Here is a 143,546-nt window from a genome sequence, read left to right as displayed (position 1 = left end):
TGTGTCACTAATGCTAAGTGCTCTGTAAAGGGAGATTCTTATCATCCCTTGGTGAGAGTGCTCTTGGGCAGTGAAACCCACAGCAATGTGATAGGAAGGAGGATAGATATAAGATGTTTGGGGTTCAGAGCAAACTCCTCGATGTGGCCTCCCAGGATATGGTTGCCCAGCCCAGCACACCCCACCCCATAATACTCTCCTGTCTCTGTCCACTCTTCAGCCACACTGGTCACCTGTGAGGGGCTCTGGTTTTGGTACTTTCTCCCCTTAAAGGCTCCATACATACTGTTCCTCATACTCTAAGCTGGCTGATCCCTTCTTCAGGCCCAGTTCCCACGTCACCTTCTCAGAGATACCCTCCCTGACCCCAAAATTCTCTGAGGATTTAGGGGGCATATCCTAATAGAAAGAAGGGAGCAGGGGGCATTGCTTTAGGCTGCACATGCATAGAAAGATCATGTTTTTACTTAGATCCTGAGTCTATTTAAAGCGGTTTTGGGGACTGGGAGGAGGAGGAACTAAATGTGGCCCCCTGCTAGTCAACACAATGCCTTTGTGTGAATTGGAGAAAGGCACAGCCAGGGCAGTGAGCAGGGACCCATCAAGCTCTTGCCTGCCCTCTCAGCTGGCTGCTTTTGTGCAGTATACAAACTGTACAGACTTACATGCCAGCCCTTGTGCTAATGCTTCCCAAAGCTACCTCGTGACCTACTTAGTCCTCCTGCCTGCATTCAGGTCATTTTGTAAACTTTTAACTCCACAGACCTCATCACAATTGGAAGTAGGTATCTTGGGAAACATTGATTTTACATCCCTGTCCCCGGCACTAGGCTATGTTTCTTCAAGGCTCAGACTACATCCATCTTGTTCTGGGCTGTATGTCACTGGTGCCTACCACAGAGCAGGTGCTCCATAAATATTCCAGGTGCTCATTGTCCATCAGGAAGGATGGAACTATTGCTGGAACCACTGTGGCATGGCACAGAGCTAAGTGAGTGGTTTAGCCCCAGGGAGGAAGGTATTGCTTCTGGCCGAGGTCCTGCGGGGCTGTTCAGGTGGTGTCTTGGCTAGGCCTGACAGGATACGTGACATTCCTTAGACCCTGGGAGTGGGAGAGTGTCCCTGCCAGTGAGAACAGCAAAGGAAAGGTGCCAAAGGATAAAAGTCCGGGCTGGGGATGTGGCTCAAGCGGTAGCGCGCTCGCCTGGCATGCGTGCGGCCCGGGTTCGATCCTCAGCACCACATACAAACAAAGATGTTGTATCTAAAGAAAATAAATATTAAAAAAAACTCTCTCTCTCTCTCTAAAGAAGATAAGTTCTAAAATTCTAAAGAAAATAAATATTAAAAAAACACACACTCTCTCTCCCTCTATCACTCTCCCTTTAAAAAAAAAAAAAAGGATAAAAGTCCAATGAGTTTCTAAGACAAGTCACCAACAGTGATTGGAGCTTGGCCAAATGTGTTTTGGGAGTTTACTGCCAATATGTATTTTACAATCTGGAAATTTCACAGAAAGACCCAGATTTCCCAATTCTCTTAAAAAAAAAAAAAAAAACTGGAAGCATTCCCTAGGGGGAGTTGACTGGCCCTGAGAGGGGGCCATCCCTTGAGAAAGTCAGGGCTTGCTCCCGTTTGCCACAGTCCCCAGCTTGCCTTATGACGTCACACCAGCTCTCCTCTCTCATTCTTGTCCTTTCCTGGCCTGGCTTTGGAGCTGGCTGGTGGACTGTCAGGTTAGCACATGGGGTTGTAAGGACGGTTGGTTGCAAGCCTACAGACACCTCCACACCAGACCAAGGAGTTGGCCAGTACCACCCTGAAGGAAAAGGGGAGCCATTGAAGGTCTTTGAGCTAGATTCAGGAGGGCTGTGCAGCAGGTTAGCCCCAGAGAGGGCATATGGCTGAGAAGTAACTCAGCTAATTAAGCAACCTGGTAACTGCAGGGATGTCAGGGATCTTCCAGCCCCACAGAGCACTGCCCATGAGCCCCCGGCCTGACTTTCCAAAAGAACTTTATGCCAAGGAGGCTGGTGGAGTCCTGGAACCGAGCTCCGTGTGAAGCTTTAAAGGAGAAAACACAGGAACAGAGCCTGGTTTGGGCTGGTGAGAATTTAACCCAATGCCTCACACATGGGAGGCTCAGTGGGGTTGGGGGAGGTGGAAGGTGCTCTCAAAAGGCAGAATTTTCCTCTTAAAGGTTTCTGACACACAGGTGACCTTGCTTTTGTTTAGCTTTGTATGGTTTTCAAACACATGCTTTGATTTTTCTTTAAAAATAATTATAACTTTGTTTTTGTTATAAACATAACAAACCCTCATTCAAAAATTGGATGATATAGAAAAATAAAGATGAGAATAAGCTAGGTGCAGTGGCATACGCCTGTAATCCCAGTGGCTTAGGAGGCTGAGGCAGGAGGATCTCGAGTTCAAAGCCAGCCTCAGCAATGGCGAATTGCTAAGCAACTCAGTGAGATCCTGTCTCTAAATAAAATGCAAAACAGGGCTGGGGATGTGGCTCAGTGGTTGAGTGCCCCTGAATTCAACCCCTGGTAACCTCCTGCCTGAAAAAAAAAGATAACAATCATCATCTCCGATATCTAGCCACCCAGAGGGTAACACTGTTAACAGGTTGGTGCATTTCTCTCTCTCTCTCTTTTCAAAGTATTTCTACTTTTAAAAAATGAGGTTGGGAGGGGCTAGGGACATAGCTCAGTTGGTAGAGTGCCTGCTTTGCATGCATAAGGCACTGGGTTCAATCCCTGGCAACACACACACACACAAAAAATGAAGTTGGGGGTCATGTGATTGCACCTTAGCTAGGTGCAGTGGCGCCTGTAATCCCAGCAGTTTGAGAGGCTGAGGAAGGAGCGTCACAAGTTCAAAGCCAACCTCAGCAATTTACTGAGGCCCTAAACAATTCAGTGAGACCCTGTCTCTAAATAAAATATAAAAAGAATGGGGATGTGGCTCGGTGGTTAAGTGCCCCTGGGTTCAATCCCCAGTACAATAAAAAAAAAAAAAAAAGGTTGCCTTTTTACACTTAACATTATCCTGTGAATCTTTTACCTTGAGACTATATTAATGTATTCCTTTTGTAAAAATTTTTTACATAAAATGTTCAACTCAGAAAAGGAAAATAAATGCAATATATATTGACATGATTCCCACAGGTTATTAAATATTATGCTCTGAAAAAAACATTCCACTTGTTTGTTTCCTTCTGTTCTCGGAGCTTAAATCAGGGAGCTGATGTTTTTCATCGCGTGGAAGCAGGTGAGACAGGAATCATCACCTCCACTGCATAGAGGAACCGGAGACATGGAAATGAACTGATTTACTCAAAAAAGCTAGTGGGACTAGCAGCCCCAGCCTGCTGAGTCTAGGTTGTGGGGGCGGGCCCTCGTACACAGGCTTGCCCTTCCCAGCACACACGCTTGATTTAGATGACACCAACTGTGCTTTAAATTCCGAAAATCAAGGAGGCTTTAAACTGAGTTCCGTTAATGTGGGTGGGCATTGTGGAAGAGGCGGACTTTACGGTGGGATCTAGGTTGTCAAATTCATAGGCAAACTGGTGGCAGGTGCCAGGCCTACAGACTCTCCAGTAGTGATAACTGGCCTTTCTCATGTGGCAAGCCCCTGAGAATACTCTTTCTGTTAGTTCATGCATACAATTGAAGGAAGCACTGTTATTTGCACCAATTTAAGCATTTAAGCATGAAGAAACAGTAGATGTAGCTCAATGGTAGTGTGAGTACTTAGTATGTGCAAGGTCCTGGATTCAAGTCCCAGCACGCACGCACGCACGCGCACACACACACACACCCCCCAAAAAGTTAATAATTACAGAACTGGGTGTGCTCACCTGTAATCCCAGCTACTCAGGGGGAAGTAGGAGGATGACAAGTTCAAAGGCCAGCCTGAGCAACATCGTGAGACCCTGTCTCAAAATTAAATTTTAAAAAAGGGCAAAAGATGTAGTTTACTGATAGAGTTCTCCTGGGTTCAATCCCCAGTACCACATAAATAAATACACTTTTTTTTTTTAAGAGAGAGAATTTTTAAAAAATATTTATTTATTTATTTATTTTTTAGTTTTCGGCGGACACAGCATCTTTGTTTGTATGTGGTGCTGAGGATCGAAACCGGGCCGCACACATGCCAGGCGAGCGGGCTACCGCTTGAGCCACATCCCCAGCAGAACAAATACATTTTTAAAAAATGAAGAAACATCACATGCACAAGGCCCTAGTTTCAATCCCCAGCACCAAAAAAAAAAAAAAAAAGAAAGAAAGAAAAAGAAGGGCTGGGGATGTGGCTCAAGCGGTAGCGCGCTCGCCTGGCATGCGTGCGGCCCGGGTTCGATCCTCAGCACCACACACAAACAAAGATGTTGTGTCCGCCGAGAACTAAAAATAAATATTAAAAAAAATTAAAAAAAATAAAAAAATAAAAAAAAAAAAAAGAAAGAAAAAGAAAACTCGGAGAGGGAAAGTGACCTGTCCAAGATCACACAGCTAATCAATACCAGGGCAAAGATTTGAAATCTCCCCAGTGGTACTCCAGGCACCCTCCTTGCTTTGGCTGAAGGAAGAGCCACAGACCCATGGCTTTGTGTTGCCACGACCCTAGACAGCAATGACTTCCAGGCACCGTAGAACCACTGTCAACTGGTTGTGAGTAGAGAGTGCAAGGCTGTGCCCAGGATAAATGGTGAGTGGGATTTTCCACCACAGCTTGGCCAGGGATTCCCCTGGGAGTCCCCATTTCCACTGCTGTTCCACCCTCAGGATTCTTGAAATGGGTAAAAGAAGTGAAATAGAATGGATCCTCCAAAGTGTTTTATACCCCAGCTGCCAGTTCTCACCGACTGTGACTTGGGACCCAGAGGCTCAACTGGAGTCCTTCCTAGTCCTGCCTCTGCCATGACCGTAACAACATGGCTGAGTGGCAGTGTGTTGCAATGAGGCAGGAGAACACCTCCCCTATTGGAAATCCATGCTGAAGCACTTAGGACTGAAGTGTTAGAATACTTGTAATTAAAAGTGGGTTAGCTACACATCTTACATGTCGTGAGATGCAGTAAATACTTAACAAATGTCGACCGTTGCCAAAGCTACATGATAGATGGGACGGTATTCAGTTTACTGTTCTTTCTGCTCTCTTGATGTTTCAGGGCTTCATGATAAAATGTTGTTGTTGTTTTAAATGTTTCTCCTCCAGGGCTCCCATAGCAGATTTTGAGGCCTTTATTAATATCACAATGAAATGTCCCTGGTACACATCACCTCCATTTATAGAGTCACAATATATGGAGGAGAGCTATGCTGGGCCTTGCCATTCAGATTACACAGTATGAACTCCTGGAAGTGGAATCCAGGTTCAAGTCAATGTGTTCTCTCACATGCCAAGTACAGATGAACATTCAATCATTTTATTCATTCAAATACTTCCTGAATGAATGGCTTTGCTATTACTGTAGTGCCTGGCTTAGCAAACACACTCTTAGGAAATCTCCAAATGGAAACCTGATCATGGCGAACTTTTCTGAAGCATTTACTTTGTTCTAGACTGGGGGCCAAGTCCCTGACATGCATTGTCTTGCGTAATCCCACAGCAGTCCTATAATGTGAATGTGGCTCCTCTTTTACACATGAGAAGCTGCCACACAGGAAGGTGAAGTGACTTGCCCCTCTGACATTCAGACAGTAAGGGCAGAAGACATGGCTCTAACCATTAGACTACATTGCCTCATCCTGGGCGCAGAAAGTGATGCGCACCTGTGTCTTCAAGGCTAGGAGCCTTCAAAAGCAGAGGAGAGAAAACACATCCACACAAAACTCAGGCACAAAGGTTCCTGGAGGCATATTCATCAAAGCCACAAAGTGGCGAAGACCCAAGTGCTCATCGACTGATGGAAACAAAATGGGCATATCCATGTTATGGAACGTTATTCAGCTGTGACAGCAATGGAGTTCTGAAACGTGCTACCACATGGGTGGACCTTCAAAACATTCTGCTGTGTGAGCTGGGCATGGTGGCCTAGGCCTGAAACCACAGCATCTCCAGAGGCTGAGACAGGAGGATATCGAGTTCAAAGCCAGCCTCAGCAACTTAGCAAGGCCCTAAGCAACTCAAAGAGACCCTGTCTTTAATAAAATACAAAAAAAAAAAAAAGGTGGGGGGGTAGAGACGTGGCTCAGTGGTTAAGTGCCCTTGGGTTCAATCCCTGGTACCAAAATAATAATAATAATAATAACAACACTGCTATTTGAAAAGAGCCAGTCTCAAAAGACCACATGATATATTCCCATGCATATGAACACAGCAGGTTAATCCATAGAGACAGAAGGTAGATCAATGGTTGCTTAGGGTTGGGAGATCTAGAAGGACTGGGGAGTAACAGCTAGAGGATATGAAGATTCTTCTAAATATATATATATTATATATATTTATTTAAGTCAGGTGTGCGGGCACATGCCTGCAATCCCAGCAACTCTGGAGACTGAAGCAGGAGGATTTCAAATTCAAGGTCAGCCTGGGCAATTTAACAAGGCCCTAAGCAACTTAAGGGGACTGAAAGGTGAGAAACTGAGATGGGTGAGTGAGAAATGAAGGCCAGAGACCAGGCAGAAATCCACACAAAGATTTATATGTCAAAGCTGAGAAATTAAGCCATCTCTCTATAGAGAGGAGAGAGGCCCCAAGATGTTTGGATATTCAGCTATTGTGGGGTGGGGGTTTGGAGGTATAGCTGTGGTGCTATGGGATAGGCTCTGGGTGCTTACCTTGGAGCTAGGAGATGTCAAATAGTAGGGGACTGGCTTAAGTTTATGGCACTATGGGGCTTTCCAGAGTCAAGGGGTCCTGTCCTTCTGGGATTGGCTTAGGGTTATGGTACCCTAAGGTAGGTCACTAATGGGGGTAGGGGCAGTTCGGATAAGAGGAAGTACAGGAAAGTGAAACTGATCTCCTAAGACGGCTGTTAACATTTAAGATGGCTACTCAGATGTTAAATCAAGACTATATTCCTCCCTTTTTTGTTTTTTATTGGGCCTCCTTAAGGGTCAGAAGCATAGATAAATCTTCTGTAGCTTCTTTCTGCTGGAAAGGGGCTGTGTCTGGACCCTTGTTAGGGGCACGGGGTGTCATTGAGGCAATGGTGAGGGTCGGGTGGTGGTGGTGATGCTGACTCTGGACGGCTAATTTTGGTGAGGGGTTGGTAGTTCTGTAACAGAAGCTGATTCACGGTTTGGTTAGAGATTTTTTTCATCTGGTCTTGAACAAATCTAAGGATACAGGGAGCAAGCATTAGCAAAAGGCCTATGACAAGGAGAGGGGTCAGGAAAGGAAGTGCCCACTGGAGAAGGGGGTTCCTTAGCTGCCATCCTCCAACAGAGAAGAGGTGTTGTTTCTGACGTTCAAGGTCCTGTTGGAGTTGTTGTATCTTGTCTTTGACTATACCAGAGTGATTGACATAAAAACAGCATTCCTCCTGTAGGTATAGACAAAGTCCACCTTTCTCTGCTGTTAATAGGTCCAGACCACAGTGGTTTTGTAGGACCACAGAGGCTAAGGAGTCCAGTTGATTCTGGAGGGTTGGTTCTGGAGAGCTGATGAAAATAGGTAATGGGTGTGGTTATTCCTGCCATTCCTGTGGCTAGGCCTGCCGTAACCCCAGGGCGACTAGTAGGGAAACAAATTGAAAAGCCCGTTTGTGTGGAGGGCTCATATGAGTAAGGGCTTACCAACGAGCTGTTTAGGCCTAGAAGACCTGCTATTAAATGAGAGAAGCCAATAATCTCTCACCTGGAGGTGTGAGGGCTGAGAAGGTGTCCCCATAACAAGGTTGGAGAGGACAAGGCCTTTATTTGGGGATATAAATCTTTAACATAGCCAGAGTTATCAGGAATGCAAACACAACAGTTAACTTTTAATGTTACAGATGTCCATCCCCATAAGATGTAGTTAAGCCACTTAATGTCATCTGATCTTATAAAACCCTTCTACTGGTATGACCTCTGTGTCTTGTAGAGAGCCCTTTATTTCTGTCACTTAGGGATAGATAATCATGTTAGCAAATATCAATCCTATCTGTGTAGGAGGTTAGGAAGATCTGTAGGCCTTAAACTGACTAAAAACTTCTAATTTGGCAGTTTTGCTTAGTTATCAGGCATTCCTTCCTAAGAATCTCTCTTTTCTAGCCTCCAGTCATATTTATTTTGGGGGGCTACACAAATGTATATTCTAAGTTAGTTATTATATTATTATTATTATTATTATTATTATTATTATTATTATTATTATTAAATGCCCCAAAATGGTCGTGTTTTGCTTTTAACTGTTTTGCTAGATGTTTAAGATGAAGCAGGTCAAACTGACTTTTATTTCTATCTACTGTTAAGAGTCAGCTGAGTGGGCTGGGGTTGTGGTTCAGTGGTAGAGAGCTTGCTTAGCATGTGTGAGGCACCGGGTTCAATTCACAGCACTGCATATAAATAAATAAAATAAAGGTCCATTGACAACTTAAAAAAAAAAAAAGAATCAGCTGAGTTCCCATTTAGAAGTCACTCTTGGGGAACTTGAGAGCAGATTTTTAGCTCTGCTTAATGCCATTTGCACTAGGATGGGTCTAGGTCTTGCTGACCATGTGGCTTCCCTTGGAAGCATCAGGGATGTCTCCCTTCTCCAATGACCATCCTCTTCATAGCAAGTGCACCGATTGGACTTCTGTTCTCCAGTGACCTAATTAATCTCCCTGATCACAAGGTCATGTAGCCCAGAGTTGCAAAGCTCTTTAGAGGAGTTCCCTGTTCCCTGGATTTAGATTTACTTGGAGGGCAAGAGCCAAATATTGGTTTTCTTGGCCCTTTTAATTTAACTTTAATTTTCGAGTCTTGATCTTAAACATCTAGCAAATCAGTCTCATCAGTCTTAAAATAAGAGTCCTGGGCTTTAATTTTAATGTCTATGCCTTACAGTCATTTACCCTTTTTATTAATTGGGGTCTATGTTCTGTAGGTGATGGCTTATTATCTTAAATTAACCCAGATTGTGTGTCCTTGAAGTAATACCTCTGCAAAATATTAACAAGCAGCATTTAGATAGTTTATAAGAAAAATACAAAATAAAATTAACAATAGTAAAAATATATTTAGTTTGTGTAATAACTACCTTGAATTTTGGCTGAGTTATCTATTATATCTCATGTTTGTGATCCTAGTAATCTTAACAACAAAAATCAATCTTTTGAATGTGACTTTAAATGAACTGAATTCTGGCCTACTTTGGAGTCATCTCAACATGTCCTAAGGTGGGAGGTAGAGCCTTATCTCAGGTAGAGTGAAGTGTTCTAGTTCTGCAGCTGATCTTTGCCTCTTATAACATATCACCTTACAAGGTTTACATATATTATTTCTTGAGTTCACATGAATATTCCTAACACAAAATGATATTACATTTTAAACATGAATTAAAGAAAGACTGAGGGCTTTTAACCTTTTTTTTTGGAAAAGTAGCAAAATGCGAGGGCTGGGGATGTGGCTCAAGCGGTTGCGCGCTTGCCTGGCATGCGTGCGGCCTGGGTTCGATCCTCAGCACCACATACAAACAAAGATGTTGTGTCCACCGAAAACTGAAAAATAAATATTAAAAAAAAAAGAAAAGTAGCAAAATGTTTATGTTTTACAATATTAACCTTTAAATAGATTAGGCTCTCATTAATTTAAAAATACATTTAAATTGTATACCACTGTAAAAAGTAACATAAAACTTTATATATTTTATTATAACTGGTCCAGTTATAGAACATTAAATTATATAAATAAGTCTCTAATATGTTATTCTTATAAGCCTAGAATTACCATACAACTTTAGTTTGGAGAACACTAGCTTGATATAATGCTCTTTTAAACCTTTTAAAGCTTCTATCTTAAAGACTTGTATACCTGGAAGATATATGAACACATTTAATATACAAAGAAGAGTAGTAGCATTACCATTACATTGATGTTTTTATATTAGTCAAGTTGAGCTTTTAAAGAAATAACATATTACAATATTTCAAAATAACAGTTGCTTTTAACCACAGTTGTATAGTCCTTAATTCCCTCAAGATTACTTGCTCAAAAAAACAAAACTTACTAAACATAATTTTATGGATAAATTAATGTTTTAAGAAATCCTTGTCCTTTTAACATAATAGTTGAACTTTGGTTTATATCAGTACATTAACATTTGACCTTAGGGAAAAAATCTTAAATAGCTTTGACAGATTGTTTCACTTCATATATAACCAGCTTACATAGACCTTCTTTATCACTTATTTAAACCCTCTTACTTACTTCATCACATAAAGACTTTCTTATCCAGAAACACTTTCTTTTCCTTCTATTAAATATGGTTTCCATACCTAGAACCTTCTAATTTCTCTTTCCCATCTGTTAACCCTCTTTTCTGTTCACATTCTGAAACAATCCTTGTAAATTTTTGAATTTAGATAAATTATTTCATTTTAATAAAAAGAAATACTTTATGTTATTTACAGTACTCTTAATTGGAACAATTGAAACTTTTGGGCCTTTGTATATAGAAATCTTCTATAAACCTTTGTATATATAATCACATCTGTTTATCATTTCATGAAAACACAATGTTCAAGTATATAGAATTATATCTGTCGGGACTTTAAATTTTTAGTAACCTCTTTTCAGTGATGAAAAAGCAACTTTAAACCATCTTTTTTGTTTTGTTTTGTTTTTTGTTTTTTCATTTACCAATTTATGAAAACATCAATCATGTTACCTTATGGAATTCAAGAAGTTAAGAGTACTTGATGGTATATTTAACAGTTAGCATTTTAACCTTGTAAATTAATCAGATTTCTAACAAGCACATTTATGAGAAATCCCATGTCAAATCTACTTTACTTATTTTTACCAAGATATCAGATAAGTGTATTGAACAGTATTAGCCATTTCTTCCTTGTGGAAGAAAAGCCCCAGAAACAATGAATATTAGACATTTTATAGACATCAATATTTTATTCTTTGACCACCTAAAGAGGCTTGTGAGTTAAGTTTAATTTTAAAGACATCTTTACTTCCATCTGTTTACCCAATTCAAATTGAACCTTCTTAAACCACGTGAATGAAAGGTATTTGGATCCATTTTTAATTTATGAGTGCTCATTTTCAATTTGCCTATCTTGATATCATGTACATGACATATGGACACACACACACACACGGACAGACAACACAACACACAGTGTGCACACGTACAAAAGTAAAGACCTTGTAGCTTTTTGCAGGTGAATCTCCATTGCAATATTACAGATGTGTAAAAACTCCAAAGTTGAATAAAAAATAGGACTGATCAGAAAAACATTAACCTAGGTACATAGGACCAAAATCATGAACTCAAAAAAATATGGAAATTAAGAAAAAAAAAAGAGTCCTAGAAAAAAATGACTGGCTGGTAATTAGTAAAGTGCCATATAATTTACTTTTGGTTTAGTATAGTATAAGGCTTCTTCCATTTACATTTCAATGTAAGTCCTGACTTAGGTCTGGAAGGAGCTGAGGAAAACTGCTGTTTCCTAACCCTGCTCCCAAACTTGCCTGCTTTCCTCAGGTAGGAGAGTGTTGGATAGGATCATGTGTGTTCTTAAATTATATTATTGGGTTAGGTATTGGAATTCCTTAATGTACTTAATTCTGAAGGAATGGAGGTGAAGGACCCTAGCCTCTTTCCATTTGGGAGAGGTTACTAAGGGAGAAAGGGATGTGTACTTGGACAACTCCCTCTGACCTTGCTACTTCATGAAAGGGAAGCAGAGGTGCTGGCTGGGTAGAGGGGGCCACGGGAGAGTAAGAGCGAGTAGCGGGTGAAGAAGGTCCCAGAAGAGTTGGAGCAGAAGGTGGAGAACGGTAGCGGGGACTTCATCAGCTGGGTGGAGGTCTAGGGTTCTGAGGTCATGAAGAAAGGGTTTAAGAGCCACCAGAACCTGGGCTGGAGAACAGGAAGAGCAGAGGGACGATTTGGAAGGAAGAAAAGAGAAGGCCTGAGGGTAGGGGGATTGCTTTCCATTTTCCTGAACACTCAAAATAGTTGCAAAGATCCCTGATAATATTGGGATCTAGAGTGCCAATAAGCAGCCATTTAGAGTCATTATCCAAAGGATATTGACGCAAGATCTGATTGCACAAGCAGATAAGTTTGGGGGGCTTTACATCAGGGTGAGAGAGAGAGACCTAGGTTAGCCAGGAGGCAGCCTAGGGGACAATGGGAGGGAGGAGCCACCCAGGGTGAGACGTAGGAGGTGAGTTTAGAGGTGGGGCGTCCCCCAGTCTCTAGTATCATCTACTTGAGAGGACGGTTAGCCCAGTGGGTAGTCACTACTGCTGGGTAAGTGTCGGGCAGGAGCTCAGAGAGGCACTTGGGTGGCCAGCAGGGACTACGTAGGGCAGAAGCTGTAGAGATTAACCCAAGTCCGAAAGGTCTCAGCAGGAACAACTCCCAATCACCCTTGGTGGTTTTTTTCTCAAAACCCAGGACTCAAATAAAAGACCACCTATAGGGGCTGGGGATGTGGCTCAAGCGGTAGCGCGCTCGCCTGGCATGCGTGTGGCCCGGGTTCGACCCTCAGCACCACATACAAACAAAGATGTTGTGTCCGCCAAATACTAAAAAATAAATATTAAAATTCTCTCTCTCTAAAAAAAAAAAAACCCCACCTATAGACTCAGTTGAGAATAGGGGTCAGCCTTAGCTATGAAAGCTGTGGCTGGGGGTGCACCAGACCCCACGGTAACCCTGGGAATGCTAGACATTCAACAGTAACTTCCTGGGATCCATAGGTCGTTTAGGGCGACCAACCAGAGACAGGGGTCTTATCTGGAATGTCTGGTGGTGGGTGCAGAGAGGGCATTCGGCAGAATGGAGGGCCTGGTCCCATGATGGAATCCGCATCCGGGCGGGGATGCTCAGTGACCCTTGAAGAGGGGAGCAGGCACACCAGGGAACCCGATCCTGGGTTTCAGCACCAAAAGAAAAGTGAGAAAGTAAGAGACAGGCAAGCTAGAAATGAAGGACTGAGACCAGGCAGAGATCCACATGAGAGCTTATTTGTCAAAGCTGACAAATTAAGGCCATCTCTCCATAGAGAGGAGAGAGGCCCCGAGATGTTCGGGTGTTCAACTTTTGTGGGGTGGGGGTTTGCAGGTGTAGCTGTGGCACTATGGGATAAACCCAGGTGCTTGCATTGGAGCAGAGTGGGTGAGGAATAGCAAAGGATTGGCTTAGGTCAATGATACCATGGGGCTTTCCAGAGTCTAGGGGTCCTATCCTTCTGGGATTGACTTAGGGCTATGGTACCATGGGGTAGGTCACTAACGGGGATGGGGGAATTTGGGTAAGAGGAAGTACAGAAAGCGAAACTTATCTCCTAAGATGGCTGTTACCATTTAAGATGGCTGCTCAGATGTTACATCAAGACTCTATAGGGACCATGTCTCAAAAATTTTAAAAAACATTTTTAAAGGGTGGGGATATAGCTCAGTGATAAAGTACCCCTGGTTTCACTCCCCAGCATATATATGTGTGTGTACACATATATATTATACAAGTATATATGTATATATTTTTTAAATGTGTATATATTTTTAACATATATATTTAAGTTGACACAAGTAATCATATATACTTATAGGGAAGAATTCTTTTTGAGGTGATGAATATGTTCTAAACTATGGCGATGGTTGCACAACTCTGTTAACATACTAAAAACTGAATTTATATTTTAAATAGTGCATGAATTATACAACCATAAATTTGGAGAGAGAAGGCAGAGTAAATATCTTACTCACCAATGAATCTTATAAGTGTAGCAAATAAAATGCTGTATAAATGAATGAATGAATGAATCAATGGACAGCTTTTTCTCTGCAGTTGACAAAAAACTGTAGTATTTCCAAAGTCTAAAATGAATTCCCTTGATGTGCTTGCTTTGAGCTCCTAGGAACCCATTAGTGTACTAACAAGAAACCTGATAATTCAATAAATAATTCCTGAGGTTGCCAGTCCTGCTCCGGAAGAAGAGAGAAACGCATGGATGATTTCTTCCGGAGACATATGTGGGATTGCAGGGTGAGAGGCAGCCAGGATGTTCTGTCTGGAAAAAGGCCCCTGGAGATCCCATCGTGGTCTGTTTCCACTTGGCAAACCTTGATCCATTTATGTGGGTTATCAAAATGTTTCTGCATTTCCCCCGCTTACCCTGGAGACTTAGAAGGATTTGGGTAGTGAAACTTTCAGAATAAAAGGAACTCCTGAGATTCATGAAATAATTTCTTTGCATAGGACCCAAACATTTCAATAGATGTCAATCCCCTGGCAAGGAAGGAGTGCTTGTTCAAAATGTTGACACCTGGGCCTGGTCCCTGAAGGTTCAGATGCTGTAGGACTAGGTAAGGCCATGGGATCTGCATTTTAAATAAAGTACCTCCAGCAGAAAAAATGGGTTTATTTAGAGGTCTTGGAGACCCTTGAATGCAATTTGATGGTGTCCATACTGTGTTCTAGAATTGCTTAGGGCTCCTTGGAACACTTGGCTGCTGACTTGGTGGAGGGACAGAGGTGCAGATGGGTCTCCCTCAGCACACACCCGCTTCAGCTGCTCCATGTTTACTGTTTGCTACATTGTGAGATTGCACTGTATTGCTTAAAAACCACTAGTTGTGCCCTATCCTCCACATTTCTGTGGAGAAAGCCAGGCTCCAGAGGGGAAAACAGGTTTTCCCAGGGTGGCAGTAACAACAGCACACGGATGGCAGAACAGGACTGACCCCAGGCCTCCTGTCCTCACCCAGGGCCCTTCCCAATAGGAAATGCCAGTGCAGAGAGCACCCATTCACTCCTCCGGTACTTCCCTCTCCACCTCCAGCAAACCCCACAGAGGACAGTCAGGCCTGGGCTGGAGGGAGGGGGACGAGGTACCTGTCTCTGGCACAAAATTGAGGAAGGTGCTGAGAAATTTTTTAAAAATCAAGATAAATAATATATTAAAAAAATCAAAACTAATGCGAAAAAGCCTGATGAAAAAATATCAAAACTTTAAACACAAGCATTGCTGGTTCTTGTTTTTCTTTTGCCACAAGCTCCACTATGGCTTCACCCAATGCTATTATCCATCCTGCCTTTATTTGAGATTTTGGTATTTGGTCGCCATGTGTTTTGATGTTGTTGTTTGTGTTTTACATTTTTTCCTTAAGGACTAACCAAAACTAATTTGGGTTTTACATTTTTTCCTTAAGGACTGTTATTTACCTACATTACTACCTCCCTCCGCTTAGGACTTGCCTTGCCTTGCCTTCTCTAATCTGGGCCCCTTTAAGCAGTTCTTTAGGCAGACACCTGAAAAGTGACTCATGGTCCTCTGAGAATCTTCTCAGATCCTATCACTATTTGACCCGTTTGCACGCTCTCCTGGTGTCATTTCCCGAGTGACCTGACGTGCAGAGGCGTTTGCCATCCGCAGTGGATTTTGTGTTGCTGACCCAGCAACCTTCTCCCTCCTTCTGGCGACGGTGGCCAACTTGGTTGGGGAACACCACCTTCCAGCAGGGGGCTGACCTCAGCCCCCAGGGAGGGAGGCGGGTCTGTGACTCACCTCTGCCAATCAGAGCCTCTCAGCCCTCTCACAGTGATTGGTCCAGGAGCCGTCATGTGACTCCATTACAGCCAATGAGACTCAATTCTGGGGGTTGGGTCTGAACTTTAAGAAACAGAAACTGAGCTTGAGGTGCAAACCACCTCCAGAGGCCTGATCCTTTTTGAGACTGCTTAGGAGGCAGCAGTGTTTTTTTTTTGTTTGTTTGTTTTTGCTGTTGTTGTTGGGTTTTTTTTGTTGTTTGTTTATTTTTTAACCCCAGTGCTGGGGATCAAATCCAGGGCCTCAGGCATGCTAGCCAAGCCCACCACCACTGAACTATACCCCTGCCCCAAACAAACATTGAGCACTAGGTATTGTCGGGTACCATTGCTGAGCACGAGGATACAACTGTGAACAATACTAGGGAACAGCCCCTGCCCTCAGTGAGCTGATAGCCTTCTCAGGGAGGCACACATTAAGTAAATAATTGCACGGGTAATTATTTGATAAGCATAATAAGCACTGGGAAGCAAATGCTGAGGCTGTTATGGAGTGTGTAACATGGGCATCCAAGTCTGTTGACCGACTTGGTAGCTAATCCACTTTATTCACTTGACAGATGTTTTCTTGGTTGAACACTGAGTACTAAGCACTGTGTTAAGTTTGAGTGCTGGTCAGCACAGAGGGACAAGGCCCTGGTCCCATCCTTAAGGTATGCAAAGCATACAGTAAATACACAAACTGAGAGGTGGGAATGTAGCTCATTGGTGGAGTACTTGCCTAGCATGAAGCCTTGGGTTTAATTCTTAGTACCACACATACACATCTGATCAGCTTTATGTTCTATCCTCGAACAGGCCAACACTTGGTTCCATATAACAAAGAAGTGTTTCAATGAATTGAGCAGATACGGTTGTTTTTTAAGAGAGAAAAGAATTGGAGAAATCATAATTAAAAAAAAATAAATAAAAGTGGGTTGATTATTTTGGGTTCTTTCATGGTAATGTAGGGACATAGAAACAGAGCAGTGGTAAAATAACTGATTAGTTAACAACAAGTTATTTCAGGTTGCCTTTTTAAGGTAAGGTTAAAGCAGAGGATACTTCTTTATCATGGCAGTTAAAACTGGTCCTTCTGAGAAAGTTGGCTGTTATCTCCCTAATCTTGATTTCTCTGGAAGGTTAGACAGACAGCTTAGTTTTAGTTTGGTCTGGTTTGTTGGGTTCCAGTGCAAAAGCCTGGTCCAAAAAAAAATGGTTTCCTGTAATTTTTATTTAACAATATCAGCTGTGGAGTTTGGGGATCCTAGGGTATATACAAATTGCTCTCAAAAGTTGTAATTATTTATATTACCACCAGCTGTGAGAGCTAAACTTATCCCATATCCTTCTCAAACTTTAGGTTTGTCCACTTTAAAATATTTTGTCAGTTGAATGAATGTGAAATGGAATAAATATATTTTAATTCTTCATAATTGAAAAATAGGTTTATAATTAGAATAGTATAATTGAAGGGAAGCCAAGGAACAAGAGATGTGTAAGCAAGAAATGAAAGATAGAGACCAGGCAGAGAAACACAAAAAAGTTTATTTTTCAGAACTGACAAATAAAGGCCATCTCTCTGTAGGAGAGAGAGGCAAAACAGGCTTGAGATCTGGGACTTTTATAGGCGAGGCTCAGGAGTCAGAGCCAGGCAGGGCCTAATGCAGGTGGTTAAGGGTTGGGTTGGTAGTGGTGAGCCTTTCTCAGAAACACCCTTGGGTGGGAAAGCAAAACTTTTTCCTTAAAATGGCAGCTGTCACTTAAGATGGCCATCCAGATGCTAAGCAAGGACCATATAATAATGAACTGCTATGTAGTTGTCATCCAATTCAACAATTACCAGCTTCTTACCAATTTTGCTCCCTTTATATCCTTTCCATCATTTTGAACCAAATACCATTTCCTTTGTAAGGAGTTTACTATGTATTTCTAAAAGATAAGGATCCTCCCACGTTTCAAGCTTAACCACAGTATATTATCAAACACTTTCAAAGGTCAAGAATAATTCTTTAATACTAGCAAATATTCAAATCAGAGTTCACATTTCTCCAATTACCCTAATCTTTCTTTTTTTCTCTTTGTAGTGGGGATTGAACCCAAGGGATTTTAACCACTGAGGCATATCCCCAGTCCTTTTTATTTTTATTTTGAGACATCATATGGCTAAGTTGCTTAGGTCCTGGTTAGGTTGCTGAGGCTGGCTTTGAACTTACGATCCTTTTGTGTGTGTGTGTGTGTGTGTGTGTGTGTGTATGTGTGTATGTACTAGGGATTGAACCCAGAGGTACTTTATCACTTTTATTTTTTTTTATTTTAAGAGAAGGTCTCACTAAGTTTGTTAGGGCCTCTCTAAATTGCCAAGATTGCCCTGGAACTTGTGATCCTCAGGCCTCAGCCTCCCAAGCCCCTGGGATTTCAGGCTTGTGCCACAGTGCCTGGGTATCCTAATACTTTTTACACTTGTTTAAATGCGAATATACTTGCTTGGATTAGAATTGTGATTGGTTACTATTTCTTCATTTTCTTTTAATCCATTGATATCCTCCTCCATCTCTCTCTACCCCCAATGTCTTGAAATTTATTGGTTAAATATCGACAGATTTTCTTGTTAGTATTTCCCCAGCTTGGATTTTGCTTCATGCATCCCTGTGGGGTCATTTCATGTGTTCCTCAATGTCTGTGTTTCCTGTAAGGAGGCAAAGAGATCAAGAACAGGGTTGGCAAATTATGCTCTGTCTTCATTTTTTTTTTTAATTTAAATAGGATTTTATTAGGATGTAGTTACATCCATTTGTTTAGCCTTTTTCTAGAGCTACATTTTTGTGGTCAAATATCAGAATTGAATTGTGACCAGATAAGCAGCAAGGTTTAAGGTCTTTATTACTTATCCCTAGAAGGTTTGTCGGCCTCTGCTCTAAAGGCTTGATCACATTCATGCAAGGTTTGGGGGTATGATTTCTTCCTATTTAATTGTGTCGATTCCATCAGAACGCTCATGTTGTCTGACTGTTGTTCTTTCAGTCATATCATCAGGTCAATTAATTCATGGTACAAAATGGTGATATCCTGAATTCCTCCTTCATTCCTTTTCCGTTTTCCTCCCTGGGATGCTATGTAGAGAGAAATTTCCTCTCATCTGTCTCTGAGGCTCAGTTCTACAGGAAAGACAGAACGAGTGCTTGATTGTTTCTCTTTAACAGTTTTCAAAATAATGAGTTGATTTGCTAACATCTGCCAAAGATTATTGCTGAGGTGTTTTACTTATTTAAATAATATCATTATGGGCCAGGTGCCCTGGAGCACACCTGTAATCCTAGTGGCTCAGGAGGCTGAGGAAGGGGGATCTCAAGTTCAAAGCCAGTCTCAGCAATGGTGAGGTGCTAAGCAATTCAGTGAGACCCTGTCTCTAAATCAAATATAAAATAGGGCTGAGGATGTGGTTCAGTGATTGAGTGTCCCTGAATTCAGTACCCAGTTGTGCCCCCCGCAAAAAATCATTTGATGTTTATCAATCCTCTGCAATTATTTTCATTATGGAGCCTCCATTTTTTTTTTACTTTGATCAAGGATAGTGTCTTCCAGTTTCTTTGACAAGACTTCCTTGATTTGTGATGCTAGAAATTATCCTCAGTACATATTGTACATTTTATGCCCAGAATCGGCTCTTTATCTTTTCAAGGATGCCATTTCCTTTCAGTGGAAAATAGTATTTAGAAACCATAGTCTAGGCACTAGTGGTGCTCACTGTTCACTAAAGGTCTGGCCATGTTTTTAACCTAAAAACAGTTGACAGAATGAGAAAATGTAGTTAACTAGTTTATTTTCAGATCAGATACATCAAAAGTGCATACTGAAACTTAGGAATTTTTTGAAACAAATCCAGAATCCTGGGCAGGGGATATAGCTCGTGATGGAGTGCTTCCCTAGCACACAGGAGGAGGGTTTGATCCCCAGCATCCTCAAAAAGAAGAAATAGAAAAGAAGATCCAGAATTATGGGTTTTTATGTAACCCCTTCTGTCTTTCATCTGCATCTCCTTCCTGGCCCTCGGCAACGCCAACATGATTCTCTTGCTTTGTGTCACACTACTGTCAAGCAGTCTCAATAATGTCAAAGTCACCAATAACTATGGGATGGTTAAACACAGTCAGACTCTTTTGAAAAATCAGAATAGGACCTTCTGCAAATGAAGGTGGAAAGGAACCCAGTAGGAAGGGTCTGTGCTGACCCACGTCACTCCCTGGCAGTTTGCATTACCGCTGGAACTTTTCATTCTAAATTCCGATGGTCAGGACTTTGTTCTTCAGTGTGACAGACTTTTAAAGTTAGAGTCCTTGCAGTCTGGGAGTTTCCACATGTCTACAGAGTGGAAGAGGTACAAGGTTATAGCAGTGGAGGCCATCAGAATGACAGGCTGGTGACCCAAGCCAACTCTAGGCTTCTGTTTCCCCCCATGATATACATCAGGATAAAGAAAGGAAGGAGAGAATCTTGCACAAGTTAAGTCACCTCTCTGAATCATTTCCTTTTTTTTTTTTTTAAGTTGTTGATGGGCCTTTAAATATTTCTTTATATGAGGTGCTGAGAATCGAACCCAGGAAGTCACACACGCTAGGAAAGCTCTCTACCAGCTCTCTACAAGCTCTCTACCCCCGACCTCTCATTTCCTTTGTTGTTGTTGTTGTTTTTGGTACCAAGGATTGAATTCAGGGGTACTCAATCACTGAACCACACCCCCAGCCCTATTTTGTATTTTATTTAGAGACAGGGTCTCACTGAGTTGCATAGCACCTCACTTTTGCTGAGGCTGACTATGAACTCCGGATCCTCCTGTCTCAGCCTCCGGAGCCACTAGGATTATAAGTGAGCGCCACTGGCTTTGAGTCATTTCGTTTTACATTAAAAAAGGGAGCACAGGAATTGGATTATATTGCCCAAAGCAGCTTTTTTTCTATTCTCCAAACACATCTGCCCCAGGGCCTTTGCAATTGTGGTTTACTAGGCCTGGAATTCTCTTGCTCCGGCTCTTTCATCATTCAAGTCTTGAGTTTAATATTACTTCCTTAGAGAAGGCCTCCCTGACCACATAATCAGAATATTCCCTTATTACATCAGTCTTTTTTTTGGCAGTGCTGGGGGTGGAAGCCATGGCCACATGCATACTAGGCAAGCATGTTAGCACCAAGCTACATCCCCAGCCCTATTCTTCATGGTGGTATTACCTATCTAATCCATTTGACTTGTTTTTATTTATATCCCTTCTTTTCAGAATGTCAATTTGGCAAGAGTAGGGTCCTTGACTTTCTTTTTCTCTGATGTAATCCCAAGAACTAAAACAGTGGCTGGTGCCTAATGACTGCTGAATAGCAATGGCTGTTGAATGAATGCATGCCTAAATGAGCGAATGACAAAGTCATCTCCAAAATCCTCTTTAGTTTAAGGATATGCCAAGGATATGCTCTTAATATAGTGAGTGCAGACTCACAGACATGACAGTTCAAAGTTACAGGTGAGAAAATTGAGGCAGCCAGTGACTGCCCAGATCCTCTCTGTGGGTTTTTTGCTGTTTTGTTTTGTTTGGTGCCAAGGATTGAACCCAGGGGCGCATAACACTGAGACACATCCCAGCCCTTTTAAAATATTTTATTTAGAGACAGGGTCTCCACCGAGTTGCTTTGGGCCTCGCTAAATAGTCGAGGCTGACTTTGAACCCACGATTCTCTTGCCTCAGCCTCCTGAGCTGCTGGGATTACAGGCATGCACCACCACGCCCAGCTCCTCACTCTGCTCGCATCCTGCACTCCACCGTCCACTTGCTTCCAAGAGCTGTGGGAACTAGACGAGTCCCTTACCCCTCCGGGGACTCTAGTTTGCCATCAAAAGAGAAGACAGCCAAATAGCTCTGGTCTAGGGTTACCGTGAGATCAGGCGAGCTGACCAGTTCCAAGCACCTGCAGAGGGCTAGCGGGTTCTACACCCGAGGTCCTTCCCTGGGGAGCTGAGGGGGCGGGGTGCGGAAGGAGCCCAGCCCCGGGGCTGGGGGAGGGGGCGGGGCCAGCTGGTTGTTTACTCACCTGGGTCCCTGCTCTGCCCCCGGCCAGCTCAGGTTGGGGCGGGGGGAGGTGCTCAGCCAATGAGCTGCAGCAGCTCTCTTAAAGGCACCCTGCAGAGCAGCTGGAGGAAAACCAGCTTGGTAACCCTAGAGCCCCTGGGCCAGGAGGCAGCTGGGCGGTCTGGACAGTAGCTAAGCCCTCTGTGGCCACACTGCGACCCCCACGGCCTGGTCACTCCCGTCCTGAAAGATACTTTCTTCAGGGAGCTCTCCCACGTCTAGCTGCCCTGGCAGACTCCCAGGGAGGAAAGACAGCATGGCCTTGGCAGCTGCCCCCAGGAAGGCGCCCACAGGTGACAGGAAGAAGCCATTTCCCCATCCTGACCCGGTTCAGCAACCCTGGTGAGTCCGGACCCTCTGGGCTTCTTGAACCTGGTGGTGGCGGGGTGTGGTGGAAAGATGCCTTCCCTGAGGGGGAGAAACCTTGGCTGTTGCTTCTGGCCCTGCTGTGTGACCTTGATCCAGTCACTCCAGTTCTCTGAGCCCTTGGGTTTTCCCATCGGGGATAACGAGGAGCTCGAATTCTCACGTCCGCTTTCCTTTTAAAGAGTTTTCTCCTGTCACACCCCCTGTTTTGAATGGTGTTTGCCTGCCAAGTCGTACCTGTTGCATAATAGAGCCGTTAATTGATTTTCCCCTTCTCGGTTCACTGTGGCCCTCTGGTAGCCAATCAGTGTTCTCTGGTCAGCGAGATCAAACCGCTGAGCTGATGCAAGTTTAGCCCAAAGCAGAGAAATGTGGTGTTTTTAGTGCGTCTGTGAGATCTTATCGGGAGTCAGTATTTGGTTTGCATTTGACCTTCCGAAATCTGAGAAATAGAGCACTTGTGAGTAATGCTCAGAGAATGGGGACCCCAGATGGGAAACCCCTATATGTTGCCTGCTCAGGGTTTGGGGGACCACAGGCAGAAATACTGCCTTCACACCCCAAGCTCCGCTTTAGTCTCCACGATGCTGCCTCAAGAGGAAGATGTTTTTTGTTTATTTTGTTTTCTTGTTTTGGGTAAATGGGTGACCTTGATCAAGTCGACCTCTGAGCCACATCCTCAGCTCTATTTGTATCTTATTTAGAGACAGGGTCTCACTGAGCTGCTTAGAGCCTCTCTGTTGCTGAGGCTGGCTTTGATCCTCCTGCCTCAGCCTCCCCTGTGGCTGGGATTTCAGGCACGTGCACCACCGGGCAGGAGATCAGTTGTTAAAGTGAAGTCCTTGAACTTTTAAACTTGCTATGTGTAACCGAACTGTTCCCACGCTGGGTTCACCCCAGCCCTGCAGGAGGCTGGGCATTCCTGGATGGGGGAACTGAAGGCTCCCTCCGGCTTCTGCTAGAGTGTGGCCCTGAGGATACAGGAACAGGTAGACGTGCGTGTGCTGCCTGCAGACCAGGGATACGAGGGAGGCTCCGCCGGACTGGGAATCGGGATTCAGGGCTGAGGTCTGGAGCTCTTGGACCTCAAGCAGGTTGCCCAACCTCTCTGCGATATGAGAATTGTAATCTTGGCAATGATCTTTGTGATAATAATTATTATCTGAAATAATTACTAATAATTACATGATAAAAAATTCGTCTGATGGCCATGGAACTGTGGCTTGGCTGCTCGTTGTTTAAATCCTTGTTTGTTTTTTTTTTTAATGCCATTTATAGTTTTTTTTTTTTTTTTTTTGGTATCAGAGATTGAACTCAAGTGCACTCACCACTGAGCCACATCCCCGGCCCTATTTTGTATTTTATTTAGAGACAGGGTCTCACTGAGTTGCTTAGGACCTCACAGTTGCTGAAGCTGGCTTTGAACTCTGAATCCTCCCCCCTTAGCCTCCGTAGGACCCAGCTCTATAGGTACTTTAATTTTTTTTTTTTTAGTTATAGATGGACTCAACATCTTTATTTTTATGTGGTGCTGAGGACTGAACCCCGTGCCTCACACGTGTGAGGCAGGCGCTCTACCACTGAGCTAGTGCCCCAGCCCCCTCTATAGGTGCTTTTAAAATGTAAAACTGTGGGGCGGGGGTTGTGGCCCAGTGGTAGAGCGCTCCCCTAGCATGCATGGGGCACTGGGTTCGATCCTTAGCACCACATAAAAATAAAGATATTGTGTCCACCTAAAACTAAAAAATAAATTTAAAAAAAATGTATGAACAAAAAGAATGGGAAAGGTAGCTCCCCAAGTCATGGTACGTTCCCATGAGTATTGGGACAGACACCGGGTGCCTGCAGATGGCCCTGGTGTTGGAGGCAGTGCAGTTCAGAGGTTAGAACAGGCCCTTTGAGTCGGATGCTCTCAGGTTCAGGGAGACCTGCTGGTGAACTTGGGTGTGAGTCATTCTCCTCAAAGCCCCTTCTCCTCAGTCACTTGAGCTGACTGCCTGCCTGTCCTCCCCTGCATTGCGGGGAGTTCTGGATTATGGCAGCTCCTTCCCTCTCAGGGAAGGCGATGGGGAATGGGATGGCGACGGGGAATGGGATGGCATGAAAGCCAGAACAGTGCCCAGGAACAGGGAACCTAATAATTATTATCTGTAATAATTACTAATTTTGGGGGCACACCATGTGTTTGAGTATTGTGTATGTGGACACACATGTGCACATGATCACACGAAATTTAAAAATCCTCAGACCCCTGAAGGGTCGTGTTAGCCCGTCCCCTGCTCTGAGACTAGCCTCTTTTCTAACTCACACTGGAAAATTGCAGCTGCACCCCAGGGAAGGCACCTAAACAATTTTCCTTAGTAACCAGACTTGGCATCTCAAGACCCTCCCAGGGGGATGCAGAGTGTGTGTGAGTGCCTCGAGCACCTGCGTGACAGTTCCAGGTACACCGAGTACCCAAACCTTGGAGGAAAATAGGTTTGAGCTGGATGGACTGAGTGCAGTGGGGGCTGGGTTTCCTCCCATCACTGAGGCATAAAGGCACCTACAGGAGCAGCTATGTCAGGAAGCACTTACTGTGTGCTAACAGTTGTGCTGAGTGTGTGAAGCTCATCGTAGCATTTAATCCTCACAGTGGCCAGTGCATTATTCCATTTGACAGGTGAGAGCACTGAGGCTCAGAGCTACAGATCTTGAAACTGGGGGTGGGACTCAGTGGTAGAGTGCATGCTCAGCACGTCCGAGGCCCTGGGTTCCACCTCCAGCACCAAAGAGGAAATAAAGAAAAGCTACCGATTTTAAACAAGCTCATGCAGACAACAGATGGCTGATGGGCAACTCAGATCTTTGTCTATCTAAATCCATGGCCAGGGCTCTTTTCCATTCCACCAGAAGTTGTAAATCGAGCTAAATACTGCAGTCCTCAGGTATGTTTTGTCCAACCTATAGAATTTTTTTTTTTGATTGTTGCTTGTCTTTAATATTTTAAGATTTTTAAATGCCAGTGTTCAAATATGGAATTATTTAATATAAAAACCTAGTTTCTAACTTCTTTTAAAGTCAGAAATAAAAGTTGGGTCTCTAATAATGTAAAACTGTATGAACAAAAAGAATGGGAAAGGTAGCTCCCAAGTCATTAAATAATAGGGCTGGGGATGTGGCTCAGTGATCGAGTGCCCCTGAGTTCAATCCCTGGCACCAAAATAAATAAATAAATAAGTAGGGCTGGGGATGCAACTCAATGGTAGAGTGCTTGCCTATCATGTGTGAGGCCCTGGGTTCCATTCCCTAGTACCTTAAAACAAACAAAAAAATAACCAGAAGGAAGACCTGGCCCTCTAGTCTGTATTCTCATATGCTAACGATCAACTGGAACTGGTTGTTAGTTGCTTCTGTAAATAGAACCTTCCATCTCTAGTTTGCCATAGTCCCTACCACTCCCTATAACCACCTAGTCCACATTTTCATGTGTGATGCCAGCCTGACCCCACCAGCCTGTGGTCATTCAACCTCTACATGGCACTCTAACACCTGCCATCCCCCCCAACCCCCACTGGCCCTAGTCCTAATGCTGGCTTGAACTAGCTGTGACAGGAAATAAGTAACAATGGCACCTATCTGGCCTTCAGTTGTAACTTGGGCTAGCTATGCTCTGAAATAACTCCAAAAGTGTCTTTTTTTGCATGGCTTACAGAGAAGTCCCAAGTTCCCGTCACATCCAATATCTTGGCCATCTGACTGTGTGTGATCTGAGTCTGTGTAAATAATACCAGGAGTGTTGCTATCCTTTGCATTGCACACTGGATGGTCCTTGTGACACAGGACACCTGGGAACAAGTAGGGCCTGGTGGCACCAATTCTGGGAGGATTCCAATTCCCAACCCTTTGATCAAAGACTTCCATCTGCCTCCTGTCATCTGTTGCAAGAGGCCCGGTGGAACGGGGAGGATTTGGAGTGTCCTATGCTGACACTGCTTTTGCTGTAGGGTACACGAGAGAGAATATATAGCCCAGCTGAGAACATTCTCCCTTAGCTACACACGTACACACGCCTGCACCTGCCTATGGGTCAGAGATAGCCTTCCTCATGGGGCTTCACATCTACCCAGGATCTTACTGGGGCTTCTGAGATCAGATCGTTAGAGTCACAGAGTATGGGAGATGGAAATGTGGGTGATGCCTTGGACATAGATCACCTAAAACAGCAAGAGCAAATGGGTTTCACTTGCTGTTTTCCATCTGTCGGTATGTGGAAAAGGTGCCTGAAGCTCCCCATGGGCATCAGACCCCCAGATCTATCAGCAGTGCCTGCTATGGACCTGGCAAGGCGGGGGAGAGCAGCACTAATGCCAGAAATCCGCAATCCTGGCACCCGCCAACCTCCTCCTCGTTAAACAGATGAGAAAACTGGTCTGGGAAGGGGAGACAACTGGTTCAGAGTCCTGCAGCGAGGCAGAGGCAGAGGCAGATCCAGGAGCAGGGCCTCTCTTGACCTTGACACCCTCATTAGATCTGCTGTGTTTGCTCTGAGAAGAAAATGAACGAGGAAGGGAAATGACCAAAGCAAAACTGGGCCCTAGGAGTCCTGGGGAGCCTGGCAGAGGTGGAAGCTAAGGAATTCGGTTCTGTGCCACTAGACTGAGCCCTGCCAGCCTGGCCTGTTGGCTTCTGCTCCACTTCTCAGAGTCCCTTTGCTCCTGCCCCAGTTTCTTGTTTCATTTTCCTTGGGCAGAGAGTGCACATCTGAGCAGAGGGGCCTCCAGGGACCCTAGGCCCTACATACCCTCTTTGGCAGCCTTCAGTAAGCTCCAAGTCCTAATGCAGGGGTTCTTAACCATACTGATGCCATGGACCCCTTGGCAATCTGGGGAAGCCTTTGAAGCCCCTCCCAGCATGCATTTAAATCCATAACATAAAATATTAGGATGCCAAAGAAACCAATCGTATTGAAACACAGGTAGTAAGACTTTTTAAATGCTTATGATAATTAATACATTAAACATGAGGTCTGGTGGCAGATACATTAACAATTATAACTTTAAAGTAATGCTGAAATATCCCCAAGGTTTTAGGTTTGTGTTTGAATGTAGAAAACCTTCACTTGGCCTCTCTGACCCTTCATAGGACATAAAGCAAAGCTGAGGCCAAGAGAAGTGAAAGGGTCCCTCAGTGCCATTGGTGGCAGAGTTGGGGCTGCAGGGACATCTGGGGAGAGCAGGCGCCCCTGGGTGTCCTCCCGCCAGCCATCTCAGGGAAGCAGACTTCCCCAGCCAAGAGGAAAGAGTTAGGAAACTTGAATTTGAGGTTCCCGTCTGCCATTACATCAAGTTTCTCATCTACAAAGGGACAAATGAGAGAGATGGAAGTGGAGCAAAGGGGTGTCAGAGGGACTTTAATGTATTTGTGTGCACAGTTGGACACTCTTTTCTCTTTTCTCCTCATACCGACAGACCAGATAGGCCTCTATCTGTGACAGTGTCCTTTCAGATGGCTTGCACAGTGATGTGAGCATATCTGTGGTTGAACACTCAGCTACCCCCTCTGCCAGTTCACCTCCTGAATACCTCCTCTGTCCCACTGCTATGTCATCATGTCTCTACGGCTGGACTTTTATGACCCCTGATTGCTCTCTCTCTGCTCCTGTCTGCCTTTCACGGAGCCCAAACCTGTTTTGACCACAAGTCCTGACCATGTCCTCCTCCATAATGTCCTTAGTTGTCTCCTCACTGCCCATGAGACCAGGTTCAGCCCCTGCGAGTAAGGCAACCCTGTTCCTTCCATGTCATCTGCCTCCAGCCTCCTCTGCCTCTTCCTTTCCTTAGCCTCCCGACCTCCTCCTCCTGCAGCGGGGTTGCTGCTCTCATTTTGAGTCCTCCCTGGTTACCCACAGATAAGAGTGCAGCCCCAGGGAGCGAGGAGGAAAAGGGATGATTCAGGAAACCAGAGATGCTGCTTTCCCAGAGCCTGGAGTGGTCAGCAGGGGAATCCCACTGAACACAGAGGGATTCAGATGGTGGGGGCAGGGAACGGCTACTTCTCTGCCCTCTGACTGGGCCAGATGGGTTATTTTCAGAGACCAGCCTGTAGCTCCTGGAGAGAGCTGGAGTCACCTGCACAGTCAGAGAGGGCCTATTATTTGCCATGTGTATTGGAACCCAGCCACCAGGAACAGAATACAGCCCAGCAGCCGAGAATTCATAGAATCTTTAATTCTTAGAATGTCAGATTTGGAAGGGAACTTGTGGGTCTGTCCTCGGGTTGAAGCCTTCTTTGCTTCAGACAGGAAAGTAAAGCCTGGAGCAGGAGAATGACTTGCCCAAGGTCACGGTGACTTTGAGGCTGAGTTTGGACTGGAGCCAACATCTCATTTTCTTCTTCATCTTCCTGCTCTGGACTCAGAGTTCTGGACTCTCACCGGGAAACTGAATAACTGGTCTAGAACTGATTTACCTACAATGGGTTAATGTGTTATTGATGGTCAGTGTGAGTGCCCGCTCTTACCAGGGGTTCTCAGCACCTTAACCCAAGGTCCCCAGCTGGCGGGCAGTGATAGGTTACAAGTTTGCTGAAACAGAGCCCTTGGCCATGAGTGGAGCTGAAGCCTAGGGCAGCTGCAGGCCCAGCCATGTTGGGAGTCACCTCTGGCCCCGGATAGCTTCATAAGTTTAGTCCCTCTGGGTTCTCCTGTGATATCCCAGAAGGAGTAAATTGGGAAGCACTGCATTAACCCCAAAGCATGAATAATTTTAGGGGTACTACCAGCAAGGTAGGGTTCTAATTTTGGCTGGACTTCTCCCTTCTCAGATATATATTCAGGGTGGGGGAAGTACAGGGGAAGAAATAAAAGAGGTCCCTTTGTTGAGCCTCATTTAGTTTTTCAACCAGTGCCATTAGTACATGCCATTATCAACTCCATGACACAGATTAAAACTCAGAGTCAGGGAAATTAAGGAACTTAAACAAGATTTTATAGTTAGGAAGCAGTGATTTGGGATTTGAGGCCAGGTCTGTCCTTCTTTGGATTCCACACTTTTTTTTTTTTTGCACGGGGCGTGGGGGTGGGCACTGCGGATTGAACTCAGTGAGCCACATCCCCAGCCCTATTTTATATTTTATTTAGAGACAGGGTCTCACTGAGTTGCTTAGCACCTCACTTTCACTGAGGCTGGCTTTGAACTCGTGATCCTCCTGTCTTAGCCTTCCAAACTGCTGGGATTACAGGTGTGCCACCATTATGTCCGGCCAGATTCTACACTCTTTTTATTTTATTTTTATTTTTTTTTTAGTTATAGGTGGACACAATATCTTTATTTTTATGTGGTGCCGAGGATTGAACCCAATGCCTCACACATGCTAGGCGAGTGCTCTACCTCTGAGCCACAACCCCAGCCCCCTGATTCTACATTCTTAACAATTCTGTGTATTTGGTGACCAGCAGGAGATAGAGATTTGTGGCCTTTCAGACCTGTTCCTCTGGCATCAAGGCTGCAGATTCTCCCTCCAATTACAAGTCCCTGGCTTTAGGGAGGCCTTTAGTAGGAGGGATGGGTCCTGAAGACCCCTGAATCTTTTTTTGTAGATGGACACAACATAATGCCTTTTATTTTTATGTGGGGTTGAGAATCAAACCTGGGTCCCACCCGTACTAGGTGAGCACTCTACCGCTGAGCCATAATCCCAGCCCCTCACACTTGCCTTTGTGGTGTGAGATTATCAGTTGGACTGGGGGTGTGCAATTTAAGCCTTACCTAAGATCCTCTTCAGGAAAGGCAAGATGGTGACCTATCCCTGGCTGCTGTGACACCTTGGAAACCCATAGAAAGAAAACTGGGATAAAGGACCTTGTTCACCAGGCTAATCCTCCCTTGAATCATTGCTCCTATGAGCAGATTCAGTTGTGCGACCAAGCCTTTTAGACTCATTGCCTCAAGGAATCGCTCCAACAGCCCTATCTTGAGTAGCTCTTATTATTATCTTCTCCATTTACCAGAAGAAGAATCTGAAGCTGTTAGAACTCATGGAACTTGTCCAAGGCCACACAGAATGAGGCTCCATGGCAGAGCTGGCATTTAAACTCGGGTCTGCTTGATGCCAAAGCCCATGTTCCTGTTACACTATAGTGCAATCTGGCAGGGTGGGGAGAAGCACAGTTCTAGGTCAGGATTCAAGACCCAGCCAGAACTCTGACTTCTCAGTGGATCTGAGTTAGGGGACCTTTAGTTAAGTCTTTTCTGGATCCAGTATCTAGAATTATAGAAAGGTAATTCCTTCTCTGCCTAAACCAACAGATTAAAAAGCAAAAGAAGTATACAAACTATGGCGCTGGGGTTGTGGCTCAGAGGTAAAACTCTTGCCTAGCATGCATGAGGCACTGGGTTTGATTCTCAGCACCATATACAAATTGATAAAATAAAGGTCCATTAACAACTAAAAATATTAAAAAAAGAGAAATATACAAACTATTACCCATTGAGGACTTAAACAGGGGGGGCCTGGCTCTACAGAATAGCATGCTTAGATGAGCAAGTTTTTTCCATTTCCAGTAATTTTGGACTAATTTATCAAAGATCAACCTTCTCACTAAAAATTATTAAAAGAGCTTATCAAAATAAATTGTGTGTGTGGGTGGGGGCATATATGTGTATATTTGAAGGCATTAGAGAACTACAAAAGCACCAAGGACCTGATGTGCTGAGCCAGAGAAAAGAGAAAAGCAGAAAAAACAAGCTCAATATTCAGCTGGGTTTGTTGGTACATGCCTGTAATCCCAGTGATTCAGGAGGTTCAGGCAGGAGGATCCCAAGTTTGAGGCCAGCCTCAGCAACTTTGTAAGGCCCTAAGCAACTTAGTGAGATCCTGTCTCAAAATAAAAAATAAAAAGGGCTGGGGATGAGGCTCCTTGGTTAAGCACCCCTGGGTTTAGTCCCCAGTGTGTGTGTGTGTGTGTATATGTATGTATGTATATATATATATATATATATATATATATATATATTTTTTTTTTTCCCACTCCTCCCTCAGAGAATATGCTATTTCTCAAGAAAAGTCAAAGAAGCTGGTAGTGTTGGGAAGATGGGGTATACAAAATTGGATTTCAGTGTCTACAAAAGAGAAGTATCCGTAAATACCCCAGGTTTTCAATTATAGTCCCCCAAAGGGCAAAACCCTAGGAATAGATGTAAGATAGCAATTGACCAGCCTTGACAAAACTGAGGTCCAACATATAATCAATTTTTTAAAAAAATTTTATTCTAGTTTATTATATATGACAGCAGAATGCATTACAATTCATATTACGTATAGAAAGCACAATTTTTCATATCTCTGGTTGTATACAAAGTATATTCACACCATTTGTGTCTTCATACATGTACTTAGGGTAATGATGTCCATCTCATTCCACCATCTTTTTTTACCCCTTGCCCCCTTCCTTCCCTCCTTCCCCTCTTCCCTATCCAGGGTTTGTCTAATCTTCCTATGCTCCCCCTCCCAGCCCCACTAAGCCTCCTTATATCAGCCTCCTTATTTCAGAGAAAACATTCAGCATTGGTTTTTTTTGGGGATTGGCTAACTTCACTTAGCATTATATTCTCCAACTCCATCCATTTTCCTGTAAATGCCATGATTTTATTCTCTTTTTTTGCTGAGTAATATTCCATTGTGTATATATGCCACATATTCTTTATCTATTCATCTACTGAAGGGCATCTAGGTTGGCTCCACGTTTAGCTATTGTGAATTGTTCTGCTATCAACATTGATGTGGCTGTGTCCTGTAGTATGCTGTTTTTAAATCCTTTGGGTATAGACCTAGGAGTGGGATAGCTAGGTCAAAAGGTGGTTCCATTCCCAGTTTTCCAAGGATTCTCCATACTGCTTTCCATATTGGCTGCACTATTTCACAGTCCTACCAGCAATGTATGAGTGTGCCTTTTTCCCCACATCCTCGCCAACACTTATTGTTGTTTGTGTTCTTTCTTTCTTTTGGGTACCAGGGATTGAACTCAGGTGCATTCAACCACTGAGCCACAACCCCAGCCCTGTTTTGTATTTTATTAGAGATAGGGTCTCACTGAATTGCTTAGCGCCTCACTAAATTGTTAAGACTAGCTTTGAACTTGTGATCCTCCAACTTCTGCCTCCCAAGCCGCTAAGATTATAGGCTTGCGCTACCACTCCTGGCCCTTTGTTGCTTGTATTCTTAATAGCTGCCATTCTGACTGGAGTGAGATGAAATCTTAGAGTAGTTTGATTTGCATTTCTCTAATTGCTAGAGATGTTGAACATTTTTTCATATATTTGTTGATTGATTGTATATCAAAAATTCCACCAGAAAACTTCTAGAACTAGTAAATGAATTCAGCAAAGTAGCAGGATACAAAATGACTATAACAAGAATTTGGAGAGGATAGAAGTCAAGCAAAGAAAAAAGAAATGAAGTAAAGTTAGAAGCAATGTTTGATGATGCTCAGTAATTAAAAATCCCTTTAAACCCCATGTAGAATGCATTTTTAAAAAACTGAGCTAGGACCTAAATCAAAGACATTTCTATATATCAGTGACAAAACCTCTGAAAGGGAAATGAGGAAAATGACCCCATTTACAATAGACTAAAACAAAAACAAAAACAAAAAACAACTTGGGAATCAACCTAACAAAAGAGGTGAAAGACCTCTATAAGGAAAACTATAGAATGCTAAAGAAAGAAATTAAAGAAGATCTTAGAAGATGGAAAGATCATATTGTCAAAATGACAATATATACAGATTTAATGCAATTCCAATCAATATCCCATTGACATTCCTCATAGAAATAGAAAAATTAGTCATGAAATTCATCTGGAAAAATAAGAGACCTAGAATAGCTACAGCAATTCTAAGCAGGAAGAGTGAAGCAGGTGGCATCACTATACCAGACTTTAAACTATACTACAGAGCAATAGTAATAAAACAGCATGGGATTGGCACCAAAATAGACTGGTAGACCAATGATACAAAACAGAGGACACAGAGTCTAACCCACAAAATTACAGTTATAGTATATTAGACAAAGGTGCCAAAAACATACATTGGAGAAAAGATAGCCTCTTCAACAAATGGTGCTAGGAAAACTAGAAATCCATATGCAACAAAATGAAATTAAACCCCTATCTCTCACCATGCACAAAACTCAACTCAAAGTGGATCAAGGACCTAGGAATTAAACCAGAGACCTTGTGTCTAATAGAAGAAAAAGTAGGCCCAAATCTCAATCATATCGGATTAGGCCCCAACTTTGTTAATAAGACTCCTGTAGCGCAAGAATTAAAACCAAGAATCAATAAATGGGATGGAATCAAACTAAAAAGTTTCTTCTCAGCAAAGAAACAATCAGTAAAGTGAGTAGAAACCCTATAGCTTGGGAGCAAATTTATACCACTTGCATATCATACACAGCACTAATCTCTAGGATATATAGAGAACTAAAAAAACTAAACACCAAAAAAAAAATAAATAAAAACAACCCAATCAATAAGTGGCCAAGGACCTGAACTTCTTCACTTCTAATCAATTTAATGCTTTATAAGACTTTGGTTTAAATGCCTACAAGAAGCAAAAGTAAAAAATCTCTCTGAAATAATACTAGGCAAGACCTCAAATTTTTCTATAAAAATTGCTTTTAATACTTGGGCTGGAGATGTGGCTCAAGCAGTAGCATGCTTGCTTGGAATGCGCAGGGCGCTGGGTTCAATCCTCAACACCACATAAAAATGAAATAAAGATATTGTGTCCACCTAAAACTAAAAAATAAATATAAAAATTTTTTTGTTTAAAACTTGATGTTCCAAGTTTACCCGCTACTTCAGTAGACAAGACCAAATGGCTGAAAACCAAGAGGAAAAAAAAGACAAAAAACAGTAGGCCCGTAAGAAATCCAAATATTGACATCATGGGATATGTAACTTAAAACACATGTGTTTAATATATTTAATATATTATATGATAGGAAAAATAATTTTAGCAGAGAACCAGACTCTATTAAGGAGAATCAAGTGGAAATTCTAAGGCTGAAATACAATAAATGAACTTAAGAATGCAGTAGATGACTATAACAATTTATTAACACAGCTAAAGATAGAATTAGAAAATGAAAAGCAAATCAGTAGGAAGTATCCACATTATAGCACTTATAGTACAGAAAAAAGAATAATATGGAACATGATGAAAATTACTAAATGTATATAATCAAAGGTCTCAGGAAGAGAGAATTTGGAGAGAAGTCAAGCAAAGAAAAAAGAAATGAAGTAAAGTCAGAAGCAATATTTGGTGATACTCAGTAATTAAAAATCCCTTTAAACTCCAAGTAGAATGAATTTTTTAAAAACTAAGCTAGGACCTATTATGGCATCACTGTCAAAAAACAACTGTATGGGGAAATTTTTGAAGGCAGTTGACAGCTTCTCAACAGAAATAATGGAAATGAAAAGGGAATGGAATAATATCTTACAAAGTGATGAATGGGGATAATATTGTGTGAGCTTTAAGGTTCTTGAGTTTTTATATGTGTCTGAATCACTGGGGAGGTAGACAGGAGTGTTAAAATTTTAGATTCTCAGATTCCACCCCCATACATGTGCATTTAGCATCTCTGGAGTAGCACCAAGACTACTCTCCATGAGCAGTCTGTGAATTCTGATGCAGAGAATTAATGGTAGATGGTTTGCCATGATGGCTGCAACACTTCCTCCTGTTCCTATATGCATACTCCTTGCAATGGGACGTTGCCACTCCTCCAACCAAGAAATGCAGTCTGGGCCAGGCATGGTGGCACATGCCTGTAATTCCAGAGGCTTGGGAGGCTGAGACAGGAGGATCCTGAATTCAAAGCCAGCCTCAAATATGGCAAGGCACTAGGCAGCTCGTTGACACCCTGTCTGTAAATAAAATACAAAATAGAGCTGGAGATGTGGCTCAGTGGTTGAGTGCTCCTGAGTTCAATCCCCAGTACCAGGGATTTTTTTTTTTTTTTGACTCTTGACCTTCTAACTTTACTTCATTTCTTTTTTCTTTGCTTGACTTCTCTCCTCTCCTACCTGTGGCTTGATTTGACCAATAGGTATTGGTTGTGGTAATGCTTTTATAGCTGAGACTTGGCTTCAAGTAGTCATGTATTTTGGGTATTCACCCATTTGGAACTCAATTGCAACAAGGGATTGACTAATAAGAAGTCGACAGAACTCTAAAGAATACAGAACAGCAGATACAAGGAGCAGCCACCATCCCTGGGGGTGACATAGAACATCCGAAGAGGCATGCTGCCAGGACTGAGGCCCAGGTACTTTAGGAGAGCACATAGCTGTGATTCACTAAACAGTGGAAACGTTGCTATGGTGCCATGCCAGGCCCATGGAAGTTGGTAGAAATCATCCTCTGGAAGTTGCTGGAAATGTGTCCTCTCAGGTGCCAGGGAAAGCCATTCAGAGGGAAATGTCTTATTAGAGATACTGCTACAAAGTCACTTTAAAGGGATTCTGGGAAGCTGCTGGCTGCTCCTGACCACTGTGCACCCCAGGAGTCTGATACTGGCACCCATGCTGGAGGGGCTGGGCATGGGACACCACCTGCACTGGGGGAGCCTCCACTCAGCAGGAGTCTGCTGAGCCTGCACACCGTACCCAGGAAGCCAAACTCATCTCTCACTTCAATGTCTCTCCAGCACTTCTGCTGACAAACTGAGCCTCCTGCCTTCTGGCAAAGGAAAATAAGCCCTTCAGAGGCCCAGATCCACTTTAGTGGATCAGGAAAGAAGGGCAAATGTGGAACTGAGACAGTAAATCAATGACCCGCACAGGCCACCTTGAACCATCCAGCCCCAGTCAACCTGCATGAGCACAACTGTGTGAATGACCCTGTACAGGACCAGCCGAAGAACTGGCTAGCTGCGCCCAGCCCAGATGGCCAAACCTTAGGCAAATGAGCAAATATAAAAAGTTATTTTTGAGTCCTAAATTTTGGGAAACATTTTTTTTTTTTTACACAAAATATCGTCATATCAGCATTGGAAGAAAGCTAGGCTGTTTTCCATTTCCCATTCTTGTGACTTTCTTTGTGCTATTCCTTATGTCCAAAGTGACATCTTTTTTTTTTAACTCTTGCCAGATGAATGGATTTTCCTACAGTTAATTAACTTTTATTTCCTTTCTTTTTCTTTTTTTGTATGAGGGATTGAACACAGGGGTGCTTAATCACTGAGCCACATCCCCAGCTCTTTTTATTTTTTATTTTGAGGCAGAATCTCGCTAAGTTGTAGGACCTCACTAAGTTGCTGAGGCTGGCCTCACTGAGTTGCAGAGGTTGGCCTTGAACTTGTGATTCTTCTGCTTCAGCCTCCCAAGCCTCTGGGATTACAGGCATGTGCCACTGTGCCCAGCAAATTAATTTTTTTTTAAACCTATAACACATGTAGATAAGTAAACACATCATCAATGAATAGCTTCATAATTTTGGCCAAGTGTTTGTGTTCTTGCAACCAACAGCCATACATCCCCACCCCAATAACTCTCCCTTCCTGTCACTAACTATGCCCCGCTGCTGAAGCACAGCTCTGACTTCTTATACCATAGTTTAGTTTTGCTTGGTTTGGCACCTTGCATCAGTGGATCACGCAGAACATTCTTCTTTTGTTCAACATCATATCTGTGAGATACATCCCTGTGGCCATGTGTAGTTGCTGTTTCTGTTTGTTGCTGTATCACTTTCAGTTTTGAACATACCATCACTTGTCCATCCGTTCCCTTGATGTATAGTCAGGTCATTCATGGACGCCGCTGCTCCCATAGGCCTTGGGTGACCATATATGTGCATCTCTGGTTATTCCTCCGAACTGAATTACTGGGATCAGCATCATCATACTCACAGTATATTAAAACTTTATAAAAATCAAATAGGAATTAACATGCAAATGTTAATCACAATCGTGCGAAAGGAGGGGGCAAATAAGCCACATACACCTGAGCAAAGAGTGATACGATATCAGAAGAGAAAAAGAAACAAAATGTTGACATGGTTGGCGGGTAAAGAAAATAGGAGTGACTTTTCCTCTTGACATTCTGTTTCTCCCACAACTGTATCATAACCATGTAGTATTTTTATAATCGAAAGAAACATTTAATCCTTTTGATCACCAGTGTCTTGCTCAAATGTCACTTCCCTCCAAGTAGCTTTAGCATAACCAGATAGCCATCCCCAGCCAATGTCTCACTGCATTTATACACCCCCTAGGGCAGAATCACATTTCTGTAGGAGCAGAGTGGCTTGCCTAAGAAGGTGCCCTCCGAATGTCCAGTCCTTTTCCTACAATCATAGACATTTCGTTAGCAACTCGCTTTTCTTTCTTTTTCTATCTGTTCTTTTTAGATATACATGACAGTACAGTGTATTTGGATATATTATACACACATGGAGTGCAATTTATTCTAAATAGGATCCCAGTTTTGTGGTTGTATATGATGTGGAGCTTCACTGGTCGTGTATTCATATATGAACATAGGAAAGTTATGTCCGATTCATTTTATTGTCCTCCTGTTCCCATCCCCCCTTACCTTCCTTCCCCTTAGTCTGATCCAATAAACCTCTATTCTTCCCTCCCACTCCTTATTGTGTGTTAGCATCCACATATCAGAGAGAACATTCTCTTTGATTTGGGGGAATTGGCTTATTTCACTTAGCATGATATTTTCCAGTTCCATCCATTTCCAGAAAATGCCATAATTTCATCCTTCTTTATGGCAGAGTAACATTCCATTGTGTATATATACCACATTTTCTTTATCCATTCATCTGTTGAAGAATACCTTGGTAGGTTCCATAGCTTAGTTATTGTGAATTGAGCTGCTATAAATGTTGATGTGGCTGCATCACTGTAGTATGCTGATCTTAAGTCCTTTGGGTATATACCAAAGAGTGGAATGAGTGAGTCAAATGGTGGTTCCATTCCAAGATTTCTTTTTTTTTTTTTTTTTTTTTAATATTTATTTTTTAGTATTCGGCAGACACAACATCTTTGTATGTGGTGCTGAGGATCGAACCCGGGCCGCCCGCATGCCAGGCGAGCGCGTTACCGCTTGAGCCACATCCCCAGCCCGCATTCCAAGATTTCTGAGAAATCTCCATACTGCTTTCCATAGTGGTTGCACCAATTTGCAGTCCCACCAGCAATGTACACATGTAGCTTTCCTGCCCCACGTCTTTATCAACATTTATTGTTACTTGTATTCTTGATAATTTCCATTCTGACTGGAGTAAGATGGAATCTCAGTGTAGTTTTAATTTGCATTTCTCTAATTGCTAGAGATGTTGAACATTTTTTCATATATTTGTTGACCGATTGTATTTCTTCTTCTGTGGAGTGCCTAATCATTTCTTTTGTACATTTATTGATTGGGTTATTTGGTTTTTGGTGTTAAGTTTTTTGAGTTCTTTATATATCCTGGAAATTAGTGCTGTTTAGTCAGGTCGCTCTGTATGGTGGTAAAGATTTTCTCCCATTCTGTAGGCTCTCTCTTCACATTCTTGATTGTTTCCTTTGCTGTGAAGAAGCATTTCAGTTTGGTACCATCACATTTATTGACTCTTGATTTTACTTCTTGAGCTAGAGGAGACTTATTGAGGAAGTCAGTTCCTAAGTGGACATTGTGGGAAGTTGGGTTGGCCTACATTTTCTTCTAGTAGGCACAGGGTCTCTGGGCTAATGCCTAGGTCCTTGATCCACTTTGAGTTGGCAACTCACTTTTCTTAAAAGAGCACCCTGACTTGCTATTAAGAGAGGCAAGAATCTGAACCCAGGCTGGGGATGTCAGTGAGTGGCCGAGCTCTTGGCTAGGGTTTTCAAGGCACTAGGTTTGATCCCCAGCACTGCAAAAACAAACAAAACAATACACACATTCACACACACGCACAATTGCTGTCTCCATTTTTTTTTCTTGAATAATACAAAAGTGTTGAAAGGCCAGTTGTCATTTAGCAAATCATTGGTACAGGTGTTCAAGGGAGCTCACCCTAGTAAAAGGAATCTGGTGTGAACCATAGAATCAACCAAGTATGGTCTGAACAGAGTAAAGAGGCAGAGGTGGAGATTAAGGGAAAAGCATGAACTTGGGAACCTCAGCTTTGCATTACAGTGGTGCAGCTTTCGGCAAGTTAATTTACTTCTCTGAAGATCCGTTTTCTGTCTGTCACGTTGGAGGGATGATGGTGAACTAATTTCCAGGGTAACAAATAGGATTTGACTCTGATTAATTGGTGGTGGCTTCTAGAGAGCTGCATGGAGAAGGATCTTGGGGACCAGTCCAGGCTTTGTGGGGAACACTGCTGTGATTGATTAATAATTTTCTCCACGTGCAAGGGATTTGAAATGGATATTATACTTACCCAACATGTGTCCTTCCTGGACGCAGTCTATTCATCCCAGGTTTAAGTCTATCCGTGTGTCTGGTGGGCATACATCATCCCACAGGCAATTTTCTTAATTCCAAAGGGGAAGGAATTTTAATTATCTTCTAAAAACCATAGGGTTTGTCTTCAGCAATGGATATGATATATATTTAAATAATCCGAGAGACTTGCAGAGCTCCTCGGAGGTGGAAGCGTCTGCATACAAAGTGTTAATTACATACTTATAATCATTCTTTTGAGATAAATGATATTATCATAATTTCCATATTTGACAGCCTTCCCTGTCTGTGTATCACCCTCCCCTCCGTTTTGAAGCCAGTCCTGGGAGGAGGGGATTTAATGGTGGTTGGTTGCATGGGCAGTGGCTGTAGGGTCTAAATGAGTGACCTGGGTGCTGTCCCAGCCCCAGCCACTCAGGGTCCTACCTGAAATGTCATGTGGCTTGAGATTTCTTAATGGAAGTTGGCCTTTGTGTTATCTTTGAAATGATAAGGGGCCATCAAGAGAGTGGTGGGGTATTATTTGAGCACATAAATTATGTGATTATGACTGTCAAAGAGACCCATGAACAAGGTGACAGGTAAGTACATCACCTTTTTAATTTTTAAAAATATGTATCTATATTTTGGACCATATATATATATATATATATATATATATGTATATATATATATACCTTTATTTTTTTATATGCTGTGCTGAGAATCAAACCCAGTGCTTCATACATGTTAGGAAAGCATTCTACCACTGAGCCACAACCCCAGCCCCATATTTTTAGTTTTTGAGGAGCCTCCAGACTGCTTTCAATAGCACTGCCCCATTTGACATTCCCACCAAGAGTGCACATAATTGCAGCTTCTCCACACCCTTGCCAACACTTGCTACTTTCTGTTTTGGGGTCTGTTAGTTTGTTTTAGCAGCCATCCTAATATTAGATGAGCAAATGTATTATTTTAATGCAATTCTAGGGGGAATGTTCAAAATACTCAAAACAACAACAACACAAACAAACCCTTTTGATAACCTGGAAGCAGGAAAATTTCTTTTTAATATAACAAACTGTTCTGAAACCTCCAGAATTTCGTCTCATGAAACATATTCTGATATACAGCTAATCTCTCTCACCTCTGCCAGTTCTGAAAACCCTTTCCTGCAAGAAACCTCTAAAACTCACTATCTTTGATCTCCTCCTGCCTTTTAATCTCCTTTTCCTCCTCTGTTCCCCATTCCTGTCCCTTCTCATTATTTATTTATTTTATGTTATTGCAGTACTAGGGATTGAGCCCTCAATCCCCAGGCCTCAATGGACTGTTATTTAGCCATGAAAATGTCAGGAGTGCTTAACCACTGAGCCACATCCACAGCCTTTTCATCCTTTTTTTTTTTTTTTAACTTTGAGACAAGGTCTCTCTGAGTTACCTAGAAAGGCAACTGATCCTCCTGCCCCGGCCTCCTGAGTCATTGGAATTACAGGTGTGTGCCACCACGCCCAGCTCTTAAACAAGGTGTCCTCTGTTGGTCCGGCTCCCCAGCTCTGCTCCGGCCCCCTTCCCCTTCCCCTTCCCTTCAGAGTGCAGCAATATCCCCTTCTTTCCTTCCTTACATCTCTGGGTTCCAGACACCCTGGGGACCCTGTGTTCAGCCTCAGAACCTCCTCCTGAAACTTGCAGGGCCCCTTCATTTTTGGTGAGCCCCTCTAAGGCAAAGGGAGTGAATCAGAGGTAGCTGGCATTCAGGTCTCATTACACACTCTCCCCCCTCACTCTGGTGAGGTTCAGGATTGTCAAAACACAGAAACCTGCACAAGGAGACTGTCTGCTCTACTAGGCATTTCCTGAGCCCATTAAACTATGTTATCCATTATTTTTGGATGTTGACCTCATGCGGTAGGACTTGGCTATATCATTCTACCATTATTATTATTTTTTAAAATTAATTTTTAGGTGTTTGTTGAGCTGGGAATTGAACCCAGGGCCTCATGCGTGCTAGGCAAGTGCTCCACCACGGAGCCACACCCCCATCCCACATTTGACCACTTAAAACAATGGAGTTAAATGTACAATAATATACTGTACAGAGTTTAAGTGTGTAGTTTAATGAGTTTTGTCAAATGTCCTATGACTCAACAATCAGCTTATTTAGAGAAATTGCAAGATCCCTAAAATTGGTGGAAGGAGCATGGAGTTTGGAGAGAAGAGATACCCAGTCAGGGTTCTGCCATTGATCTTCTAGGTGACCTTGGGCAAGTCCTCTCCCCTGTGTAGGCTTCTGTTTCTGATCTGTACAAGGGGAAGGCTGACTCTAGGGGCTCCTTCAGCTGTAGGTTCACATGACAGGGCAGGTTTTGGAAAAAGGTCACTTAAGATCCTGAAATTATGCAGAACTACTGTGTCCTGCTGACATTGGCAGAGTGAAAACGCCTTACCTGGAGCTTCCAGTCACCTTCCTGAAGAAGAGAAACTAGAGAAATCACCATCATCCTAATAAACAAAGATGGCGGAAACCAGCAAAACCAAGACCTGTCTCCCCCAGTAATGTATCTAAGTCGTTGCCATCAAATCTCTTTTTTTCCTTCCATTACATAAGGGAAAGATACTAAAGGGATTAGCTTGAAAATTCACAGCAAGTACCCAAAACACACTGTTTGCCAACTAGATTGAGTTTAGCCACTTTGCTGTTTGGAAGCTAATGTGCCTTAAAAGAAGTCAGGGCTTTTCCAACAACATTCAGGGGAATCTCTCACATGCATGTGGTGGTGTTCACTTTGCAAAAGCTTCTCGCCCATTCCTCGTTGGAATGGGCAGAAGTTGTTCTCAGAGGAGCATCCTAAGGCTCCAAAAGACGAAGTTGAATGTCTTCACAGACAGTGGTGAGCTCCCCCCTGTGTTCTTTGGTTTGGGCCCCACTCTCTATTTTGCAAACCAACTAACTCCGAGAACAGTCTGAGTTCAAGAGGATCTAAAAACAACAAGAGCACTCCACAGGTGGCAGCTAACAGGAATTGACCCTTCTTGCCCTCCCATTAGGCCTTAACCCTTGTAATTCCTCCAACAGCTCAGTGAAGACTCAGTTTGACAGACAATGAAGCAGAGGCAAAGAGAGGTGTCATGGTTTGCTGGAGCTCCCACAGCAAGTAGGTTAGAGAGGTGGGATTCCACCCAGGCAGCCTGGCTGGAGGCCCAGGCCCTTCACCCCTATGCTACAGTGCCTCACATTACACCATGCTGCTGATTAAAGAACTTTCTAAACAAAGCTGTTCATTGGAGAGATGAGCAGCCTGATAGGCAAGCAAGGCCCCTATTTTGAGCGCTTTCAGAGGAGTCCACTTGGAGGGAGGTTTCAAGGCAGTTAGGTTTAAAGCAATGATTGAGCCCAGTGTCCTAGATGATCCCTCCTAACCCAGAGATGACAGGATTGGTGAAATCTCTTCAAGATTCCAGCCTGACAGCTCAGGATGGCGGCGGACAAGTCCCCCTGTCCTTGGGCTTCCAGATTGAACGTGCTTTCCCAGTCCACCAACCTGCCCACTCTCCTTTTCTTGTGGGCACTGGGATCACTGAGCTGAGAGAGCAGGTGACTGTGTGTGGATCATCCCGGAAAACTGACAGCATGGTCTCTAGCCCAGGGACCAGGAAGGAGGAATGGCAGGACACTAAATTACAAGGTGTTTGCTTCCCGATTTAATCAGTGCAGTGTGTGTCGCACAGTGGAATTGCAACACACTCGGCTCACTTCCGGGCCTGAGGCCCAGATGTTAGTCATAGAGCCATAGTCAGAGCTCCAAGGACTCTCTGCAGCACCCTGTTCAACTGCTTCACTCATGGGACTACAGAGGCCCAGAGAGGGGAAGCAACTTGTCAGAGGCCACACAGCATTCATTCAACAAATATTGAGTGCCTTCTGTGCTGAGCTTGGCACTGGAGGTACCAAAGGTGAGAAGAAGATGGAGCCACAGGATGGATGTGACAGGAGGCAATGGGCCAAAAGCATCGTTCACATACGAACTCAGATTGTGATCTGGAAGTTCTCTCTGAGAAGGGGCCAGTCAAGCTGAGGCTGTATGAGGCAGCCAGTCACAGTGGAAATGTGATGCCCTAGGACTCCTGGGGATGAGATTGGGGGAGTCAAGAGGGATTGTGTGTGTGTGTGCATGCGCGTGCGTGCACAGGGTCTTGTGGGCACAGGTGAGAGGCCTGGAGTTTGTCCTTTTAATAGGAAACTCTTGGAGGGCTTCTTTTCAACAGAGTGGCAGATGCGCTCTAACCTTTCCTCTGTTTCCCAGATGCGGGGTTCCCTGGGTACCCGGGTATCGTGGAAGTTTGCAGAAAACACACCAGACAATGCTACCCTCACAGACAAGCCTGGTTTTTCCTTGTCTTTATCTGGTGATCTGTGTGCACTGTCCCCACATTAGGAAAGTAGGCCACTCGGGTTCATTGGAAGCTCCTCCTTCCCACCACGTGTCTCCAATAGACCTTGAGATCCAAGTGTGTGGGCAGTGAGCAACATCTCTGGTCCGGTGGCTGTTGCTGGGACTGGCACTCAGACAGCCCTGCCACTTGCCACAGGCTTTCCCCTGCCTCATCCTATGGTCAGCCTTCACCTCCATGCATGGTTAAGGCCCTGAGAGGTCCTGCAGAAAAACCCTTGTTTAATATTGTTCAACCCAACATTTCCTCAAATGGTTTGATGCCATAGACGTAAGGAAACATTAGAAACTGCTATCAGGACTGCTAGGACAGCCCGTGGCACACACCTGTAATCCCAGCTCAGGAGGCTGAGGCATGAGGACCATGAGTTCAAAGGCAGCCTCAGCAACTTAGTTAGGCCCTAAGCAACTTAGCAAGACCTTGTCTCAAAATACAATATAAAATGAGCTGGGGATGTGGCTCAATGGTTAAGTGCCCCTGGGTTCAATCCTTGGTACCAAGAAGAAGAAGAAGAAGAAGAAGAAGAAAAGACTGCTAGGATAGGAAGAAATTTCCAGAACATTTAGGCTTTTTTAAGAAAATGGGTAAACTGAAGTCTGGTCAGGGAAGGGGGAAAGGTCTTTTCTAGGTCTCATAGGAAGTAGCATCAGAGCTGGACCTGGAAAGCAGAACTCCTCCTACACTCCACTGTCTGGTAGTGAGTGGGAGGCCTTGTGACAATCCTGAGCCAGTGTTTCTCAAAGGGTGTTCCAAGGAACGCAGAGGATTTGTTCTACATCTCATGAGTTTGGAAAATGTTGCAATCTCTTCCTCCTTAGAGGAGGCCCTGAGACATCCTACACCAAAACACTGGTTTAACATTGTTTAATTCATTGTTTCCTCAATGGTTTGAGGACAGCATACATCTTTTTTTTGTTGTTGTTATTTATTTGTTCTGGGGGTTGAACCTAGGTTCATCTAACCACTGAGCAACATCCCCAACCCTTTTTATTTTTTATTTTATGACAGGGTTTTACTAAGTTGCTGAGACTGGCCTTGAACTTGTGATCCTCCTGTCTCAGCCTCCTGAGTTGCTGGCCCTGAGGTGTGCATGACTACTCCTGGCTAGAATAAATCTTGATGCGTATTGATTCATATTCTGGGGAGTTCTCCCTGGGGAGGAGGCCACCCTCCATGAAAAATCTCCTCTCCACAGGCCCTGGCTCATAGCAATGGCATAGTAAATGTTAGCCATTATCATCATCACCATCACTGAGGGCAGGGCCCACATTTTATATTTTGGTTCATGTGACTGAACCTCCTCCAGGTGCTGTGTCCTCAGGGATGGAGACACAGATCAATTGCTCTGTCAATCAGCCAACACTGACAATGTGTGTTGACTCTGGACCTCAGGGATCACGGGCCTCCCCTGAGATAAAAGGCAGCTTACTTCTTTCCTCTTCTCTACCAAAGCAAAGGCCTGGGGAATCCTTGTCAGGAAAGCTCACAAACATCCCTGAAGGTCATCAAATGCCAACTTGACCTGCCCTATTCCCTGCCTTCCTTTTTAGACTGAACAAATCCTCCTCCCCAGATTCAAGTACCAACTCAACTCCAGCCACCTTCAGGAAGGCTTCTCTGGCTACCTCTTCCCTGTCCCTCTCACCTCTCCTTGTGACTGGCCCCTCTTTAGTCTCCTGAACTTGTCTATGCCATGTGTTTAGTGACTGGGATGACATCAGTCTGTGCAGGGATCTAAATGAGGGTAGTCAGACTGGGGGGAGTGACACAGATAAGGGGTGGCCCTGAGGTTCACTAGTGTGGCTGGGCCCATCCAATCCCATTAAATTCAATTTAAAGAATACTGTATGGGGATTGGGTATGTGGGTCAGGATGAGCATGTGCCTAGCATGTACAAGGCCCTGGGTCTAACACCAGGAGAGAAACAAAAAGTGCCCTTGGGCCAAAGAAAACACGCCTGCGGGGAGGGATATTAGATGTGGAAAACCTTCAGAAGTCCTAGACTTCTAGCAATTAGTAGCAGACTCCAGATAAAACAAATCATCTTTCTGGGCCTCACTATCCTCATCTATAAAACAGGGTAACACCTGTTCCACCATCTTTGTGGGATTTGGAGAACGTTTCTCCCAACAGTGCCAACAACCACTGCCCCCCTTAAGACAACAGCGAAGATATGTTCAGTGTTTACTATATGTCAGGCCCTGTTCCAAGCACTTTGAATTCTTTAACTCACTTAGCCCTTTCAATAACCCTCAGGGGTAGGTACTGTTATCATTCCCACTTTCCAGTTGAGGAAACTGAGGCAGAGAGAGGCAAAGAATTTGTCCAAGGTTACAAAGCTGGTGGGTGACGGAGCAGGGACTGTTAAACACCTTCACGAGTACTGGTTCATTTAATATTCTAAAGGCATAATGAATTTTATCAAGCAAATGTTTCTCTTTTCACCATTTTACATATGGAGACATTGAAGCTCAGAAAAGCAAAGTGATTTGTCTGAGGACACAGAACTAGGAACTAGGCAATAATGAAAGCTGGCCAAAGCCCAGTTCTTCTGATCTCAAACTCCTGGTCCACCTTTTCTGTGCCACGTGTCAAGGCCGGGCAGGTGGTCTACGAGGAGAACAGTGTGCTGGGGTAAGGAGTCGGGTTCCCTGCGCAAGGACCATGCCTGGTCCTTATCCTTTCCACTCCAGTCCTTAGGGCAGGACCCTTCTGTCCTGGAGCTCAGTGCTGCTGTTTGACTGAGTGACAGTTCTATTGGCCAATCCCACGCTTGACTGGTCACGGTCTTGTGGAGGGGGTGCTTTCCTGCCTTCGTTTTGATTTCAGATTTCCATTTGTCTCCGTGCACTTGGATATTTCCTGACCCTGGAATGTTTAAAAATGGTTACCTGAGTTGTTTGTTTGTTTTTTGTTTTTGTTTTTCTTTGTGTACTCTGTTTCTTGACTGGCTTAGGGGTCTGGAATGGGGGAGGAGAGATGGGGTTCAGATCTTTATTCTGCCACCCTGGCATCCTGGAACAAGACAATATCAATGTCTCAGTTTTTCACTGCCAACTAGGGGCAATCATGCCTATCCTGCCTTCATGAAGCCTTTTATAAAATATACAGTGTGATACAAACAGAAGGTGGGTCACTGTAATATAACGCATACCATAGGTACTCAATAGATGATATTTAATTGACCGTATGGAAAGAATTTGCAATGATGTGGAGACAGCAATCATAAAACAAAGTTAATGAAGGAAAAAAGCAAGAAGTAAAATTGCTCTATGTGCAGTATTACATAACTGCTCTATGTGCAGCTATGTAAAAGACAGAAAAAAGACTAGAAGAAAATAAACCAACATGTGGCCAGTGATTGACCCTAGGTTGGAGACCTATATGTGGATTGTTCCACTAGACTTAACTTTTGTCCCTGTTTACTAAAGTTAGCACATTTTATTTTGACATTATATTTTATCATATACGTCATGCAAATACATCATAATATATAAAATATCATAGTTATGTACTTATCATATACAATTAAAAATGTAAATCAAAATATGTATGACTTACCTGTCAAATATAAAGTAGATAAATTATGATGTATAACTTATATATCAAAATATTTATAATTTATCTACATATTGATATCAATCAAAATATGTATAATTTAGCAATTGGCACTTAACAGTCTTGCTTTCATTACCAAAACTAATGTGATCAGGAGTGATTTGGAATTCATTCATTCATTCTTTTGTTCAGAAAATAGGCCCAAAGTTTCTGTTCTATATAAGGCACCAGTGACAAGTACCACAAGAGACACTATGAAGAATGAGGTATGATTCCTGCATCAAGACAGGGGATAGAGCATGCACAGAGCTAACCATAGTTCAATGCAGAATGTGAAAAATACTTTATATGCTTCAGAGAAATTTTTGCCAAGAGTTAAGAACAGGGAAAAATCTGTTCTAGGTATGGAGATGAAATAAGATTTTGTGAAGAAGTTGAAAGGTAAGTGGAATTCTGGGCCAGTAGAAATGGAAAGGTATTACTGGTAGTAATAACAATAATGAAAGGTAATTAATATTTCCTTAGCACATACCAGGCACCAGGCATTGTGCTATTAAATTGCATATATTATCTCAGTGCTCTCCGAAGAGATGAGGTAAACAGCATTCTCATCTCTAATTTATACACTGGGGAAACTGAGGCTTAGAGAGGTTTAAATCTGTGCCAGGGTTGCAAGGTGATCAAGTTGGCAGACATATTCAAGATCTCACTCTCAACAGCTTTGTTATTTGAACCGTGGCAGGAAAACAATTTGCCATAAGGAATAAGACAGGGAGCTTCCTAAAAGCTGGGAACATGTGTGTCTTGCACATCTCTCTCTGTTCGGAGCCTGGGCAGTAAACAGCAAGTTGTAGATGCTCAGTAAATTTGTCAACTGAGCCGGGCATGGTGACGCATACCTGTAATCCCAGTGATTTGGGCAGCTGAGGTAGGAGGATTGCAAGTTCAAAGCCAGTGTCAGAAATTTAGTGAGACCGTGTCTCAAGATTTAAAAAAAAAAAAAAGAAGATTAAAAAGGGCTGGGCATGTGGCGGTAAATTACCTATAGTTTTCAATCCCTGGTACCAAAAAAAAAAAAAAAGTTAGTGGAAAAAAATGAAAGAAACAGTGAGTGGTTCACTATTGCTGGAGTATAGGGTATGTGGTTAGAAGGCAGTGGGACAGGTTAGGATCAGGCTATACTGGGTGTGGATTTTGGAGATTTTGAGCAGAAGCAGAGGCTGTCAAAGTTCCTCATTGCAAACCTTCCTCCTCCTCCTCTATCACCCTTTACTTCCTCTGAGCCTACTCCATCTGTAAAATGGGGATGGAGAGGCTAATTGGATGGAAAAGGATTATCAATTCTTGCTGTTTACATCCACTTCACAGGAGGAGACCTTGGCTGGGCCTCCTCCTGAGAACTGAAATCATTTCATGGCATGTGCCAGAAGATCCAAGAATCTTCAGGGTCTGCCAAAGCCCCTCCCTTTTCAACTCCCCCTCTCTCCTGAATTGTTGGTATAAAGAAACCTCAGAGCCTATAATCTCAGCAACTCAGGAAGCAGACAGGAGGATCACAAGTTCAAAGCCAGCCTCAGCAACTTGGTCAAACCCTGTCTCAAAAAAACATAGACTGGAGGATTTAGCTCAGAGGTAGAGCACCCTTGGTTCAATCCCCAGTACCCCCCCCCAAAAAAAAAGGTAGACTCAAGAGGCTCTGATATCAGGAGTGAGCAGTACAGTGCCAGTTCTTGTATAAATACAGGTCCTGTGAAAAATCAAACTCAAACTCAAAGGGGAACAGAACTACAGATCCAAGTATTGGGGTTTGAACTCGGGCACTCAACTACTGAGCCACACCTCCGGCCCTATTTTGTATTTTATTTAGAGACAGGGTCTTACTGAATTGCTCAGCGCCTGGTGGTTGCTGAAAGAACCATGCCCCCTTCTTTATCTACCTCCCCCCACCCCCCACCCTCCGCCACAAGACAGTTTCATGAAAACTTTGTAATTTCCTTCATGCTTCTAAGCTAGACAGGCAGGTATTCCATTTTTAAAAAATGTATGTTTTAGTTGTAGATGGACACAATATCACAATATCTTTATTTTTATCTTTATGTGGTGCTGAGGATCGAACCCAGTGCCTCATGCATGCCAGACAAGTGCTCTACCACTGAGCTATAACCCCAGCCCCATCCATTTTGTAGCAACCCAGGAAAGCTCAGGAGGCTGCCCAGACTCATTCTACAAAGCCAGGAGAGGGGCCTCAGGTTATAAAACAATTCTCCCACCTCTCTAGTCTCTCCCCTGTCTCTCTTTAAGGAAATCAGCACCAGAAAAAAAAAATACATATTTAATTATAAAGAGGTTTTGGATCCACTTTAGAATTTTTAATTAATTAATTAATTAATTTTGCAGTACTGGGGATTGAACCTAGGAGTGCTTTGCCACTGAGCCACATTCCCAGCCTTTTTTTTTTTATCTTGTGAGAGGTTCTTGCTAAGTTGCTGAGGCTGGCCTTAAACCTGGGGTCTTCCTGCCTTAGTTTCTCAAGTTGTTGGAATTGCAGATGGGTTCCACTGTGCCAACCTATAATCGCTATTTTTTAAGTTGGATTTGTGTCCCTGTGTGTGCGCCTGTGTACTGAATTTGAGAACATGATCTATTTAAGCCTTGGGCACAAGTTAGCTTGATTGTTGTCACAAAAAGCATACTCTGTCGAACCTTCTCAAACCTTCTTGTTTGGCCTGAGGTCATGGATTGTTTAATTCTTTGGTCCCCTAATTAGAGTTTATCTTTTAGAGACACAGGATTCAACATTTTTAGGATCTTTCAAGGCCTCAGTATTGATGGATATGACAATGAGGGAGGAGAGGCAGGCTGAACAAAGTGGTATATAAGAACAAGGTCTGGGAACTTAGACTGCTCTGAAGAACCCCACACTGACACTCCGTTGCTGCCTATGACCTTGAACATCCATCTTATTTTGTCACATTTTTATTAGTGCATTAAAATCATACATAATAATGGGATTCATGATGCCATATTCATACATGCACATAACATAATTTAATCAAGCTCATTTCCTAGTACTTTCCCTTTCTCTCCCTTCCTCCCCCTCTTCTACTTGCTCTACTCTTCTGATCTTCCATTATTGTTATTTTAATTAGTGCATCTCATTATGGTGTATTTGTACATAGACATAGCGTAATTTGGTAGATTTCACTCTCCAGTATTTCCCCATGTTATCCCCTCCTCCCTGTCTCTCAATCCCCTTCCTCTACCACCTTATAAAGGAAGTGTCCTTCCTTTATAATTGAAGACAATAACAGCTTCAGGGCTTAGTCTACTGCCTGGTACCTAGTAGAAACTCAGCTGACATTTAGGGAAAGAATACCTATCTTATTGGGTTATTATAAGAATTAAATGAGGGGCTGGGGATGTGGCTCAAGCGTTAGCGCGCTTGCCTGGCATGCGTGCGGCCTAGGTTCGATCCTCAGCACCACATACAAAGATGTTGTGCCCGCCGATAACTAAAAGAAAATAAATATTAAAAAATTCTCTCTTTAAAAAAAAAAAAAAGAATTAAATGAGTTAATTGAATGTTAAGAATGGGTTCATAGAACTCAGAAAATAATATTTAATAAAAATAGCTATTTTTCACTATTTGGTCGCGACTGTCATTTACAAAAACAAACAAACAAACAAAAACATACACATAGAATGCCACATTGGGTCAGGAATCCAAAACCTGAATTAAATCCCAATTCCATCTTTTTTTTTTTTTTTTTTTTTTGGTACCAGGGATTAAACTCAGAGGAGCTTAACCACTGAGCCCTTTTTTTCATACTTTATTTAGAGACAGGGTCTCACTGAGTTGCTTAGGGCCTTGCTAAGTTGCAAGGCTGAATTTGAACTTTCGATCCTTCTACCTCAGCCTCACAAGTGGCTGGGATTATAGATAATGAGCCACCACACCTGGCCCCAATTCTGTCATTTTTTTTTTTTTTATTTTTTATTTTTTTTTTTTTTTTTTAAAGAGAGAGTGAGAGAGATAGAGGTAGAGAGAGAGAGAATTTTTTAATATTTATTTTTTAGTATTTGGCGGACACAACATCTTTGTTTGTATGTGGTGCTGAGGATCGAACCCGGGCCGCACGCATGCCAGGCGAGCGCGCTACCGCTTGAGCCACATCCCAGCCCCCCAATTCTGTCATTTTAAACTTGTACTTTCCTAGCAGTGGTGACAAATTTGAATTTTTCTCTCCTCTTATTTATTTATTTATTTATTTTTATGGTGCTTGAACCCAGGGCCTGAGCATGCTAGGCAAGTGCTCTATCACTGAGCTATGTGCCCAACCCTCTTTTTTCTCTTTCCACATTTTTTTAAATTGTTGCATTATAGTTGTACAACCCTCTGTTATTTTAATGTAGGAAAAGCTACTGAATTTAGGATTAACAGATTAAGAGGTGAGGACTGGTTCTTCCTGGAGTGGGTGCATGACCTTGGATAAGTAACTTTATTTCTCTGAGGCTTAGTTTCCTCATCTACAAAACAAGGAGATTGAGTAATCACTGAGATTATTATTTTTTTTTTCCCCTAGCTTTAACACTCTCTAATTCCAAGATGTAGCCTAATGAGGATCTCTCTCTCTCTCTTTTTTTTCTTTGGCCCCAGTGTGCCCCTCCCTGGTGCTGGGAAGGTCTAGGGTGTGTGGATCCTAGTTCCCCTCCAGGTTCTACAAAGCAGGGCCTGGCCAGGATCCTTTGGCTGTGACTCTCCTGGGTAACATGAACCACTTACTTGTCCACAAAGAACCCTTGTACTGCTACAATTCCCAAAACAAAAAAAAAAGTTTTTTTTCATAGAAAAAAAATGACCAACAATGACAATTACGTGCCCTGTTAACAACAGAGAGGGTCTAGTGTGAATAATATCACCGGGAAATATTTATAAATAAATATAGTGCTTCCAGTGGCAATGTACAATAGTTTGCCTCACGATTAGGGGTATATATAATGCCATTATGTAAAATCCTGCTTAAATTCATTGGCATACTTTTATTTGTTGCCTTCCTCGATACCACTTTTTAAAACTTCTTTTTGGTGCTGTGGATTGAACCCAGGACCTCTTGCATGCTGGGCAAGAATTCTACCACTGAGCAATACAGCCAGCACTTTTAATTAAATTTATTTACTTACAGTCCTTGGGATTGAACCCAGGGCTTAAATTTTGAGACAGGATCTGGGCTAAATTGTCCAGACTGGCCTCCAATTTGGGATTCTCTTGCCTCAGCCTCTCTAGTCTTTAGGATTATAGGTATGTACCCGGGGCCCTTGATACATCTTTAGAAGCACTGGTCTAAGTGTATATCATTAAAATAGCACTTTGTCTAACATTGTCTCACTTGATCCTTCACCGAAGTCCAGAGAGTTAAGAGTTAAGGCATTATTCACCCCCATTTTTCCTTCCGGAGACAGGGCTCAGAGAGTGTGGAGAGTTGGAGGAGACTGAAAAGTTGGAATAAGTTTCAGATTGCCAGGCCTGTTCTCACCAGTACTTAAAACTCCTGATTCAGAGCCCAGCCTTGCTGGCTGGGGCAGTTTCAAGAGCCTTTTCACTAAGCCTTCCTCTACATCCAGCAGGTGGTGTGTCTAATCCTTGTTTTGGAGATGGCCAACATTCCAGGCTGTTAAGTCTGGGGCAGGTGGATCACAGCCAGTCAGAAGCCAAATCTGCCCCGGGGCCCACCTGATGTGTATAAGCACTAAGGGGTCTTGTTAGACTCTAGATTTCTGGGTCCAATCCCAGGCCACACCTAATTTCTAAGGATACTTTGGGATCTGAATTCAAGGATATCACCCTAAGTGGCCAGTCTAGTCTCACTTATCACAGCAGTAATTACTGTCCTCATACTGAACAAGCATTTGTTTGTCACTTAATGTTTATTTTCTTTCCCCACTTTAGAATGTAAATTCCAAGAGGATATGGGCTTGTTAGCCTTGTTTATTGACAAACCCGTTTCCTAGAACTCTGCAGGCCCCCACAGTAGGACAGTAAATATTTATTGAATTGAATGTACACTGAAATTTGAAACCGCTGTCACACATCGCGCCTTCATTTTACAGTGGGGAAATTGAGGCCCACGGAGATGGAAGTGACAGTAGAGTTGCGGAGTTGGTAGGGGTCAAGGCCAGGATAAAATTCATATCTCTGGAGCATTGGTTCAACTCTACTCAAAGCAATTCTTTAGAAAACACAAAAACCTTTTGAAAGAAAAGACATTTCCTGCCTATAAATACTCGGTTCCGGGGGCCTGACCAGGTGGGGGGGCATTGGTAACTCATGCCTACTTCATAGACACCCGCTGCCCTGAAAGGTTAAGGGCTGGTCTTCCAGGCCCGGAGTCGAACCCCTCTCGGGACACAGTCGTGGCCCGTCCCGGCTGGGAGGAGCAGAGCCAGCGGAGGTGAGGGCGGCTCGCCCAAGGTCACCCGGGCGGGGCCTGAAGGGGACCAGGTCTGCAGGGCACCGGACAGGGGACGACGTTGGCGTTTCTTCAGGTCTTGATGGGGTCCCCTCTTCTGCATGTTCGAAGTCAGGACTGATATCAAAGGGTCCTTACCGCGGATCCAGCATTCAAACTAAAGAGCACGAGCAGGCCGGGCCAGCCGCGTGGCGCGTCCCCATGTGCTCCACCTGCAGCAGCTCTCCAGCTCTGGCCCTTTAAGACATCTCCCCCTCTTCACCCCCCCTTCTCTCCAGTCCCTCTCGCCACCCCGCCCCCTCCCGAATTGCATCAGGCACGTGCTCGCCCCCGTCAGGTCTGGGCACCCCCACCCCCAGCCCGGGCGGTGCTCGGAGGAATCGGAGGCGAGGGGCGGGGAGAGGGGGCGGGGCCACGGGGCCGTGCGCGCGCGCTCCCGCCGCCCGTCGCCAAGGGCCGGCCCGGCGGGCGCGCCCCCGCTGCGCCGTCCCCTCCCCTCGCTCTCCGCGTCGCGAGGCGCGCGCCCGCCCGCCGCCTGCCGCGGATCGCGTGGTCTGCTCCGCTCACCGCGCCTCTCCCCCGTCCGTCCATATTGCTGCAGCCCCCGAGCCGGGAAGCCCGGGCCGCCCCGGGGGCGGGGGGGAGGGAGGGACGGAACTAGAGGCCTGCCAGGCTCGGGGTGGGGGCGCCCTGCGAGGAACGGGCGGGGGGGGACGCGCGCCGAGGAGGCCTGGACCGCAGAGTGGGGGGCCTTCCTCCCCCCCCCGCCCCGCCACTGGGCCTCGGATCTACGGCGGCTGCATCCGACCGGGAAGGGAGCCGCGCCTAGCGTGAATCCCGATTCTCCTCCGTGGGGACTGGTGCCCGGCGCCCGGGAGGAAGGCGTCGCGGGCGCTCTGCGAGCCAAGTTCGAGGCGGGGGAGGCAACCTCGGGCGCGCCCGGCTTCTCCGGGGGGGCGGGCGCGCAGATGGCCACTCAGGTGGAGCCGCTGCTGCCGGGGGGCGCCCCGCTCTTGCAGGCCGAAGAGCACGGGGGGCTGGTGAGGAAGAAGCCGCCGCCGGCGCCCGAAGGCAAGGGCGAGCCCGGGGCAAACGACGTCGGAGGGGGGGAGCCGGACGGCGGCGCCCGGAGACCTCGGCCGCCCTGCGCCAAGCCACACAAGGAGGCCGCCGGGCCGCCGGAGCGCGAGAGCCCGCGGCCACCGCAGCTGCCCGGCGCTGAGGGCCCGGCCGTCAGCGACGGAGAGGAGGGCGGCGGCGAGCCGGGCGCTGGCGGAGGAGCTGTCGGAGCCGCGGGCGCCGGGCGCCGAGACTTCGTGGAAGCCCCCCCGCCCAAGGTGAACCCGTGGACTAAGAACGCGCTGCCGCCGGTCCTGGCCACCGTGAACGGACAGTCCCCTCCAGGTGGGTCTCCCAGTTGGCGTCCGGGGGCCTCTTCCGGGGACTAGGCGTCCCCTCCCCCAGCGGCCTCCGGGACCCGGGGGGTCGGCCACTGATCGTGGTGACTCTGGTGTTTTTGAAATTGTCTCCTGGCTCGTTGGGGTCGCCGTGCTTCCCCCAGCGCACTCTGGGGACCCTGCCCTGCCGGAGGGCCAGGCCTCCGGGAAGCCACTGCCACCGCCTGGGCCGCAGCGGTTAATGGGCAACGGCGTGGTTCGGGCCTACCTCGCCAGGAGAGGGTGGGCGCTGGCCTGGGTAGGGAGAGCAAAGCCGGGGTCGGCTTAACCTTTCAGGAAGGCCCCTCTGCCACCGCGCCCCACGCTCCCGGTTTTGGTAGCCTTGCGAGCGTCCCCATGTTGTAAATGTTTAATGAGCATATGTCATGGGCAGCCCAGCGCCGGCGAGGAGTTGCCGCCGACCGCACGGATTCGGGGTTTTAAAGTTATCAAGTTTTGTCCTCGGGAGGTGATAGGCGGCTGGGTCCCCAATTTGGATACGCGTTGGGGGTCAGTTAAGGGAAGAGGGGAGAAAAGGAAACCCAGCGTGTCATTGAATTCGGTGGTTTCCGTCCCTGATCCTGGCGTCTTCCGCCTTGAGAGGGAGACCGACGGCGAGTGTGCGGGGGGGAGCCGGTTAAGGGGCTGGCGGAAAATGTGAGGCGGGTGAGGGGCGTGCGGCGACTCGAGGGGCGTGTGCGGCGGGGGAGGGAGTGGCCGGCTGGGCGGGCGGGTGACAGTTGGGCGCCATGCGCCGCGCCGGCGGCCGGCGGGCTGCTCGCGGCCGCTGGGCCTCGGCGTTCGGTGCGGGTCGCGGCGGTCGGGGCGCACGGCGGCGGCGGCCGGGTGTGCGTGTTCGCGGTGTGAGTGCGCCCCCTTCGCGGCATTCCTCCGCTGCCGGGAAGACGTGGTGCCTCCCCGCGCGGGGAGCTGCATGTGACTGCCGACCGGCGCCTCCCGAGCCCTCCTCCCCCTGCGTTTTTTGGTCGGTTTGGACCCGTCCCTTTCGGGGGAGGAGAGGGTGTAGGAAATCCCAGCAGAGCCGTGTCAGCATGGGGAGGGAGGCGGTGCAGAATATGGAGTCTGCTCTTGGCCTCCCTTTGCGGAGAACAGATCGGCGGCCAGTTTGGGGGGCGCGCCCTCGGTCCTCCCCTTGCCGGTGCTTTGGGGCACCGTGGGTCTCGGTTCTTCGGTTTTTGTCCTTTTGAAATGGGCCAGTATTAAAACTGGCTGGGTTAGAATGATGGCCTCTGCCAGTAGCCCGAGTGCTTTTCCAGAACTCCTCCCTTACTTCAGTCGCTGTTGAGGCTGACTTGTTTGAACCGTCAGAATGGGTAAAATTGTAGGGGGAGCCTAATGCCTTCGTATTTTAGAGAGGAGACTCACTCCCTGTCCCAGGGAAACCAGACCAGTCAATCATGAAAACAGCGTGTTACCTTTTTATTCCTTTTTCTTTTTTTTTTTTTTTTTAACACCCCCGCCCCCTCCGCCAAAGGTTGCTTCATTTAGAGGAGGATTTGGGTTTTACCAGCAGTACCTCAAATCGTGTTTTTTTCCTTTTGCCTCCCTTCCTTTCCCTTCCAGAACCCTCTTTATGCAAAGAGCAGTGCTGGAACCTCCATTTTCTTTCACATCCCTCTTATACACCCACAGAGTAAGGGAAAACAACTTTAAGACATTCTTTATCCTGTCCCCCTCTTTAAACTCAGAGGTATAATCATCACCAGGAGAGAGCACTCAGAAGTTTAACTGGGGCTACTCATCCTGTCTGCTGCTACTTAACTAATGGTGAACCTGCCTTGTGGGTTTTAAATCAGCCATGACATCAGGTGGTATTGGGTGCCTGAGCTGGCATTTTGTGTAAGTCCAGCGGCCCTTGAGAGCTTGCATCACTGGGGTTATTGATCGTGGGAAGAAGACAGTTTGGCTGGCATCTCGCCTTTCCTTCTGAACGGATAAGCTGACTTGCTTTAACTGCCCAAAGCAAAGTTCTGAGTTGGATAAGATTTGCTCTGTTCTTGTTTTTCTGGAATCTTAAGGCAAGAGAGTGTCTCTCATTGTTTAGAATCTTTGGAGTAGTCTTTGACAGAGTAACTGAATTAATCCAGTAACTTCTCTGTTTAAGCCTGTCATTAGGACTCCGATGCTTTTTGAGAGAAAATTATGTGATTGGGTTCTGTTTGGTGAGATTAGGTGGTGGCCTTTTCTCTGCAGCCAAAATAGATGTCTAAGGCCCTTTCCTGCTCTGGTTTTATTTGCAGCCTGGACAAGTTTAATGTGACACCAGTGGAGTGACTGTGTGGTCTTGGGAATTTTTGTGTTCTGTGATACATATGTTTTTTGGGAGTCTACAGAAATGAATGCCTCATAAGCAAGCTAAAAGCTTTCCAAGGCTTGCTGCAAATGCCTATTTTTAGCCCTCCTTTTGGCTCAGATGTTGGTGTTTTAGTTCTTTAAGGGACACAAGCAGTAACTAGTAATAAAATGTTTTATGATCTCTCTCCTTTCTTGTGGGGTTCTCTATTCTGATTTAAGCTTCCAAGCCCTAGGTTTGTAGTTTTTTAAGTCTTGTGATTTGCTTTTTGGCTTTTTGGACTCCCTTCCTTCCACAGAGTATTTTTTTTTTTTCCGCCTTATTCTAACCATAACCCTTCTAAGGATGTCTAAGTTAAAAGAAGAAATGGTATATAGCAAAGGCGCTGGAGTCAACTCCCTGGGCTCAAATGCTAGCTCTGCCACTTGTTAGCTGTGTCTCACCTTTCCCATTCATGTAATAGAAATTAATTTATGATGTATTTGCCTTATGGGAACCATTGTGAACATTCCCTGTGATGATACATTTAAATTATTTAGCCCAATACCCAGCATAAGGTAGCTGTTGGGATGCCTGAGAGACTGGGACTTCCTGGGGCTTTTCTCTGAGTTTCATTTTTTTCTTCATCTGTAAAATGAGAGTGTTGGCGAATAGAAGCCTTTTTGTGTGTGTGTGGCATCAGTGCCCCTGAAATAAGTGGGTTCTCTCTCCTTAAAAATTGACTTTTGCTTTTCCACAGACATAGTATGGGTAATCTTAAGGGTTGGAGAAGCAAAGAATTGGCAATTTCTGCTTCAGAGTATAGTGAGTTTTTTTAAAAAAGAAGTGTTAACATTTTTATTTTTACTTTCGTGAAGACTATGGGGGGGAGGATACACATGTGTTCCAGGGATGTGGAGAAAGGCCAGCCTAATTGGACTGCATGTGCTGTGGCTGCTGCGCATGTAAGTGCAAACCTTCTACCCAGCAGGGGTAATCCGTGGGTTTGTTGTGTACGTACCTTTACCTTGGTGTAATAAGAATGCTTAACTAGTGCTGGAGTTGGGGACAGGGTCAGAGACTTAAGCATTTATTCCCTGGACATCATTTTGTGTATGTTTGTTTCCTTTGAAGTGCAGCTGATTTCACAAAATTAAAAAAAAGGTTATCCTGTTGATTCATGGTACCCTAGGGATCCTCCACCACACTGAGCTGGCCCAGATAAACTTGTACTGTCCTTTCACTTTTCTTTTCTAGGTATGGACCCTTCACTGGATTCCTCAGCTGTACTAATTGGCATTGTTATAGATCTGGGGCATCACTATAACCCCACAATGTCAGGGCTACTGCAGACCCTGGCTCCTCTTTTCCCAAGTACAGGAAGTAGCCTGGATAGAAGAAATTTCAAGTTCCTGCCCTAGAATCATATAGTCTGCACTTTGAGTCCTAACTCTCTTCTAACTTGGATGAATTATTCAGAGGAACCCTGTTGCCTCAGTCCTCACAATGAAAATAATGAGTATCTGAAGCCATTTCAGAGTATTGTGAGAATTAAAAGTGGTGTTTATAAATCCCTTAGTGGAGTACCAGGCACAGAACAAGCAACGATACTGCCTATTTAGTTATTGCTATGTTAACTTTTTTGTTAATAAATGATGAGCATTATTAGTGTCAATTCCAGTTTTGATCATGCTCCTGACCAGCATGGTGGATGCCAGCACATCCCATGATTTCTCTGCCTCTGTTTCTTCATCTGAAAAATGAGGGAATTGGTTTTGATATAAATGTCTTCAAGTTTTTTTTTGTTTGTTGTTTTTCTCTTTCTTTTTTTTTTTTGATCAAAGCCACACACACCCCACCACCACCCAAATGCCATTGTGATTAAGATTCCAAGGTCTTTGAGCACCTGAGAGAAACTTTTGGCTTCAGGAACCTAAGTTAATGGATTGCGGGTTCATAAGGAACAGCCAAACACTGTGTGCCTTAACAGTGTGATAATCAAAAGTACATAGTACCACATATGAAAGATTTCCCCCACCAAATAAAAGTTATACCCAGCTCTAATAGAACCATAGGTCTAACTGCCAGTTTATAGGGAAAATAGGGATAGAAGAACAAATTAATTGTGAGGTAGCAGTTATCCAGTTTCTAAATGTGAGAACTCTAGGAAAAATTATTTTTTCAATCATTAAATTGCATTTTTTAATATTTATATTTTAGTTGTAGTTGGACACAATACCTTTATTTCACTTACTTATTTTTACGTGGTGCTGATGACCAAACCCAGGGTCTCACGTGTGTGAGAGGAGCACTCTACTGCTGAGCCACAACCCCAGACCTAATTAAATTGCATTTTTAAAGCTGGGAATTGATATAGATGAAAGGGTTCAGTCATCAATCAATGCATTGTTGTGAATCCTGATTTGAAGAAATGGGACTATGAAAAGACATTGGTGACAATTTAGGAAATTTGACAATTTTAGATGATATTAAGTAGTATTTTATAGGAGCTGATAATGATGTGATCATTATTTCGTTTTTAACTTTGAGAGGTTATTTTGTTAATGCTTGCCCAATTCTTTGCACTTCTGTTTCAAAAAGAACTGCTAGTTTAGCCTTAGTAAGTGAGGCTTAAGCTACTCCTACCCCCCTTACTTTCTCCTTTCCCAGAGCACACAGTTAGGACATACTCTGCAGGGAGAAGATCACAGCCTTTACCTGGAGCCCTGGGCCACCTTGCCCTTCTCCTTCTAGGCATGGAGTTAGAATTTCACTGTGGCAGGGAAGGGAAGGTATTTCTGACTCTTTAAGGGAGGGGATAGTCATGAGCCCTCTTACCCTAAGGGGGGGGGAGGTGGCATTCTCTTTGCTGATCCACCCCTTTGCAATGAGACCTAAGTTGGAGTAAGCATCTTATTATTATTACTCAGCACCCATTCTGTTCTCCGGGAAGAGGAGCACGCCTTAAACCACAAAAATCTCTTTAAAATGGAGAGCTTGGCAGAAGGGAGTGCCCCTATTTGCAAAATCCAAGACAAGCTCAGAGGGGGTAATTAAGGTGTTGGGGGGAAGGGCTCTCAGTCCCACAGGTACCTTAGCCAGGCTTACTTCCATGGCTTGTCCAGAATGCGGTCAGGGTGTGACCAGAAGATATGACCTTACCTTGCCTGGGGTTCAAGAAAAGGAATGTCAGACAGATGAAAAACTTGAGAAACAGCACGGTTCTGTGAAGGGAGAAATTTATAGAATTCAAATCAGAGCATGTTCGGAGGACTTCTCTTTTTTTTTTTTTTAATTTTTTATTGTTGGTTGTTCAAAACATTACATAGTTCTTGATATATCATATTTCACACTTTGATTCAAGTGGGTTATGAACTCCCATTTTTAGGACTTCTGCTCTTATGCACTATGTAACCTTACATAGGTTGCCTAGTCTCTGTTTTCCTTACTCTCAGAATGGGGCTAATCTTTGATCAGAGGTCTTTCTGAGGATCAAGTTGATATTGAGTATGGGGTAGCACAGTTTATGAATTAAAATGTCCCATACAAATGTAATCCATTTGTATTCCACAAGATGCATTCCAAAGCCAATATGTAAATTGAGGTAATCACCTGTTCTGAGGGCTTATCTGGGCCTGTCCTAAATGGAGGTTGATAATCAAGAGTTAACTGAAATTTCATTATGGGCTATTTGTGAAGTGTGGATCTACTGATGGATTTTGTAAAGCTGGCCAGATAAAACTCTGATATATGTTGAGGGACTTCTCTGTCAAGTTTGAGATATTAATAAACTCAAACGACCTTGCATCAGAGGTCTTGTTTATAGAACTCTTGGTAATAATCCTCCAGTTGTATGTGATCACCTTACCCTTATATATTCATTCCAGGAATTTGAACAGCCATTCTTTTCTTCTTGCTTTAGAATGAAGTTGCAAGCTTCTCAGAGGATTGAAAGTTCCAGAGTAGCTAGGAGCCATCAGGATGGATGGTCTGCCTGGGCGCTCTGTATGGTTTTTGCTCTGCTTTTCTCACACAATAATTTATTTAGGCCTTGATAACCCCGAGACAAGTAATAGTGATATACTAATTACCATTTACTGAGCATTTCACCTGTTCTAGCGCAGCTTGTCTTGGCAGGTGCTCTTTTATACCCATTAAACACATGAGGAAAGTGGTTAAGCAACTCTGTCCTAGTTGCTCAGAGTAAGGACCTTGGGGTCATACTGCCACTGTTTCTTTGTTACTTCAATCTAATTTGCTAGTACATCCTTTTGACTCATACAAATTGGGTCCAACCTAAACATTTCTTACTGTCTTCTCTGTTGCCAGTCTGGACCACACATCATCACTCACCAGGAGAAATGTGGCAGCCTCTGGTCTCCTGTCACTCCTGCTCAAAATTTCTGCTGGCTTCTCATAGTAGAGTCTGGAGACGTTAGAGTATTCTCCAAGAATATACCTGAGTTGGTCCTCCCTTCCCCCACCCCCTCATCCTTCACTGTCTGCTCCTTACTTCACTCCTTTTCACCATCCTTTTCCTGAAACTTGTCCTGTGCTCTTCTGCTTCAGGCCTTTTGTTCTGGAGTGCTCTTCCCACAGATCACTGTAGTGGAGAGTCCTTCCCAGACCACCCTATATCGACTAACAAAAGGCCCAACCTTGGACTCCCTCTCCATTCCTCTTACCCTGCTTCATCTTTCTTAGTTCTTATCTCGAGTGGGTCAAGATAAATTTGATATTTGACCTCTACTGTATCCCTAGCACTTATAGCAATTCCTGGCCCAATGAGGTAGGCAGCTCAGGGGAATATTTAGTTAGTGAATAAATGGATGAATCTCATGCTTTTAGTGACATTCAGTGCTGTGTGTGAGTAAGAAGGTGAAAAGCATAGGGAAAGGAAAGGATGATATTGGAGGGGAGTACAGCAGGGACACTAAATTCAATCTAGGTCAGAGGAATCTCCTGGGGGGAAGCAATGGTTAGGCTTGAATGGGAAGGCTGAGTAGGAGTTACTGAGAAAAGCCCTGCTTGATCTGTTCATTATGGGTCAAGAAGAGAAAAGTCAGTGTGGTTCAGGGAACAGTTCCCTGTGGTGGTAGTGGACCTGACTGGAAGGTATGCAGTCAAGCCTTGTAGTGAATGCTGAAGTCTAGTCTTAGTTGGAAAGCCATGGGAGATTTTAAGTGCAAGAGTGGCATGGCCAAATGTTTTTTCTTTTGAAGCATAACTCCATCTGCAAGGCAGAACCTCTTAGGTTAAGACTAGATGGTTCGGGGTTTCTCTTCTGATCTTTTGGGGCAAAGTTCCCAGGTTATAAAAGGATGCAGACTCTTAAGTCATTACTAAAATGTAAATTAGCTGTCCCCTTTTAGGGGTGAGGAGTGGATGGGGTTGATGGGATATCTCTGACTTTCAAGAAGGCTGCATTATCTGGAATGCATCTCAGTTGCTTGAAGAAGCATCATTGTGGATGGACTGTCCTAGACGGAGCTCATGCTCGCATGCTTACTCCTGCTGCTGCTGGCTGGATAGAAGGAAGAGGTGATCCTGGAAGTGTAGTGGCTAGAGGCAGGCTTCTGGGTGGCAAATTGTCCCCTACCACCAGGGGCGGCCCCATGGTGGAGGACTTCCTGGGCCCACATGCCAGGCAATTGCTCACCAGCCGTTCTCTGCAGTTTGCCTCTGGACTTTTACAAGGACAGATAGCCATGTGCACAAGGTTTTCTTCCCATAAAAGCTACCTCTCTTTGGCTGCATCCAGCTCTGTTTACACCCATATTGAGGACAATGAGTTTGCATATGCCTCCAGATAGGCTGCTGGAATGAGATCCTGTAGTGGTGGGCTGGTTAGGCTTACACAGCTCAATTCCTAGCTGTCCCCATTGCTATACCCTCAGGGACTTGCTTTTCCTTTCCTTCCTTTGAGAGAGGTGGGAGTATTTAGAACTATAAGAGGCCACAGAGATCATTGAATGTAAAACTCTTCGTTTATAGGTTAGGGTACTTTGGGCCCAGAATGAAAATAGGAGTTGCTGAAGCTCACAGTCAATTCAAAGCAAGGCTGTGACTTAAAATCACATCTACTGCAGTTCAGTTTTCATTCCACCTCTGGAGGAAGAAGTAAAATGGAATCGTTGAGCATGGACTAACCTAGTGCCCTTGACAGGTTGCTAACTTTTGGGTGCATTAAGCGAGGCTATGTCTAGAGTTCCCACCAACCAGGATCACTGTTGAAGGTGAGGTAGGTAAAGATATAGAAGTGTTTGATGGGAGCCTGGCACATAGTAGAAGTGGTAATGGTAAGAGTGCTGTTTTTCTTTTTTTGAGGCTTTGAATTTGACCCAGTTCTTAGACTAGCCTTGCTCTGTTGTCCTGGGTCCTCTTGCCCTTGATCATTGCAGTTCGGATCTGAGCATGCAAAGGAAGGCAGCCCATGTCACATCTTAGAACCAGTTCTTCTGACCTTGGATCATAGTGGAGGGGAATTTAAGGACTCTGGGGGTCGTGATCCAGCAGTGAGCAGTCACAGTCGTGATGTTTGAGAATGCTCTAGTGGGAGAATATAACAGTGAAAGGTAAGCTCAGGTGCTTTGCACTAAAATTCTGCCACTACAACTTTGGAGTCTTTCTACAGCTTTGGGTTTGTTTGGGAGAACAGAGATCTCTGTTCTTTTGTATGAATATGAGAGAGACCAGTTGGTGTGGAGAGAATAGCCTTGTTTTGGAGCCCATTGTAGGAGTGGGGTTTGGGCATAGTGTGTGAGAGAGACTGCCTCCAGGGAATGTGGGAAGGAGATAGGAAATCCGCAACACAGATAGTGGCTCACTGAAACTCAGGCACCTATGAGGAAGGAATGGTTGAAGAACCAGGATTATGTGTACAGGGAATCAAAGCTTAGGGTAGGTGGGAAATGCCAGTTTTCTTGAGATATAACATCTGAGTAGGCCTACTTCATTATGAGTGTTAACCCTCTATGAGGGTTAGGTGGGAGTTATAGAGTGTTACTGGATTTTGGCTGTGGTGAAGTAATAACTTTCAACAGTGTCCCTAAATGATTCAGCCATCATAGATACTGAATTCCTTGAGTGGTCATATTTTAACCATTTGGATGGTGATTTGCCGTAGGGTCCTGCAGCTGTAAGTTGACAAAGTTCTCTTTACCTTTGTTCATTCGAAATTTTTGAGTATCTGTTAGGGGCCTGAGAATTCAGTGGTAAACAAGACACATTGCTGTTGGGGCAGTGGGATGGGGCTTTATATTCTGAAAGGGAGAAGTCACAAAGGGGCATTCCCCATTGACCTGCTCAGGCCCAGTGTAGCCTGACAAGTTTTGGCTAATTTACATTTAAGAACACTTTAAAATAATCATCTATTTTAAAAATCAGGGAAGTTATCTAGAAGCCTAGGGATTTACAAAACTATCCCACTGCAGTATATACTTCTAAATGGATGAAGGCAGGGTACTATAAATTATCAAAAATGCTATTATGGTTACAGAAAACTAGAAGATCTAGCCATACTGGCCCTCTCACAACTGCTGTTCAGTGGCACTTAAAGGGTCACTAGAGACTTGCCATCCGTGATCCAAACTTTCTTCCAGCACAAGACCTTTGGGCTTAGGACTTCATAAGTTTCATCATTCAAAGGAGAAACTACAGCATTCTGTCCAGCTCACAAACCAAGGAGGATCCTTATGAGTAAACAATGAGAAGACTTTAAGGCCTAAGGCAAGAATTGTGGTCCCAAGGGGGAAGACTGGATACCTTGAGTACAGTGGCCTTTAGGCTCTCCAGCAGTGGTAGAAAGCTCTCTCAGAACCTAGGAATTAGCTTGCCAAGGAAACTGAGCTGTATTAGGCGTCTTTATCTCCACTCCTCCCATCTGTGCAATGGGTATAGCATCATTAATCTAAGTCCCTAAGGCCCTTTCCATCTGCAATGTCCTGTAGGTGTGGGAGGGTCTAAGGCAGATATTAGTTAGGGGTGGAAAGACCTTGGATAGAGGCTGTGGTCCTGCTGTTTGAGGAATGGAACAAAGGATCATTGGATCATTTAATTCTCTCTGGGGACAACGACCTTGGAAAGACTCTTCCAAAACAGCTCATGCTCCTGGCACAGTTTTTGGTCTGGGGGGAAAAAAAAAACACCCTAGACAGGGAATCTGGAGACTAATTCTCTATACCCTACTCTTTGGTTCACTGACTGGGACACTTTGGTCAACCTTCTGAATCTTTTGGACTTCCTTTCCATTTTCCTATAAATGAAGGTGGTGAGCTAGAAGACCCTTCAGGATTCTTTCCCACAAAAATTAAAACTGATAAATCACACCAGAGATGAAGATGCAGTTGTTGAGAGAGATTTCATCCAATAGGATTGGCTTCTTCCACGCAGATTGGACGAATTTGAGGAATTCAAATTCCCCCTGAGCTTGGTCAAGGCAGCAGGATTCTTTTCCTTACTCTTGGGGCATTCTGCCTTAGGCTTCTGAAAAATCTGGGGTAAGATAAGCTGTTGAAGAAGGTTATGAGTGCCTCAGCAGTGTGCAAATGCAAACAGTGGTGGCCTACCTCTTGAGAGCAATGTTAAGATTCTGACATCCTAGGGGTTGGGGTGTAGCTCAGTGGTAGAGCACTTGCCTAGCATGTACAAGGGCCTGAGTTTGATCCCCAACTCAGCCAAAAAAAAAAAAAAAATTAAATGAAGAATTTTTGGGGCTGGGGATGTGGCTCAAGCGGTAGCGCGCTCGCCTGGCATGCGTGCGGCCCAGGTTCGATCCTCAGCACCACATACAAACAAAGATGTGGTGTCCACCGATAACTTAAAAATAAATAAATAAATAAATAAATAAGATTCTGACATCCTGAACTTGGTTAGGCTGGGTGATGCTCAGACCTTTCCTTCTGGCCCTGAGGGTTAGGCTAGGTTGGGTAGAAGTCAGGGTCAAAGTGTCACCCAGCTCAGTTGAAGGGAAGTAGACCTATCTAAGGGGACTGTCTCAGTATTACAAGTGCTCCCAGGCTTTTCTAGAGAGCTACCACAGCTTGAGCTTGACCTTTGTGTGAAAGAAGCAAATTTGGCTGCCACCATATTGAACTAATTCTTAAATATGCTGCTCAAAAAAAGGACTGGGTCTCTTGGCCCCAGAGCCAGCTGAATGCTATCACATGCTCCATGCCCCTGGGTGGAGATGGAAGAGGGGTGTGTGTGAGTAGCCTGGGGGCACCAGTAGGTTTTTGTTGAGGTGGGGAATGATCTTGACCCTGAGTCTTTGTATCACAGTTTTTGCTGTGGGGCTTTTGATTTCAGGTTACTTCTTCAGGGTGAGGTCAGAGCAAGCTGCCCAAACTGAAAGCTTGGGGATCTGAGTTCTGATTTCAGCCCTGTTCTCTAATTTCTCCTGGCTAGGTGATCATTTCTCGCTACATGAGGGAATTGAATCCATGATGTCCAGTGCTGTGCTCAGCTGTTGCTGTTGTGCCTCTGTGCTGTCTCTGGGATTATCAAGGTGTCCTAGAATCTGCCTCATGGGTGGCAGGGATGCCCCAAGGAACCAGGCCAAAGTGCCAATATACCCTCCATTTCTTGTGTGCTTTTCAAACCTTCTAAGCCACCACATACATCCCATTCATTATCTCCATTCATTTTCACAACAGCCCTGTGGGATCTAGCTATAGTTGTGATCCTTATTTTGTAGTAAGGAAATGGAAGCTCAGAGAGGCTCTGTAATTTCCTCAAGGCTCTGCAGTAGTTAGTAAGTAGCTGGGATTTGCGCCCACAGCAGATTGACTCCAGAGTTAATGTCTTACATATTGTTTGGCCTTGCATTCTCCATGACCACAGTGTTCATAATCCTGCAAAGAAAACTGTTTCTTGGAGAGAGAGAGGACCCATACATAACTTCAGATTTGATGGCCCTTGTAGCCCTGAAGTCCCCAGCTCCTCTTCCCCTCCTATGGCTCTCTGGCATTAAGCCTAGTGGGTGTGAGCCAGGCCCTAAAACTTCTGATCCTGCTGGGATCCCTGGCCCTCTTAGAGATGTTCCTCTTCAGCTCTGTCAGGCCACCTGCAGACTTGCTGGAAAGAGCTATCTATACCTTGTGGTTTTTTCAGGCCAGGCCTCAAGGCCATTAGGAAGGGAGGGGGCTCTCTGAGCTTTGGTTTATCACCAAAGGGGATGGAAATACTGTTGGTTTGGGGCCTTTTAACTTTTTTTTTTTTTCCTTTTAACTTTTTTTGAAGGGGAATTTTTTTCAGATTACTCCGCACCAATTCGTTGTAGAAAAATACCCAAATATATATTAGCAAAAAGGAAAACAATCTTGGCAGTCCCACCAGCCACCAGTACTGTTAAGCAGTGATGGGATTGTGTATCTAAATAAGTGCTGCCTAATAGAAATATAAGCACATAATTTTAAAAATTCAGTAGGCATATTAAAAAATTAAAATAGATGAAATCAATTTTATAAAATAACCCAAGATATTCAAAATATCAATTCAACATGTAACCAGTGTAATTATTGATATTTTATATATTCTTCATACTAAAGGTTTGAAGTGTGATGTTTTCATACTTAAAGCACTTCCTAATTTGGACTAACCACATTTCGAATGCTTAGTATCCACCAAGTATCTAGAGGCTGCTTTGTTGGATGACATATTCTGGGTGTGTGTGAGAGTGTATACACATATATATCATTTTTTAAAAAATAGACAAAATGAGATAATATTTGTGAGGTGTATTTCTGCCCCATGTAGAAATAGGCTTTCAAGGGCACTTATCTTACAACACTCCAAGTAGCCTTGGAAAGGAAAGTAGCATTTTCCTAATGAGAGAAGGGTTAAGGAGCTGGCCCAATGCTCTGCAGAGAAGAAATGAAGGCGCACATGCCCCAGCGCTGCTGCCCGCTGCAGGCACCCTGGGGTTGAGCCTAGACCATGAATTTGGGTCAGAATTCACACATACACGCTGCATTTTGCTGAGGGAAGCAGGCCCAGGCAGGAGAGTCTATTTACCGAGGCTGTTACCCAGTGTTTAACACACAGGCATCCTAGACTCCTGTGCTAGTTCTTCCACCACACCCACCTGCCCTCTCAGAGCTTGCCACTTGGTTTTGAAACTTGTTCAGGTACAAAAGGAAACCAGTAGAGGATGAGCACAGGCTCCTTGTTGGTTTTTCTTCAGAGTGTCCCCAGGCCTACAGCACTCCCCACCCCCACAGAGCTAGATAGCATTGGTCCAAGTCTAACCAGGAGAACAAAGGCAGATAGATAAGCAGTGGGAAAAAGACTAGTCCTTGGAACAGAGTGGGTGCAATGGGTTGGCCTAAGTGAGGTTAAGCCTTAGAAATCTAAAAAAAAAAAAAAAAAAAAAAAAATTGGGGGGTGGTTTGAACTCCGGGGCACTCCACCACTGAGCCAAATCCCCAACCCTATTTTGTGTTTTACTTAGAGACAGGGTCTCACTTAGTTGCTTAGTGCCCTGCTTTTGCTGAGGCTGGCTTTGAACTCGAGATGCTCCTGCCTCAGCCTCCTGAGTGACTGGAATTAAGGCGTGTGCCACTGTGCCCAGCACTAAATGATTGGTTTGTGAAACAGTCCTGTACTCCTTTGTGGCAAAAATCTATTTTTTCTTCTTTGGATATTGGGAATTGAACCCAGAGATGTTCTACCACTGAGCCACATCCCTAGTCCTTACGTTTTTATTTGGGGATGGCCTCAAACTTGTGATCCTTTGGCTCAGCCTCTGAATCTGAGTCCCTGGGATTTAAGGGGGTGCACCACTGTGCTCAGTTACAATAAACATTTTTAAAAAGATACTTGACTGTTGAGCTTTCCATCCAGGAACTGTGACATAGCAATTTACCCTTTGAATGGGGAAGTTATCTTTTTAAGAATTGGGAAAGAAGCTTGAGGATTGTGGCAGACAAGGGATCATCACACCCCCACTCCCACTCCTATTGGCTGTGACTGTGATTGTAGTTGCTCTGAGATTCTTGGCCATTTCAGATCTCCCTACCCCATTCCCTGACTTTGTGATTATAGACTTGAAAAGCCAGAGTTCATAGGAGATTTGGAAGCCATCTGGTTATTTCTCATTTTAACAAAAAGCCAAGGCTATCTTGACCAAAGTCTCCCAGGTGGCACCAAAGGGCTCACAGTGTCCAGTGCCTGGTCTGTTTTCATTCTGCTTTGTTGCTTTGGGGAAGGAGAGAAAGGAGGCCCTTCAGGTGGTGGCTGCTGCCGGAGTGGAAATAGAGAACTAGGCCTGGCAGTGTGAATCCCCAAGGCAGATCTAATGTAGGTGTTGTAGCTTCTGGCCCTCCAGACACATGCCTTCAACAACACTCTTTCCTGAGTCCTGAGAGGGCCAGGGAAGTCCTGCCCAGATGGAGAAAGTGTTGCCTGGTGATGTTCTGTGTTTCCTGGAAATAGGCTGCTTGCCCTTCTGCTCTGCCTTCCAGATGAGTTTTTGGTGCTAGGGTCAAAATGAAGCATCTGCTTGGGACTCCAGAACACTAAATAGATATGCAGGGCAAGGAACCCGAAGGAGGCCCACCAGTGGGCTTGGGGATAGGGTAGAAAACCTTGTCAAGTGGTATTCAGAGATTTGTAATTTTCAGAATAAAAGCAAGTATTGAGTACTTCCTATGTGCCAGGCACTTTTCCAAGAACCTTATAAGTAATGACTCATTTAATCCTCTCAATTCCATGAGGTTAGGGACTCTTCCCATTTACAGAAACCCATCATCACCCAGGGAGAAGTGGCAGAACCTGGACTCTGACCCTGGGGTTCAGCCCAGATGCACTGCCCTGCTGGTGGGATGAAGGAAGGTGGACCAGGCCAAGCTTAGAGGAAGGGGGCAGTTTTTCACACCCCCAGCCTACACGCTTTCCATCCACAGAGGTACTGTTGTATAATTCTTGCTCATTTCTACATTTTATTCTTCTGGGTCTTAATTTCTCTAGAAGAACCCAGGCCTAAGAGTTGCAGGTCTTGCCTGGAATGAGGACAGAGTAGTCCCTGGAAGGAAAGAGCCCACCACCCCCCTTGGCAATCTTGTCCACTTCTATATTGACAGTAGCTAGCACATAGTATGGGCTAAATATTTGTCGAGCTGGAGAGCAGTATTCAGTCCTTGACAGACTGGAATTACACATGCTTATGTTCTGTGCCATTCTTTCTCCTGCCCATAACAGACTTGGACCCAGGTTTTTCCTGAGCAGTAGGCTGCCTGGGGTTCCTCTGTACAGCACCCTAGGCAAGACAAGCCTTCCCAGGTGGAGTTAAAAAATTAAAGCCCTTATGTAAACTGAGCCCTGGGAGTATAGAGAACTGTCTTGTTCACCACTGCTTCCTTCCTCTGTGCCTGACACAGATGGAGTGTTGGGTGGAATTCTCTTTAAGAGCTTCTCAGCCCTGGTCACCATAAGGTAATTTCTCTGGTGGTTTATACTCTGTTTTGTTCTTCCCTGTGCCTTGAAGAAGGACCTATAGAACCCCTGCTTTTTCACCTCCTTTTCCCCTCTGCTGCTGTCCTTTGACCTGCAGGGTCTCTTTAGTTTCCTCCATCCATGTTTTCCTGTCTGCTGGAAGAGGTAAAATTCCCCTGGGGCTTAGGTGCTGGCCTGAGCCCATGGTCTTCAGGTCAAGGGTGGCCTTGGAGTATTGCCTTTGGAATAAACAGTGCTTTAATTCTGATTGTGCTCCCCCTTCTTCCCTGTGCTAAGTGGCACTGTCCTTACCTGGCAGGTACTTATGGGACTGAGAGAAGAGGATTCTGACATGAGTGTCCTCAGTGCTCTGTATGACTTGCAGGCTTGAGCTTGGAAGTCCTTTGGGGACATAAAGAACCTAGTGTTTGAAACCTTCAGTACTGAGAGGGGTCTGGGATAGCCTGGGATTTCAGATCTTTGGGATCACATACCTCTCACTGTGTGTCCTTTGATGACAAATAGCTTTGCTTTTTTGAGTCAGGGACTCAAAGGGACAGTAGTTTCTCCATGGTGAGGATTTAAAAAAAAAAATGCACAAAAGGCTTGTAGCAGGAGGCCTGACTTCCTGAGGTAAATGTTTAGTAAATGGAAGCCATTATTTTAAGGGACCCAAATGTCAGGGCATTGGGTGAACAGACAGCAAGGTTTAGGGTAGGAGAAGGCAGAGGCTGTTTGGCTGAAAAGAGGAAGCAGATGGAAAGCTCCCTTCAGAAACTTCATTTCTCCTGGCACAGCCCCAGTTTGGAACTTGTAAAACTGAACCCAAGCCCAGCCCAGACTGAGCCACGTGACCTCAAATCTGACAAGACATTCTCTTGACCTGACCATTCTTGGATTCTGGTGCTGGAGAGGGGACTATGGGTAAACAGGGATGAGCTTCTCAAACACCCTGGCTGCTGAGTGTGTGTAATCAAACTGCTGTAGCCTCCTGTCTGCAGGTGCAAGCCCTTGGACTTGGTGACAAGGTCCTTCCTGGCTCTCTCACTCACTGGCAGTTCAGTTCTCACACATTAGTTGGCATCAGCCTTGTACAGAAGAAGCTTGTTAAAACTTGATGCCCCAGGTTGGCCCACCTCCCCACATTAATATCTGGAGTTTGGGAAGAGGCAGGAGTCTGTATTTTAGCCAACCCTGCGCCTCCCTGCCAGGTGCTAGCTGGTGCTCCAGTGTCCACAGACATGAGGTGAGGGTTTTCCACACGGGTTTCTGCTTGGAAACTCCAGCTGAGTGGGAGGCAAGTGAGGAGGGGACTCGGGGCCCATTTCTCTCAGAAAAGCTCTTGTCATTTTATTCTTTTTTTTCTTTGGTACCAGGGATTGAACCCAGGAGTACGTAATCACTGAGCCATATCCTCAGTTCTTTTTTAATTTTTAGAGACAGGGTCTCACTAAGTTGCTTAAGGCCTATTTAAGTTGCTGAGGCTGGCTTTGAATTTGTGATCTCCCACCTCAGCCTTCTGAGCCGCTGGGATTACAGGCATGCACAGCAACACCCTGCTTTATTTTTCTTTTCAAAAAATTCTTAAATATTTAATATATAAGAATGTAAATGTACTAGCGCATTTTTATTTTATTCTGTTTTGCAGTGCTGAGTGGGGTTTGAACACATGGCCTCATGTGTACTAGGCAAGCATTCTACTGCTGGGCTACACCCCTAGCCCAAGAATGTAAATGTAAATAAAAAGAAATATTAAAACTAGAACCCAAGTACCTACTATTGGCTTAAAAAGTGCAGCCTTGATTTAAAAATGTCAAATGTAGCAGTTCTGGATAATAACCCGTCAGAAGTAACAGTTGAAACTCGTTGGATTGAATCCAAATAACTGATAAATATGTCCAAAGAAAACCAATTATCTAGCAGATTCCTGACCCCACTATTCTTGAGCAGAAATCAGGAGGGTGAGATCACAGGATTCTACATTTTGATGAGCTTCTCAGCTGATAATTCGGCATTCAAAATATTGGGGTTGAAGCCCTTTGTAGCCAGTTTCAGGGGACGCTTGTCCTCCTGGTTAGCTGGCTGCATTTAAGGGGATCTCTGGTGTAAGGACTATAAAGACACTGCAGATGACAGAATTCCACCCACCCTTACCACAGGCCTCTGAATTGAGAGACTAAAGACACTCAGGGAAATTCGCACCAAGCTTTACATATAAAGCTTTTTATATAAGATAGCTAGTGCTGCAGTACTTGAGCCAGACCTGGCATCCCAGCCCAGAGGTCTGGTCACTCCCCTACTTTGACCTTGGAACATAGAGCAATGGTCTTTCTTTCTATGATAGCCAGATTTAGCAAATAAAAACAGGACACCAGTTAAAATTGAATTTCAAAGAACAATGATTTGATTTTTAAGTATAACTGTGTCCCAACTATTACATAGGATATGGTCTTAAGAAATTACTCACTGTTTATCTGAAATTCAGATTTAACTGGATGTTCTGAATTTCATTGCTAAGTCTGGCAACCCTGTTCCTTCCCCCATTTCCCTTTTTAGGTCCCAGGGAGATTCTGAAATTGCCCCAAAGAAATAAAAAAAGATGACTGTGGGTTTTTTTTTTTTTTTTTGTATATGTGTGTTCTAAATTTATTTTTAAATTATCTCATTTAATCTGTCAAACAACTCTGTGAACTATTGTGGATCCCTTTCATAGTTTTGGAAAATGGGTGATTAGATCTAATGCCTAGAATTCTCTCTGTGTGTTGCCTTTTTTTTTTTTTTTTTTTTTTTGTACATGGGATTGAACTTGGGGGTACTTTACCACTGAGACACATCCTCAGCCCTTTTTATTTATTATTATTTTGAGATAGGGTTTTGCTAAGTTGCTGAAAAGGGCTGGGGGTGTAGCTTGGTGGCACAGCAACCCTGGGTTCTATTTCTAGTGTGTGTTGGGAGTTTTTCTTGAGAGTAGAGGGATACTGTGAATAGTGTGAGGAACAGTTCTGTGCCACTTTCAAATCCCTGAGCCCCACCCCCACCCCGCCCCATGAGTGACTGTGGTTGTGCATAGAGCTTTTAGTTGGGGGAGAGTGGGGAAAGCTGTCATTGACATCCCAACTCCCAACCTGCCGAGTTGGAGGCAGCAATTTGATGATCCATCCCAGGTCTACAACAATTCACTGGTAACTTTGGATGCTGCCAGGTCATTCTTAGGTCTCAGTTTTCCTGTGTATATATGATGAAATTTCTCAAGTCCTTTTCTGCCCTAGTGGGGTCTGGGATTAGCTTCTCTGCTTCAGTAGTGGGGTTCATCCAAAATAATTTCTTGAGGATTTGGATGCCTCTTTCAGCAGAGAATGCCCTAAGATTTAGGAAATAAAAGTGAGCTTGCTGTCTTGTTTTTATCTACTGCACACTCTCTCCATTTGTTTTCCCACAGCTGACTTTTGGTGCTTGACTTGAAGTGTGCTGATTCCAATTCCAAGGAGAACTGAACCTAGGTCCAGAGACATGCTGAGAAAACCAGATTGTACTCCTATGCTGTTAAGTTGTAATGCAAAGGAGTAATTAACCTCTCTCTTTCTCTCCCTGGAAGATAATGCTATGGAAATTGAGAAGCAACCATACTGACGTAAATTTCTTCATTAAGTAAATATTCACTGTGGGCCTACCACACACAGACTGCAATCCTTGACTTGGGACCAGTGAACAAGGTAGAAATGACTCCCTCCCCTCATGGAGTTCCAGTAATTTTCTACATAGGGCACACTAAAAACTAGGAAGGTTAGGGATGGGTGGTCAGTTCCATCTCTGCTGCTACTAGTTTGACCTTGGTTGAGCAAGCCATTGAACGCTAAATCTTGGTCTCCTCATCTGTTAACTGGAGATCATTGTCATACTTTCTCTAGTGGTTGTGAAACAAACGATCTGTCCATGTCAAGAACTTTGGCATTGGACAAGGATGTGGGACCTGAGGATGATTGTGGTCTAGGCAGTTGAGATGTACACAGGTGTAGCCATTTGACGAGGTGATGGGTACTCTGAGACACCACACTAAAGACTGAATTAGAAATTGATCCAGGGTTGTTGCTGGTTGGCAGCACCTGACACTGGGCAGCTGGGAGTATTTACACTGAGATCTGTGACTAGGAGGAATCCACCATCTTGCTTCAAAATGTGCTGTGTCCTTATATAAGAGCCTTTCTTACAAGTAAAGAAAATTGTACATACAAAGCAGCTTATATCAGTTTTTGGCACCTAATCAGTCCAAGGTGAAAAGTAGTTATTAATTTTAACTAGAATCCAATGTACTCCTTAGAAAAGGCTGGTTAAGGATCTTGGAGGCCAGGGTTTTAATGGCTGCTGATATATTCAGCTGTGATGATTATTAATTAACTTTTGGGCAGGATTTCAGGGACTGCCATAGCCATGGGGTGGCTGTAGGGTTGTAGAGCCCGTGTCTGGGCAGGGAGAGTAGAAGCGTGGAGCAGCGCCTGGGTCACCACAGGCTAAAGATAGTCTCCTGGGCCTGGGCCAGGCTGGCTAGCATGTGACTGGAGCCTGGCCCGCCCTCTGCCCCTCCTCCGTGATCAAAGGGACACAGACTCCCTGGCTTGGTGGCTGGCCTGAAGCTTCCTTTCACCAGGGCCCCAAGATGGTTTGACCTTCTGAAGGTTTCCCTCCCTTCCTCTCTGCCCACTCCTCTTCCAGACTCCAGAGTGCCTTTTGGCCCTTTCTTGTGTTCCAGCTGCAGGGTGGGAGGGCTGGGCAGAGAGAGGCCTCTGAGAAGTGGCAGCAATGGCAGCCGGAGGAAATTGGTGAACAAGGTGAGGAGGGTTAACCCAGCATTCTTTGAACTCTGTTAAAAAAAAAAAAAAAGAAGAAGAAGAAGTGGTCCTGTCAAGAAGGTGCTGGGGTCTGTAAGGGTGGGAAGAAAAGCTCTCCAAGTTCCCCTGTGACTCCACCTCATCCCCAGGCTGAGTGACAGCTGAAGGTAGTCAGGCTTTTCATAGACTCTATGCCCAGACTGGCTTGGGAGGGAGGGACAGGCACAGGTGGGTGACTCTCCGCCTGGTTTCACTGCCTTCCACAGTCAAGGTCCCAGTCCGCAGCTCAGACAGTGCTGGCTCTATCTAGGGAGGCTGAGGGTGGGGCAAGTCCTTGTCAGCTGCATCCCCCACTCCAGCAGCTTCTGGTCTAGGGTGTGGCTGAGAAGCCTCTCTGGGGCACAGTCTTCAGTAGAAGAACTAGGAGGTGGACCTGAAGGGAACATTGCTTTCCTTGTAGGGCTGCCGCAGTGTTAGAGTTAGCGATTCTGGTGGGGTACACTTGATGGCAGTTTGCCTTGATCCACTGTCTGGAGGTAGGGGATGCTTGTCAGGTCATTGGTATTTGATCCTGGGAGTTTCACCCAACTCTGACCTTAGGTAACCTTGTCATTGAGAGCCTGCCCTGTTTATTGCCCAAAGTGAGGTGGTTACATGGACCCTTCCCCATCTTCTCTTTCACCTCCTCCTGGTGGTTAAGAACACAGGTTTTTGACTCAGAACTATGTAGCTTCAAATCCTGATGTTCTGCTTGGTGACTGTGATCTTGACAAATAACCTTTCTACCATGTACCTTGATTTCCCTGCTTGTAAAATGGGACCAATGAAAGGTACTAATTCAGTGTTATTTTAAGGATTAAGAATTACAGAGTGTAGAGCAGCATGGAGCACTCTCTGCATGCCGTCTGATGCCATCTGCACTTTTTTTTTTTCTAAATATTTTTTTTTTTTTAGTTTCAGGTGGACACAATATCTTTATTTTACATTTATGTGGTGCTGAGGGTCGAACCCAGTGCCTCGTGCATGCTAGGCAAGCACTCTACCACTGAGCCACCATCCCAGCCCTGCCATTTGCACTTGTTTGATACTGTCTTCATTGTGCTGCTGGCACCTCTTTCTTTGATGCGAAATCTGACACCTTGCCTTTTTTTCTCCTCACACCTGTAGAACCAGTATTCCCTTTAATTTGTTGAGGAATGTGTGGCTCTGGTAGTGCAGGAGGGCCCCCACTGTTACCCAGCTGACCAATGCTCGAGTCTGGACAGGGACTTGGCACTGATTCCAGGCAGACAGTTGTCTGAGAGTCAAGTCTGAGCTGAGGCCTGGGTTCCTCTGGGACCCTTCAGTGTCTAGACATTTGTTTCTCTGTCCCTGGGAGGACTGTGTTGCCAGGCTCTGAGCTAAGGCACTGGGGTCGCTGTCCACAGGGAGTGCATAGTCTGGAAAGGCAGATAAGTAGCCAGGCAGTTAGCAGAGGGTAGTGAGAGCACACAACAGAGGCACTTGACTGCACTTGGGATCTGGAGGATCTCCCTGAAGAGGATGACTAATAGCCCAATGGAGGGCAGCAGACTAGTGGTGAATGTCATGCAGCTCTAAGCCCAGCAGTCAGGGTGAACTGGGCCTCTTCAGCTGCCAGTCTCCAGGAGATGATGCTAGCTCCCAAGAACAAGATAATGTAGAAAATACTTGTTAAACTTTGTATCTGGGTTTAGACCTTTTGGTAGGCTGGAGAGACTGCTGGAGGCCCTCTCTGCCTCTCCCTACCTGATGTCTTGAAGAATGACTAAATTTTCCCATTACTGTAAAACTCTAGGCCTTTTCCATGTCCGTCTTTCCTTTCCAACAAAGCAGAGTTTGATATCCTGCCTGTGGAATCATGGAAGATCTGTGGTAAATTCCCTCATTTTTCTTCATTTAAGACTGCAAAATTCTGAAAGTTTTTCTCTTCTGGAAAAACTTGCCCTGAGCCCTGTCTGCAGCTGTCTCCTGTCTACAGGGCAGTGCAAGGGTGCACATGCCCTGCCCCCGTCCCCCCAACCCTCCATGGATCATTGCCTGGAAGAAGAGCCAAGCTGGGTGGGGATCATTTGTGATCTGGTCTGGGTGAACTGCGCCAGTTGATTCCCAGGAGTTCTTTCGATGCCCTCCGATTCTTAAATGATAAAAAATTGGTGACACTGCTCTTTTTCTCTTGGTAAGGATAATGATTGCTTGGAAATATTAAGCTGCTTTTGTGAATTTGAATTGTAATTCTCAGCAGTTGAGTGTTTACTGTGTGCTAGGCACTCTTACTGTCTTCTAAAAGTGTTCCAATGGTCCTGTACAGTAACTGCCTTTGGTTTGTACAAAGGAGGCCTAAGTTCACAGGGCTCTGCAAAAGGCAGAGTAGACAGGGATTTCAACCCAAGTCTAGTAATTTAAGTCTAGTCTCTTGTGCTTGACAGCAGGGCTGTCTGGCTTTCCTAGGGAATGTTTGAATGAAGGGGTGTTCCACACTTGAAAGCTGAGGCTCATCCCCAGGAGTTAGACCATTGAGACTGTATGGTCAGCCACTGTATCCATCTGGGCACCTGCTATGCTTTCCTTCCATCCCCATATTAGCTCCTCTGTCCTGCCATTCCTCCTTAGGCACCCTATTTCTGTCCTTTTTTTCCTTTCTTTATTAATCAGCATTAGTGGATTAGCTTCTGCTCCTCACCACTCAGAATCATCTGTTTTTAAGTAAAATAACCTAAGTAAAGATGGTGAGTTTGCCATGCATATACAGCTTCAGGAAACTGCCTCTAGTGCCCCTACCTCTACTAAATTCAGATTGCTTCTTGCACATGGACATTTGGTGTGCTTCACTTTTAACAAATGCATGTGTGTGTTACGGAAGCCTTTGACCCTAGAGTTAGAGCCAGTACTGGCTCCTGGCTGATGATGGTCCTGTGGGACAGAAAGTGCTTTTCTTCCTATTCCAGATACCCTTTAGCCTCTGATATGCCTTAGTTGAGGAGGAAGACCCTCCTAGGGCCTCTGTCTGCCATCTTCCCCCCTGGAATCCTGGGCCCCAGAGATCTATGGACAGGTAAGCCAGCTGGGCCCTGCCTGGGCCTGCCTTTCCACACTTGCCCCTCCCTCTCTGAGGACAGCTTCCTTGCCATCACCAGGAAGCACTCTAACACCAGGGAGGTTTTTGACCCATTCCTGGCACAGTGGAGCCACTGGAATTCCCAGGAGTATTGGCCACGGAGTGGAGACTTGGAGCTCCCATCCCTGGGAAGCCTCTTCCCCTTTTGCATCCTCAGTTTTCTGTCTACAAATAGAGAAGATCAGAACTATGGTCCTTTTTGCTGCTCTGACTTTCTTTCACCGTTTTCTTGGGCAAATGAATAGTGGTGTTCCTTGAGATGGGCTTGGGTCAGTGGTGGCAGACACAGGTTTTAGAATGTAGAAGTAGAAGGAAAGGACTTGTGTCCTGACTAGTTGGGATGGCGCTGTTCATGGGGATTGGTGTCTGCACAAAAGAATGGATTTTGTTGGAAAACATTTCAGATACCAAGTCCTGCTGGACCTGTGTATTCTCTTTGTGGGGGTGAGTATGCACACAAGCTTGCACACACAGTGGGTGGCTGAGAGAGGACCCAGAAAGGGATATATGATTTAAGTCAGAAAACCTAGCCTTTAGTTCAGCCTCCAGTAGTGCTGACAGCAGCTCATCTGAGTCTTCTTGGGTTTTCCTGAGGCCCCACATGATTTTAACAGATCTGTGAATTTTATGCAAAGGCTGAAAGGGTTTTCTCTCACTAGTGGATTTTTCTACTCCTTTGGGGGCTTTGTTCTCCTTGTCAGGCAGTCTGAAGCTTTAGCTGGAAGCTAAGCAAGAGCAGGGCAGCATGGATCCTAGGGACAGGACTTGGGTATAGAGCTTTTTCAACTCCACATAGGACTCATGTAGGAATATTCCTGTATATACCCAGACCAGCTTCATTCCACTCATTAGTTTAGGATTGCTGGTGGAGGAGGGAATCAGCAGGGCCTTCTTATGGCAGGAGGTCCTTTATATTGACTGGAGACTAAACTTTCAGTGCTTTACCGTGTTCCATTGTGATCTCTGATAAACAAAATGTTGGGCAGGGTGGTCACAATATGTGTCTCTTTTTAGTTTTGAAAGTATTTTAATAAGAAGAAACAAAAAAGACTATTGACCTGAAAAAACTGCCCCACCTTTTCAGGGAAAGTGTTCAGAACACTTTGCCCCTGAACCCGATTCCCTTTCCAAACTTCCTATTACAGGCCCTTTGGCCTGCTTGCCTCTGGTAGCATGTGTGCAGTATTGTTGAGGACTGGGAGAAATGACCAGCATGGCATGGATATACACTAGCCTGGCCCTGAGGCAAAGCAGGTGAAGATCTTTAGCCTAATTAGGGAACGGGTGGTTATAGATCTGTCTGGGTCAACTTAGGAGTTATAGGTCTGGGGGTTTAGAGCTGCCTGCTGGGCCTGAGGCCTCCATCTTCTTGGGACTAAGATACTGTGTTTCTGTACTGCCAGTGCTGGGGGTGAGGGATGCTATGGGTTGGGCCTCACTGCATCAGATATCAGAAGGCATGTGGTATGGAGTATGATGAGGGGGCAGTGACTGGCGGAAGCCAGGAATGCTTGAGCCGCACAATCAGTCAGGCAAGGACACTCTCTACTCATTAAGAGAACATGGGTCTGATCAAGGAGTAGAACATTCCTTTTGAAGCCAGCTGAGTAGATTTCTCTGGTCAGGGACTAGGGGCAGCTCTTGCCCTGGCATGGCTGGCCAGCAGTATAGGCAAAGTGAGGGGAGAAGTGGGTGAGTAGAACCCCAGGATGAATCTTTTCCTGTGGTCTCTGGAGCAGGAAGAGGCAGAAACCCTTGATCTTCAGACATGCTGAGAAAATCAGTGCAGTTGTATAAGGTACTGGACCTTTTAGAACCATTTCCTTTTCAAAAAAGGGGGGGAAAGGACATGTTTCTTTTTTTAAAAAAAAGAGTTCATATCTACTTTTGTACAAGAATTAAAATTACTGTAAACACACTACTTCATTCCTGATAACACTCATGTATCCTCCCTGAGTTTTTACTTTGAGTGTGCATATGCACATTTTAATTTGTTTAACAAAAAAGAAATGATTATCATTTATTGTGCCCATCTTGTCATACATATAGAGATATTCTCTTTTTAATGACGGGTGTGAAAATGGATGATCTTAAATTTATTTGGACAGTTACTATCAGATTTATAGGAGTGCTTCTAATTTTTTGAAGTTATAAGTAACGCTTTGTTGGGGTCTTTCTGAACAGTTTTATTTTTTCTGATTTGCCTCATCAGGATAAAATTTTACTGGTGGAAGTATCAAGTCAAATGGGAGCCCACTTTTTCTTTGGAAACTTGAGAGTCTCGCTGTTTAGAAGATGTTGAGGACAAATATGGTCCCTGGACTTGATTGCCTTTTTATCTTGCCTTCCCAATGGTCACTAGCTCTGGTCTGTTCACACAGATACTTCTAGAATGTTAGGGCCAGAGAGATCTTTCAGATTCTGACTCTGAATCTGCTGTGATTTGGGAGCCCTGAATTAAAGTGCTAGTTTGGGCATGGATTTCCCTCAGGCCCAGGCCCCATTTTATAGTAGGGTGTTGAACTTGAGCCCTGAAAGGGCCCACCCACCTCAGAGTCTGGGTTTCTGGGTTTTGGCAGCCAACTCTTTGCATGATCTCTCTTTCCATGATTTCTTCAGGGAAGGGCTGGTACAAATGTTACTGGTGCTTGATCTCATCTCTCCTCTGTCCACTCTGACTTCCTCCTCTGGGAATCTGAAGGTTGCCTGGTTGAATAAGGATGGTGGTGAGGGCGAGGAGTTGGCAGTGGCCCTTCACAGGCTTTGCATAACCGTTTTCTCTCTGCCTTGTTCCCACAGAACATTCTGCTCCAGCCAAGGTGGTGAGGGCAGCTGCTCCTAAACAGCGCAAAGGCAGCAAGGTAGGAAATGGCATGGGTAGGCCTTGGGGGCTCACTGGTGGCACTGCAGTGCAGTACATTTTTTACCCTTGTAAAGAGTGCTTCTGGACTGCCAGGTACTGCTGGCTTCTCTACAGATAGCAGGGGAATGCTTTCTGGGCCCCAGGATGGATGGTCCTATGAATAGACTGATTTGGCTCTTGATCTCTCCTCTCAGTAGAGCTGGACCTTGAGTGAGGGGCTGAATGGCAGAGGCAGGGTCACCCTGGGGCCCTCATAGAATGTTCCTTACAGGTTGGTGATTTTGGAGATGCAATCAACTGGCCTACACCTGGAGAGATAGCCCACAAGAGTGTGCAGGTGAGACCGGGAAGGGATGGGCAGATTTGAACTCTGTTTGGCTTCACAAACTTTCAAAACCTTGGGTTTTACCTTTCTTAATTTTTAAAAAAGGGTTTAGTTGGGGACTGGGGTTGTGGCTCAGTGAAAGCACTTGCCTAGCATGTGTGGAGTACTGGGTTTGATCCTCAGTACAACATAAAAATGAATAAAATAAAGGTATTGTGTCCATCTACAATTAAAAATATTTTTTTAAAAGGGGAATGGGTAGTTGGTTGGGCATGGTGGTAAGCACCTGTAGTCCCAGCTACTTAAGAGGCTGAGGCAGGAAGAGGATCATTTTAGTCCAGGAATTTGAGGCAAGCCTGGGCAACATAAAAATAAATAGTCGTTACTATAATGTGGGCGACATTGAAATAGCTAGGCATTCTCATTATTTGAGCCAGTGCCTTCTGTTATGGACTGTCAGATACTGTCTGATCATCCTCTCCAAGTCTCAGAGAAGTTACTTCAGCTCTTGGTGGCTTGTGGGAATTGGCTGTCCAATATTTTGCTGTATTCCAAAGCCTGTCTTCTCTGTCACTACACTTGAATTTCCTATAAGCAACATAGGAGAGGATATATTAGGCCAGGTACTGACCTCCAACTTGGGGAAGCTTATGTAGCTCTTCTAGTCAGTTCTCTTCTTCCTAGCACTTGTAACCTAAATCCCTTGTTAACTGGCTGTGACCACTTTGAGTGGGTGAAGTCCTTATTTTGGAGATGATGTAAATAGGCCAGGGGCCAGCATCTATTCCACCACACAGACTACCAGAACTACATGGTAGTCCCTATTGTGGGGAATAAACATTAGGCTCCTGGGCATTGTCTTTGACATTAGACACAGGTAAGCCTGAGAGACAAGTTGTCTTTCCCACCTCCTGGCCTGTGTGATCTTGCTTTCAGTAAAGGCATCTCAGGTGTTGAAGTAGAGTCTTAGGTTGTATCTAGTCTACCTGCCATCACATGCTGTTGCTCCTCTCCCTACTTTTCTAGTGACAGGAAGCTCTTCCACTCATCCCAAAGGCTCTCCTGCACACGCTCACGTCCTATTGCCTTACTTTCTGCTGTAGCCACAGTCTCACAAGCCTCAGCCTGCCCGTAAGCTGCCACCCAAGAAGGACATGAAAGAACAGGAGAAAGGAGAGGGGAGCGATAGTAAGGAGAGCCCGAAAACCAAATCAGATGAATCAGGGGAGGAGAAGAATGGGGATGAAGACTGCCAGCGAGGTGGGCAGAAGAAGAAAGGTGAGTTGAGCAGGACTTGAGAGGAGATGGCCGCACAGAAATGAAATGTCAGAACTCTGGGGACTGCTGGGTGCTGTGGCACGTGCCTATAATCCCAGCAACTTGGGAGGCTAGGTGAGAGGATCACAAGTTTGAAGCTAGCCTCGGCCATTTATTGAGGCCCTAAGCATTTTAGTGAGACCCTGTCTCAAAGTAAAAAATAAAAGACTGGGGATGGTAACTATGTTGAATCCCCACTACCAGTTTAAAAAAAAAAAAAAAAAAAAACAACCCTGGGGGCTGCTGGAGGATTTTTAGGTCCAGCAGAAGGCTGATTGCTGTAGCCATTGAGATAATAGTATTCTCTGTGGCTGTTGGTCCATTAGTTCACCGTCTTGAAGACAGGAATTTACATTGCTTTTTTAAGAGTTTCCAAAAAATTGCTGAAATGGTTCAGATACAGATTCAGCTTTTCCAGTAGAGATCCAAAGTAAAAATGGTTTAAATAAGATAAACGTTGGTTTCTCTATGGGTACGGTGGTGCGTGCCTTGTAATTCCAGTGGCTCGGGAGGCTTGGGCAGGAGGATCATGAATTCAAAGCCAGCCTCAGCAAAAGCAAGGTGCTAAGCAGCTCTGAGATTCTGTCTCTAAATAAAATACAAAATAGGGCTGGGAATGTGGCTCAGTGGTCAGTGCCCCTGAGTTCATTCCCTGGCCCCCCACCCACCCACCCCCACAAAAAAAATGTTGGTTTATCTCACAGAACATTGGTGTCAATCAGCCAGTCTAATATGACAAGCCAGTCTAATACGACAACTCCTGCCTGCTTTCCTTTTGCAGCAGTGCCTTGGCACTTCAGCATCCAAGATGGCTCCCTATTTCCTGCTCACTCTAGCTATCAGGAAGGGAGAGAGGGAAGGACAGCTCTTTTCCTTGTAGGTACTCCACCTGGAATTGGCTCCTTTATTTCACAGGCAGGATTTTGACATGTGTCTGAAGAGAACCTAGAAAGTGTAGTCTTTAACATCCTGGGTAACCATGTTGATGACTTTAAAAGTTTGTTCTCATACTCTGTAGAAATCAAGATTGAGAGTTAGCCAGGAGTCTCCATCACACTGAAGGCCATAGACCTCCTTACTTTAGAGATGAAAAAGAGGCCTGGTGTGTGGGAAAGGAATCTGCCCGAGGTCACCATAATGTGATTTAAGCCAAAGCCCAGGGCAGCGGGAAAGCTGGGCAGCAAAAGCCTCTCTCAAGCCTTTTTCATGTGTTCATGCTGTCCTCCAGGGAATAAACATAAGTGGGTTCCCCTGCAAATAGACATGAAGCCCGAAGTTCCCAGAGAGAAACTTGCTTCACGCCCCGCTCGCCCACAGGAGCCGAGACATACACCTGCCAACCGCGGGGAGATCAAAGGTACACAACTGTCCACTATAGAGGGCCTGGACTTGGGAGATAACCTCAGGCCTGACCTGTTGCTCACTCTCCCCTCTAGGGTCTGAGCCTGCCACCTACATGCCTGTGTCTGTGGCCACCCCCACCCCAGCCTGGCAACCAGAGACCAAACCGGAGCCTGCCTGGCACGACCAGGACGAAACATCGAGTGTGAAGAGTGATGGGGCTGGTGGGGCGCGGGCTTCCTTCCGTGGCCGTGGACGGGGGCGTGGTCGCGGCCGGGGACGCGGCCGGGGTGGCACTCGAAGTACGTGAGGCCCCTTTGGGCTCCGGGATGTCCAAGGGAATGCGGCGGGGGTGGTGGGCAGGAATCTTCTTTCCCTCACAGCACCCATTTCCCCGTAGCCCATTTTGACTACCAATTTGGCTATCGAAAGTTTGATGGTGCAGAGGGGCCTCGAACCCCCAAGTACATGAACAACATTACCTACTACTTTGACAATGTCAGCAGCACTGAGCTTTACAGCGTGGACCAGGAGCTGCTCAAAGACTACATCAAGCGACAGATGTGAGTGTTGAGGGGAGCAGGGTTGCTGAGAACTGGGCGGGAGGTGAGGGGCTTCCAGAGGGTTGCAGCTGGCAGGCAGAGTAGGGAGTGCTCCCTTGGTGGCTAGCAGCAGCTAGGTGACTTTTCTCTTGGTCTTTCATCTGACTTTTCATAGTTAATTGTTGATTACCAAAGTAAAACCATATTTACCTTAAGGAAATTTGAAACTACCACTAATGAAAAGGAGGAAAGATGCCTAGAATCTGCCAACTGCTGTGCCTCCATTGGTAACGAAAGCACTGACTGAATGCTAGCAAATGTTTATAGAGTTCTCACTGTTGGCCAGGCTCAGTGTTAAGTATTTTATAGGCATTATCTTATTTTATACTGTGATCTTTTTTTTTTTTTTTCCAACTGCTGAATTCCTGTGAGTTGGGTCTTTTGTCCCCATTTTATAGGTGAGCAGACAGGACCAGTACACAGCAAGTGTTTAACAGTGCAGATCAGAATCCACTTCTGTCTGGTTGCAAAACCTTTGCTCTTAATCACTCTAATATATAGTTTCACTGAGCTTGGAGAACCCAGAAAGGAAGTAGATAATTGCAGTACGGTATTACAAGTGTTTTAGGAGCAAAAGAGAAAGTGGCCAACTATATTGGAACTGGATTTAAAGAGAGATGAGGAGTTTGCCAGTCATGCCAAGGCACTGAAGGGCAGAGAGAATGATTTGATCTAAAGTTAGTGGCCATTGAAGGTATAGCCTCATTTCTTTTCAGCCCTTATACGGTAGGAGAGAGGCAGGACAGGTGAGAGGCAGTGTGAAGGGGGCTGGGGTGGATAATGAAGCAGGGAAGGTGTATTGATGAATTATGCTTCGGTTCCTCAGTGATGCCTCTTCTCCCCTCCACTTAGTGAGTACTACTTCAGCGTGGACAATTTAGAGCGAGATTTCTTCCTGAGAAGAAAAATGGATGCTGATGGTTTCCTTCCCATCACCCTTATTGCTTCCTTCCATCGTGTGCAAGCCCTTACCACTGACATTTCACTTATTTTTGCGGTATGTCTTTCTCCCTGGGGTTAGGGTACTGTGGAAAGAGAGAGGTCCTTACTTAAAGAGCTGGAGTTTGGAGCTGAGGCAGAATCATTCGGAAGAGGTCCCTATTTAATATCACTAGATATCTATCAGTTTCAGATTCATCCTAATTGTTCCCACTCAATTTTTTTTAAAAATAGTTTTTGAAGATCAGGATTCATATAAGACCCATATATTGTTTTAAGTTTTCTTCTCCCTCTTTTTTCTTGGCAGTTTATCATTTGAATAAACCAGGTTGTTATCTTGTAGGTTTGCCACAGAACAGAGATGTCATTTAACATGTTAATGTGGCCAGGTACAGTGGTGCACACATACCTGTTATCCTAGCGACTCAGGAGGCTGAGACAGGAGGATCACAAGTTCAAAGCCAGCCTTGGGCACTAAGCAACTCAGTGAGACCCATCTCTAAATAAAATACAAAATAGGGCTGGGATGTGGCTCAGAGGTCGAGTGCTTCCGAGTTCAACCCCCAGTACCAAGGGGAAAAAAAATGCTAATCTGTACTACAGTTTTTGGTAAATTGGTGACCTGAAGGCATGATGAGGTTCAGGTTTTTAGAGTTGTTTTTTTTTTTTTCCCCCACTCTTGACAAGGGTGTTACATAGATAATGTGTTTGCTTCAGGTGACTCAACATTTCTTCTGTTTGTCCCTCTTGTAACATAAGCTGCTATTAACTATCACTGTGTATTATTTCATGAGGAATTACAAAATGGTGATATTCTGTCAGTATTCATTTATTAGCTATAATACCTTTTTGAGGAGAAACTTGCTTCATCAGTTATTCAGTTGTACAGGGAGGGCAGATTTTTTTATTGTTTTTCCTTTTGTTAATTTTACAGAAGTATGAGTTCCTAATAACCTTGAGGGTTGACTAATGAGTTTTTTTTTTTTTTTTTTTTTTTTTAAGCATAAGCATGTGAATTTTTATTTTAGTCCATTGCAGTTAATGTTAGATCATATTGTTCCATATTTACTTGGCTAATGGGATTCTCATTCATCTTGTACATCTCCTGTTCCAGACCTAAAATGGCTTTTAATTTTTTTTTAAATAAAAGAACTCTAGTTCCTTTTGGGTGGGGGAAATAATATTTAGAAACCATGGTCTGAGTTACAGGGATGCTTATTGCTACTTGATTGATCATTTTTTCTAGAGATTTGTTTTTGTAAGAAGTATATTTTGAGAATAATACTGTAAAATTCAGGAGTGCAGGATCTTTATCTAATCCCAACAATCTTATATATCTTCTTTCTACTCTGCCAGAAATACCTAATGGTATCAGCATAATTATTTGTTGTATTCCACAGTATATTCACATTCTTACACTAATTCACGTTCTTACACTAATATCTCTACTACCACTGAATTTTATTTTCCTTTTTCGATTTATGTGACTGTTTTCAGTTATATGAAAAACCTGTGTGGTTATAAACTCATTCATGAAAGTTTAACTTAAAATTCTTTTTTCCCATATTTTTATTGATATAATAGTGAGATTCATTGTGTTTGGACATGCGCACAATATAGCAATATAATTTGGCCAATATCGTTCTTAAGATTCTGTCACTTCCACCTTTTTTCTCTATCTTCCCCTCTAGGTAACCTTTTCTGAATTCTTCCAGCACCAGCAAAATCGAGGTGCTAAGCAATTCAATGAGACCCTGTCTCTAATAAAATACAAATTAGTGCTGGGGATGGGACTCAGTGGTTGGGTCCCCCTGGGTTCAATCCCCAGTACCAAAAAAAAAAAAGAAAGAAAGAGATATTCCTCATTTCTGTCCTTCACCCATGCTGCATGTTTTTTGTTTTGTTTTAACCTGTTGCCTTGTATGGACATTTTGTTTCTAGTATTTTTTACTAAGACACAAACTGCATTGGTGTTAACAAATAGTTTTGTGTATTTCGTTTTTCATATTTTTACCAGTGTGTCTTTGCTGTAGGTTTCTAGAAGTAGGACAGCTAAATTAAAGGTAAATGCATATTTAAATTTTACTTCCTTTTTTTAGGGAATGTGCCTTTTACATTTTCACCAGCAAGTTATGAATGCACCTTTCCCCACCTTACGAACACACTATATTTTCACAGGTTGAAATTTTCCCTCTTTCACTTTGAAGATTTTTTTTAAATATTTTTTTAGTTGTCAGTGGACCTTTATTTTATTTATGTATGGTGCTGAGGATTAAACTAGCCTCTCACATGGCTAGGCAAGCGCTCTGCCACTGATCCACAACCTCAGCCCCTCACTTTGAAGATTTTTTTTAATGTGTTTTTTTTTTTTTTTTAGCCAATTACAGTGGCACATGCCTGTAATCATAGCAACTAGAGAGGCTGAGGCAAGAGGGATCCCCAGTTCAAGACAGAAGTCATCAATTTAGTGAGGCCCTAAGCAACTTAACATGACCCTGTCTCAAAGTAAAAAGGACTGAAGATGTGGTTCAGTGGTAAAACACTCCTAGATTCAATCCCCAGTACACACATTCCCCCGCTCCCCCGCCAAAAAAATAAGCTTTTTAAATAGACAATTTTCTTCTCCATTCTAATCTTCATTCTTTTTCTCAGAGATAATGCCCATAGCAGTTTACTTGTGAATCCTAGAAAAATTTATGTGTATATCTTTGTTTTTACATAAAAACTGTAAAAGGGATCTTGCACATAGTAGCCAACTCCTGCTTTTTCAACTTTAATATATTTTGTGTCTTTCTATTTCTCCATATGCAAAGCTGTTTGTTTAGTGTCAGAGTAGTGTTCCACTGAATGGATATGCCATAATTTATTTGAATTGCTAGCATGATTGCAAGTTAAATACTTTTTAGGTATTTTTCCTGTATTACTGTGAATGGCCTCTTGTCTAAATCTAAAACATACAGATCCCTGTGTGCAAGTATTTGCTAGATTACTGGAAGTAGAATAGCAAGGACAGTGGGTAGGTGTGGTTCGCATGTTGGTATCTTCCTACAAATTTCAAGATCTTATCTATCTGCCAGTCAGGGAAGAAGGTGCCAGTTTTTTAACATTACTGTTTGCACTGGCCTTAATACCTAAGCCTATGGGGACCCAGTTGTCCATCATCTCCAGGATCTCTGGCTGTCCTTGTCTTTCCTCTTCATTCCTTTTCCCTCCTCCTTTCCTGCAGGCCCTCAAGGACAGCAAGGTGGTGGAAATTGTTGATGAGAAAGTCCGAAGGAGGGAAGAGCCTGAGAAGTGGCCTCTTCCTGGTCCCCCAATAGTGGATTATTCCCAGACTGATTTTTCCCAGCTTCTCAACTGCCCTGAATTTGTTCCCCGCCAGCACTACCAGAAAGAGACGGGTAGGTACCCTGCTGGCATGTAACTGCCTCCTTCTTGTCCTTGTCCTCTGGCTAGTAGTCCGTCCTAGGGCTGGCCTCAGGAAGAGGAGTAGAGGGATGAGGACCTCACTTTTCCATCCTGCAGAGTCGGCGCCTGGCTCTCCCCGTGCAGTCACCCCAGTGCCAACCAAAACGGAGGAGGTCAGCAACCTAAAGACACTGCCTAAGGGCCTGTCTGCCAGCCTGCCTGACCTGGATTCTGAGAACTGGATTGAAGTGAAGAAACGGCCTCGGCCCTCCCCAGCACGGCCCAAGGTAGGCTAGACCGTCCCCTGCCTTGGGTTCTAGGACCCTGGGTGGGAGGACTTGCAGGGCCGTGGGGTCTCAAATAGGCACAGAACTCTGGCTCTGAGGGTCAAGAACAATCACAGGTGGTCCAGGGTCGTAATGTGAGTTGAAGTAGTGATTGTAAGAAAATTGATATGGCCCATTTCTACTTTCTGAGACCTCCTTTCAGGACAGCATTGGCAGCAGTGGCCCAAGTTTCCTGATTCTTGAATGTTCTTTTTGCCTCATTGAAATCCCAAGTGCCATGTTTGCAGTGCCTTTTCCCTGAATTTGTTCTCCCTGTCCTATATAAGTGCTTTGGCTCCTTAAAAGAGGGAAGGGAGAGTGAGCAGATGCATGGCCCACATATGGTGACTTCACTGACTTTGAGTCTGGACTGAATCACAGGTCTCCTGCACTGATGGCTCAGTGATTTGTGAAATGTGTTAAACAGCAAGACTTCAGTTTACCGTAGGGGATGGTGGAGTTAAACTGCTCTGAAATCTTAAGCTGGGGTGCAGTGGGGGCAGGGGCGAATAGAATCTACTGTTTGAGAAATATTTCCATCTTAAGCTAAAATACTGCCTGCCTCCTTTGCAGGAGCCAAATTTATCTCTACCTGCTCACCCCATCCACTCTTTGGTGACTTTTTTTTTTTTTTGGTAGATGGACACAATATCTTTATTTTCATTTATTTTTTAAATGTGGTGCCGAGGATCGAACCCAGGGCCTTACACATGTGAGGCAAGTGCACTCTGCCACTGAGCTACAACACCAGCCCCAGAGATGACCTTGGACTTCGGGTCTAAGGAATTCTGTGTTTTTTATATTTTCACTGGCTTTCATCATCTTCTCTTTCTGTTAGTTCCAAGAATTCCCCACTGTTATGGCTACAGCCCTTTAAAAGATGCTGTAGACAGGCCCAAGGCACAGGGGAAAGGGAACAAAGGCGAGAGAGGTAGGTTGTGAGTTTACATGGGGTGCTCTTGACACAGCAGGCATTACTTTTGGAAGTGTGTATTGTGAGGTAGACAAATGGTTTTCCCCAAGAGTATCCAGCGACACTTAGATACTGGGTTAACTGCCCTTGGGACATGCTGTTCTTCCTGACACTCTATCCCTGTCTTATCTGATTTACTTATGTTCATCTTTTAGTAGCCATGTCTTCCCAAAAGCCTCCCCTAGCAATTCCCACTCCCAGTTGGTTAGGTACCCTCCCATGTGCTCCCACAAATCCTATTTATAGCCTTTATCATACTATTTGCATTTGGGTGGTTTCTTGACTTTTCTCCATTAAACTGAGCTTCCATCAGCTTGATGAACATTAGTTGCTAGGTCCTGACACATGAGTGCAAGGTGACTTGCCTTGTAGAGCTTCAACTTTATTATGAGGTGCTGAATAGTTGGAATAATAGATGAATCAACCTGTGGAATTTCTGCTGTGTGTCTACTTCCAGACTAGGTGCTGTGTAGGATGTAAAGTAAATGAGAGCATAATTATGTTTGCAAGTGACTGTTATGTGAGCTGTGCGTGAAGGAACGTGGGTTCCAATGGACTACCCATTTCTCCATGAAGCTCATTCCAGGGAGGGCAGTCTCATGCTCAGGAGCCAGAGCCTCCCTCTTGTGGGACAACTGCGGAAGCCTGGTCCAAGGACCCCTTGGTGATTCCTTCTCCATGGTCTGTCCCTGTTTCAGAAGTCAGAGGAGCCCAGGTTCGCCCACCCGACATCTCTGCCACAGCAGCTTCCCTCCCAGCAGTTGATGTCCAAGGATCAGGATGAGCAAGAGGAATTGGATTTCCTGTTTGATGAGGAGATGGAGCAGATGGATGGGCGAAAGAACACCTTCACTGCCTGGTCTGATGAGGACTCTGACTATGAGATTGATGACCGGGATGTCAACAAGATCCTCATTGTTACCCAGACGCCACCTTATATGCGCCGGCATCCTGGGGGCGACCGTACAGGCAACCACACCTCTCGTGCCAAGATGAGTGCTGAGCTGGCCAAGGTCATTAATGACGGGCTCTTCTACTATGAGCAGGACCTGTGGACTGAGAAGTTTGAACCCGAGTATTCCCAGATCAAGGTGAGGCTTAGGCAGAGCAGTGTGTGTGTGCTTAGAGTACCTCTAAGAGAGGCTGATTGGTTTTGTGATCTCCAGCTGGTCCATCAGTCCAGAGCCTCGTATTCTCCTGTATGAGAAGCGTGGCAATTAAAGCAAGAGGAGATGTGTAGACACAACAAACAACATGGGGTGTGATTTATTGTCTTCCTTGAGCATATTTAATATCATAACAGTTGGGTAGATATTTCATTGTTGAGAATAGAATGAGTAGATTATCACATCTATTCCTAAATAATTAGGCATATATACAAGTTTAAAATCCTTTTAAGGAACTTTCTTTGTGGAAAATGGAAAAAGATAGTTTTTTGGGAAACAGTCAAGACATCTGTTGCAGTTTTTTGCAGAGTGCGTATGTGGGGTGTTGGTGAGCCTGTGCAGTTAGACAGTGGCAGAGATGTGGGGAGGCACCATACTGCCTAGGGGAGAATCTGTAGTAAGCTTCTGGGGCTCTGCTGTGAGCCTGATCTTGGGCAGGAAAGAGGAAAGGCAGACAAAGCCTCATCTCACACAGAGCCCCTACACTTTCCTGGCCTATTGTCTGGGGCTGGGGTCATGCTGCAGGGAGGGCGGGGCTGCACTGCCCTCTCCTAGATTAGCAACCTCATGCCAAGGCAACTGGGATTGAGGAGTAGTGAGTGGCAGCTAAAAGCTTGGGGACCAGGAGTCCCATGGATGTGGATGTGGGAGCTGTCCTCCCCAACTTCCTGCCGGTCTTGATTCCTAAGCAGGCTGGAGTAGCTTGCTGACTAACATTTTTCCCCACCCACCTCACATCCTCTGCAGCAAGAAGTCGAGAACTTTAAGAAAGTCAACATGATCAGCCGGGAGCAGTTTGACACACTGACCCCTGAACCCCCTGTGGATCCCAACCAGGAGGTTCCTCCTGGGCCTCCCCGGTTTCAGCAAGGTAAGGGGCCAGGCCCTTGAGACCTGGCATGGGTGAGAGGGTCTGAGCACCCATGTTGGGGGCCTTCTGCCTCTTGTTGACCCTTTTCTGCTTGTGCAGTTCCCACTGATGCCCTGGCCAACAAGTTGTTTGGTGCTCCTGAGCCCTCCACCATTGCCCGCTCTCTACCAACCACTGTCCCAGAGTCGCCAAACTATCGCAATGCCAGGACCCCCCGTACACCCCGGACCCCACAGCTCAAAGACTCAAGTCAGACGTCACGGTTTTACCCAGTGGTGAAAGAAGGACGGACGCTAGATGCCAAGGTGAGTTGCGCCTGCTGGGCGAAGTGGGCCCACTTGATCACCTTCCAGTGCTTTGCTTCTCTCCCTTGCCTTGTCTGCACCAAGAAAGGACCAGTTCCCCGCTATTCTTCATATCCTTAACCTGAAGGACTCACCCCCATATCTGCAAAATAGACTGGGTGTGGGAATGGTGGCCTAAAGAGACCCAGAGAGGACTGACTAGGTATGAGTCCTTCAGCAGATTCCTCACTCCCAAGCTGCCATTTCTGTGAAACAGATGGATCAGTTGCTTAGCTACAGCTTTGACCATTATGTGGGAGAATGGATACTAAAATGCTTTTGTAAAATGTGAGGAATAAGACATATAGAACATCTTACTCCTATAATCTTACTCCTTGATGCTCCTCAAAATTGTAGGAGTACAAATAGCAAATTCTGGATTCACCTTTACAGATGCCTCGAAAAAGGAAGACAAGGCACAGCTCAAACCCACCCTTGGAGAGCCACGTGGGCTGGGTGATGGATTCCCGAGAGCACAGACCCCGAACTGCTTCCATCAGGTACTGGGGGCCATGGGAGAGAGAGATCTGGTTGCCTAGGGATGGATGAGAGAGTCTTGAAATCCACTAGACCCAGATTGATCTAAAAACTAAAGGGATCCCCAATCTTCCCCCCACTACACCCCCTCCCCCAATCTAAATTCAAACAACCAGAAATATGGCTCCTTAGCCCAGGATCTGGGTAGGGAATGCCTCTTTCTAAAGAGGTGATATCAGAGCCATCTGGAGACCTGATTTTGATAGATTTGATAGAATATTTCAGAATTGATTTAAAAACCTGGGTATCTGCTACCTAACCTGAAAGAGACTGGCCAAGTCATTGAATAAAAATTTTGGGGTTGGGGATGTTGCTAAGCAGTAGAGCCCATGCTTAGCATGGCTAAGGCTTTGGGTTGGATCCCTAGCACCACCAAAAAAAAAAACCCAAAAACAAGGGCTGGAGATATGGCCTCACATGCCCAAGGCCCTGGGTTCAATCCCCAGCACCATCAGAAAAAAAAAGAAAACAGAAACAAGATTCCTTGGCCCTGCCCTAGCTCTACTGACTGAACTTCTCAGGGTAGGGTCCAAGATCCTTTTTATTTTCCTTAAAATGGCCCCAGTGTTTGTTCCTTGTGTTTTGAAACAAGATTTGAGGGCCCCAGATCTGTGCATGGTTTCCTGCACAGATGGCACAGACTGAAAATAGGCAAACTTTTGGGAAAAATAGAGATCAACCCATGATGACTCATTAAGGAAAGTTAAATGTTACAAATTAGGTAAATAAATATTAAAAGCTCAGATTTTGAGCTAGCAGGTGGCATACGCCTGTAATCCCAGCAATTTGGGAAGCTGAGGCAGGAGATTGCGAGTTCAAAGCCAGCTTCAGTCAGCAAGAGCCAGGAGCTAAGTAATTCAGTGAGATCCTGTCTCTAAATAAGTAAAATACAAAATAGGGATGGGAATGCAGCTTAGTGGCCAAGTTCCCCCAAGTTTAATCCCCAATACCAAACAAACAAACAAAACAAAAAAAGATTTTGGCATCAGACAGATCTCAACGGTTAAATAGCTCTTTGGCTCTAGATGAGTCTCCCAGTTTCTGTGATCCTTAGTGTACCTCCTCTTAAAACTCTGGCTCCAAGAGTTGACTCACAGTACATCAGACCACGTGTGTAAGTTAGAGCCCAGCACAGTGCAAGAAGCTGGATCTTGGATGATAGAGGGGATCAGAAGAATAACGGGCTTCTGTGGGGATCCCAGTGACCTGTAACATCTTATGGCCTCTATAGCTCCAGCCCCTCAGAAGGAACACCTGCAGTTGGCAGCTATGGCTGTACCCCTCAGTCACTGCCCAAGTTCCAGCATCCTTCCCACGAGCTGCTCAAGGAAAATGGTTTCACACAACACGTCTACCACAAGTATCGCAGGCGCTGCCTTAACGGTAAGAAGTCCAGGGGGAGAGCGCAGGGCTTCTGAGTTTGTTACTTAGACCCCGAGGATATGGACTGGAGGTCAGAAGGAACAGGTGACCATTTCTCTGATCTTAGAACCAGAAATAATAGGGCATCATTTCAGCAAGGGCTGAAGTTAGATGCAGGCCAGATAATTTGGAACTTCAGGAAGCTAGGGGAAAGCAGCACTTACAGAGTATTTCAATTCGTGTTCTTCCTTCATTGCTACAGAAAAGCTCTATTTAAAGTGTATAAACTAGTGACTTTTAATATATCCTTAAGACTGTTTACTGTAGTGGCAGGACTATTTTACTTTCCTAACATTAGGATGTGAGGGTTCTGATTCCTCTGCATCCTCCCAAGACTTGTTATTATCTGTTTTTTATTTTATCCAACCTCTAGGGTGTGAAGTGGTATTTCCTTATGGTTTTAATTTGCATTTCCCTGATTGCTAATGATGTTGAACATTTTTGTGTGTGCTTATTGGCTATTTGTGTATCTTCTGTGGAGAAATATCTGTTCACATCTCTCTTTAGCAGGATTATTTGTCTTAACCACTAAGTTATAGGAATTCTTTATATTCTAGATACAGGTCCTTTGTCAGATACATGATTTTCAAATATTTTGTTACATTGTGTGCATCATCTTTCTACTTTGTTAATGCATAAAAGCTTTTCATTCATATGTTATCTACTTTACCTATTTTCATCTATTTATTTTGTTGCATGAGCTTTTGGTGTTATGCATTTTTTTTTTTTTTTGATGTTTCCAGTTTGTACTTGTTAATATTGGTAATGAGCAGAATGTAATCTGTTAGAATTCTCAAAAAAGTATTTGTTCATGCTTGGCCTTGTTGTACCTGCGCTTGAAAGGGACAGGTTGAAATGAAAGACTGGAATGAGGGCCTGATCCAGAAGCTGGTGCCACCTGCTTCAGAATGGCCTCAGCCCAGTACCCGGCAGCAGGGACTCATAGAGAGTAGTAAATGCTTAGTAAACATTTACTGAATGACTGAAGTGGCAGATGATGGGTAAGGGAATTGGGAGGCATAGGAGTAAGGACTTGTTCTTAAATCCCAGCATCCTAAGCAAGGACAGCCTGACCCTGACACATGCCTTTCCTTTTTTCCCCCCTGTAGAGCGGAAGCGCTTGGGCATTGGCCAGTCTCAGGAGATGAACACTCTCTTCCGCTTCTGGTCCTTCTTCCTCCGAGATCACTTCAACAAAAAGATGTATGAAGAGTTCAAGCAACTGGCTCTGGAGGATGCCAAAGAAGGCTACAGGTAAGTGAGGTTGGCCTGGGGGTTCTGGCTGGTGCTTGAGGGCTAATAAGGGGTCCCCAGTGACTCTGCTTTCAGAACTGTTGTTGGAAATCTTTTGCATGTGTGCCTGTCACTTTAAATGGGAAATATATTCACATGGTTCAAATTTCTCAAGAGTTTTTATTTTGTAGTAAAAAAGACTTCTTATCCCTGGCTCCTGCCATCTAGTTTTTTTTTTTTTTTCTCACAGGTAACCTGTATTGTTACAATGTTTATAGGTCCTTTCTAAAAATAGTTTACACCTGTGTAAGCAAGTAGTTCTCTGTTTCCTCTGCCACACCACCATCCGCTCTCAGTCTATACCAGAGATGACCTACATTTTATATGGTATTTTTTTGGGACCTTTTTCTTCCTGCATGCTGGGAATTGAATTTAGGGCCTCAGACATGCTAATAAGCAAGTACTCTGTCTTGTTGAGTTGCCCCAGTTGGCATCAAATTTATGATTCTCCTGAGTCACTGGGGTTATAGACGTGCACCACCCTTACCACCCTTATGTCTAGCACACATTGCCCTTTTTTCTTTATTTAGTGCGTTATCTTGGAGGATCATTTTATAACTGAACATAAATACATTTTTTATTATAACTGGTCTTGTTTTGTTTAGCTCATATCCTATTAATAGATAATATAGGTTGCTTATAACACTTTGCTTTTAGAAAATCTCTTTTATTCGTTTCCTCCTCTTCTGATTTCCAAAGTAAAACATTCTCTGTGTAAGCAATTTGAATGTTTGAGGAAGTAGAAGAAACATCCTTTGGTCCAGAGACAACAAGTATTAATGTGCTGTCGTCTAGATCATCCTGTGAGTTGGGCACCAGTAATCCTAGCTACCCAGGAGGCTGAGACAGGAGGACCACAAGTTTGAGTCCCATCTGGGCAATTTAGTGAGACTGTCTCCAAAAAAAAGTTGAAGAAAGGGCTGGGGATGTAGCTCAATGAGTAGTAGAATACCCCTGTGTTCAACCCCCCAAGTACCTCAAAAAGAAACAAGTCCTGTGAATGTATTTTTCTTAACTTATTTTTAGCATTTATAAGCATGAGCATTTTTCCATGTTAAAATATATAAGTTTTCCTTCTCAAAGAAGTTGTTAAATACCTTTTATAGAAAGAAAATACAGATAAGAAAAATCACTTGAGGGCTGGGGTTATAGCTCAGTGTAGCTTCACTAGCATGTGTAAGGCACTAGAGTTCGATTCTCAGCACCACATATCATTGACAACTAAAAATTTTTTTTAAAGAAAAAGATCACTTGAAAATCCAATTCCCATAGACAACCAATATTAATATTTTTAACTTTGTGCTCTTTCAGACTTTTGCATGCATGTATAGATGTATAGTTTACATATTTATCTATAAAAATGGGGTCATTCTATTCATGTCCTTTGAAAAATGTCCTTTTTACTTAATGTACATTTGTACTTTTAATTTTTGACAACTTATATCTCATTAGGGATTTACCATGATTTTTTCTTAATGTTTCTGTATTCCTAGACATGTACATTTTGTTTAATAATATTGATACAAACAGTTAAATACTTTTGTAAAATCTTAAGTCTGACTTTGGGCCATTTCCTTGGCATGTGTTTCCAGAAGTAAAATTTCTCAAAAACAGGAACAGGCAGAAATTCTGTAAAAGAATAGGTGGGAACAAATGGATGTGGGCATTGAGGGATACAGAGAGTTTCTTGACTCCCCACCAGGTGCGAACATTTAATACTGGACCCACTTAGACTGCCACTAAATGTCAGCCTTCATAAAGCGTATTTGCCATTTTTTCAGTACAGGAAAAACACATTTTTTAAACTGTTTCATAGTTCCTCTGCTATGCAGGCACATTTCCCCCTCTTACAGATGAGGACACTGTGCCCTGAGTTCACTGACTTGTCCTCCCACAGATATGGTTTAGAGTGCCTTTTTCGATACTACAGTTATGGCCTAGAAAAGAAGTTCCGGTTGGATATATTCAAGGATTTTCAGGAGGAAACCGTGAAGGACTATGAAGCTGGTAAGAGGCAGAGTTGAATTTCTGTGCACCCTGGTCACCTAGGCTTTCTTCCTGTCTTCCCTGGTTCCACCTGGGCTTCACACACACCTCTCAATGTATGTGCCCTTTGTCTCTACATTCTCCCCAGCGGTCCAAGCCCTTTCTACCCCTCTCTTTCTCCCTTTCTCTACAGGTCAACTCTATGGGCTGGAGAAGTTCTGGGCCTTCTTGAAATATTCCAAAGCCAAAAATTTGGACATTGACCCCAAACTGCAAGAATACCTCGGCAAATTTCGACGTCTAGAAGACTTCCGAGTAGATGTAAGCAAAAGTCTCCCCTCTGATCCTAGTGTTCAGGAATCAAGATACCTGGATTCTGGTCCCTACAGTGCCACTAGCCCCAAGGACACTTTCCCTGGCCTTCCTTCCTCTTCCAGTTTGGGTTTCCTTCTTAGTTTCTTCATCTATGAAAGGGAAGGTGAGGATAGACAGCATCTGCAAGTTACAGTGGCATTTGCCACAGATTTCTTTTCTGAGTCTGTGTTGCTGGGCTGTCATGATACTCTCTCCCTTGTATTTAACAGCCCTCCCTGCTGCCGTGCCAAGTTTCCCACTAATTTTTATCTTGATTAGCTAGCTACAATAAATGTATTTAACTCCAGAAGTTTATAAATTAATATCTAGCATAGTAACGCATGCCTATAGTCCCAGAGACGCAGGAAGCTGAGGCGGGAGGATTGCAAATTCAAGGCCAGCCTGGGTGGCTTAGTGAGACCCTGCCTCCTCCAAATTAAAGAATTTTGAAAGAAGGTGGGGGCGTAGCTCAGTTGTAGAGCTCCCTGGATTCAATCCCCAATATCAAAATAAGTCAATAAAATGTCCAGTTCTCCTCCATCTTCTGGAGTGATGTCTCTACAGTGACATCTAGTGGTGAGTTTACTGCCATGGCTGGAATTACTTGTTTAACTGATTCAGCAAATGTCTCTGTGCTAGGAGCTTCAGGGACTCCGGAAATGAGTGAAAGACTCTGCTTCAAAGAGTTTATAGTGGCTGGGGTGTAGCTCAGTGGTAATGTGTGTGCTTAACATGTGCAAGGACCCAGCACCAAAAAAGAAAAGGACATAAAAAGATCTTTAACCAAATAAGTCCATAATGTAGTAAAAATTTCTGGTGGTTTTTTTTGTTTTGTTTTTTGTACCCTGAATTGAACCCAGGGGCACTTAGCCACTGAAACATATCCCTATCCTTTTTTATATTTTTTATTTAGAGACAGGGTCTGGCCAGTTTGCTTAAGTCCTCACTGGGTTGCTGAGGCTGGCTTTAACTTGTGATCCTCCTGCCTCAGCCTTCCAGTCCCTGGGATTACACACATGCACCACTGCACAACTGGTAATCATCTTAGTCACATCAAACCTTTTAGCAAAAAGTCAGGTAATAAGTAAATGGTAATAATAGCCCTCACATTTATTATTTTAAAACTGCCACTGAGCCGGGCACAGTGGTGCATGTGAATTCAAAGCCAGCCTTAGCAATGGTGAGGTACTAAGCAACTCAGTGAGACCCTGTCTCTAAATAAAATACAAAATAGGGATGTGTTCTATCCCTAGCACAAAAAAGCAAATAAATAAATAAAACTGCCACTGAGTGGTTATTCTCAAGTACTATGCTAGATGATTCTTGTTGACCTCATTGGACACTTTAGTGGTGAAGTAGGAAGGGCTTATTATTATCACATACCCACAGATGGGTACAATGAGGATTGTGACTATCCAGGGGTATAGACAAATATTTCCCAAGCCTCCTAATATATTCTATCCTTGGGGGGAGGGGTGTACAATTGCAGCGAGTCCTTATATAATTGATTGGTAAACCTCGAAGGTGGAACCGAGGTTTAATTTTGGTACCCGAGAGGGAAGATAATGTTCTTAAGGTCACAGGATCTTTGTTATGGTGATTTATAATCTTGACATTTCATTCAGTGGCCCATGGAGGTGCCTGGAAGGGAGTGAGGTGTCCTCCAGAAGCATCTAGGCCTTCTGAGCTGAGGCATCTAGTATACTGCATGCCACATTCCATACATCATCCTTCAGCAGATCCCAAGCAATATGGATGTGGATGAAAGTCTGGTCTTTGGGAGAGATGGACCTAGATTTTGTGTTTTCCATTTAAACAGCTATGGGATCCTGGGTAAATTACTTTCCTGTGTCTCATTTTCCACACATGTAAAATCAGATCATCAAAGAAAGATGAGAGCCCCACAGGAGAATATGCATTAAATAGCATAGTCTGTGTCATAGAGAAATGCTTAATATCTGGTATTCATTTTTAAGGTCAAATCCATTGTCTACATTTGGAGGTAGATCTCTAGGCAGCCCTGGTAAGAAGTGGATAGTAATTCCCTAATTACCTGTGACTTTCTGCTCTGTTGCAGCCCCCCATGGGTGAAGAAGGCAACCACAAGCGACACCCAGTGGTAGCAGGAGGTGGCAGCGGTGAGGGCAGGAAGCGGTGCCCCTCCCAGTCTTCCAGCAGGCCTGCCACCATGATCAACCAACCCCCTACACCACCTACTGGCCAGCCCATCCGGGAAGATGCCAAATGGACAAGCCAGCACTCGGATACACAGACTTTGGGAAAGTGAAAAGCCCTTTAGCCCTGGGGTTTAGAGTGGGGAAGGGGTGGGGTGGTCGAGGGTCCATGGGGGTGCCCAGTCCCAGGAGAGGGGACAAAGAAGGGACTGGCCTGGAATTAATAGAGCAGGCCTCTGTGCTGAGTAGCAGTGTGTACACCATTTGGGCTATTAGAGGTACCCTGGGCAGAGCCTCCACATAACTCCCTTCTCCTCTCTCCATGACTCTTCCATCCCAGCTTCTTCTAAGGGGGGAGGGAAAGGGGGGAGATTTTTTTATATATATATACATATATATATATATATATCAAGTTTTAAATTATTGATAGTTTGTCTGGATTACCAAAATCACTCTTCAGCCCTGCCCTTGGCTGATATGCCGCAACCCTGATCCCCACCCACAGCCTCTTCTTGCTCCCCCCCAAGCCAACTATGCAGCCCACCAGAAGGCCCTGTGGGCCCTGTTGCCCAGCACTGTCCCGTGGAAGGCTCTGACAGCGCCTGGGCCCCAGGAGCACTAGCCCCTGCCTATGTGGGGTTTGCCATCACCGTGTTCTCTCCCTGCTGTCCCTACCATGCCCTTCTGCCATCTTCTGGGAGAAGGAAACCAAAGGATCTAAAAGTGGGGGTTGGGGGAGGTTTCAGCCTCTCCCACTCCCCTTTCCCCACACCCCTTACTCCCCAGCCCAGAGAGACGCTGCTCATACCAGAAAAGACTATTGAAAGATGATTTATTTTATTTTTCTCTGACCTTTCCATCCTTGGAAAAACGGAAAAAAGAAAAAAAAAAAAAGACAAAATAGACCATAAAAAAAAAAAACCAAAAAAAAAGAAAAAAGAAAAAAAATCAGAAAACCCCCACCTAATCCATAGAAAGTGATGTCTTTCCCCTCTCCTTGGAATTTTTTTTGTTTGTTTGTTTTGTTCTTGGAAATAATATTTTTTTAAAAGTTGCCTTATTGTGGAGCGGGAATCTGAAATAATACCCAAATGCCTGTTTTCCTCGGTGGAGTCAACCTGAAGAGCTCCCACCTTCTCTGGATGTGCCTGGGCTTGGACTGGCTGGATCTTTCTCTGGACTGAGTTGCATGTACAGTGCCTCCTGCCTGGAGGCAAGAGAGTTGGGGGCGGCTGTCAGAGCCGTGCCCAAAATATCCCTGCTGTTGCATCGTTGAAGCTGACGTCCTGTGTCTGTACACTGCTGCCACTTTCGTGTCCTTGCTCTGCTTGCTGTTGCCTCACGCCAGGCCCCGTCCTGCCGTGACACCCTTCATCCTACCCTTGGAATCCCAAGGCCAAGTTTGCTTCAAACTGTTGGAAAACAGAGTTGGCCTGGATCTCGAACACACTTGTCCTCAGCCCGAGCGTCTTCCCCATGCCAGAGGGGAAAGGGGAACACCTGGTAGCTGAGGCTTGGATATGTTTCTCACATTGTCCTGAAAGATCACCGAGACCTCAAGGAAGCTTTATGTCTCGTGAAAGGTGGAGAAAGGTGCCGTTCTTTTCCGAGGGTCTGGTGGGGTCTCCCCATCTTGCATCCCCCCCCCTCTGCAAGCCATCTCTGCCCACCCTCTCTCTGATCAACCCCAACTGGGAACGAGACCCCGCCTGGGAACGAGGGATGAGGAGGAATTGGGGGCTGGGGGGAATCCTGCCAGTTGGTGAAGCCCTGTGGCAGGAAGGTATATGTGGACATAGAGTATACCTAACTTCTCTTCTCCAGCCACTGACTGCTTGAGTTGGGCTGTGAATGACAATGGAATGGCTGGAGTCTACTGTCGTCAGAAGCTAGGGAGGGTGACCGACTGACCCGCACAGACTGGGATGTGTGTCAAGTACGGGCATGACTGCATGTTCACCCCCAATGGGAACTGGGCAACACGGAAAAGTTTGCAGTCTTGTTGCTCAATTACTGAAACTTCTTTGGCCCTCCTTTTCAACAGGTTTCTCTGTTGGCCCAAAGGTTGGGAATAGGAGACAGTATCCCAGGCTGACAGGGGCTCACTTGCCCTCTGTCTTTGGGTACCTCATTGCTTTTAGTTTGTGTGCCCCCTCACCTCTGTCATCCCAGTGCTTAGTATGTGGGAAGCCCATCTCACTTCCTGTGACCCAGTCGTCTTGAACCAAGGATGAATGTCTGGTCTCTGCTATGACAATGGGATCTGAGGCCTCTCCCTAACCAGTCTGGTGTGCCTGCCCCACATTGTCCCAGACACTGGACTCCTGGACCTCCTTCTCCCTCCCTTTCCCCCTTTTTTTCCTTTGGGTCACTCAGCCCTGTATTGTATCCAGCACCACAAAAACCTCAGTGTTTGACCCTTGCTGGGTTTGGGGACACAAGGAAGCCTTGGAGGTGGGAAAAGGCTGCTCTCGTCTAGTTACTCCCAGGCCAGGGGCTGCCATCCTCTCCCTGATCCTCTCAGATATCCCTGAAGGAGGAAGCACCTTTGGGGTGAATAAGTGAGAACTTCATCTCAACATAGGCTGAGGAGGGGTGAGGGGCTATTTTCTTTCTTTCTTTTTTTTCTTTTTTTTTTTTTTTTTGTAACATGTTAGGAGTTAATGTTGCAAAGAGTAGTTTACATCTTCACTTTCTGAAGACACTTGAATTTAGGACCGATGTATCTGTGACAAGTATGAGTGGCAGGGGCCATCAGGACTAGCCACTTCACATCCACCACCTTCCCATGGGAATCTTAAGACCTGAGACACAAAGCAACAGCCTGCCCCAACCCCCTGTTTATTCTCTGCCCTTCTAAGGTTGGTCCACGCCAGAATGACCTGTAGGTGTCAAACAGAAGGTCTGTGTGTGCCTAAGCCCTGATGAGGGACAGGTTTTTCTTGTGCCCTCTCCAGAACCTGAGACACATGCACTATCAGTAGAGAAGGCTACCCAGTCCTGCCTCAGCCTGGACCCCTAGGGCTCAGAACGACAGCAAGAGGCACTGAGCCCCCATGTCAAAGTTAAATGTTTTTGTTTCATTGTAGCTCTTTTTCCCCACCTTTTCTGATGATTGATTACAAAAGAAAGTAAAGCTGCTCAGGAGGCTCTGGAAGTGAGGTGGAGGAAACAAGAAGACTAGCCTTTGGGAGAGCTAGGGGTGTTTTGCCAAAAGCCTGGGTAGAGTGGTCTGGATCATCTGGCACCCTCCCAAATGGGAACCTCAAAGTACCTCTTGTGTGGAAGGGTTCCTGGATTCTCCCCAGCCCCACCCTCTCCTTCAGCCATGTTGATGGCAGAGGCAGAGAACATAAGAACTTACAGCCCAATTCTCACTGGAGAGGAAAACTTGTCATCTGGCTTTGCGAAGAAGGTTCCACCTTACGCTCGTAGTACATTATCTTTACCATGTGCTAGGATATCACATTTAAAAGGACAAAAAAAAAAAAATGTAAAATACTTGAATGAGCTTGTATTATAACATTAATATTATTGAGAGTATCTGCTTTCCAGGCTGAAGTGATTCATTCATTATTCTAGTCCTGCTTTAGTCCTTTGTAATTTGTGGTAATTATGCTTTTCTTTTTAATACAAAAAAAAATGTATAAAAATAAAAATTTGAAAAGGCAAAATACTGGCTTGTCTCCCATCTGGGGTGCTGCTATTGGGTGTGAGATAGAGCCCAGTTAGGGTTCCCCAGAGCCAGAGGAAACTTGCGCTGCATCTGAGTGGCACCTGCAAGGGCATTATCAGTGGACTTTGGGGGAGTCTGCTGAAGGCAGGGCCTCCATTGGGCTGCCAGTGCATCGAGGTGGCTTCCTCAATGGTCTTTAGAGCCTTTTTTTTTTTTTTATATATATACCAGCTTTAAATCCATGTCTTAAGTGAGAGTTGGGGGACATAGACTGCCAGATGTGAGTGGGAGCCTACTTGGTGGCACTTGGGCTCCATCCGCTGCCTGGGCTTGGTCTTGTCATCAAAGATAGCCAAGAAGAAAAAGTTAGTGTCCCTTGTAGAGTGTTGGCACAGCTCCTCCCTGAAGAGACTCATGTGAGTGAAGAAGTAACGGTTCAGTAATCATACCTTGTGGAACCTGTGTCGTACAGGGATCCCTGAGACGGGGATGGAACAGTGAGCCCCACTCTGCAGAGAAAAAAGTGAGTCATAGCCTCACGTGGTCATCTGACCATTTTCTGTCTCCCATACATGGTGCAGTCCCTAGCAAATGGTCTTCTAGAGTTGATTTTTTTCCCCCCACTAGTCTTTGATGGGCACTTAACTTCAGTACCACCCAGGACCTCTACTGGCCAAAGGAAGCTTAGAAGTGGCCAGGGTTCTGTGGATTGGTACTTTGGGAACAGGGAGATGTATTAGTTCATCCTCACTTCCACACATTCCTGTCAGGAATGGTCATCAAAGAGGCTACTGATTGCACTGTCTTAGCTCCCAAATGTCATGATCATGAGCATTAGAACAAGTCTTATAGGAGGAAAAAAAAAAAAAAAAACAAAGTATCAGGAATAAATGGAAGCAGGTTTATTTTAAATGCTTTTTCTTCACATTTTCTGCTGGGACTTTAAGGCTTTTTTCTTTTTTCCCCCAGTCTTATTTACCAACCTCAGGGCCATTCTATTTGAGAAAAGGATAAGTGTAGGTGCCAAACAATGGCAGCCAGGACAATAACAGCCTCTTGTCCCTCTATGCCTTTTGTACAGCACCTTGAAATCTAAAGCAATTCTCATATAGTCTCCTCATCCCCCATCCTCTCAAGTGTACTAAGGGACTTGTTTCCAGATGCTTGCTTGTAGGTGGGTGCAGGCCAGCAGCTGGGAGAACTTAACAGTTGGATACACTAGACAGGACTGGGCCCATAAGGCCAGAGAGGGCAGGGGGGCTTGGAAGGCCAGGGAAGGTGCTGCCTGCTGAGTGTTGACTTGGCCTACTGGGCAAGTCCTCTGTGGTCCTGGTGCTCAGGAGGAAGTAGTTTGGGGTAGTCTTGCTTGGAGGCTTGGCCCTGTGTGATCTTCCTTGTCTCCAAAGAGATGGGGGCTCACTGTTGCAAAGAGACTGGCCCCTCCTGCCTCAGCTCCCAGGTAGCTGGGTCTACAGGTCTGTACCAGCTATGTTAAGGTTTTTGTAAAACCACAATAGGTTATTTTCCATATATATATATACACATACATACATACATATACTTTTTCCTGGTACTAAGGATTGAACCCAGAGGTACCTTTACCACTGAGCTCTGTCCCCAGCCCTTGTACTTTTTTGAGGCAGGGTCATGCTAAGTTGTCCAGGCTGGCTTTGAACTAGTGATCCTTCTGCCTTGGTCACATGATTACAGCTGTGTGCACCATCTCACCTGGTCACAGTAGGTGGTTTTCTTGGCCCAAAAGAACTGAAAGTCAGTAATAGGCAGAAGTACACATACAAGAATTTAGTAAATGAACTAGATGTGGTGGCACTTGCCTCTATAATCTCAGTGACTCTAGGTTGATGGTAAGAGTCTCACCAGGTCAAGGTCAGTCTGGGCAATATTTTCTATTTTCAAAATAGAAAAATAAAAGGGGCTGGGGATGTAGCTTAGTGGTAGAGCACCCCTGGGTTCAATCCCCAGTAGGGTGGGGGTAAATGATAATAGTAGTAATGGTGGCCTTATCAAAGAGTAGTCTGAATTTTGGGGAGCTACAAGGTTCAAGAGCATGTTGCTCCTAAGGGGAGGTAAGGGAGGTGATTGTTTCAAACCCAGATAGCCCTGTGGCTTTGTTTCAGATAAAAAGGGTCCTGGTTAGATTTCATTTGAAAAATGTATCTGCTAAAACCCAGTCAAATAATCCCTGTTAAGAAAACTGGTTAACCATTTCAAGAGAAAAAGAGTTTTGCCCTTTGGCCATTTTTTTCTGGACTCCTCAGGTATCCCCAAAGGATTGTGACCCTGATCCTTCTGGGTGTAGCCTGTGCTTCCTTGTTATCAGTTGATCAGGGAGGAGCACCTGTGGGTGTTTATGTGTAGTGAGGCAGAGTTGAAATGGGACCTGTGTGTGTGTGTGATGGGAGTGGGTGGAATGGGGACTGGCACATGGCATGTGAAAATCAGACCTGTAACTATTTGCCAGGGACAACTGGCCCTGGCCTGACTAAGGTATGGAAAAGCCCAAAAGGGTAGGAAGAAGCAAAGTGATAGATCTGATTCCCCCACTCCTTGACACCAGAAAGAGCTCTCCCTGGGGCCCAAATTGCCTTAGTCCTACTTCCCTCTCCATCATTCTCTGCATCTTACCTAGGCCACAAGACAGTGGGAAGGGGATGACCTTCCTCCATCCCACAGCAGAGGACCAGAGGGCCTGGCCAGAGCCCTCTTAAAGTGGTTTCCTCCTCTGACTGGCCTCCAGTCTGGGGAAACTTTTTTCCCCTTTTTCTTAAGCTAACTCCTGGTCCCATGAAGGGACAAGGACAGAAGTTTGGGGGAAGCCCTGGCCCTATCCTTGGCCCTGCTTTTCTAGGAAGCCAGCCTCTCCTCTGCCCTAATGGTGCCATCATTAGAGTGTGTGGCTGAAGGAGGCAAGTTGTTAGGTGCAATCATGAGGCCTTGGTGTCTTGGAATCCCACTCTTGGGATAGGACTGGCAAGGGCCCTTTCACTCCATCTTCTTTGGGGAGTCGGGGATGCTCTCCGAGAGTGGGGTGAAGCCCAGCAGCAGGATGTGCCTCTCATAGGCCTTGGTCTGCTTAAACATGGTGTCGGTCCCATGGAGGTGGTCCAGCACCCCCAATACGCCATAGCATTGGTTGAACCTAGAGGAGAGGAGGGTACTGCAGTGCTGGATGGAGGACCATTTGTGGATCTCTCTGTCCTTCATGCTGGCCTCCTATCCACACCTATCACCACCATCCTGACCACATCCATCAGAACAACCTGGAGAGATCCTATGAGCATATATAAGGGGCCACTCCAGACCTACAAAATCTGGAGCTGCATCCCCATCTCCCTGCCCGCCTTTTTTGAGATAGGATTTTGGTAAGTTGCTGAGGCTGGCCTTGAACTTGCAGTTCTCCTGCCTCCCCCCTCCAGAATCACTGGGATGACAGGCATGTGCCACCACACCCAGCTTGGAGTCTTCCCTTGGAAACCTCACCATGTGATTCTGATGCGCATGTGCTTAAGAACCTGACAGGACTATGCTTGCTCAGATATGGTCCAGGGGCCACCTGCTTCAGAACCTCTTGCCACATGTTAAAATGCAGGTTTCTAGGCTGTGCTCCTGCAAATATTTTGATTTGAGATACGGAGTGGAACCCAAGAGCCCACATTTTAAACAAACATTTCATGTGACTCTAGGAAGTACAGAGACCACACTTGAAAAAATCCTGGGGGCTTTCAGAAAACACAACTTCCCTGGAAATGCGTGCAAGATTTTCCTGCACACACACATTTTTCTGAAGACTGTCCATAACTACATTAGAGACTCAAAAGGTTAAATTCCCAGCGACAGAAGAGCCCAATGTCAGAAAGAAGGAAAAGGTCAAGATGGTCATTTTCCCGCCTCCAAACCTCTCTCCCCACTAGCACCCACACAGTGTGCTGAGAGGCTTGAAGAGTGTGGGTGGTGGTTGTTGGTCAAGGACCCCTGTGGGGAGGAGGGCCTTACTTGAGATGGTGGTAGTCATGGAATTCAGGCGAAGGCAGGAAGGGTAGGTGGTAGCCACAGTGGGAGATGGTGGTGATGATGAGGGCCAAGGAAAACCACACCGTGATGGAGGACAAATGGGAGCCCATCACAAAGGGGCCTGCGATCACTGGCAGCATGTTGGAGGCCTGGAAGAGGAAGGATGATTGGATGCAGGCCTAGGAGAGGGAGGGGACCCAGGTGGGTGTCCACTTTGCCCCAAGGTGGTACCAGGAGAAGACTTGCTTGACTCAGACCTGGAGAAGATGGAAGTATCAGGACCTTGTTTTGTTGGAGACATTCACCTTTGTACCTTGGAACATGTTATTAATTATTTGAGTCCCAGCTTCCTCATCAGCAAAATCAGGATTACAGTGGTTGTTGGGCGAATTAAGGGATTCAGCTTGTGAGGCTCCTAATATAGTCTGGCACAAGGCAGGTTGACAATAAATGGCAACTAATTAATTGGAAGAAGAAAGGCCTTATGTGGCCTGATTCTCTGCAGGAGCCCTTAGGGAAGATGGTTGGGACCACCACTCTTCTCTGGAGATCCCGGGGCTGTACTCACCACATGCTCTACAGGGTGGGCATAGAGAGAGGTCACCCCAATGGGGGCTGTCCACTCGTGGTGTTTCTTGTGAATTCTCTTGTAGAATGTTGGGTGGTGAAGGAGCCTGGGAAAATAATTAGTACTTAATAATCTGCCAATTCTCCTTTCTCCTTTCTCCCTCCCTACCATCAGAAGTCAATGGTAGGGACTAGGGGTGACATCTGTGGAGTCAAGTGGAAAACACTGATTGCACTCCTCTAGGTCTGACCCCACTCCTGAGGCTGTGTGCTCAGGGAATGGGTTACTTGGTCTCTCTCACATTCGAATTAGCTGTGAAATAAGGGTGCTGCCCAGAAAGGATTCAATAAGGCAATGAATGGGAGACCGCCCACCCCCCATACAAATGGAAAAGCTCTTTCTTGGCTGGACATTCCTCAGTGGCTTGAAGCCATCAGTTATGGGAAAAATACTTGTCTCCCTGCCACCCACTAGCGGGAGACTTGAGATCAGAGGGTGTTGGTCCCACACTAACAGAAGCTTCAGTGCAGAGCCACAGGTAGGATGGGGGTGAGCTGTGCTCAGGCAGAGCCCCTGCTCACCGGTGTGAATAGTAGAACAAGACTTCCTCAATCAGGGTGAAGATGGTCAGCTCCAGAAGAAACAAGTGGAAGGTAGGCAGCTCTCGGCCGCAGGGGTCTCCCCGCCACTTGAGGAGGGGAAAGAAGAAGACTGCCATAGGGAGAGTGATCACGAACTGGTTGAAAAGAACTGTGCGCACAGCCTGGCGGAGTTTCGTGGGGTCTACCTATTGAGGGAAGGAAGTGTGAGAAGTAGGTCTTTCCCGTCTGGAAAAGTGGCTCCACTGTGACCTGCTCACAGGAGCCTGTAACTCAGAGATAAATTTGGGGTGATGTCTGGGCATAGCTGGAAGCTCCTGCCTGACCCCCAGCCCTGGGACTGGGGACATCGCAGCAGGAAGGCCCTGGCTGTCGGGTGGATGAGTAACACCACTCCCTTGGAGACTGCGCCACGCAGTGTTCAGGCTGCCCAAGACTGCTTCTCCCTTCCTGGTTCTGCAGATAACACCACTGTCCTCTCCATCTCAGGCCAAGCATCATGTCTTCCTGGCAGGCAACCTGAGGAGCCACCAGCATGCTTGGAGAAGGTGCCAAATCCCCTGAGTGGGAGAACCTTGTTAGTGAAGAATGCAGAGACCCGAGTTATCTGCCTCCTGTGTGTCCAGCCTCACTGAACTGGGCCCAGCACAGACAGGAAAAACAAGGCAGGGTTGCTCTTCTAGCCTCTTGACTACCTCCTGGTGGTGGTGATGGGCTGTCAGGAGGGAGGCCTGCCCAAGCGTTTTCACCTGGGCCCACTGTGCACAGCTTACACCCCCCTTTGACCTCAAAATTCACTCATGTTTTATTTCTGTCCCATAATGAGGCCAGACCTGGCCAGCCTCATTTGAGATCACATGTTAGATGAGGCCATGAATGTCTTCTGGAAATCTTGACCGAGAAGAAGGTGCCAATCTTGTCTGTTTGTCCATCCATGCATTCAACTGGTACTTAGTGTTTACTATGTAGTGTTCTAGGTGATGAAAATCATTAAACAACAAAATTCCTGGCTTAATGGATTTATATTCTGGTAGGGAAGACAGGCTTTGCAAATATCAAAATATATATTGGGTGATAAGTGTTTTAGTGACAAGGAAGTTTAAAGGAGAGAAGGAGAGCAGCAGGACCCCCAGGTCAGGGGCGAGGCACCTGTTCACCCTGAATAGACCCGGCAGGGTAGCCTCACTGACATGGTAAGATGTAGACACACAAAAGAAGAGAAGGGACCCGGCCAAACAGACACGTAGGGAAAACGCCTTCAAGCGAAGGCCAGGCTGGTAAGAAGGTCTAGGACAGCCATATTCCTGGCCTGTGTGGCTGGAGAAGAGCAAGGAGGCCGCAGGGTATTTGAGCCTGGAATTCAAGAGAGAGTTCTGTAGGAGCCTCAGTGTACAGGTGGTGTTTAAGGTCATAACACTGAAGAGATAAGGAGGGAATGAAGATAAAGAGGAAAAGAGGATCCAGGCCAGAGCCCTGGGGCAGTCAACTTTAAGAGGTTGGGGAGAAGAGAAGGAACCAGAAGGCGTGACTCTGAAGGAGATAAGGGGAGCGCCTGAGAGTGGGGTGTCCTTGAAGCCAAGGACAAGGGAATGCACAACTGTGGTGATGCATTTCGGGACTTAATGACACAAGCCTGAGCCTGGATCATTGGTGACCTTGCAGAAAGGACTTCTGGTGGAACCCTGTTTGGGGGAGACCACCTATTGGAAGAATGTTTCTAGAGAGGCTGAGCTGATGCTTTTGTGATTATTCCTAGGAGACGTAGGCTGAAGGACTTAGGGATGAAGTCTTACAATGTCCTGAGCTTACCTTCAAACATTTAGGTAAAATATTACACATGCGTATATATTTATACATAAAGCAGAAACTGTAAAATGTTTACAATTGATGAATCTGAATGTATGTAAATGAGTGATTATTGTAAGAACCTTTCAACATTTTTGTGTCTGTGTGTTTGATTTTTTTCATTATAACAAAATTTTGGGGAAAAAGTTGGACGGGGATGATTGGGAACTGGCTACCGTGCTAGTGATTTTGGGGAGGCGGGGTCAAGGATTGCTTTCTTTTTTATCATGGGAAAAATGAAAAATTATAGCCTATTTATAATACAGAGAGGAATAATCTGGGGTTGTGATGGGGTAGAGAGAGAGAGAGAATACAAAAAAAGAGAGATGAGCCAGGTGTGGTGGCACACACCTGGGATCCCAGTGGCTTAGGAAGCTGAGGAAAAAGGATCCCTAGTACAAAGCCAGCCTCAGCAACTTATTGAGGCACGAAGCAACTCAGTGAGACCCTGTCTCTAAATAAAATACAATAAGGGCTGGGGATATGGCTCAGTGGTTAAGTTCCCCTGGATTCAATCCCCAGTACCCACCCCCACCCCCCAAAAAAAAAGAGAGAGAGAAAGGTGACTGGGTATGGTGGCGCACATCCGTAATCCCAGTGGCTTGGGAGTGTGAGGCAGGAGGACTGTGAGTTCAAAGCCAGCCTCAGAAACTTAGTGAGGCTCTGAGTAACTTAGGGTGTCCCTGTCTCAAAATAAAATATTTTTAAAAAGGGGGCTGGGGGGGGGGCTGGGGATGTGGCTCAAGCGGTAGCGTGCTCGCCTGGCATGCGTGCGTCCCGGGTTCGATCCTTAGCACCACATACAAACAAAGATGTTGTGTCTGCCGAAAACTGAAAAATAAATATTGAAATTCTCTCTCTCTCTCTCTCTCTCTCTCTCTCTCTCTCTCTCTTTAAAAAAAAGGAGGGGGCTGGGGATATGGCTTACAGATTAAGCACCCCTGGGTTCAATTCCTGGGACCCCTCCCCCTGCCAAAAAAAAAAAAAGGTGAGAATTGCTGAAATTGCTAAGGCACTTTCCTGGTGCAGACAAGAGGTGATAGGTGCTGCACACAGAGTGCAAGAAACTGCAGGTCAGAACAGGAAGAGTTCACCTGCAGAACCAGGTGGGCAGGCGGAGGACACAGACACTGTTGCCAGGAGGCCCATGAGGTGTCTGCGAAGCTCTCTTGTGCTTTAGTTCTCTGAGTGAAGCAGGGAGCAAGGCCAACCCCAGGGAGGGAGGTTAGTTGGGAAGGCGCTGGTGATTTGAGCTTGCAGGTGTGCCCCAGTCATTCAGGGGAGTGGGACAGTAGCTAGACAGAGATGGACTGTGTGAGTGCCAGGTAGCATTTGGCCCCCGTTTGAGGATCTGCTTCTGATAGTTTCTCCTGGGGTCAGTCCTTTCTGGAGAAAGCCAAAGACTAAATGGTCCTGGGAGGTTCCTTCCTACCTGTGTACCCACCTGGGCTGCACACAGTACAGGAGCACTGAATTTGGAGTCAGCTGGGATGGGCCCTGGCTCTGGGTCCTAGTCACAGACTGATCTTCAGCAAGTCTCTGCACCTTTCTGAATCTTAGCCTCTGCAAAATGCAATGGAACCTCCCTACTATCTCCTCATCATAGACTTTCAGGTTGTACAGAGGTTGGTGATGTTCTTGAGCTGATTTGTTGTTGTTGTTTGGTACTGGGGATTGAACTCAGGGGCACTCGACCACTGAGCCACATCCCAGCCCTATTTTGTATTTTATTTCTCAGGATCTCACTGAGAGACAGGCACTCACTGAGTTGCCTAGTGCCTCGCCATGGCTGAGGCTAGCTTTGAACTCGCAATCCTCCTGTCTCAGCTTCCCAAGCCACTGGGATTACAGGTGTGTGCCATGGTGCCCGGCTTGAGTTGATGTTGACTGGTAGTTAAGAGCATGAGTCCTGGAATCAGGAAGCCCAAGTCTGAATCATGGTTCTACCTATGGAACATTTTAGAGCCTCCGTTTCCTCATCTGAATAGTGATGCTAATTATAGTTCTTGGCCTCGAAGATGTAAGAATTTAGTCAGTGGTGGCTGCTAAAGAGAGCCATCATGCTGGGAGCTGTGGCCCACGCCTGTACACCCAGGGACTTGGGAGGGGCAGGATGATCGCAAGTTCAAAGTCAACCTCAGCAACTTAGTGAAGCCCTAAGCAACTCAGCAAGACCTTCTCTCAAAATAAAAAATAAAGGGCTGGGGACATGGCTCAGCGGTGAAGCGCCCCTGGGTTCAATCCCTGGTACAAAAAAAAAAAAAAAAAGAGAGAGAGAGAGAGAGAGAGATCCATCAATGAAAGATGAATATCAGGCTTTGACTCTCTGGGCTCATGTCCTGCCAGGCTGGACCTGGAGGAAGTCTCCCCGGCTGGCTGGTGGTTGTCATCTCAAGAGAAGGGCAGTGTGTGCCAGGCCAGCAGCTCCCTTTCAGGAAGGGGGCATTCTGAAGGGCTGAGTCAAGAGCACAGTTTACCTGTTCCGCCTTTCTGAAGTGCTAGGCTGGGTCAAAATGCCCTGAGAGCTGGGTGATTCACCCAGGCACCTAGCCACATGATCAAAAGATGATTGTTGTTTTAGCAAGGAAAGCAGCCAGAATGTATTTAGGGTGGAGCTGAGGAAAGAATCTGGGTTTCAGAACCAGGCTTTTTCCTGTTGTGTAAGAGAAGGTTTGTGGAGCTTGTCAGAGCACCAAGCAGGCCAGCCAGGCCCCTGGAGTGGTGGGACTCCCTTCCTGGTGCCAAGCAGGTTGGAGCTCCCCCTAAGCAGGGTCTGGGATGTTGTTCATCATAGATTTTCCCAAGTAACTTGCCCCATTGTTTCAGTTGAATAATTAGGAAGGAGGACCAGCTGAAAATGCAACTATCTCAAGCTGGGTTCTGTGGTCCACCACTGTAATCCCAGCTACTCAGGAGGCTAAGGCAGAAGGATCGCAAGTTCAAGGCCAGCCTGGGCAACTTAGTGAGGCCCCCATCTCAGAATAAAATAAAAAGGGCTAGGGATGTATTTCAGTACTAGAGTGCTATTATTATTAGCACGTAATAAGGCATGGGTAGACTCCCTAGTACCAAAACACAACAACAATACAACTGCCATCTCTGCATTCAGAATCCATACTCCTCTGTTAAGGTGAGATTATTGCTTGTCTTGGTGGCTGTCAGTCTCACTACCCAGTGGCAACCGCACCCTGCTCTCCTTGTCTAGGTTCCCACGACAAAGAGGAGCCATTCAACATCCCTGGCATGGCCCAGTACCAGGCTGAGATGACTACTTTTTTTTTTTTTTTTTTTTTGGTGGTGGTGCTAGGGATTGAACCCAGGGCTTTGTGAAAGTGATACAAGCACTCTACCAACTGAGCTATGTCCCCAGCCCCCTGAGATGATGACTTCTGTCCCTACAATGCCGACTGTAGGGTTGAAGGGCAGCACCCCAGGTACAGAGCCAGGCCTGGGAATCAGGAGACAAGAACACTGGTGTACACTGACCTCTGGCTGAGTGACTCTAAGATTCAGGGCAAATGATTTTCCTCTCCTAATCTAAATTGAGGGAGACTTGTCAATGACTTGTTTGCTCACACTGGCCTTTGTCCCTCTGGGCCGGCAGTAAGAATTCTGAGACTGGCTTTCTGGGCTTTGACCAAGAGAAGTCACAGCAACTCTTACCGGTTCGTTCTTGCCAACCTGAATTCGGTAGCGGGAGATGAAGTTGGGTCTTCCAGTGGTGTCCACCACCAGTAGAAGCCCATTGAAAGCCCAGAAGAGCAGACAAGGCACTTGGGTGGCACCTGCAGTTTGAAAGCAGAAGGGAACAATCAGGGTGGCATCGGGCTTTGCAATACACATATTAACTGAACACAAAAGTTAGGGTGACTGTGCCTGGCTATGGGGGACACCTGGCTGGACACCAAGGGCCCTACTTAGAGTCCTGGTTGAAAAACCAGCTGTGGGACCATGGACAGGTCACTTAAGAAATATCTGTATTTTTTTTTATCTTGGCTGTAAAATGGGGACAACAATCTTTAAGGTTGTTAGATACAGATGTGCTCACACACACACACACACACACACACACATCAAAGGGTGTTCCTGCACATCATATACTCTAACAGAAATGATTTGAAATTGGCCTTTGGGAGGCTGTGCCTACAAAGCCTTTATGAACTAACTGGTGAAGTGCTTGGGTATGGAGGGTTTGCGGTGGGCCCTGGTCTAGGAGTCACCTGGGGAACCTGATCCCTGTTACCTAGCATGGAGGAGTGGGACTTCAGGTGTCATCAGGGCTGCATTTCCTGAAGGGTAGGGCTCTCAACTCTTTCATCAGAGTCTTCATGCCCTACTCTTTTGGAGAACCCTGTCTGGTCCATAAAAGTGTGTTCACGACTCGGAGAATTCCTACAGCAGGAAACCTGTTTGATTTTGTTAATACCAAGCTTTCCCAGCCTTGTTTGACCCTAGAACTGTTTTCTCAGAACATCTAAAAATAGGATGTCACGTGTCCCTGTTTGCACAGGATGATTTCAATTTACAGCTGGCATTGTAGAATAATTATGAATAACACCTCATTTTACCCTCATGAGTTTCCTTAATTGGATAATAAATAGTATATCCTCTTCCACCTATTAACATTCTACAACATTGACATGCTACAGAATATTTCAGAAAATATTCAAAACTTAAAACAGATTTGAGTGGTGCACACCTGTAATCCCAGTGGCTTGGGAGCCTGAGGCAGGAGGATCACAAGATCAAAGCCAGCCTCAGCAATTTAGCGAGGCCCTAAGCAACTTAGTGAGACCCTGTCTTAAAACAAAAAATAAAAAAGGCTGGGGATGTGGCTCCATGGTTAAGTGCCCTGGTGTTCAATCCCTGGTACCAAACAACAACAACAACAAAAAAAAACCTTATATTTTGTTTTTTGTTCCACATCCCACTTTTTCATGAACTCATTCCAAGCATCTGATTTCCCACTGTGAACAAATAGCACTTTGTCCACCCCAGGTGGCAGTTATTCAAGTGATATTACAGGATTGCCTAAATCTTGAACTGCTAGCTTTATTTCTCCATATTTTGCCTCCTCCTCTAGATTCAAAATCCCAGAAGGCAAGGACGTTTCAAGGACAACTTCACTCTGGGTCTCTGCTCCCCTTCCCCCAGCCCCCTCCATCCTCCATCAGTGTCTTGTGGTAGGTAGGACATGGGAGAGACCTGGCCATCACTGTAGGGGCAGATGATTGGTGCAAACCATCTGGAGGGTAATTTGGTAATATCTGAAGTAAAAAAGAAAGTGAGACAGAGACAGAAAGAGAGAAAGAAAGCAAAAACATATAGATTCATATACAAACATGTCCATCACAGCATTTTTTTTAATCATAAGAAAACATTAAAAGCAGACTTAAAGTCTGTTAGTAGGGAATGGCTAATATGTTAGAATCCTTTTATATAATGGAATAGACTGGGCCGCCGAAAATATTGTTTATATTGATTGACATAACAGCCTATTCAATGAAAAAAAAAATGGGTTTTAAAAAAATAGTTGGTGTGCTAATCATGGTGGTACACGTCTGTAATCCCAGCAATTTGGCAGGAGGATCTTAAGTTTGAGGTCAGCCTCAATAACTTAGAAAGACCCTGTCTCAAAATAAAAATAAAAAGGGCTGGAGATATACCTTAGTGGGAAAGCTCCCCTGGGTTAAATTCCCAGTCTATATATACTTGATGTCTGATAGGTATCACTATATATCCAAAGTATTAGAGATGCACACTAATATATTAATAGTGGTTATTACAAGTTGTCTGATTTTTATTTTTAACAATGAACACGTGTATTTTTATACTCAGATATAATAAATAATTTCTTTTTATGCTGGGAAGAAACATGTTGGGTTAGTAGTTACCCAGGGTGTAGGGGTGTGTGTGGGGTGTCCACTAAAGTTCCTACTTGGAATTGTGAAGGTGAGTGGAGGAAGGCAGTATGCAAACCACAATGTAAAATGCCCTTGAACTTTCCAGCAAATGTCTTCTCTCTCTAGTGTTTTTCTTACCTCCCAGATAATAGGTGGTTTATCTGTTTCATATCATTGAAACAGAAGCATATAAAATGATTTCTAGTCACTTTCCCACACATCTGTGATCTGTTGTTCTCTCAGTGATTGCTTAATACCCCACTGAATCTTTTGAGTTTGATCAGAATTCTCCCAGCTGAAAATGATCCCCAGGGACATTGTTTGTACTTTTGCTTTGGGAGAACTGACACTTTGTTTGGTTAACAGTGGGGACTGAACCCAGGGATGCTCTACCACTGAGCTATGTCCCTTTTCATTTTTTGAGACAGGGTCTTGCTAAATTGCCCCGACTGGCCTCAAAATTGCAAAACTTCTTCCTCAGCCTCTGTTATTGGGATTATGGGTGTGCCCCACTGAGCCAGGCTGGGACTGACACCTTTTATCTCCCCTTCTGGACTATGACCTAGTTTTTGAATAGGGTAGGCAAATACTTCATCTGAAATATTTCTATATCTTCATATAAGTTTGGCATATTGTACTATTTTGTTTTGTTTTTTGGTACTGAGGATTGAATCCAGCGACCACTCAACCACTGAGCCACATCCCCAGCCTTTTTTTATATTTTATTTAGAGATGGACTGGCTAAATTGCTTAGGGCCTTTCTAAATTGCTGAGTCTGGCTTTGAACTTGAGATCTTCCTGCCTCAGCCTCCCAAGCAGCTGGGATTACAGGGATGTGCCATCAAGCCTGGCCACATTGTACTATTAATATCATTTGAGTGAATGAATGTGTAATTGAGGATGTTCACTATGATAGGTAATGTTACAAATGTCTAGGTTTAAATGGATTTTTCCTTCCATGATGTTTTCTTAGGCTAGTTTGGAGGCATTTATGCTATCTCTAAATATTATCAAGTGGCCACTTGCTAAGAACTAGATTGTACCAGGTACAGGAGCACAGCTTAAGACAAAATAGTGTAGTTTTCTGCCCTTGTGGAGTTACATGTAGAAGCAGGATTATGGCTCTAAACATGCATTCGTTTTTACATAAAACATTTCTTATTTTTCTATATTTGCAGTAGAGGGTCTTCAACTTTTTTTTTAATAATTTTGACTCCATTTTTAAAAAGTTGTTCTACTTAGTTATACATGGGGTCTTAAACTTCTTAGCTTCTTTTCTTAGATATCCCGTGTCTGTACTGTCCTCAAGCTTAGTACTCTTTTGTAGCACCCTTGTCAAGTCCTCATCCCTGGGAATAAAGAACTAAGAAGTCTCCAAGTAGAGAACAAAAGAAAAAGAGTGAAAGCAGGCTGTGCCCCCTCCCCTAGGCACTGTGGTCTGGAAACCTCACCTATAATGAAGAGGATCCACTCTTTCCCTTCAAAGGTCGACAGCAGTCTCTCCCACTGGGCTTGCCAAAAGTATCCAGAAGCACCCCAAAATCGCTGAAGATGCCTTGGAAGAAAATCCATTAGGTTTCTGGATAAAGACTGATAGGCGGAGAGTTCCTTCCTCCAAGCTCTGCCCCCGACCACACCACAACTGCCCGCAGGTCCTGGATTTGAGCTGGGCCAAGCCGACTTACCATGTGACTGAGTTCCAGAAGGCCACAAACAAGAGAAGACCAGAGCCCAGGATGAAAGCTGTCCTCCTCATGGAGCCCCAAATGTGTCCCTCCTGGAGGAGGACAAAGAAGCCTCAGACCCAGCAAGCCTCCTGCCTTCCCCCAGTTCACTGCTGAGACACAGCTGGGACACCGCGGGACTATGGTCACCACCAGCTGACTTTCTCTCACATCCTGTGGGAGGCTGTTTGCTATCAAAGGTTCTGGGCCATACCTGGGTGTGTTATATAAAGCAGAGCTTCACGTTCAGAGAGGGAAGGGAATTACTCTGACCCTGGAAAAATTGTTTGGCAATTTAACATTCAGAGAGAGACAAGCGAGTCTTCCAGCTATTGTGCAATTTGTCAGCAGGCCTCTTGGCACATGGAGATAAACCATCCTCTGCACTTTGGAATCACCATTAAAATATATATCACAATGCCCAGGGTCCTCTCCAACCCAGTTACACAAGAGTCTCAGGGAGGGCCTGGATCAACCTTTCCAGTAATTCTAATGAACAGGCAAAGTTGAAACAATCACCAGAGAAGGACCTGCGGAATCTACGAGGAGCAAAACTCTCCTAGGTCAAAGGGGCTCACTGTGTGCATGGGTCAGGCCTGTTTTCCCAGCTCCACCACCCTCTTATCCTTGAAGAAGAGTGTGTTGAACACACACTCTGACTTTTAATAATCCCTTTGTCTTAGATTAGCCGGGGCTGCCAGCTGGAGGGGAAGATTAGCTGTTCTGAGAGAGGCCATTGCTGGGTGGCCCTCATATGTTCTTTCCAAAAGGTCCTTCTCTGAATCAGAGGTCACTGCGAGCTCAAAGGGCAAAGAGCAAAGTGCCAGACCCGAGCAGGAAAGCACTGGCTTCTAGGTGTGTCACTAATTCCCCTTGCACTATGGATAGGAATGACAAATGTCATACCCATACTGTGTGTCTAAGTCTCTTTGTAAGAGAGAACTGGACTTGGTAGTCCCAGCTCATCTACAGTTGGTGAATGAGGTCAGGTACAGGGGGTTAGGAGGGGTTGCTGACTGAATGAGGGCAGGTACAGTTCAATCCAGACCTTCAAGATCTGAGGGTTTTTGAGATGAGGGTCTCCTGTGTGGCCCAAATTGGCCTTAACCTCATGGTCCTCCTGCCTCAGCCTCCTAAATAGCTGGGATTATTGGTGTGTGCCACCATGTTCAGTTGAGCACATTCAAGCAGTCTGAATTTTCACTGAACTAAATTATTTCTCCTCAACATTACCCCATCCCACATTTGATCAAACAACAACAACAACAAAACAAGTCATTTTTCTTTTCCCCATGGCCACTCAGATTTTTGCAGGACTGTGCTTGTCAGGATGCTGAACTCTGGAAACAACTCCTCTCTCTCTCTCTGCCCCCTGCCCCCTCCTTCTTTCTCTCTCTCTCTCTCCTTCCTGACCCTCCTCAGACTGCATTGGCAGACAGATTGCTCTTCCACACAAACTTTTCCGAGGTCAACCTGAGTCACTAAACGGGTTACCTTGGGCTATTCAGATTATTCCCTTTTTAGGATTCCCAAGACTCTTTTCAGGAACTTTTCTTGGGAATTTTTCATCTTTTGAGTATCATCAAACCAAATTAAAACCTCAATTTCATATACAGGATTATAAATTTATCAGGGATGGTGGGTCTTCTAATCTACCTAGCAGCTCCCCGAAATTGTAGAAAGGGGTGGAGCAAGCTGCGGGCTGCGGGCGGGCAGGCCAGGGCAGGGGACAACAGTGAGACTGAACCCCCTCCTTCCCTCACTCACTAGGGAAGATATAGGGGAGTTTGGAGTCAGCTGTCCTCTGTTCAGCCAATAAAATGAGACCATCACCGTGTGGCGGCCACCCCTAAACCTTGGGGGAAACCACAGATCCACACCAGTGCAAATATGGAAAGAGCCCCTGGCTACCGTCTTACCAGTATGCTGGGTGGGGTGCTCACATTGAGCTGCTTGGACTTCCCGACGTTCCCAGCCTCTCCCTTCATCTGGAAAGAGAAAGCACGGGTGAGCGGGTTTCCTTCCACATGCAACTAAGCAAAGGGGGAATGGAAGAAGTCAAGCCTGGCAGGGGATTTGGGGTAAAAATGGGAGTTCATAACCCACTTGAATCTAATGAATGAAATATGATATGTCAAGAGCTTTGTAATGTTTTGAACAACCAATAAAAAAAAAAAAAGCCTGGCAGGGGTTTTTATTTTTATTTATTTATTTATTTTGGTACAGGGGCTTGAACCAGGGGTGCTTGGTTATTGAGCCACATCCCCAGCTCTTTCTAGTTTTTATTTTTGAGACAGGTCTTGCTGAGGTTGACCTGAAACTTTGGATCCTCCTGCCTCAGCCTCCCGAGTTGCTGGGATTACAGGCATGCACCTGGCTAAACTGGCAGCTTTTGTCCCTGGAACCAGACAAATTATTCTAAAATTTATACAGAGAAATAAATAAGCAGGAAATAGCTAGAAAAATGCCAGAAAAGAACAAGAGTGGTACAAGGAAGGGCACAAAATACTAGATCTACCGACTGTAAAAACATAAAGCTTCTTTAGAAATGTGATTATTCTCTTGCTGGGTGTGGTGGCACATGCCTGTAATCCCATCAACTCAGGAGGCTGAGATGAGAGGATCATAAATTCAAGGTCAGCCTCTACAATTAAGTGAGGCCCTGAGCAACTTACAGTGTCTTGTGAGACCCTCGCTCAAAATAAAAAATAAAAAAGCTGGGATGTGGCTCAGTGGTAAAACACCCCTGGGTTCAATCCCCAGTATCATCAAAAAAAAGGAAGAAAGAAAGAAAAGAAAAGAAAGAAAGGAAAAAAATATATTCATTCTCTCATTTCTTGCAGTTAGTAAAGAGTTTTTGCTATAAAAGAACAGACTTGCTGGGCACTGTGGCACATGCCTGTAATCCCAGCTCCCTGGGAGGCTGAAGGAGGAGGATCTTGAGTTTAAAGCCAGCCTCAGCAATTTAGCAAGGCTGTAAGAAACTTAGTGAGACCTTGTCTCAAAATTTAAAAAATAAAATAAAAATAAAAAGGGCTGGGGATGTGGCTCATGGTTAGGTGCCCTGGGTTCAATTCCTCATATCCCCCCACAAAAAAAATTCCAGTGTTAAACTTAAAAGCTGATAAACACATCTTAAAAACTGATAACATCTCTACCAGATAGCCCATATGAGGCACTGTCCAATGTATATGCTGAATTAGATATTTCTTAATTCTGAACATACAGACATATTGAATAAAATTTTCCTCTGCTTTATTATTTTATATATCCCAGTCAACATGTACATATATAAACTCCTTTGGATTTTAGAAAAACTTTATTCTAAGTAGATTAGGTAGTACTTTGGTACTACAATTTTGGTCTAACTTTGGTAGAGGAAGATTATTTCATAAAAGTTTGTCAACAACATCCACAAAAATATGTCCCCTACTTTTATATGAGATGTTAGTCTGGTAACAGACTTTCTGGAATTTCCCGATAGACTTTCTAACGAAACTCTAGAGTAACATGTCTACGATGTACACCCAAGCCATATCTCAGAGATATTTTAAATAAAATTTTGAAAACTGGGAATGTTGCTCAGTGGTAAAGGACCCCTGGGTTCAGTTCCCAGTACTGAAAAAAAACCCAATTGCCCACCAAAACAAAGACCTTTTTCCAGGCTAGATTCTTCCATGGACTCCTATAATCCTGCGTGGGGCAGCTGAGGCACACCCTCATTCAGCCACTGCTACTCATAATAGCCAGGAACAAGCATGCGTCTGAGGATGGCTGAAGAGATAAGATTTGGTTATGCACATAGGATAGAATTTTATTTGGCCTTAAAAAAAGAAGCAAATGGGCGAGTGTTACGCAAGTCACAGTAAGTGAAATAAGTCACAAAAAGAGAAATACTGCATGAATCCACTTTCTGAGGTAAGGTACATAAGGTAGTCAAATTCATGGAATCAAAAAATTAAGTGGTGGTGACACGGGGTTTGGGTGGGGAGGGGAAATGTGGAATGGTTGTTGAATGCATATGAGCATCAGTTTTGCAAGATGATAAGATTCTGGAGATCAACAGATGTGAGCACATTTAGTGCTGCTGGACCAGACACTTAAAAATGGCCAAGATGGTGCCAGGCAGCAGAGGTGGTGCACACCTGTAATCCTAGAGATTTGGTAGGTTGAGGGAGGAGTTTCGTAAATTCAAGGTCAGCCTCAGTAGCTTGGCAAAAACTTGTTTCAAAATAAAATTAAAAATAGGGCTGGGGAAGTATCTCAGAGGTAGAGCGTATGCCTGGGTTAAATCCCTGATACCATAAATAAATAAATAAATAAATACTGACAATTAATTTTATGTTTTATACCACAGTTTGGGAAAAAAAGCTTTAATAATTAAAAGTGAAGTGCTAGTACTTATTTTGGTGGGGGGGTTATCAGGGATTGAACTCAGGGGCACTCGACCACTGAGCCACATCCCCAGCCCTATTTTATATTTCATTTAGAGACAGGGTCTCACTGAGCTGCTTAATGCCTCGCTTTTTTTTTTTTTTTCTTTTTTTTTTCCTGAGGCTGGCTTTGAACTTGTTATCTTCTTGCCTCAGCGCTGGGATTATAGGTTTATAGGCGTGCTCCACCGTGCCCCACTTTGTTAATTTTTGTATGTGGTGTAAGGAAGGGGTCATCTTCATTCTTTTGAATGTGAATATCCAGTTGTTCCCACTCCATTTGTTGAAAACCATTCTCTGTCATTGAATTGTGTCCGTGTCCACCCCTCTACCCCCCCCACCCCCATCACACTGAATTGAATTGTCATTGAAATGTCTATTGGCAACAAGAGTGTTTCTATGTGGTTGAAATGTGGGGCCATATGAATGTGTTAACTGGCCAAAACTTCCAATTCTAATTTTAAAAATTACGATTGATAATCAGAAGGCACTTTCTCCTCCATCATTCTGTCATCTTGGCAGACATCACCCAGCATCTGTCACCTGAGCCTGGACAAAGCTCACAGGCACAGCCACAGCCAGGGCAAGCATGTCAGTCCAGAGGAGGTGGCCCAGGTTAACCCTGTGGCACCCCTGGTGCTTAGGGTCATCAGGTGGCTGAAGAGGAGCATTACAGATCATCAGGGGTCAGGGATGACAGAGCCCAGACTAAGGGAGACCAGGTGAGCTCCCAGAGTCTATAGGTGACATGCCAGAGAGCCAGGATCAGGCCTAGCTTCCACGTGGGACTTCGTGCCCCTTATTTTCCTTTCTATAGGTATGTATTGTTCTTGGTTTTACTATTTCAGAGGCACAATGACCAGTTGTGACTATGGGGAATACTGCTCCCCTTGATCCACCATCCTTATTGACTGCTTAGTCTGGGGGAAATGGCAGAGAGAAGGGAAAGTAGCTTTCCAGTGTGTGAGGAGTTGGGACATCAGAAGGAGGCGCCAAGCAAGCTGAATTCCAAAGGTACATCCTGTCAGCCAAGAGGCTTCCAGGGGAGAACTCCTGAGCCCTCTAAACCCACTCAGGGAGGCAGCCTCTGACTCAGGAAAAGTCTCCGGATACTTGGTGTGTGGATCTGACTCCCACTTGGAGCCAGGACAATGGATTTCAGCCACGCCATAGGACAGGGCTCTGTCCCTACCCCTGAGCCTGCTCTCTCCTCCTACACCCTTCCACACCACTGCCTGGCTGACAGCAACCTGCTGTGGCTTGTCCATGTGCCGCATCTGCCCCAACAGGAGCTCTTACGAAAACCAACAAAAGAGAAGCAGTAGAGTGAAGCTGTGGCCTTGGCTCTCAGTTCTGCTGGGATGGCAGCTCCTCTGTGCACCTGCGCGCCATCCTGTTCTGCACCGCCTAAGCTTTCCAGAAGGATGGGCGTGAAGCATTTCACCATTCAGCTCCAACCTGCGGCAAACACTTCTCCACCACCGGGTTTATGAGGACTTGGAAGCATACTCCTTAAACAACAAATTTCTCTGATTTCCTTGTCCTGACAAGTTCCTAGGGCTTCATCCTGAGTTTGGCTCACATCCCCAGGTGGATAGGGGTCTGTCGGAGAAGCTACCCTTCCCATCAGGCTAGGATTCTGGGGTGAGGTGGTGCGATTTTTAATCTGGTGGTCTGCTTGCTATCTGGGGTCCTTGAAAACCGGGTGCCTTATGCACAAGGGAGATGGTGGTGCTAGGTTTTTTGAGGGGCTAAGCCAATCAAATGTTTTCAGACATGAAACAAATGTCAAAGGAAACGAAGTGGGGAAATAGTTGGAGATCTGAATGTCCTCAAACCATTTGCAGACAGGCAGAGCCTTCGTTATCTGCCGCAGTCTGGCTGGGCACAATCAGGAGCCACTTGTCAAAAGAAACTAACTTTATTTTTAGAACCACACACGCCAAACAAAATAGCCTCTCAGGAAAAACCCTCAGAGCCTCAACTGCCACCACCGGCTTTCCACAAGCCTCTCTCTCCCACACAAGCTTCTCTCCACCTCCCACAATCCTCCTGCTCTTGAGGCCGATTGGCTGGGTCACGTGGGCGGAGCCAAAAAAGTCCCCCAATGAGCAGCTCCGTGGTCTGAAAGGGCAGGGAAACAGCCCAATGAGCATCACCGCAGAGGAGCCAATCAGCTAGATGTTGCTGGGGCCGAGGAGCCAATCAGCTAGATGTTGCTGGGGCCGCTGTGAGCCAATCATCAGCCAGCAGCTGGAAGTTTGCTGGCAGCTGGAAGTTTGCTGGGGCCCCTTCGGCTGTGGCTCTCAACAGTTATCATCAGGGGTTTTCCTCATCCTGGCTTGTTAGAAAGTGTGAGAAGGACTGTTGACTCTCAAGTTAGCCATCTTGTTTGGGAAGGAAGCTGAGGGGGGTTTGGGTCTGTTTGTTTTTAACGTGTCCAGGACTCTGATGTCATGTCGCATGCCACAAGGAACTTCACTCTCTGACTCAGTCTCCTTGGGGCATCTGCCCTGTCTCATCAACCTCAGCATCTTTGCCAAGAGCTCTTGGGACATGGCCTTTGATCTTGGGGGACTCCTGATCCCCAGAAATGTATGTGCGTGGAGCTGGGGGAAGCCCTGGAGATGCACAGGTGAATGAGAAACTTGAGGTCTAGATGCACAAATCCACCATCCAAAAGTCTCTCTCAGAAGTACTGAGCTAGAGGTCAGGGCCACAGCTAGGAAATTTCTGAGTAAAACACAGACTTGGTACACCCAAGAAACTCTGAGAGGACAGTGTCCAGGCATTCTCCCTGCTCATGGATACACTGTAGTCCAACCCCAAATAAACCTTTTCCTCCCAGATTGATTCTAGCTTATCCAAGGAATGCTATTTTTACTCATTATATATATATATATCACACTGAGGATTGAACCCAGCGACATTTTACCACTGAGCTACATCTTCAGTCCTTTTTATTTTTATTTGAGACAGGGTCTTGCTGAGTTGCTGAATACCTCGCTAAGTTGCTGAAGCTGACCTAAACTTGCAGTCCTCCTGCCTCAGCTACTTCAGTTCCTGAGATGATAGTTGTGCATCACACATATATTTTTAAAAATATTTTTTAGTTGTTAATGGACTTTTACTTTATTTATTTATATGTGGTGTTGAGACTCAAACCCAGGGCCTCACACATGCTAGGCAAATGTTCTGCCACTGTTGTTCTGCTACAACCCCAGCCCAACACCTATATTTTTAAATCAAAATAGATGTAAGATTCAGATATATGAGTATCAAAACTGCTATTAAAGATAATCTTTATTTCATTACTGAGTTCCAGAGAAGCAGCTGTACAATTTTTATGAGGATGTAGATGATAAATTCCAATAAATAAATTAGTGCACATAAGTTCTTCTTTCTGAAAGAAGTGGAACACTTTCCTGTGGAGTGCAAAGTCAACTGGACAAATCATTTTTCCCTTCCTTTTTCCTTTTTCTACCAGTAAGCTCAGAGTTAAATTTAATGCTCCATTATACTTCTTGGGATTATTTTTCTGATACATACTCTTGTGTATTCATTCAACCAAATGAGAAAATAAGACAAATCAAAAACCAGAAATAAATCAAAATGACAGGGAATACAAATCGTATCTCAATAATAACTGTGAATGTTAATAGCCTAAATTCATCAATCAAAAGACGTAGACTGGCAGATTGGATTAAAAAACAAGATCTAGGGCTGGGGATGTGGCTCAAGCGGTAGCGCGCTCGCCTTGCATGCGTGCTGCCTGGGTTCGATCCTCAGCACCACATACAAACAAAGATGTTGTGTCCGCCGAGAACTAAAAAATAAATATTAAAAAATTCTCTCTCTCTCTCTCCCCTACTCTCTCTTTAAAAAATAAATAAATAAATAAATAAATAAATAAATAAAAAAACAAGATCTAACAATATGCTCTCTTCAAGAGACTCACCTCATGGGCAAAGACATCCACAGGCTGAAGATGAAAGGATGGGAAAAAACTTATCACTCATATGGATGAGTAAACAAGGAGTTTCCATTCTCATTTCAGATAAAGTAGACTTCAAACCAAAGTTAATCAGAAGAGACAAAAAAGGCCATTTCATACTTCTCAAGGGAAGTATATATAAGAAGGACATAAATTGTAAATATTTATGCCCCAAACAATGGAACATCTATGAACATCAAACAAACCCTTCTCAATTTGATCCTTCAAGAGTTAAATAGACCACAATACAATAATACTGGGTGACTTTAACACACCTTTCTCACTACTGGACAGATCTTCCAAACCAAAACTAAATAAGGAAACTATAGAACTAAATAATACAATCAATAATTAAGACTTAACAATTATATGTAGACTATTTCATCCATCAATGAGCAAATATACTTTCTTCTCAGCAGCACATGGCTCCTTCCCTAAAATAGACCATATCTTACGCCACTAAGCAACTCTTAGTAAATACAAAAAAAAAAAAAAAAAAACAGACAATACCCTGCATCAGAGCACAATGGAATGAAATTAGAAATCAATGATAAAATAAAAAATAGAAGCTACTGTAACAAATGGAGACTAAATAATACACAATTGAATGATGAATGGACAGTAGAAGAAATCAAGGATGAAATAAAAAATTCTTAAGAGGTAAATGAGAACACTGATACAACATATCAAAATTCTGGGACACTATGAAGGCAGTACTAAGAGAAAAAATTATTGCATTGAGTGCATTCATTAAAAGAATAAAAAGTTAACAAATAAATGACCTAACACTACATCACAAAGTCCTAGGAAAAGAAGAACAAATCAACACCAAAAGCAGTAGAAGACAGAAAAAATCAGAGCTGTAATCAATGAAATTGAAACAAAAGAAATAATTGAAAAAATTGACAAAACAAAAAGTTGGTTCTTTGAAAAAATAAATAAAATAGATAAACCCCTGGTCATGCTAATGAAGAGAAAAAGAGAGAAAACTCAGATTACTAAAATACAAGATGAAGAAGGAAATATCACAACAAACATGCCTGAAATACAGAAGATAATTAGAAACTATTTTGAAAATTTATACTCCAACAAAATAGAAAATATCAAAGACAATCAACAAATTTCTGGAGACATACAACCTACCCAAATTGAATGAGGAGGTCACACATGATTTAAACTAATCAATTTCAAGTAATGAAATAGAAAACTCCATCAAAAGCCTACCAACCAAGAAAAGCCCAGGACCAGATGGATTCTCAGCCAAGTTCTACAAGATTAAAAAAAAAAAAATTAACATCAATACTCCTCTCAAAGTATTCCATGAAATAGAAAAGGAGGGAAACCTTCCAAACTCATTCTATGAGGCTAATATCACCTTGATACCAAAACCAAAGACACATCGAGGAAAGAAAACTTCAGACCAATATCCCTGATAAACACAGATGCAATAATTCTCAATAGGATTCTGGCAAACAGCATACAAAAACATATTTAAAAGATAGTGCACCATGATAAAGTGGGTTTCATTCCAGGGATGCAGGATTGGTTCAATAGACAGAAATCGATAAATGTAATTCATCATATTAACATACTTAAAAATAAGAATCATATGATCATCTCAATAGATGCAGAAAAAGCATTTGACAAAATACAGCACCCATTCATGTTCAAAACACTAGGAAAAACTAGGGATAGTTGGAACATACCTCAACATTGTAAAAGCTATCTATGCTAAACCCAAGGCCAGCATCATTCTAAATGAGGAAAAATTGAAAGCATTCCCACTAAAAACTGGAACAAGACAAGGATGTCCTCTTTCACCACTTCTATTCAACATCATCCTTGAAACTCTAGCCAGAGCAATTAGACGAAAGAAAGAAATTAAATGGATACAAATAGGTAAAGAAGAACTCAAACTATCACTATTTGCTGATGACATGATTCTATACCTAGAAGATCAAAAAAATTTCACCAGAAAACTTCTAGAACTAACAAATGAATTCAGCAAAGTAGCAGGATATAAAATCAACACCAAAAAATCAAATGCTTTCCTATATATCAGCAATGAATCCACTGAAAGAGAAGTTAGGAAAACTACCCCATTTATAATAGCCTCAAAAAACAACAACAACAACAACAACAAAAAAAAAACCTAGGAATCAATCTAATAAAAGAGGTGAAAGGCCTCTACAATGAAAATTACAGAACACTAAAGAAAGAAATTGAAGAAAACCTCAGAAGATGGAAAGATCTCCCATGCTCCTGGGATAGGAAGAATTAATATTGTCAAAATGGCCATACTACCAAAAGTATTATACAGATTTAATGCAATTCCTGTTAAAATCCCAATGACATTCTTCATAGAAATAGAAAAAGCAATCATGAAATTTATTTGGAAAAATAAGAGACCCAGAATAGATAAAGCAATCCTTAGCAAGAAAAGTGAAGCAGAAGACATCACAAAACCAGACCTTAAACTATACTACAGAGCTATAATAACAACAATGGCATGGTATTGGCACCAAAATAGACTTGTAGACCAGTGGTACAGAATAGAAGACACAGAGACAAATCTACATAAATACGGTTGTCTCATGCTAGACAAGGGTGTCAAAAACATTCCCTGGAGAAAAGATAACCTATTTAACAAATGGTGCTGGCAAAACTGGAAATCTGTATGAAGCAAAATGAAATTAAACTGCTATCTCTCACCCTGCAAAAAAATCAACTCAAAGTGGATCAAACACTTAGGCACTAGAACAGAGACCCTGAACCTAATAGAAGAAAAAATAGGTCCAAATCTTCACCATGTTGACCTAGGATCTGATTTCCTTAATAAGACTCCTAAAGCACAAGAAGTAAAATCAAGAATCAATAAATGGGATGGATTCAAATTAAAAAGCTTCTTCTCAGTAAAGGAAATAATAAGTAATGTAAGGAGAGAGAGCCTACAAAATGGGAGAACATCTTTACCATATGCACCTCCAATAAAGCATTAATCTCTAGGATATATAAAGGACTCAACAAACTTAACACCAAAAAAAATAATAATAACCCAATCAATAAATGGGCTAAGGAACTGAACAGACACTTCTCAGAAGAAGAAATATAATCAGTTAACAAATATATGAAGAAGTGTTCAACATCCCTAGCAATTAGAGAAATGCAAATCAAAACCACTCTAAGGTTTCATCTCATTCCTGTCAGAATGGCAATCATCAAAAATATAGCAACAATAAATGTTGGCGAGGATGTGGTGGAACAGGTACACTCATACATTTCTGGTGGGACTGCAAATTGTGCAACCACTATAGAAAGCAGTATGAAGATTCCTCAGAAAATTGGGAATGGAACCATGAATCCCACTCCTTCGTTTATACTCAAAGGACTTAAAATCAGCATACTATACTAACAGCCTCAACAATGTTTATAGCAGCTTAATTCACAATAGCTAGACTATGGAACCAACCTAGGTGTCCCTCAATAGATGAATGGATAAAGAAAATGTGGTTTTTATATCCAATGGAATATTACTCAGCTTTAAAGAAGAATGAAATTATGGCATTTGCCAGTAAATGGTTGGAATTGGAGAATGTCATGCTAAGCAAAATAAGCCAATCCCACAAAACCAAAAATCAAATGTTTTCTCTAATATGTGGGTGATAATTCACAATAAGGCAGGGGGCACTAGGGAAGAATAACATTACCTTAGATTAGGTAGAGGGAAGTGGTGGAAGGGAAGGGGAGGGGATATGGGGATAGGAAAGACAGTAGAATGAAACAAGACATTATTACTGTATGTATATATATGACTGCATGACCAATGTGATTCTGCAACATGTACACTCAGAAAAATGAGAAATTATATATGATATATCAAAGTGCATAAATGCATTCTACTGTCATATATAACTAATAAAACAAATTTTTAAAAAAACAATGACATATCTACAAGGATGTTCATTATGACATTGCTTTTAATAGCTAAAGACTGGGAACAATCTAGATGACCACCAATAAAGTCTGGATATGGGCTGGGGTTGTAGCTCAGTTGGCAGAGCATTTGCCTAGCATGTGTGAGGCACTGGTTTTGATCTTAAGCACCACATAAAAATAAATAAAAAATATAAAGTATTGTGTCTGTCTAATATATATATATATATATATATATATATATATATATATTATATTATATTATATTATATATATATTTGAAAAAGGACTGGATAAATAAATTATAGTGCAGTTTACCACAATGAGATATTACCTCACCCCAGTAAGAATGGCTATGATTAAACTCATGAGATGAACCTGGGAATAAGGTATAAGTTAACAGAATCAGACATTAAAATCAAAAGCAGAAGTCCGTAGAGACCAGGCTCTCAGTACAATCATAAGACCTTGACCCTGGAATGAGGCAGGCCTGGTGCACTTCAGGTCATTGTGTCTGTGGAAACTGGGCATTGATACAACTGAGTGATTAGGGACTGATATCCAAGTTCAACCTCTGACCGTGAGGTTCCACAACATCTCTGGCAAAAGGGAGAATGACTTTATCTTCTGGTGGTGAGAAAGTCTGTATGAGTATGTGTAGGAGTAGCAGCATTTATCTAAGGACATCTGATTTTATTAGCACAACTGAAATATTTTCTAACTTGCCCCTTATTCTTCAGCTTTGCCAGAACGCCTGTAACCAACTCCTGAGATACTTATCTAGGTGTTGAATCCTCTAAGATTCACAACAGTATCATTCTGCTGAATATTTTATACCAAACCAACTTGCTTTCTGAGCCTCTCTGACTTCCTGTTGACACATTTTCAGTTTTATGTGAACACAGTAAGAAAGTTTCTGGAGGAGACCTCAAAAATGGGGGTGCAGGTGGGTCTTTACCCAAAAAAGCGTTCTTTCCCAATCATAGTGTTCAAGTTAGAAAATTTGCCAAGTAAAAGCTGGACAGGGTTCACCTGTAATCCCAGCTACTCAGGAAGCTGAGGCAGGAGGACAGTTCCGGACAACCTAGGAGATTCTGTCTCAAAATAAAATAAAAAGAGCTGGGGCTGGATTTGATGGAGCACACCTGTAATCACAGCAACTTGGGAGACTGAGGCAGGAGGATTGCAAATTCAAAGTCAGCCCCAGCAATTTAGCAAGTCCCTAGGCGACTTAGTGAGACCCTGTCTCTGAATAAAATACCAAAAAAGGGCTGGGAGATGTGGCTCAGTAGGTAAGTGCTCTTGGATTCAATTCCTGGTACCAAAATTAATTAATTAATTAAAAGGGCTAGGGATGTGGTTCAGTGGTAGAGTGATCTTAGGTTCAATCTTAAGTGCAAAATAAAAAAAAAAAAAGAAGGAGGAAGAAAATTTGGTAAGTAAAATTTAAAGCAATTTTGTAAATATTTAAAATATTTAAGTACTACAATCATTATTTTTAAAAAAATATTTTTATAGGGTGACACAATACCTTTATTCATTTCTTTTCTTAAATATTTTTTAGTTGTAGTTGGTCACACTACCTTTATTTTATTTATTTATTTATTTACTTTTGAGAATATTTTTATTATTTATTTTTTAGTTTTCGGCGGACACAGCATCTTTGTTTGTATGTGGTGCTGAGGATGGAATCCGGGCCGCACGCATGCCAGGCGAGCGCGCTACCGCTTGAACCACATCCCCAGCCCTACTTATTTATTTTTATGTGGTGCTGAGGATTGAACCCAGGGCCTCAAATGTGCTAGGTGAGCGTTCTACTGCTGAGCCAAAACCCAGCCCTATTTCTTTCTTTTTATGTGGTGCTGAGAATCGAACCCAGTGCCTCAGAAGTGCTAGATAAGCACTCTGACACTGAGCCACAACCCCAGCCCATAATCACTATATTTTTATTGGGTTTTCTTTCTCTGGCTTGACTGTCTTCTTCTCCTCCTCCCCCTCCCCCTCCTCCTCCCCTCCTCCTCCTCCTCTTTTTGAAATCTCCCTAATCTAAGAAGTTGTCTAGAGCTTGTTTCTTCTGATGCCCCCATTTCCCTTCTGAAGAAATGGAGGCATAGAAATGTTCAGTGTTTGGCTTCAAATTTGACATAGTTAGAAGCAGAATTTGAATTTAGTATTCACTATCACACCTAAGACTGTAGAAAGTATAGAATGTGTTGATGTTGATGAATGCAGGATGTCAGAGATTGAAAAGTCCACAATGGATAAGACCAGCCATGAATAATGGAGCTGCTACTAAAGTACATGTTTCTGTTTTTGTTTTTAAATCAAAGACTATTTATTTCCTTATGGTGCTGGGGATTGGACCCAGGGCCTTGTACATTCGAGGCAAATACTCTACCAACTGAGCTATATCCCCAGCCCCTAAAGTACATATTTTCTCTAAAATATTAATCATTCTTTCAGGAGATATTTATTTATTTATTTATTTATTTAATTTTTTTTAAAGAGAGAGAGAGAGAGAGAATTTTAATATTTATTTTTCAGTTTTCGGCAGACACAACATCTTTGTTTGTATGTGGTGCTGAGGATCGAACCTGGGCCGCACGCATGTCAGGCGAGCACGATACGGCTTGAGCCATATTCTCAGCCCCTCAGGAGATATTTATTATGTGCCAGACACAATGCTAGACATGTGGGATATGAGGATAAATAAGATAAGATTTTTTTGCCTTATTTCATAAAATAATATTATATAATTTGATTTTCCAATGATAAAGTATTGAAGAGGAAAACATGAAATAGTGATTTAAGAAGGAAATGCAGTCAGGGAAGATAAAGAAATAAAATTCACTAAAAGTAAAGTTTCTAATATTTTATAGCTATGGATAGCTATAAATTTTATAGCTCCTCAAAGGCAATCTGATATAAATTATGAGAGTATCCAAATTAAATAATCTCTGTGGGTTCTTATTGAAAGTAGGTGATTCTGGCTGTGCAAGCTTTCTATTGAAAAATCTCCAATCTAGATCAATGATACAACAAAATCATAGCTGGTGTTCATGATTGTAAGAATTTGAACACAGGCCGGAAAAATAGGGTAAGGGTGGGAGGAGTAGAGACAGTTGAATTTTGAGGTTTTTCTGCATCACCTATTCCTTTTTCATAGGTATATGATATATCATCTTCATGGGAAGATGTATTGTTTCTTTATAAACATAAAATTATTTTAAAAATTTACCCTTAGAGGACAAACGAAAACAAACACACACAAAAAAAAAACACAAAAAGCCCTCATGATCACCTGGTCTACCTTTTCCATCTTAGAGATAAGGACATGAAACTTAATAGCAGAGGGGACCCACTCCAAACTCCACACAGTTTCTGGCAAAATCCAGGTTTCTAGCTGGGTGTAGTGGAACATGCCTGTAATCCCAACAACTCTGGAGGCTGAGGCAGGAGGACTGCAAGTTCAAGGCCAGCCTCAGCAATTTAGGGAGTCCCTGTCTTGAAATTAAAAAATAGAAAAAAAAATAGGGCTGGGGATGTGGCTCAGTGGTAAAGCCCATCTGGGCTCAATCCCCAGAACAGCAAAGGGGAAAAAAAAAAAATTCCAGGTTTCCTAACACTTTGCCTGGTGCTGCATGTGGTTTTGGAATAGCACAAATAAGTGGGGAAATGGAGAGACACGGGGAGAAGGCACCTGAGGAAGAATGCCCCTTACTTCAGCCTTTGTTGTTAGGCTGTTTGTATTCTAAAAAAGAACAGAGCTTTCTTTCTCCAGAGCTGGGGAAATTGAGCTGAAATGCTGGAACACAGCCTAACACCTCTGGTGAAGGTTCTGAGAGCTGCTATGACCCACGGTCTGTTCAAGTGTGAGGCTCCTACAGAAGGAAGAGCCATAGGTATTGATTCAGGAAGAGAAATGCTTCCAGGTAAAGGTTAGCCTCCGAGACAGAAACAACTCCCTTTGGGCTGTTTTACTCCTTTTGCTACATGGTCCTTGCAGTGCTAGCAAGGACCTTGAGTTTACTGCCCCACTTGACTGCACTCCTGGGAGGGGACTCAGAGAGCCTGCCTGTCTTGTTTACTATGAGATCACAGGACTGCACCTGGCATGGAGCAGACACTCAGGAAGTGTTTGCTGAATAAGTGAAAGATGAGAAAAAGCAACAAAAAGCATTGCTTTTTGTCCTGAGAATGTGTCCAACGTTTGCTGTTGAGCATTTCAGTGACTTTCCCTTGTGCTACCTACTATTTGGTCCAATATCGGAAGCTTATGCTCAGTGCATTTCTGTTCTAGCAAATTGAATCACATCTCTGTGTTCCAACCAGAGAAATGTAGTTGAACTTCCATATGAAACTGACACAACCCAAGAGTCAGCATCTTGTCTTGCTGATCTGAGGCTCCAAAGGGCCTGTAGGGGTACCCTGAAAACACTGGCCTCGGATTTCTCTCCATCTACACACCCTGAGGGCATGCTTCTCACTCCATAACCTTGGTGGGAGTCCTGTGGGTCCCATCAGACCACTAACAATTCCATACCTGGAACCACTATGGATATATCTTAGAATGTTGCGGGAAACAGATTTGACCTGGTTGTCCAGCTCAAAGCCCACACATCCTTTCAGAGATTTAAAAACTGTTATTATTGCCCCATTCCCTCCAGGTGATGTCAGATTAGAGATGAGCAGCAGTCGACAGTAGCTTCCCAACAGTCTTCCAGTTTGATTTGCCTCTTGGGAATTGTTCCTGTGCATGAATCTGAAGCCAAACCCAGTCCATTCGAATTACTTGTCAATTGCCAGGAAAACAAAACTAAACTACAGAGGAGATGGATGGTACACACGTAGGCAGAGGATTCAGACATCTGTGAGAAACAGGTAGGAAAATGTCCCAGGACATTATTCGGAGGCAGACCTCACCTGTGGTGTAAGTAGGGAGGACAGGATGGTGGCAGAGGTGGGAAGAGTACATTTTGCCCTTCTGTAGGTGAACTTGAATGTGTCCTGACCTTCCCAAACAGCTCTCCTCCCCAGTAGCTCCCACTTACCTCTGTGGTGGGCTGTTCCCAAGCTTCTCCAAGGTCCTGGTGAGAAGTCAAGCCTGGATCTCTTCCCTTTAAAAGTGCTCAAGTGTCTGTTGCCGGCTTACCCTGTTGTTATTTGGGTGGGTCAGGAGGCTGGCCCTAGAGATCTGATTGCATTACAAAGCCTCCCACTGGCTCCAGCCAGGCACGTGATGAGAAAAAAAGTTTGGGTCTGTTTGGACTGAAGACAAAATGCCCTTTTTTTCTAAAAGGCATGTCCTTAAAACTGAGAGGACACACACACTTCTAACAAGAGCCTGAATAAAGTGCATTTAGTCACTGGTCTGGGTTCCTTTCTTTTTCTTTTCTTTTCTTTTTTCTTTTAAAAAACTCCCTTCCTCTTCTATACTTAAGAAAATGTCCCCATCTTGTAGGGGACAGGTTAATAAAAGATTTGGGAATCGGATGGTGGAAGGCAGTCTGCGTTAATAAAAAGAGTTAGAGACCGGAAGATATAACTTTCTTCTTTTGTATTGTTTCTTTTCCTGCGGAGGCAGGCAGGGAGGGAGGGGCAGGAGAGCTGCACACGGGCTGTTGCTACTAGAGACTCCAGATGTAGGAAAGGCAAAGCTGTAGAGGGTCTGTGTATTTCACAGGGGAAGTTAGCAAACAGGAGGCACATCACGGAATGGGGAATGCCCATTGTAAAAGAACTGAGTTATTTTAAAATTTCTAAAAAATCTTTTTAAAATACGCAATATATGCATATGATATAAAACACAAAGGAGTCAGTCCAGGGGTGCTCTACCACTAAGATACATCCCCAGCTTTTTTTTTTAAATTATTTTTTTTTAATTTTTTTAATTTTATTTTTTATTATTAGTTGTTCAAAACATTACAAAGCTCTTGACATATCATATTTCATACATTTGATTCAAGCAGATTATGAACTCCCATTTTTACCCTGCATACAGCTTTTAATTTTTCTTTTAAGACAGTCTTGCTAAATTGGCTAGGCTGGCCTTGAACTTGCAGTCCTCCTGCCTCAGCCTCTCTAGTAGCTGGAATTACAGGTGTGTACCACTGTGCCCTGTTGCCCTGTTTATTTATTTATTTATGTACTGGGGATTGAACCCAGGGGGACTTTAACATTGAGCCATACCCCTAGCCCTTTTAATTTTTTATTTTGAGACAGGGTCTTTCTAAGTTACTTAGGGCCTCACTATAAATTGCTAAGGCTAGTCTCAAACTTGCAATCCTGCCTTAGCCTCCCTAGCCACTGGGATTACAGGTGTGAACCACCACTCCTGGCTTCCATGTTCTTTTTAGTGGTGGTATGCTGTGCCACTGTATGGATGTGTCATACTTTATTTGACCAATAAAAGACCATGTCTTGGGGGCTGGGGCTGGGGCTCAGTGGTAGAGTGCTCACCTAGCATGTGCAAGGCCCTGGGTTCGATCCTCAGCACCACATAAAAATAAGTAAAGGTATTGTGTCCAACTACAACTAAAAAATAAATATTAAAAAAAAAGACCATGTCGTAGACATCTTACCCTGCCTAATTCCTTCTACAAAGCCAGGGCTCAGTAAATCTTCAATGCTTACTCACAAATTTATTACGTTTTACATAGTTTATGTTTTTGCTCACTTCTCAGAATATTAATACTTTCTCTCTCTCCCTCTCTCTCTCTCTCTCTCTCTCTCTCTCTCTCTCTCTCTCTTTTGGTACTGGGGATTGAACACAGAGGTGTTTTACCGCTGAGCCACATCCCCAGCCAGGGTCTTGCTAAGTTGCTTAAGGACTCCCTATAAATTGCTGAGGCTAGCCTCGACCTTGCATTCCTCCTGCTTCAGCCTCCTGAGCTGCTAGGAGTATAGATAGGCATGAACCACTCTACCCGGCTAGAATACCAATCTTTTTTTTCAACATTCTAGATGCTTATGTTTTCATCCCCTGGCAGGCCAAATCTATCTTGTTCACTGATCTAACCTGACTACCTGACTTCCGAGGCTCTCCTTAGTCTGGCTCCTTTCATATAAGATTATTTCCACTCCTTTCTCCTTACTAATGCTCAAACGTCCTTGTCATTCACAATTGTTGTTCACTGATGACAATACACAGAAACTGTTTTTCTTTTCTTTTCTATTACCCCTACCTGAATATCACCGCTGATGCTGATCCTCCCGCTTGGAACATCCTTCCTGTTCCTGTCCACTCTTCTATGCCAGTGCTTTTCTTTCTGAACTTTTTTTTTTTTTTTTTTTAGCTTATGAGAACAACATGCAGAGTAGCAGGAACTGTTTTCCTATAATCATTTCATTTAGGACCTTTATGTATTTCCATGGCACTAATAACTTTGGTATATAGTAGATCCTCAGTAAATAGCTGATGGCTGGACAAGAATTAGAGGGAAGACTCTCTTTCCAGTGAGAGTATCTCTAGAGCTGTCTTTGGAAGGCTGCTCAGCTTTTCTTGTCTCATGGGATGTGAGACACCCCCTCCTGGATGATCTTCTTGAATGGAAGTGCTCCTGGAGATAGGAGCCTGTCTGAGCTCAGAGCACTGTCACCAATCAGCTATTGTGACCTCCACCTCACTGAGTCTCACTCTTTCATCTGTAAAGTGAACGAAGTGGATCAGTGGATCTCTTAGGCCTCTCCTGATTATCATGTCTGAAGATCTGGAATTGAGATTTATAATCATGTTTATCAATTTCTCTGGAATACGTTCCTTATGGCCCTTTCTACCAACACACATCAGGTTAGCAACTTCAGAGAAACTCTGAAGCCTTTGGGGTCCCTTTGCTACTAGGACATTATAGAAAGTTACCGAAATTTTGAGACAAGATTCTTAAATGCTGTTCATAAAAAAAATCACAGAAGTTTTTGTGATTGGGCTGTAATATTGAAGACTATGGGTGTTGTATGCACACAGAGCAGAGAGAGAGTTTTAGAACTAGAGAATTCCAAAAGACAGATTTTACTCTTACCTGTAATAATGTACTCTCTTACCTTCTTTCCATTGGCCTATATTTCCAACCGCCTAGCTCTGTAAAGACAAAGATCATCTTTCTTTGCAAAGTACCAAGTGTTCAGTTAGCAGTCTCAAAGATTTTCCTAAGGGAGGCTGGGGATGTGGCTCAAGCGGTAGCGCGCTCGCCTGGCATGCGTGCGGCCCAGGGTTCGATACTCAGCACCATATACAAAATAAAGATATTGTGTCCGCCAAAAAATAAATATTAAAACTCTCTCTTTAAAAAAATAAAAAAAAAGATTTTCCTAAGAACAATTTTTATAATCAAAAGGATGTAATGACAACTAATTCTCAGTTTTCTAGTAAAATTTCCTAAGTTGTCACCTTATATTTCCATAGGCAACATACTTTCTATGCCTGGAGAAACTAGCTGTCTTTTTCTTCTTGTCATGTTTAGTAGAATTAAACAAAACAACACCAACAACAACAAAAAAAAAACAAGCTATCTTTATTCTATGTCCATGAAGTCAAGGTAACTTGAAAAACATAAAGCAGGATCAGGTCATTCCACTTAGAAAAAAATCTTCCAGGGTTTCCACTGCACTTGGAATACAGTCTTTTCGAAGACTGTGCTCTGCAGCCTGGGGTCCAGCCTCTCTGCCTCTGGTCCACCCCATGCAGGTGCCAGGGCCTCTTATCACTACTTCTAACCTGAAAAACTTGTTTCTTATCCTCTGGCACAATTTACTGCTCTCAAGTCCTTATCTGTTTCTCTATGATTGGGTCCTTCCTGTCTTCATCCCTGCCTATAAGTCACCTCTTCAGTGAGGCCTTCTTTGACCTGCATGGAAGAGATTTCCCCTAATCCAGTTATTCTCAGTCACATAATCTCATTAGTTTCCTTCAAGAAAACTACCACAATTTCTCATTATCTTTCATTTCTTACTTGAATGTTTGTTTTGTCAGTCCCTCCCATCAAATGGTCACTGCGAGGAGGCTAAGAACCAACCATGTCTGTTTTATTCACCAATGTGTATCCTCTAGTGTTACCATAGAGCCCTTGTCACAGCAAATGGGCCATAAATAAAAATGACTGGATGAACATTTAATCCCCCAGACTGACCTGGGAATCAGAAACTCAAATCCCCATCTTATCTCTGGAAGCTGGGTGACCTTGAATAAGTTATTTTATTCCTTTCTGTGAAATTAGGGGATCTGTTGGTTGGAATATTTATATTTTTTTAATTTTTAAAATTAATTACAAATTAATTTAAATTAATTAAAAATTAAATTGTAGTTGGACACATGCCTTTATTTTATTCATTTATTTTTATATGATGCTGAGGATCAAACCCAGTGCCTCACTAGGCAAGTGCTCTATCACTGAGCCACAACCCCAGCCCCTGGTTAGAACATTTTTATGAACTCTCTCAGCATTAGAAATTTAAAGGTCTATGATTACTTACTTTTATTTTTATTTATTTATGTTTGGGGTACTGGAGATTGAACCCAGGGGTACTCTGCAACTGAACTACATGTCCTTTTTGTTTCTTATTTTGAGCCAGGGTCTCATTACGTTGCCCAGGCTGGCATCCAATTTGTGATCCTCCTGCCTCAGCCTCCTGAATCACTGGATAAAATAGATTTAATATATATTTCCAGATTTAAAAAAGATGAACTGGGGGCTGGGGGTTTGGCTCAGTGGTAAAGTGCATCTATAGCATGCAGGAGGTCCTGGGTTCATTCCTACAAACAACCCGAAAACCAAACAACAACGGATTAGAAAAACTCTTCAAAGGCATGAAATCATTAGAGATCAGAAAGTGGTTTTGATTGTAATCAAAATAATGCTCAAATGCTTAATTATGAAACATAACATTTGCTCTATTTTTAGGGGAATTTTGATGGTCTGTGGATAATTTCCAAGAGCCAGAAGAGTTTTTCTTTTTTTATATTATGTAGGAAAAACAGGAACACGCACTTTCAAAAGCAGGAACTACAAAAAAAAAAAAAAAAAAAAAAGCCACTGGGTACTTCCACAGTTCTACTGTAAGACAAATATAAAATCTATTGAGGGGGTGGGGTTATAGCTCAGTGGTAGAGTCCTTGCCTAGCATACTTGATGCACTGGGCTCAATTCTCAGCATCACATTAAAAAAATAAAATCTATTGAAAGACAGCTTTATAAAAAGTGACAGATTTGTCTATGCCAGGGGAGGTGAGGAGAGGAGGGGGCAAGAATTAAAAAAAAAAAAAAAAAAAAGGAGCTGCGTGCTGTGGCACACAACTGTAATTCCAGTGGCCCAGGAGGCTGAGGAAGAAGGATTGCAAGTTCAAAGGCAGCCTCAGCAACAGCTAGGCACTAGGCACTAAGCAACTCAGTGAGACCCTATTTCTAAATAAAATACAAAATAGGGCTGGGGATGTGGCTCAGTGGCCGAGTGCCCCTGAGTTCAATACCTGGTACCAAAAAAAAAAAAAAAAATGGAGTTAATCAACAGGTTTTTGAAATGTGGGCACAGAGTATGACTTCTTTTTGTTATTAACCTGAAATCATTTACCTTCTGCCCCATTTTCAAAATATTTCAAACTCAAATAAATGTTTTAAATATTTATTTTCCTGTACTTATACACACAAACATATGTAATTTCCTATATTTATATTTATCTTCCTATATATTGTACTTTTGAGAAGTGCATCACGGGCTGGGGTTATAGCTCAGTGGTAGAGCGCTTTCCTAGCATATGAGGCACTGGGTTTGATTCTTAGCATCTCATATAAATAAATAAATAAAATGAAATAAAGGCCCATCAATAACTAAACATATATATATATATATATGTATATGTATATATATATATATATATATATATATATATATAAAAAAAGAAATTCATCCTGCTAGGTTTATTTAGAATTGGGAATAATAAGAAGGCTTGGCTGACCAAGAATATCACCTGACTGGTTATTTAAAAAATTTTTTTTAGATGTCAATTAACCTTTTTTTCTTTTTAAATATATTTTTTTAGATGCATGGATCTTTATTTTTATTCATTTATTTATATGTGGTGCTGAGAATCAAACCCAGTGCCTCACACATGCTAGGCAAGTGCTCTACCATTGAGCCATAGCCTCAGCCCCTCAATTAACCTTTAATTTATGCCTCACGCATGCTAGGCAAGCACTTTACCACTGAGCTACAACCCCAGCCCATGACTGGTTTTTGAGAAGACCCATTTAAAAAAAAATATTTTAGTTGTAGAGAGACACAATACCTTTTATTTATTTATTGTACCAGGAATAAACTCAGGGGCACTCGACCACTGAGCCACATCCCCAGCCCTATTTTGTATTTTATTTAGAGACAGAGTCTCACTGAGTTTGGCTCAGTGGTAAAGTGCACGTATAGCATG

General features: G+C 44.1%; 2 protein-coding genes across 5 annotated transcripts; one reads left to right on the top strand and one right to left on the bottom strand.

Annotated features, from left to right (window-relative positions):
* The first annotated feature begins 54,735 nt into the window (after positions 1-54,735).
* Positions 54,736-105,097, top strand: Larp1 (La ribonucleoprotein 1, translational regulator). 2 transcript variants are annotated; one of them, XM_046446385.2, is made up of 19 exons: positions 54,736-55,464; positions 81,982-82,043; positions 82,317-82,382; positions 83,474-83,648; positions 84,916-85,044; positions 85,124-85,231; positions 85,429-85,591; positions 86,483-86,627; positions 89,796-89,970; positions 90,095-90,264; positions 91,975-92,367; positions 93,190-93,313; positions 93,413-93,618; positions 94,051-94,157; positions 95,426-95,577; positions 96,726-96,870; positions 98,807-98,916; positions 99,089-99,216; positions 101,327-105,097. In XM_046446385.2, exons 1-19 carry the CDS (start codon positions 55,029-55,031, stop codon positions 101,534-101,536), a joined length of 3,204 nt encoding a protein of 1,067 aa, XP_046302341.1. In that variant the 5' UTR covers positions 54,736-55,028; the 3' UTR covers positions 101,537-105,097. The 2 variants fall into 2 exon arrangements, with proteins under 2 accessions (XP_046302341.1, XP_046302340.1); XM_046446384.2 differs by having other exon boundaries at positions 85,124-85,330.
* On the bottom strand, positions 104,936-137,640 carry Faxdc2 (fatty acid hydroxylase domain containing 2). 3 transcript variants are annotated; one of them, XM_046446388.2, is made up of 10 exons: positions 137,182-137,640; positions 123,425-123,544; positions 121,690-121,758; positions 119,732-119,823; positions 119,498-119,601; positions 115,807-115,928; positions 110,281-110,486; positions 109,700-109,805; positions 109,114-109,280; positions 104,936-105,608 (listed from the first exon to the last, which is right to left on the bottom strand). In XM_046446388.2, exons 2-10 carry the CDS (start codon positions 123,491-123,493, stop codon positions 105,536-105,538), a joined length of 1,008 nt encoding a protein of 335 aa, XP_046302344.1. In that variant the 5' UTR covers positions 123,494-123,544; positions 137,182-137,640; the 3' UTR covers positions 104,936-105,535. The 3 variants fall into 3 exon arrangements, with proteins under 3 accessions (XP_046302344.1, XP_046302342.1, XP_046302343.1); XM_046446386.2 differs by lacking the exon at positions 104,936-105,608 and adding an exon at positions 105,980-108,259 and having other exon boundaries at positions 137,182-137,635; XM_046446387.2 differs by lacking the exons at positions 104,936-105,608; positions 123,425-123,544 and adding an exon at positions 105,980-108,259 and having other exon boundaries at positions 137,182-137,633.
* Positions 137,641-143,546: the final 5,906 nt, after the last annotated feature.

The sequence above is a fragment of the Marmota monax genome, unplaced genomic scaffold (assembly GCF_021218885.2).
Source record: "Marmota monax isolate L192 unplaced genomic scaffold, Marmota_monax_Labrador192_F-V1.1 WCK01_AAM20220418_F8-fsc00188, whole genome shotgun sequence".
NCBI classification, from domain to species: domain Eukaryota; kingdom Metazoa; phylum Chordata; class Mammalia; order Rodentia; family Sciuridae; genus Marmota; species Marmota monax.
This window is presented reverse-complemented; position numbering and strand designations above follow the sequence as displayed.

Bases quoted from the DNA above. Each gene is read 5' to 3' on its own strand.
- Larp1 (XM_046446384.2), top strand. From the start codon at position 55,029: ATGGCCACTCAGGTGGAGCCGCTGCTGCCGGGGGGCGCCCCGCTCTTG. The intron at 55,465-81,981 runs GTGGGTCTCCCA...TTGTTCCCACAG, and splicing joins GAACGGACAGTCCCCTCCAG to AACATTCTGCTCCAGCCAAG. The intron at 94,158-95,425 runs GTACTGGGGGCC...TGGCCTCTATAG, and splicing joins CCCCGAACTGCTTCCATCAG to CTCCAGCCCCTCAGAAGGAA.
- Faxdc2 (XM_046446386.2), bottom strand. From the start codon at position 123,493: ATGAGGGTGTGCCTCAGCTGCCCCACGCAGGATTATAGGAGTCCATGG. The intron at 115,929-119,497 runs GTGAGGTTTCCA...TTCAAACTGCAG, and splicing joins GTGGATCCTCTTCATTATAG to GTGCCACCCAAGTGCCTTGT. The intron at 110,487-115,806 runs GTAAGAGTTGCT...TTCCCTCAATAG, and splicing joins AGGTTGGCAAGAACGAACCG to GTAGACCCCACGAAACTCCG.